Below are 144,179 nucleotides of genomic sequence, written 5' to 3'. Positions count from 1 at the left end.
CAGAAGGATTTTCTCCCTTGTTGGCAGTAGTGTAACTAGGGGTGGGTAAGGTGTTGGGAGCTGGGCAATGACATCTGGGAGGCTCTTACATCCTGGGAGCTAAGTGCTTAGGGGAAAGAAACTGGGGGAAAAGGCAGAAGGGCTCTTCCCCAGCCACTGAATTTAGAGTTTTACTTTTTCATTCAGCATGGCCTTCGGTGGCACCTGTGGGAGGGCAGTGAGAGGCTTAACTCATTTTTCAAGGGGTACCTTCCCCAACAGATGCTTTGGGGAAGACCCCTTGTCTCTTTCTTTGTGAATCTGGAACCCATAGGTGTTGGGATCCCAAACCCCCCTTCCTTTACCCCATGGGTCTGGACACCACCTGGAGCCTCAGGTATGCCTCTGGGAATCCCTTCCTCCTCAATACACACACTTTGACCAGGACAACAAAGGCACTCAACCCTCCTCTACTTGTGGAGAAAAGGCGCAACCTGCTGTTACAAGCCACAAAGCAGACAGCTCTTTTTAAATGAAAGTATTTATTGGGGTTTGAATGGAGAACAGATTTGTCACCTCGAGTCTTGTTCTCCATGTTGTGGGAAGGCTTAACTTGCTCAACTGAATCCTCTTCTTACCTCCTGAAGACAGTAAGATCTTAATTTACTGAAAGTAGTAAATATAAACACCCCTATAGGTGAATACTAGTATACTCATTGTTTTCCTTTGGTCATACCTTAATGAAAGGACTACTTATCTGAACCAGGAAGCCTATGACTGGTCTAGCCACATGGCAACAAACCTATCACCTGGCTAGCCATATTGCGATGGACTGCACATCTGCTCAGCCAACAACTAAAATTATGGCTATGGGACCCATCTGGTAAGCATTATAAATAGAGCAAACCAATTAATCTTTCCTATATCAGTTGCTACATATTTGTTAAGAATAGGCAGGGTTAGTAACATCTAGCTTGGAAAACCAAGGCACAACCTGAATTTATTATAATGAAAGAAAAAAGGATTTTTGCATCACTGCAGACTGTTCAAACAGAAGACTGGGAAGACTAAAAATTAGGAGAGAAAATAATTCTGAGAATATTGTAATGCTTTTATATAAACCAAGGGTAGTGTGATTATTATTTAACATTTTTATTACAATGGCACCTAAAGGCTAATCAGTCTTTCTTCATGCTTGACAGTGTATAACCATAGCGACAGCTCCTCATCCTGAATAATGAGTGGATTTCTGAGCACTTGAACACAAAAAAAGATAGAGCAGAAATTGTAGGAGTTCAGAGATGGTCAATAGAAACAATTAGAAGCATGAGAAAACTTATGCATGACAAGAGATTGAAAATGTATTGCAAAGGTAGGAAGGAAAGAAACAAGATAGGAGACCAGACAGAATGATGCTATGAGGAAGTAAATTGGATGCTCTTACTTTCTCATAAAGAACAACAACGAGCTAGTCAAAGAAATAAAAGGTAAATGCTCTTAAGACTAATAAAAATGCTAGTTTTTTTTTTATACAATACCTTATACCCATGGAACTTTCTGCTACAAGATAGCATTGAGAACAAGTGAATAACAAGATTACAAAACAATTATGCAAGTGCATGAACAATGAGAACACTGAGAATTACATTAAACAGCATAAATGTGTATATGCAGGTGTAAACTTTTATACTTTGATCATTATTTTTTTCATGTGTGTGTACACACACACACTTTTTATTAAGTCTTCCATGGAAACATTTGCTACTATCCAGAACATGATACCCAATTAGAAGAAACACCAAGTTTATCCAGTACCTGCATTGAACAATGCCTGCATTTTTTTGGTTTCTTTGCTTGTTCTTGAGATTAAGACCAACCTAAATCTTCTGGAATTTTGATGAAAATGTGAATGAAAACTTATGGAAATAAGGTAATATGCATAATATTGTCATAGTGTTTCTAACCAGCTACTTTATTACATTTACCTGAATCCAAGAAAACCCTGATTTTAAAATGACCCCCCCCCACCCCACACACACGTTATAATTTTCAAGGTATAGAATCCAATTAATGGGAGATCTTAAATTCATCCCCACTCACTACTGCAGGAGGTGTAATACAGGCAATGAAGAGGGCAGTAATAGGGCAGGTGGGGGGCAGTGGAAGAACAGGCAGTGGAAGAACAGGAAGTCATGCAGTAGGGCAGGCAGTGGAAGACAGCTGAGGAAGGCAGGTGGTGTTGGAAGCCATGGGGGACAGGAAGTAGGTGGCAGATAGCAGGGAACAGTTGGTATGGAATTGGTGGAGAAGCAAGCAGTGGGCCAGGCAGCTTGTCCCCATGTGTGCCTGCCTCCACAGCCTTGAGCCTTTGCCCAAAAATAATATATTATTTCAGTATTTTAACCTTCTAGTGATAGTACTTTAATTATAATGTTTAAATTATGCCATCTCCATGTCATGTACCCTGGGTATCCCCATCCCAAGACCAAATAGTTTCACTTCATGACATAAGAAACATATGGAATAATATGAGCTAACTTGAAGCACTGAAGATAAATCAGTCCTGCTATTAAGAAAACAAAAGACACATGAAACAAATGCCTGCACTCTGCTACTATCCAAGAATATAAAGGAGACATTACACAGCGATGTAAGTGGTAACCTCTCCTATGGCTGGTGATCAGGAAGATGGAAGGATATTTTCTTATGGATGATATTAACTTAAATAATATTGTTGCATAGTATCTCAGATTTCCATTATGTCAGGTGGACAGATCTCTACATATGCAGATGGGTACATCATAGGATTTACTAAACTGATCAGGAAGAAGTCAGAATTTTCAGGGAATCAGACACCTGTCTTGCTAAGGCACTTGAACCAATCCCACAAAATATCCATCTGTACTTTTAGGCTTCTAAATATCTTGGATCATTGGGTTCAGAAATAAATTAGTTGAAATAAAAGAAAGAAATATATTTAAGTAAAAATACCATGAATCACCCACATGGATAAACACTGATATTTTGTGAATCACACAGGAAGCTCAGTAAACTTATGATAATTTATCAAATAATTTAAAACAGAACCATCCTTTTTTCTGAAAGCTTTTAATACGATCACACAGACAACCTGGAATAATTAAACCCTTTTGAGAGAAATGCATCATGCTAGAAAAAAAATAATTTACATTCAAGTCTTGCAACACAATTACTACCTTTGAAAGTTCTCTTTCATTTTCTGTTTTCCAAGAACATTTGTCAAGAGATATTGGAAAATGAATCCTGAGTATATGCAACTGGAATTGGAATGAAATACCTGTTCTATGAATACAAAAAACCCCTAACTATACTGGGACAAATCCATACATTGTGTAATTCTGAAATCAGTAGAGCCAATTCCTTTTGGGTGATTTCTTTAATCCCTCATGAAGTTTCTCCAGCATCATAAAAATAGGAAAAAATTGAATACAGCCTTTGTGGGACAGTTACTTAATATGATACCACTAATTTGTAGTGCTGTCTTTCAAGTGCTAACTGGTAACCATCAACAATCAATCCTACCTGGTCTGGCTGAAGGATATACTTAGAGTGTAATTTTTACCTGGTACCTAAACATATGATTACTGATTTAGGCTTATATTTTTTTCATGGGATTCCTACCCTCTATATGATAATGCCCTATGACTTGCAATTCCTGATTTGGTTCATGATTCTGGTTCCCTGTCTCTTGCTTCTGACTCTTGACCTTTATGACTGGTAGCAAAACACACTTCTCAGTCGAGAAGTGCTGGCAAGAATTATGTTTCAAGAAAGCTCAGTGACTAACAGAGTTCTTGACAGGAGCTGAATGGTTGTTGAAGGGCTCCATTTTTATTCAGTTTATTTGTTGTGTCTGGATCCCAGCCACTTCTACTGAATGGTATGCTGCAGAATGCTCCACTGAATGGTATGCTCTGTCTCTCCCCAAAAACTCTGCTATGTGACAACTTGGTTAAAATGGTCATTGCAGAGGGCAGACATCCCATCTCTTTAGGGAACCCTGAGTTGTAACCTGAGCTTGATACATTCCTGAGAGAGGGGGAAACCCTGTTTCCTCTGCCTACGTGATTGGCATCACATACTCGGGTGGAGGTCTTAGGCTTCCTATTGTTCTGAGCAATGCTGGCAACAAGTGATGTATTTCAAATTGGTTGGCTGGCAGCCAACAGGTGCTGGCCTCCATTGAACCAGGTAAATGAGGTAATAAGGTCTATATAAGTTAAGGACTGCCCAGAAGGATGGGCAGTAGCCATAATGAAAAAACTCAGTGAGAAGCTGGAGCATCTAAAACTTGCACTCTCTCTTGAAACTCATGATCAGTGAGATTCCTGCCTCCAGAGGGAATCTCCACCTGCCTCTGGATGATACTCATGAGTAAGCTACCTGAGATCGAACAGCTATATAGCTTGCAGTAACTCAGATGCATGATCAAAGGCTACCCAGCTGCCCTGTTTGCTCTATGGGATTTCTCTAATATTGCTGCACCCTGCACCCTATTGCAAACCTATTCCTTGTAACCAATAAAGTTCTCCTTTGTACCTAGCGTGGGAGACTTATAGGGAGAGGGTTCTAGATTATGCCTTGGGGTCCCCTTGGTTCAGCTGACTAAGGGAGACCACTATTTCTGCTTCAAACTAAGGGAAGCACCCCAACTTCTTGAAGTGGGTCGAGCACCCTCAAGGGCTAATAGGTCTGTGTTTCCCAGGGGGCACAGGACCAGGATCAGTTCAGACCCTGGGTGTTGGCAACATTACCCCAAGGTTAATGGGTGTTCTCCAGGAAGGGGGGCGGCCAGACATGAGGTGTCCCCAGGGAGCCACTCAGAGCCTGGAAGGTGGTTGGGCACAGTGAGGTGGGTGGTTCAGCACAGGAGCACCCGCTACTGGCCTGCCACATGGTATACAGCAGAACATGATATTTTGTACATGTTCTGTACAACAATGAACCTTATGCACCAAGGTAATGTGAAGGAAACTTCCACAAAAGTTTTATGATTGGTGTATAACTGTTGAGTTCAATAAGAGGGTCTTGAAGGTACCAGACTGACACTTAGAACTAGGGTCAATGTGCAGTGCTGCTACAGACTTTATTTCATGCTGGAATAGTAGCACAACCACCCAAATCAGAAAAAGCACTATCACTTATGCATAATTTAGATAACTATGTACAGAATGCTACAGTGCCATAGCAATCACGTGGCTCTACACGTGATTGGCAGCTATGTTACCATAGTAGCATGCTATTATGGTGACGTAGCGGTGAAATCTGACCAGGGAGCAACATGTAGATGTCCACAATGTCCCAAAAGTACAATTTATTAAATACCTGCCTAATCACTTGAAAGTCTTCCTATGATTTCACCAGTAATAATACTTAAGTGCCTAAAGTTTCTAGGTGCAAGCCCTGAGACATGACTCTCTGGATCTGAGCTTCTCAGCACATAAGCTTGTCTGGAATTTGTAAACTGGCATCCATGTGCCTAAGACCCTGAAAAGTCCAGCTGGTAGGCATATGTATACCTAAGAAAAACAGACAGAACTGAATTCAGCAAACAGTGTGTCAGAGCCAAATTTTGAATAAATGCTGATAACACAGAGAGTTAGCTCTGAGCATGCGCAGACAAGCCTAGTAGTGGAAAATTCCATAGCATGCCCAGCATGTGTCCCCTGTACGACCCCAGGACTTGTCCGTCAAACCTGACCTACTTTACTATTGCGAGCATGCTCAGCTCTGCTCAGCAGATGATGTAATTAGACCAGAAAATTCTATGGAAAATGCAACCTGATTGGCTAACTGGTTGCTATAAAAGATTTGTGAGCCCCCGCCCATGGGGGGGAAAGACCGGAGTGACAGGGAAGAGACTCAACCTGAGAACAGAGGCTGCCTTGGCAGGGACTGTCTTGCAGGGAGAGATCGACCCAATCCTGAGAGCAGCGGCTGTGGCTGCAGGGACTGCTCCTCAGGAGGGCCTTAGGCCCATCGGTCCCCTCACCGTGCGGTTTCCAAAATTCGTTCTTCATCGATTTTTCGATCTGATTTTGTGTATCGATCTTCCAGCTACCGACCTTGCTCCTGGCGTCTGACTGACCACGATCCTGATTACCTTGCTCGACCAACGGCTACGACATCACTACATCCTTCCGCATCGACCTCAGCATCGGCATCACCATCACACTCAACCCGTTTTCATCCACATTGGACTGGCGTCACATCGTTCTTCGTGTTACAGTTCTGTTGTTTGTTATCCCGAACAATAAGCTGTTGACCAGTCCTGGGACTATCGAGTTGGGCAGCTGCACCTATCCTTCGGGGTAGAAAGCAAGGGCTTGGCTCAGGAACCCCATGGACCAACAGACTCCCTTGTTCGTACGTTACTATTTTACTGTAACTGAAGCAAGCTTCTCTGCCTGCGCTCCAGAAGCATAAGTAAATAAAAATCTGTCTTTTGAAACCGAACGAGTCCCGTACCACTCAGACTCCTCGCCGCTAATCCCACCTGTTCCGTACCAAAACCCTCCGCCCACTGTGATCTTGGGGCCGCTATTCCCCGACACAGTGCAGCAGCACAGTCATTCAAAACCATGGTGACAGCAGGAAGAGGAGATGGTGTTGTTAAATACTGCAGCCAATCTTATTCAAGAACAGAATAGCAATAAAAAAAAAATACAGTGTCTGCATACAAATGTTCATTTCTAGCAGTAGAAAATGTCCACTGTTATAAATAACTGTAAGCAAGGGAGTAGTACAACTATTCAGTCTTGTACCAGCCCCTCTCCCCTTCTTCTCATGCTTTCACCAGACTGGGATGATCTCTGTCTGGGAAAATGTGGCTTGCTTCAGTCCTTTCATTCCTGGAGAGGCTGGAGCTGAAGGGCAAAGCCTACTGTCCATTTCTCACTCTGGGGACTCAAGAGTAAAAAGCAGGTGGAGAGCAGCTGGGGTGACCCTAATATCTGAAAGGCACAGGAGCCTATTTCCATGGCTCCACTCCTCCTGATCCCTGGGAGGAGTTAAGCTGCAGGAATGAATGCAGATGTTCAGTCTCCCAAGTGCAATTTCTACCTGGTCGTAGTTGTTAAGGGAAAAACCCTCCCAGAATCACCATTTTTATTCTGAAGCTATGTCTATACTTTCATGGTTTCTACTGGGAGAGAAGCAATTCTCCAGGTAGAAACTGAACATCTGTACATGGCCAGTGGTGCTATCAGGTTTTTATATAACTGTCATTAAAGCAGTTACCCAGAAAGAAAGAAACTGGATTGCAAGTCCTACTGTTGGGACTTAGCCCCAGCTAAGTCTATGTGCCTGATGACCCAGTATCTTCCCTGCCTGGCCCACTGGTCTTGCACTCACAAGCCTGAAATTCTCTGTAGTAAAGCCAGACTCTCGCTGCCATGTCTTGGTGTTCTTGTGATGTTAATCAGGAGGTGCTAGTCTTCACCACAGCTGGCCAACAGAAAACCAGCTAGGGCTTTCTTCTGGGCCTCAAACCTCTCCTACACCATGTCCTAGCACCATCGAGAAGTTATGCCACTGCTTACACATATAGGTCTTCTCAGGCGATATGTTTTTTTCTTTTTTCTCTCACATAGTTTCACGAGCATCTCTACCAACCATCTCAATAGAATGAAATAACATGGACTACCAGACTTCCTCTCAGTCAGAGATACGTCTTGTGGGTTGCCTGAGGATTCTGTACCCACTCTCTCTTGTGAAGGGGTTGTGGGGTACACCCTCCAATGGGGTAAAACAAAATCCATTGTATCAAAAGGAAAAAAAAAACTTCCAGGGCTCTCATTCTTTTTTTCTGGGGTTACTTGACCGGTCGTTCTCCCTCTTCTGTCTTTCACAGGGAAGTTCTGCCAGCCTGTTTCCCTTGCTGGCCCACTCAGGGCTACGGAAAAAAAATAACAAATAAAAGAACTCAAAAAGCTGACCACTTACTTAGGCCCCGGCCACTTGTCCCACAGCCAGCCCATCTCTGGCAGAGCTCCCCGCTGCTTGAGCTGTTTTGTCCTATGGTGTCCTTGCTGCAGGTGTCTCCTGGCCTAGCTCAGCTCCATTGAGCTTTCTTGCTTGTTTCCTGCCAGCTCCTTGGGACTGGGGGGGTTCTGCCTGACATCTCAGGTCCCAGGATGCAACTCCCCTCTCCCTGGCTCTGCACTCTCCTCCTCTCCATCTTCCAGCATGTGTACCATTCCTCTACTGTTCCAGGGCCACTCTAGCTGAATGGAGCAGTTGCTTTGGAACTATGTCTCCTGCGGCATTCTCCTTTCTTTTGGTGCCACCATCCCTCGCTTCGCTAGCTCATCTTTGCATATGGTGAATTTTCTCCTGTTTTCCTGTTCTTTTTTACACATACTTTGACTGAAAAGGATCAGATCCCTATCTGCCACCTCCTGGCAGACTTCCCTACCAACTAAGTTGTAAGGCACTCTGGGCTGACACTTTTAACCCCTTTTGCTGAAGATGTGTCTACAGTGCAGCCAAGAAGGCAATAATAGGGCCATAACATGGTTAAGACACTCCTCTGGGAGGGAGACAGCTTGGGTTCCAGGCCCTGCTCTCAACACTGTTTATGGGTTTCACCCAATAACTGTTTACTACAAAACAGATAAATAGTCCCTGCAACAGGGAGAGGAACCTAAGGCTTTTCCTCCAAGAGGAGTGACATCATCAATAGGCTATGAAACCATGCTTCCTTTCAAAGTTAATTGTAATTAATTATAAAAGCAATTCTGTCATGGAGAAATGTTTATAGTACACATGCTTATTTTCCCTGACTCACACTGGCTTCAACAGAATGGGTAGGGAGTGCAATCAGCCCAACTTGGACTATATCTTGGCTACCTTCTTGGGAGGTCAGGGATGCAGGTCTCTGTTCCTTCAGGTTGAGAAGCCACTTCCTGTTTAAGTATCCTGATCACTTAGCTATCACATGTGTGGCACCACTGCCTATATTTGTAGTCTCTGTCTGTATCTGACTTTTAAATCCTTTCTATTATAGGCTCCCTCTGTAAATAGGAATAATACTGCTTGTCTTCCAGGATGTGCCTGTTTTGCCTCGGTAGACTATAACTTTTCAAAACAGATACCCTATGATGTGTCTGTATAGCACATAGACAACAGGTCCAGATCTCAGGGTCCTATAAGTACTTCTGTAATACAAATATCATATAATAGTAATAATAAGAGTTGTAAAGTATAACAATATTCTTCCAAAATATTATTGAATAGAAAAATTAAGTAAACAATCTTTTTGATGCATACACTCTCCTTTGACTACCTTTTTTCTTTCACTCCAGTTTAGAGATACACAAATAAGCAATGTCTATATGGTTTATTGTTGTTGCTTCCTAAGACTTGACACTTGTGCTAATTAAGACAAAACAGAAACTCAGTATGTGGATCCTTATTGATCAGACAGCTAATTTTCCTTGTTTGACTAATATTTTCCATGCTAACCAGATATAATTACTCAGGAACTGAATAATGTGCTTATAAATATTCTTGTTTCTAAAAGCAAGGACTTATTAAGAAACAGGCATTCTGTTGCTACTCGAGTGATGAATTGGGGTGTCTTTGCACTATTGCATTAAACTGGTTTTAATTGGTATTCAGACAGAAGAGCTAACTTGAATCACTAGGAGTGCTTTGCTTTTAATAATGAACAGTAAAGCCACAGGCAAGTGGTTAAACTTTTCTATCATTTATACTTTTTTTTAACAACTCAGTGTGCCAAATACAATTTCTTGGACTGATGTTCTGTGCTAGCAGCTGTGAATGGAATCATTCCTCATTAAAAGCTCCAGGTAGAGCAAATGTATTCTTAGCATGGTATCAGGAAGTTGGCACAAAAAATGTCAGGTGAAATGCATTGCTCACAAATTGTGAAAAAAGAGAAATTTGAAATGGGGGTAATGGTGGCAGAAAACATTTCCTTTCAAAGTTAATAGTAATTAATTATAAAAGCAATTCTGTCATGGAGAAATGTTTATAGTACACATGCATGTTAAAGTGTGGCAGAGTGCTTGGCCATTGTGATGCATATATTTATACCAAGTCTTAACAAATGCATCTCATACCATTTAAAACAAATAATTACACATACAATAGACTTTCTTGAATTAGAAGAATATTGTATTATTGACTGCAGCTTCAATTAAACACAATCTATTATATCTGAACAAAGAAAGGAGCAGCAAGCTATTTTGATAAGAGCTCAGTAAAAGAACCTGAATAATTAAGCTTACATAGAGACACACAAAAGCTGAGGATGAACAACAGACTTTTGGACAGCACTTATAATATTTATGCTACCGAATTCAAATTATGTCATCATCAATACAATCTCCTGGGAATTTTCTAAATAGCAGTCAAAGATGCAGTAATATAGGAATATTCATAGTGACGAAGAAAACAGCAAAGGTTTTAAAATAGTCACAGATCAGGCAGGGTTGCGGTTTAGCATTGGCTGAGAGATTGCCAAGAATCAGCTACTTATTGCAGCGAGTGATTTAACTTCAGGAACAAAGTTAACAGTACTTCAAGGGCCACCAGGCTGGTGAAACTGCCATACTTTGGAAGAGAAATTAAAGGAAATAACTGAGAATCTGTCATCACCCCAATATGACACAGTTTGTGGCTTTCTCAGTGACAGTAAGACTATTACCCTGGATTTCTAATCTAATTCTAGTTTAGTTATTCTTGTAGACGTGCTACAATGAAATGGGACTTAGGTGGATATCTAGTCCAAAATGGCAGTCCTCAGAATCCCCTATTTACTTGCCACATAATTAGGGAAATGCCTGAAATGCATAGGCACCTTACTTTTTGACTCCTCAGGTCTCCTCTAAACATGCAGGTATATGTGCAATGGGATATAAAGCATGAAATGTAAAATAACACCGCCAAAGCTGTTGTGGGGATCTTGCCACCCCCAGGGTACATGAAACCCCTGGGAGTGGAGGACTGCTACTGTGATGATTTCCCCTTGCCTATGCCTGGGGGTAAGGGAAACCACTGGGGTCAGAGGATCACTGCTGTAGTGATCTCCCCTAGTAGTGTGGGAAACCCCTAGGGCTAGAGGATCATTAGGATCCTTCAGCCCCAGGACTTTCCTCAAACCCCCAGGGTGGAGGGGTTTCCCCAGCAGTTATCCTCTGGCCTCAAAGGGTTTCATGCACCCCTGAGCCCTAGGGGTCATGGCTACTATGATCCCTAGGGCTCAGGGGTTTTATGCTGGGTATGGTACATCCCTGCAGATGGGAGCCTGTTCAACTAACAGAGCTCCCAACCACAGGGAAGACCCTGCTACATGTGCAAATTAAAGCTCAATAACACTAGCTATGAAGCTAGTACACATTTTCAAGGTCTAACTTTATAGCTAGTTGGAGCTCTTTATTGTGTGATAGCTACTTTGCATATGTAGCTGGTCTTCAGCTAGTTGCACAAGTAATCAAATAATTGCGAAATATCTGTAATGTGTACAGAGGGCCTCAGATCAGAACATGTAGAAGGGGCCTAGGTTTTTCCTCTGCAAATGCCAGAACTATCCTAGAACTAATCTGGTTAGTGCTAGGCAGCTTGGTAATTAGCTCATGCCTAAACTTGATCATGATCCAGAAGAAAGGTATTTTTCTGTTTCTGCTGCGTCTGGACTAATATCCAAGACCATCCCTTTCCCAGGCAAATGCTCTAATAGTAGATCCCTCTTGTGATTGTTCCTCTTGTCTCAATGAATATTCAGTTCTCTCCTGCATAGTGGCACAATTTCAGAATGAGATATGGGCAGTGCTTTAACCAGACTAGTCCAACAGCCTAGGACACACTTTCCTGGAGATGGGAGGTATGTATTTGAACCCATTTTGGCATAAAAGGGACTTGATCACCCTTGCCTCTGGTGAATGTTCTAACAACTAGATTGCTATTTAACAGGTAGGGAGCACTACCACCACTTCCTCTGACTTAAACAAAAATAAAGGGGATAGGACAGAGTCCAAGGCAGTGGATACTGCTAGCCAGAGATCTGTCCCCCCAGCCCTAAGTCAGGAACCCAAGAGTGGGATCTAAGACTTTCTCCTGTGCTTAATATTTTCTGCTTCTCATCTTTAGGGTGCTACACATTGAGCAGGTTGATTACTGGGGTAGTCCCAGTGTGCTGGCTGTTCTGGATCCCATCCTGAGGCACTTAAATCTCTTCATGTGCTCTACAGGGAGCCTAGATGCCTAAATCAGTCATCTTGATTCCAGTCTCTGGGTGCCAGCCACCAAAAAAAATGACACTGTGGTACCTAAATGCATAATGCTGGCCCTAGCTAAACTTTCCTTGACATTTCACTAGGATTCTGCTCCTTCTATTTGTGCCTTTTGCTATTCATTGCTAGCTAAACAGCTACTGGAGTTCTGCAGTCATTGACATGTGTGTAAAGTTTGTAAAGCACTTTGGAAAGAAAGTTGCACTATAAATGGAGGCTATTATTCATAATTAATTGTTATGTATAAATAATACAAGAGCAGCAACAGCAACGGAAATATACCAGCATCATCTCCTCCTCCAGCCATTAGCTGGATTCCGAAGCAGAAACAACAGTTAATCCTCTTGGCTTTTGATTCTAAATCTTTCCTTCTAATAATTCAGCAGCAGTTGATGAGCTGCCCTATTTTACTAATGGCCCAAGACATATGTGCCTGGTACTACAAGAAGTAAAGGAATTACCATACAGCAGGGTCAAGGGTATTGATTTGCTTTTGTCTAGTTAGAAGGTTTACTAAGAGAAAATATGGTTCAACCTTGCTGAGGTCAACAATTGTAAATGAAAGGATTGAGGGGAGAAGGCTATGAATGAGAATGAAAAGGGAAATAAAAACTCAGAAGTGTTTTAGCATGAGCAATTTAATAGCCCTAGCAAAATCAGAATTTGAAAAAAACCCTCAGTGTTCAGAACCAGATTTTCCAAAGAAAACTCAGCTTCTATTTCAGCATCATAAATGGCCAGATTTTCTGCTGAAAATTTACTGCAGTCTTGCAAAATTTTACATATAACAATCATGACTCACCAGTTTTGCCCTATATATATATATTTGGCATGAGATAAGAACACACTGTGTTATAGTAAACCTGTACCAAAAGGATATTGTTATTCCAGAGAGCATCCAAAATGAGTTTGACATTTGGGACAACAAAATGGAGGAGAAAAAACAGATGAACCAATTTGAACCTATGCTTTCTACAAGGTCCCTTCCGACCCTACTTCTATGATTCTATGATTCTATGATTTCTATGCTTGCTTGCTTCTTCCTTTTCTCCAATGAGTGCCACTCTAATAAAACTATTTATAAGATATAAATTGAGGTACATTGGCATCACTTGTCTAATTAAGAGTGTAACCTTGCATGTCCTTAGGGTGGCTGAACTGTTCAGTTTAATGATCCTCTCACCTTTATGTCACGCAAAATGGCACTTTTTTATTAGGCAAGTGACACCAGTGTACTTGGATAAATATATAACAGAACTACAGTTTAAATTATAGAGAACCAGTATGCAAAACCACAAGTATTTAATGGCCACCTGTCCAAATTAAGTACCAGAATGCATCTCCAAGCATTTTACATGGGTAAATTACAGGCAGTAAGCAACCAATTCTCTAATATGATCAAAGATTGTTTAAAGGCTGGCTTTGAAATTTAGTGCCCACAATCTGTGCACTTAAATAACTAATCAGCTACATGTTGATCCTCTTACTCCTTATATCATCACTTTTGGGGATACATCATAGTGTCTTTAGGCCCTCTGATCTTTATGAATACTGTACTAGAAGCTATCACTAAAGCTAATATGGTATTTAGATGGGAGTAAATTGTTGAAACACTAATAGTTTCACAAGCTTTAAGTCAGTCAAATGGTATATGTTCAGCATGAATAATATACAACTCTGAATGTCCCTGTTTAGATAAATACAAATTAAAGAATGCCCCATTGAACACTTGGGAGTTAATAACTTTACTTTACCTCTGCAGGAGTTGTGAAAAACTCACCCATCTGGGTTTCATTCATGGCAGAAAATAGTCAACTCTACTGCATACTAGTGAGCATTGGATCTGGGAGCTTGGTCCCTAACTCCCTGGAACAGTTAACATGCTTTAAAATTAAGCAGGGTCTAAAATACCCTGATGTATCAGGACTATAGTGCTCATCTTCTTATGTTGCTGAGGCCCTGGTGAATACATGAGCTATTCACAGAGGAGGAATATTGAATGGGACAAATCCAGTACTCATTTACACTACACTGGTTGCAGTGAGTTTCTACAGGTGTAACTGAAAGCATATATTCACCCATTCTTTGTTTAGTTTTATAAAGTTACAACCATATACTTTTATACATTAGGACTTAGGACATATTTTAGGATCCGTTATTACCTCCAAAATTTTTTACCTGATACAGAATGACTTTGATGATATGCTTCCATAATCAGTATGAAGATTTTATGACTGTAGACTGCTCACTTCATTTCCCTTAATTATACCTTCTGATTTACATAAAGAAGACAAAAAACCCTCCCAAAACAAAAAACCTGCTATCAAGCTGTTGGCTTTATTTTGATTTTTTCTTCTGTATATGAGAAATTATATTCGGATATAATATAATAGTAATTCTAATATAATAATTTGGCATTCACTTATTTAGTTCATAGGTGCCTAACCCTGCAAGGGAATTTAGGTTGTGAATTCTAAATGCAAGGAAGCTACTTCTTTCTCTAGGCCATACATTGAAGATACACCTCTCCCTTCATATGTCTTATTGAATACTTTAGGGAACTCCTCATTCGGCATGCTACCTCTTGTGGTTTTCTTCCTTAAGACCCTTTTCTACTCTTTGTGCATGAATACCTAGCATGAATACCTAACTCAAGACTAGATTCTGCTATGGTGGAAATGATTTTAAGCACTAAATGCTGAGCTAAAGATGAGTATTATATTTATATTAGGGGTGTCAAACCCATTTGGCCCTGCAGGAACTCTTGCAGGTCATATTCAGACTGGGCTGGATCACCCACATCTACATTTGAACTATGTGCTTCTCATTGTGACTGCCAGAAATGAAGAAGCTAATGCAGCTCCCACTGCTCAACACTCCCCAAGGAAGCTCTAGTAGCAAGCTAAGCAGGGTTGAGCAGCAGCAGCATTAGCTTTTTGGCTGATGCTGCTGACACAGTAACTCTGGCAGCTACGCCAAGAAGTGCCATGGAAGGGACCTGGAGGCAGGGTACATGGTCTAACACTGATTCTTTCATTGCTGGTAGTCGCAGTGAGAAACTCTTTGGGCCAGATGACCCACTTCAGTGGTCCAGATCTGGTCCATAGGTCACATGTTTGACACCCATATCTTGCATAATATTCTCTTCTTTGGCAATCCTTCCCAGTCAAAGATGATTGTCTTTTTTGTGTGTCTGAAGATAGCTGATGCGGCATATCTGGGATCAACAGACTACAGTGCAGCTCGGCCATGTGTTAACTGCAGCTCAGACACTGATAAGTATTAATTCTCAAAACAGGTTCTAATAAGTCACTGATATTTATTTAGGAAAGTATAATGATCATATTACTAAAAATTAAACGTATTTTTGCAAATCTTGATTAAATGTTTGCCAGTGTTTTTTAATTAAAAATTAACATTATAAGGTAACAGTGACCAAGCATCCATCAGATTGTTTATTATTTTTATTTTCATTCATTTATTGAAAAATTATTTTTCAGAAAGATTATCTACTTTAAATAAAAACCCATACAGAACAAAAAGAGGGGCCAGTCACTATGTCTTACTGAGAATTGAAAAACTCCACATAGAAAGTTTTAGATGGAATACTTCACAAATATTTCTCATTTAATTTTACTTTAGCTATCTTGAAGTCAGTTGACTGAGGTTAACCCAGTACCATTTACACTCCAATTTTCCTTGTTTATTTTGTTAGTTTAACTTCAGTCCCTGATAAAAAACAAAAGTTATAACTTCCAAACACATTTTAACAAAATTATAAGCTTGCGTCTTCCCAGGGGAGTCTATATTGTTAGTCAATTTAATACATAATGATATCAGCTTTGTTTGTACACTGTAGCCTGCTATGTTTTCCTAAAGAAAAGAAAGGACCTGCAAAACTGTAACTCCCCTAGCAAGGTTTAAAGTTGTAATTTTCCTGTGTAACCTACTGTTTTAACCAATAGAATTCCCTTTCATTTAAATGGTTTTATTATCAAATGAAAAATCACTATAGTGCAAATGCAATGATGGACAGGAATGCTTAAATTCCATTTAAATTTAGCCACCTAACTTAAAAACTGAATACTCTGCTAGGAGTGAAAAGGCCTGTCCCTCTTCTCAAGCATTCACAACTATGCTTACTATAACAGATAGCTTTTATTAATCAGAGAGGGGGAGAACAGGATTGGAATACAAGACAGAAGAGTATTAAAAAAAACCACCTTGAGCAAAACAGAATGGGCTTGTTGGCCCTTTTAACATGCAGCTAAAGATACATAACCCTAATTTACTGGCTAAATTTTGGGTAAGCTACTTACATATACCTGCAGAGAATTCTGGAGGCCCAGGCTTCTGTCTGTGTTCCCAAAATGCCTGGTGGAGGAATTCCCACCCCCCCAGACCAGGTAAATTGACCCTTAAATAATGTTTTTCACCTTATCGCTTGGCTCCAACCAGAAACAGGCATTATTTGAACCGTGCTGATGCAGAACAATCCTTTAAAAAAATGGTCAGCAGCCCTAGGTGGAGTTACCAGAGTCATCAAATTGGTTCCACAGGTTTCCTGGCAGGAAAATTAAGACAAGGGTCTGGATACAATAAGGGGGGATGGGAGGTAGTCCAGAGGAAACAAAATATACAGTACAAACAAAATACACAACAAAATATATCCAGAAACACTTGGCCACACACAACCCACGTGTGTGTGGGTGTTACATGCTCCTCCCAGCCTGAAATGTCCAAATCCTGGGACAGACAGAAGGAGATTTCTTCACACCTTCCCCCGCCTCCTTCTTTCAATAGTCTGTGCCCACTTACAAGGCTGTGGGCATTAGCAGTCCTTGTCCAGAGAGGTTATTTTTAATACCACCTCCCAACCCCGCCCCCCCCCCCCAAAAAGAAAAGAAAAGAAAAGAAACCCAAATATCACACATAAAACTAGCTAAGACTAACATACAACTCCAAGTGCATGTGGGTATTACGTTCTCCCCACAGCCTTAAATGCCCCAATCCTGGGACAGAACGAGGGAGATTTCTTCACAAGCAGTTTGTCAAATTCTGATTTGGCTAGTAAGATTGCCATTTGTTTATCTCATGGGCCTGGAGAGCAGCAGCATTGCCCTTTAAAAATGTTATTCATTGAAAACTAGATTATAGAATCACACACATGAAACATTTCTGATAAAAATGAGAAGCAGAAACTCTATAAAACACCTTGAATAGAATATATAAATCAGGTCATACCTAAGGAGTTTGTAAAGTGTGGATATTTGACAAGATGATTACCAGCCAGCACAGAGATTTAAAGTTAAGGACAACTCCAATCTCAGGCTTATGCACTTCAATCTACTTACATACAATATTGCATTCCTGAAAACCTTTGCTAAGATACCATCTAACCCTGAAGCATCCAAAGCAGGGTAGGGACAAAATTCAACCCATGGGCCTCATCCAGCTTGCCAACTAATTGGATCCAGCCCACAGCTGCCCCCGCAGCACTCCATTTGTGAACAAGCCTTGCCTGCTCCAACCTGGTCCAGCCCATGGCCCATCAACCCTGACATGGCCAGCATGCACAGCTTCCTAATGGGACTGCTTCCGGTGTGGCTGCAGCTGACTAGGTTCACCACACCAGCAGCAGATCCTTCTCCTGTCCCTGCTGTGCCATTCTGGGTGTGGGGCAAGCTTCAGCTGTGTGGCTCATGCCCCAGCATATGGCTCCAGCTCTAGCTTCAGTTTCAGCTCACAGATGCCTTTCACCCACTCTACCCACCTGGCATGATGAGGGCTGCTGAGTGGGTGGAAGGTGGCCAGAAGCTGAAGCTGGAGCCTCACACCCTGGGTCATGAGCCACCCAACTACAGCTCCCCCCATCCCCGACCCAGAGCAGCACAGCAGGGACAGGAGGAAGAGGAGATGTTGGAGGCAGGGGGAGTTGAGCAGGACTGGGGATCTTTGTCTGCAACTGTAGCCACACCAGAAACAGCTCTGCTGGGAAGCTGTGCAAACTGGCTGAGGCTGGGACCAGTGGACATGGGCATGGGCTGCCCCAGGCAGGGCTGCCCTGAGTGGGGTTCAGCTCCATGCAGAGCACTGTGAAGGCATCCATGAACTAGATGGGGCAGGTGGTGTGGATCACACCTGATCAGCACCACCAAGGTGAGCTCCGCTGCACATGCCTCTTGCCCCCGCCCGACCCCATCCCTGCTAGTTCCCAAGACCTATCATACAGGCAGCCTCCACATTCATGCACACATCCTCAACACACCTCCCCACACCCCCAGCCTATATATACACCCACTCACTCCCCCATCCTCCACATTCCCACCCACACATGCACACCCCACCCTGCAAACCACAATATACAAGAGTAAGAACCTATTTTGAGCTATTATGCAATTGCCTCTATACACACTACTAGAAAACCCCATAAATCAAGACAACAAATATTTTTAAGTAAAATTAATATGTTATAGCAGATGATTGCTATTTAGTATATGATTTGTTTTTATCTATAATTAGTTTAAATGATATCTTCTGAAAGATTTTCCATGTGTGACCCTTGACAGGTCACTAAAACTCGGTAAGTGCTCCTGCAGTGGAAATAATTGCCCACACCTGATCTAAAACTTACAGGATCCTCACTTTTCAACTTCAAAGATCTCAGGTACACAGAGCTGAAAACCTTGACAGTTGTCTAGCCCATGCCTAAGTCCAAATGGGGATCAGAACCTTGGTGTTTCCCTGGCCAAATCCCCTGGGGGCTTGATCTAGCAGACTCTTTCAAAGCATGCTTAACAAACCCAAAATTAGGGCTGAGTCCCTACCTAATGCAGCAACAATTTAGTGGTTGGCTGTCCTATTTTTATATATAAAATCCTAGAGGTTAAAACACTCGTACACAGGAAGTGGAAGATAAGAATTGAATTTCCTGACTAGATTCAAACTCACATTGCTCACCTTCCCAGACAGTAAGTACCCTAACAACCAGGCTAGAAAGCTCAACAGAGAAGCTAACTCCATGATCTGATGGCTAGGCCATTCACCTGAAAGGAGCAAGGCCTTGGATTCTGGTTCCTTCATTGTATACCAAGCAATGATTAACTAAAATACTTAAACAATGCTAGGAGCAAGGGCCAGAACCCAGCTCTTTCTCACCCTAGGTGACTGTCCCATAGGTTACAGCATCACATTCCTTTTATGGTCCATTTTTGTTCGAGTGGACACTTCTACATGAGATGCTTTACTGAACAGTTGATGAGTTGACTGCACAGTAAAGCGTCACCATCTAAACATGCAGGTGATTAAAGGGCAGTAAATTCTGCAGACCAGTTATGCCCCTAGGTATCCTTCCAAGTGGTGGCAAACATAGTAGGAAGCTCAGGCTTGCCTGCTGCAGTGTCGAAGCTCAGGGTCCCCTGCCAGGTTCTCAGGTGTGCCTGGGGCACCATGTCGACCACCATCAGCACAGTGTAGTGGGTCAAGGACTCCTCAGTTCATGCAAACAGCTCCTTGTGGTGTACCCAGGACACTGTCACCAACGTCACACTTGTAGTGCAGGGCGCATGCAGTGTGCATAATAACTTCCCTTGATCTGCTGGCAACACTCCTACAATACAGCCCAGTATGCCGTTAGTCTTCTTGGCAATGAAGGCACACTGTTGAGTCATAATCAGTTTACTGTCCCCAGTAACCCCCAGGTCTTTTTCTGCAGAGTTGCTGCCCAGCGAGTCAGCCCTCAGCCTGTGCTCGTTCATGTCCTCAGAGCAGGACTTTCCACTTGTTCTTGCTGAACTGCATGAGATTTCTTTTGGCCTAATCCTCCAATTTTCCTAGATTACTCTGAATCCCAGCCCTACCCTCTAGCATATCTACTGCTCCTCCTGCTTAGTGTCATCTGCAAACTTGCTGATGGTGCACCCTATGCCATTTTTATGGTCATTGATGTAAATATTGAACCAAACTGGCCCAGCATTGTACACTGAGGGGGGGGGAGGAGTCAGTTTTCTATCCACCTTACAGTGCACTCATCCAGTCCATAGTTCCTTAGCTTGCCTGTGAGGATGTTGTGGGAGACTGTATCAAAAGCCTTGCTAAAATCAAGGTATAGCATATCCATTGGTTTCCCCACATCCAGAGAGCCAGTTATCTCATCATAGAAGGCTGGTCATAGAAGGCTGGTCAAGCATGACTTGCCCCTGGTGAATCCATGCTGATTGTTCCTAATCACCTTCTTCTACAAGGGGTGAGGCTGACTGGTCTGTAGTTCCCTGGATCCTCCTCTTTTCCTTCCTTTTTTTTTTCCTTCCCACTATGTTTGCCCTTTTCCAAGCATTGAGAACCTCTGCCAATCACCATGAATTTTCAAAGATGATGGTTAGTGGCTCTGCAATTACAGCAGTCAACTCCCTCACCACCCTCAGGTGCATCCCATCTGGCCCCATGGACTTGTATACGTCCAGCTTTTCTAAGTAGTCCCTGACCTGTTCTTTCATCACTGTTGGCTGCTACTCTTCCCTAAAGTGTGCTACCATGTGCAGTAGTTTAGGAGATGACCTTGTGAAGACAGGTGAAAAAGGCATTGAGCACTTCAGCCTTTTACACATACTCTCCCACTAGGTTGCCTCCCCCATTTAGTAAGGGACCCGTACTTTCCCTTATCTTCCTCTTGTTACTGATGTATTTGTAGAAACCCTTCTTGTTACCCTGCACATCCCTTGCTAGCTGCAACTCCAATTGCACTTTGGCCTTCCTGACTTCATCCCTGCTTGTCTAAGCAATACTTTTATACTCCTTCCTAGTTGTTTGTCCAATTATCCACTTCTTGTAAACTTCCTTTTTGTGATTTAGCTTACTGAAGTGTTCCATACTAAGCCAAGGTTGTCTTCTGTCATACTTGCTAGTCTTCTTGGACATCGGGATGGTTTGTTTCTGCACTCTCAGTAAGGATTCTTTAAAGTACAGCCAGCTCTCCTGGACTCCTTTCACCCTCAGACTGGCTTCCCAGGGGATCCTGCCCAGTCCCCTGAGGTGGCTGAAGTCTGCTTTTCTGAAGTCTGGGGTCCATGCTCTGCTGCCCTTTGTGAGAGCCCAGAGGGCGCTCACCTATAGTGCATCCCTGACCAGAGACATGGACTACACAGTGTGACGGCATCCACTCTACAACAGGAGCTCCCCATCTGCACCTGCCCGACTTTACCTCCTTGACAGATGAAGTGGATTGGGGCCAATCCACAACATGGGCAATATCTGGAGGCCGGGGGTGGAATCAGGGAGGGAGAGAGAGAAGGATGGCGGAGGAAGAGAGGAAAGGAGCCTGGAAGCTGGAGACACAGGGCAAAGAAAGAGAAGACTGGGTAAGTCCTTTGTTGGAACCTGAAGAGGGGTGGCAGAAGGCGGATCAGGGAAAGACCATAGGAGCAGTGGAGGTGGTGGACCTGATAAAACCGCTCACTGTGTTGTGGGGGGAGGGGTTCTCTTCTTTTTTTTTCTCTCTTTTGATGTCTCCCCAGCAGCTAGAGAACCCAGATCAGGGCCAGGCATTCTCCTGAGGTGAGAAGGGGAGTGTGCACTCAGAAGGGCTCCATGACTGAGATGGGGGCAGGCAGAAAACCCCAAGCAGCGAGATCTATGTCCCTTACCAGCTGATCACTCCAGAGGGAATTCCCCTCTTCATTAAGTGTTATGTGCCTGTTGTGGTTCTGATTTAAAGTATCCAGAAGGAGTCCAGGGTGGGGAAAGTAAACCGCTGAAGACTCCTGGGGGTAACCACCCCTGGTAATTGGAACCAGACCTTGAAGACATCCAGAAGAAGAAAAGGACAAAGGTCATAAGACGTCAGTGAACCAAAAAAATAATAAATGAATAAAAAAAAACCAAAAGAAAGTAAAAAGATTGGTTTTAAGTTAGTCCTTTCCTCGCTTCCAGTTTTTGACTTTGGGCATCGAGGCAGCCCCTATAATCAGTCTTGGCATGAGACGGGTGGTCACCACCTCCCTTTTGTAAATCTCCTTTTATCATCAAAGTCATAGCAGGTGGGAAAAGAAAGGGCACCAAATCTCACCCAGCTTGACCACAAGGGCGCAGCCACCCCAAGGGGCCAGTGATTGTCAGGAGAATATAGGGGTACACGTTTATATCCAGTGACTGCCTCACACTCTCCATCCTTCCTTTGTTCAGGATCCTGAACTCAACCATCTCATGGTTGCTGCTGCCTTACTAGTATATTCACCACCAATTCTTTCCGTTTTTGATCAGGAGGTCAAGGACAGTGTTAATATGCTAATGTGCGGTAGAAATAGGCTACTGTGCATTAAGTGTTGCTAAAAAGGCATGCACTTTTGCTACTGTACATTAGGGCAGCTTAAAGTGCATTTATGTAGTACCTCATATTAGAAGTACTAAACCTAACACACAATAGCAAAAGCATATTAATGCGTATGTAGACATGCCCAGTGTGTTGTATAAATCCTTACACATAGGACCAAAAACAGCTAGCATGGAGTTTGTAGACTAATTTATCATTATTCACATAGTGGAAACGGGACTAGATTGATAGTAGCTACCTTGTTTACTAGGAGTGTGCGAAGCAGGCCATATTCAATTCGGATTTGGATTCAGCCTGAATAAGGAACAGTGATTCAATTCATTGATTTGGATCACTGTCCCTGATTCGATTTGGCAGAATCTGAATCTGAATCTGAAGATCCGATGCTGATTTGGAGAATCAGTGATTTGGACACAGATACAGCTTTAAAAGTTTTTTCTACATACCTTGAGGTAACAGGTGTGCTTCATGTTTGCTGCAATGCTGGGGAACATGGAGCATCCCATAAGAGTGCGGGGGGAGGGGGCTGGGCCCTCCATGTGTTCGGCGGCAAACTCAGAAGTGGACCAGAAGTACTTCCGGTCCACTTCCAGATCTTTCAGGGACTGTGAAGTGGGACCCCATATCCCCCCCCCCAGCTTGGTGATCATCTGCAAGGGGACCCCGGGTGCCCTCCCAGGCCCAGGAGGCACCTATCACCAAGCCAAGGGGGCATAGGGGATCCCCCTGAAGCGCTCCTGGGTGAACCCAGAAGTGGACTGAAAGTGTTTCTGGTCCACTTCCGAGCCTGCTGCCGTGCATGCTGGGGATCCCCCTGCACTCCTGTGGGACACTCCATGCACCCCAGCATTGCAACACTCGTGAGCCTCTGCTACCTAGAGGTATGCAGAAAAAACATTTAAAGCGGTCTATATGTCCAAATCTCTGAATCTTTCCGAATCTCCCTGAATCAATTCGGAGGGTTCCAATTTGATTCAGAGATTAAAGCGTTCTCTGTTTTAATTCAGATTCGGAGATTCAGACACTGAAGCGGATCAAATCTCCACCAAATCGAATCATGGCCAAAGCTTCATGCAGCCCTATTGTTTACTAGTAATAAGCCATTTATAGTAGCACGGAGATTATCACAGAATACAAAATCCATAAGAGAAGAGAGGTAAATTAGTCACTGCTAAGTTTGGTGTTGATGTAACTAGACTGTTGCTGATACCCCCTCTAGTTAATGTAAGGCATTCTTGAAAATATTTCTGTTATTACTACACTGTTGCAGCTGCAGCATAGATGTACTTTAGTTTAAAAAAAAATTATAAAACTAACAGGATGAATGAATATAATTAGAAGGGAGTTTCATATTAGCAATAACAAAGATTATAATCATAATGTGTACTTGTCAGTACTCCTTACCTGAAGCCTCATTTAAAAAGATAACATAAAACCATTGCATCTTGAAAATGAAAATAAGTAAAACAAAATTGCAACAATAAAATACACCTTTAAAAATTGTGAAGATTTGGATAAACAAATTAGGTAGTTAAAAAGGAGGGGATTTACTGGATGCCCACGTGCTATGCAGTAAGTACCCTCTGAAAGCTAATCTTCAGTAATTGAGGTTTCAGGGGCCATGTCTACATGAGCGGTGGATTGCATAGTTGTTACTGTGCAGTCATTTAGTACTTGCAGAAGCAACTAGTGTTACTACATAGTACGGACCCCAAACATTTTTTTTCAGATGCTACTGAGCAGTAGCAACAAGCTACTGCTCCATAGCATCTTGCGTAGGTGTACCCAGTGGCTGCATGTCCAGGGAGTATGAACCCCTCATCTAAGGCTCTGTGATGAGAAGGCTTAACTCTATTGTTCTCAGAATGGCAGCATGGGATAGGTTAGTAATTTCTGGGTAGGGTCCCCAGTTAGACTGGAAAGAGCAGAAAAAGCACAGATCAACAACTCTAACCAGATCTGGTTCCCTTCCTTGCATATTATTTTAAGTGTGGGACAAGCAGATAGAAAAAAAGAAAAGAAAAAAGAACTGAGCAAATATCTTGACTATTGGGATATTAAGCTCTGGCCCAACAGTTCAGACACTGGCCTGGGACTCAGGAAGCTCATGTTTGTGCCCCTGACTCTGCCATAGTTTTTTGTGAGCACAGATGAACCCATGTCTGAGTTCCCCAACTACAAAATGCAGATAAAGATAAGACAAGACTACTATTGTTTGCTAATTATCATCAGTCTGCTTTTTTAGACTGCAAACTCTTAGCAGCAAAGATTATCATTTGCCATGTGTCTGCACGATTTCTAGTACAATGGGATTACAGTTTTGGATGAGATTTATAGGCAGTAAGGTAATTTTGCTTCCTTTTTAGTTGAGGAGCATTGAAATTAAACAGCTACCATTATAGTTTTGAAAACAGCTTGGTTTCTGTCTAGAAAATCTGCATTCTAGAACACCCTTCAGTGTATCTCACTGGGTATCTACTATATTTCATGGGAAGATATATTTTCTAATTTCTTCTATCCTTACCTTGTAAAACTTATTACTCTGCTTTTTTAACTCTGGACAAAACTGTATTCATTATGCATTTCCAGAAAACACCATTGTTTTGAAATTCAATTAATATGAAATACCATATTTACCAAGTTTTTTTCCCCCCCTCATCTTATATTTGCAGACAAGGAACTGCTTTAAAGACATTTCCTATCTTTGAACAGTTGCTAAAAGCAGCATGTGCTCAGTAATAAAAAACAACTATGAAGTTGACTTGAATGTAGCCAACACTGAGCATGACTATAAAGCGCATGGCCTTCCTACTTTTTTTCATGTCCTCATGTGAAAAGTGTTTAGCAGAATTCACAGATTTTATTAGAATCTGACAGGACACTCCATGAACGCTTGTACTATAGCCTCAAACTTGTAACTTCTGGGCTATCAACCATGCTCTTTAGTGTGTACACCATCCTAGCCCCCAGTTTGCTCCCAGCTCATATGGGGCAAACATGCTGATGAAAATCTCTCTTTTTTTTTTTAAAGAAATTTTTCGTGTTCTAAGCCAAATCAGCCAAATCGAGTCCAAATCTATGAGTCAGTCCAGAACCATAAGTGGCCCTAAAACTGGCAAACATCCTCCACCCCTACCAGGGGCTTCAGCTATTTCCAGTCTTTTGACAGGCATCCTTCATGCAGAACCAAGCCTGGAGGCTTGGGGTTTGTATGCCCCCAAGTTTTACCTGCCCTCGACCATATGGCTACAGAAGCAAGCTAGGGAGGAGCCTCCCTAAAGTGGACTTTAGGCCCCAACACCTCAGCGGGTACTAAACTATGCCAGAAGAATAGTTATCCCCAGGAACGCTTAAGGAAACCTGCCTTCATGGACCCAGATACATGGTGTTTCCCATGCCAAGAACAGGAACTGGGAAAACCACCTGCTTCGTCATGGTATTTCTCCAGCCAGGTAAGCTGATGATAATCTACCACAAGAATAGGTAAGTACAGCCAACCTGAAAAAGATATATGAGAATACCCATTCAATGAAGTTCCCCTCAGCACCAACTCTTTTTTAGGTCATAGTAAACCATTACACTGAATATATTTCAACTTCCACTTTACTCTCACAGCTGAGCTGCACCTTTCTTTTCTATGTCCAATTATTCCTGTTTCTTCACCAGCCTGAAATATCTGACAAACATCACCAAATAAGGCCCCAAATAGTTTGTCCAAATCCTTCTGTTAACCCTTGTCTCCATCTGTTGCGTATAATTAGTATGGGGCGGGGCGGTGTGTCTCTGAACTACAGCTGAGCTGTGGGGTCACCATGGCTTGAAATACTGTTGACTCTGCTGGAGCCTGGCCCAATGAACTCTGTGGTAAACCACAAGTCTTTTGGCTAATATCATGCATAATTTCTACTATATATAAGAAGGTGCCAAAGTGTTGCTTAAAAGTCTGTTTTTGGAGGACCCATAATAAAACCTGGAGCCATTGAAAAAAAAAATTAAATGCATTTCTGGGTAAACTCAATCTATGGGTACTATATAGAAATTGCTACAGCTATGTTTATTTCAAAGTTAGTCTTTTCATATTTTTTCCTTATTTCCATGTGCTCAGAGACAGCAGAGACTAACAGTAAGGAGGGAGGAAGGAGCTGCAGGGGTAAGAAGCTTAGGGTGAGGACAGTGGCGTTACCTGACCCTCCAGATTTATCTTCCCTGCAGTAGCAGTGGTAGGTCAAAAAAACCAAGACAAACCTCCAATAATTAGATTCTATACTTGGAAAATTATACCAAATTTATAAATTTTCTATATATAGCATCTAATTATTGGGGGTCATCTTATTATCAGTAACTTATATATGAAAAAATACAATATGTTATTAATTAAGCATTTAACAATGAGTATCTCTGTTAATAACTGTGAACTGATTTGGAAATAGGAAACTCAAGTGCTGAATCTTTTTCAGCAGTAAATTAGAATGAAACCATTTTGAGTTTCTTTAATCTTTGGATATAGTTACTATATTTTTAATATACTTTTGTGTTCAATGAGGATCTGAATAAGATGTGTTGAAATACCAAAAGAAAAAAAATTCTCAGAAAAATTTCCAGAGAAGTTTTGCAAGGGATGAATTTTGGTAAATTGCTGATGTGTGTGAATAACTGTAAATATTTAAGCAAAACCAGACATGAAAGCTGGTCTTCAAGTTTCACGCATCACTGCATTTCTATAGTATAGAGCATGTCTACCAAAGACTGTTGTAGCAGGGTGATTAAAGTGCCTTGCTAGGGTTTCAGAGGTATGTGTTCAAGCCTCTGCTCTGGAGTTACGTCAAAGGTCTCCTCCAGCTGGGTTAGAGTTTCAAAGGTGGTCAGACATCAACCTAAGCACATCACTCTCTTAAGTACTATGGCTACGGAAATTGGTCTTCTAACAGACCGTTGGGCTTGGATGGACTTTTGACTTGAAACCTACCAAGATATTTAAATTGGCTGCAAAGATTATCATTTGCCTTTTGTCTGCACAATTTCGAGATAAAGTGATCTGCTAGGGGTAACCAAATTTTGCATGGTTTTAGCTTTTAAGTCATTGAAGATGAATGCAGAAAAGGTATAGTGTAAGATACGCGTCTCGCTGATAAAATGTATTTTGAAAAACACAGAATAATAGAATTAAAAAAAATGCTTTCTTTGACACAAACTATAGTCTCTTCCTGTTTGGTTTTGTTTGTAGCAAGCATCTTTATTAAAGCAAAACTAAACAAAACCCTACTAACCCACTGCAATATTTGGTTTATCTTTAGTTCCGGCAATATTGTTTTAAACATCCTTGGCTATTTTTGTATGAAATTGGTTCCATGTTTGTAAAGAAAGAATGATTAAGTGATTGGAAAGTGTAGTAAAGTGTGGAGTATTGCAATTGACTTTGCTCTGATGATTAGAATCCGCAGGGCAGAGAGCAAGTGGATTGAGAGGCTTATAAGGCATGACAATGTCTCTCCTCAGGGAGCTGCTATCAGATTATCATCTAAATAAATCAGAAGCCTGACAGCTAGGCACTGGAGGAGGGAATCCATTAGCCTTAGAATCAAAGTGAACAAGCAAGAATCTCATACCCATTGGCAAGGTGTACCCTGTAAATGAATCCTGAATAACAGCCTGAAATAAGCATGTGCTGCAATACTAAAAAAAAAAAAATCTGTGCTTAATGTTACCTTGGCTAGATAATTTACACATCTGTTGGTTACAACTGTGCAAGCTGGAATTCTTCATCTAAAGCATATTTAAAGCTTTCATGTCAGGTATACTGAAGACCTCTGCCAGGCATTAAAATACTGCTGAATCATTTTTCCTCTCCTTGGTACAATTTCCACTATATCTGAATAAAAAAAAAAATTATATTTATTCCAAAGAGGATACAAATATATAAAGAAGAAATACCCTATCTTAGGTATACTTCTCGATTGGTAACCAACAAAATTCACTAGTTACTCCTCTAAAATGATGCAGGAATAATTAAATGTAATTGATACTGCAGCTTGAATATGAAGAGGTAAAGCATAATAGTCAAATGTCTTAAAGTGCATTTTGCAATTGTGCAAAATATATTTCACGGTGTTATTACTGGTCACCCAATAGCCATGTAAGTGATTCAAGTAAGTACTGACTGTTTCATGTTCTGGTATTGTAAGCAATTATTTACTCTGTCAACATGTGGCCAAGAAAGCCACAAAATATCAATCTCTAATAATAATACTAGTTACCTCTGGGACTGTTAAAAGACTCAGTCATTTGTAAAACACCTTAACATTCAAGAACTTACTCTGGAGAAAAGCAAGGTTTAAAAACATGGAATAAGGAAACTGAGGGACACTAAGTAGCAAACTACTTTCATAGCAAAGAGAGAAGTCCTCTGGTTCTCCTTTTGCACCTTTTTCATACTAACCTAATTTAAATGGGATTATTATAGTTATAGCCTGGTGGAGAATTTAGTTTAGACAAGGGCATCTGAAATTGGTTCAAAGACATATGCAGTCTACGGGAGAAAATACTCTTCTCTTTCTTTTCAATATCTTTCTTTTGTTGCCTACATATTTCCAATTTCACAAAGTTATAGCACCCTTGTCATTATGCATTAATTAATGAGCCAGTGAGTAAAGAGGGGAATGACTGGCTATGCCCTTCCCAGAGCAATGCTCAAAGGCAAACCCAGGAAAGCTCTTGCCCTCTTGTTAGTGCTCTCAACATAAACCTGTCAGTAGCAAAGAAGGCATGAAAGAGTAAATCATTGTCATAAAGAGGCTTGCATACAACCCATACTTTCATTTAAGATGTCACTTATACCTGGCTAACTGGTACAAATGGTATGCATGCTTTTTCTTTCTGAGGAGTTGTTAGGCATAGCTAGAAGAAAACTGCACACTCAGTAGGAACTTTACACTTTATTATTACTAGGATAGTAGTGCTTTGGGGTCTCTTGTATTAAATTCTCTATATATGCATGAAAATGTAGTTTTTGTCGCTAGAAAAAATTCTTTCTGTTTTTTATCCATCGTTACGATCAGTATTATCCTATTAGTATCGAACCTTGAATTCACATATGCTTGCCCAGATTCTTAAACACAATGCAGACAGTTTGCAGGATAATCAGGCTGTGAGATGTGGTTTAGCCTTGTCAGCAAAGATTGCTGTTTTATATGAGCATCATGGAACCAGTGTACACCTTCTTTTGTCAAATCTATTCTTTCACCCCCAACCCTGATACAGCATGCAAAAAGGGATTGTGACAAAGATGTAACTATACCATGCCAGTTCTTGGCAGCATTTTTGGCACCTCGTGGCAATTGTAAAGGCCGACAGAAATTGGAGTTGTCCTAAATCTATGTTGACACATTGCAGAGGAATATAGCATTGCAAGGAATTATGGCATAGGAAAGGAGAATTTTAAAGCCCGTTTATGTACATCATCCTTTGACCTGCACTGTGTGCATAAAACCTGAGGATCTGTCTCAAAGCATGGGAAGAGATGGCTGTACATTAAGATACATCTACACTACCAATCCACAGAATGATCCTGCCTTCAGGAAAGCAAAGTAGTTTGAATAATGCAGGATAGAATTCAAGCCAGTTGCTAGGTAAGGGATTTCCAGTGTAGCTAAGACATATCACTGGAACTGACTATCTAGAAAGCAGCAAGCAATACAGGGTGTGTAGTAACACATGGCTTAACGTTAATGAGTTAACATTAACAACTAGATATGAAAGGGCACACACACACACGCATGCATATACAATGCATGCCACTCTTATTGGGTGGCTCTAATTGAAAGCATTGAAAAAGAATATGAAAGTACCACATTTGGAAATACTTTCCTAAAGGTAATGCCTCATCACCCTCACTTACAATTTTATACTCATATGCCACATTTGCAAGGTAACTATGACCATAATTACCTGATCCCTTCTGGCCGTCAGTCTTGCCTATTTGCCATCAGTTTTGCATCATCAAACCATTCAGTGTTGCTTCATTAACCATCACTCTGCTATTCCCTTCACCACCATCATTTCCTAGCACATGCCTGCACACAACTAGAAGAACTCAAGAAATCTAAAGTGATGATGATCTGTTTTGGCTCTTTTTATTTAATAGTGCTATTACTGTAGGGAGCTTAATTAAAGTCAGAAAGAAAAGAAAAGTGATACTAATATGGAGTGGCATCTGATCTATGAAAAGTAATAATATAAAAAATATAGAAGCCTGTTAAGACTGACTAATTTAGGGTTGGCAGGGTGATGGAATAATCATGTATGAAAAATATAATCTGAGAATTAATTTTAAATACTTCAGTTAGAAGTCATAGTATATTTGCAAAATTCTATTGACACCCCTGCCCCCAAACATCTTATTTAGTAACAATTCATCCTAATTTCATACTTTTTCTTCTTTATACATTTTCTGATTGTCTTATTAAAAATATCTGCGTGTTAAAAGCACATTATTTGTTCTTCGCTAAATCATCTGCTGTGTCACACATAAATATGGACATTGTTATACACCATTATGACTATATTATAGAAGTGTAGCTTTCATTCTAGAAAATATAGAAACATATGAGGTGAGTCGCTCGCATCCCTGAGCGTTTACATGTGGGCCAGACATTGTCTCTGATACAGCACCAGTGAAATACTGTACACAACCGCCTTCCTGAGTTTTACTTCATTGTCAATGCAAACAGAACACACTCAGTTCTGGTGGGCTATTGTAATTAAGGTATATGCATATGTAATTAAGGTTTTTCTTTACTAATATTAGCTTCTGTATGTATTCAAATTGAACTTTGCCAGATGCACAAACATTTGAGACAAAACTCCTGTTATATTTGAAATGGAGAATTGTATTGCAATGTCACAAAATCCTAAGAGACTGAGCACTATACATATTCCATTTTGTTATCTAGAATGACTGTATAAAATGGAAGAATGGATCTTTAAAAACTTGCATATAAAATAATCACCTTACAAACATTTCAAAATGCTATTTTACTCTTAACAAGCTACTCCAGAGTATCTGTGACAATGGAGAACATTGGTGGACTAAAATACGAGAGGCTACATTTTTCAGCAAAAGTCATGTTGCGACAGACTCTTTAATTCCTTGGCTTTTTTGCCACCCCCCTCCACCCATCTCACCTTTGCAGGTTAATTAGCCTGTAAGAGACATGCATCCTGTTTATGCTATCAAAACTGGAAGTTATTTTTCAGGCCATCAGACTTTAAGGTTCACCTACAGAATTTTGAAAATGAACACTTTGTTTGGCATCTAAGTACACTGAAAGCCTTCCTTTACCCATAGTATTACTATTTACCAAATTATTTCTGTACAGAAATGTTTTGTTCTTGACACTTCAAGAAAAAGAGGAAATACGTTTCTGTGTAAAAAGCATAGATTTGTGTGTATTCTTGCACAAAGAGCCTTTTACTGTCCCTTCAGATTTTGTTAATAAGATAAATCATATACCTAATGTATTTGTCATAATTTGCCCCCCAGTGACATTACTTTCTGAGCAGTAAGTGCATGTTGTACCTCATACTTCTTTGGGTTTGCTTATACTACTGCAAATGGCTTAATATATTACTTTATTTAAATCATTAAAGATTAGACTGTTTCAATATTTCAGAGCACATGATTTGACAGATGTCTCCTGGTTCCTGTTCTTAAATTCTGCAAAAATATTACAACTTCAAAGTTATGATTTGAAATTATTAATGGAGATCATTTGGTGAATATTTTTGTAATAACTGTGTACAAATAATTGCTTAAGTTCAAGGCCCTTAAAAACGATTAATATAACAGGTGGGTGGAGGGCCTCCTTCTCTTCACTGATTTTTTTTTGTGACAGTCTGAAGGGCAAGATGCTGGTATATTACAAAAGTGGATGCAATATAGATTTTCAAGGACTTGCAAAGGCTAGAACAGAATTGCACATGAACACCTAAATCTACTTAAACACCACTATTCTAGTTGAATAGAATCTGGCTCATACAGCATGTCTATCCTGCTCATTGTATAGCACAGCCCATGCTGCTCCACATGTACTGGTCCCAAGCTGAAAATGCCCCAAGTGCAAAGGTAGAGCAGTGTTAATTGGTTCTGTCACAACCAGAGCTAATCAGCTTGTATGCAGAACCATGTGGATCAGCGATACACCTTCTAATTCAGGATAAACAGCATGAAATGTGTATGCATACGATTGCTTGCCAGAGAAAGTGGAGATATGGACTTGCCAAAATGAAAATGCAATAGCGCTTTGAAGTCAGTTTTCTTTAAAATGTGGAACTTCCCTCCCCCTTGTTAATGGTTCTTAAGAATACTGAAAAACTGGACAATATTAGTTGGACAACCAATTAAACACGCTGCACTAAGGGTTGTCTCATATCACTTTAAGCCAAGGATAGGCAATTCCTAGCATGCATGCCAATTAGTTGCATGTGGAGACATTCTCCTTGGCAAGCCAGGAGGTGCGCTGAAGAAATTGTTTTAAGAAAAGAAAAAATTGTAAGTTGCTGCAGTGGGCTCTTTCAAGAGATTCAGGAGGAGTCACTGCCTGAAGAACTCTAGGGAGGAGCTATTGGGGTGAAGGAGAAGCTCAGGGCCTGCACCAGCCTCTTCCTGATGGGGAGGCTGGGCCAGCCAGGGAGTGCCATAGCTGCCTTTGAGGGCTCAGGTGCGCCAGGTGGGCAGGTAGTGGTGGTAGCACTCAGAAGGGTGGCTACAAGGTGGTTTTTGGGGTGGCTATAGCCCCCATCAGGTTCCCCACCAGTGAGAAGCCCCTTTTGCAGTTCTCACTGGTGGTGGCTGCTGCAGCTCTGCCTGGCCTTCCCTGATGTACCCTCCTGCAAGCTGCTATGGGGACATGTCTGAGCATGGGAAAGTGAAGGGAGGGAAGCAGAGGAGGGCACTGGGAGAAAGGGGAGCAGCAGCAGCAGCAGCAGCAGCAATATTACCCCAACTCCTTGTGGCTGTTGCAGTTGCATCAGAGCTGCTTGGCTGAGGAGAGCTTGAAGTGAGAAGAGCGGGGCTGGGATTATGCTACCCCTCCACTCCCAACCTGTTGTGCTGCCTCCCTACTGCAGCACAGCCATAGCCCTGGGGCAGGGGGCCCTGCCCAGAACAGCCAAGCATCCTCAGCCCAGGGAGCTGGCTGGTGGGCAGGCTCTGGGCTAGGGGCTCAGTGGGCTGTGCTGCAGCCCAGGTGCTGGCTCCCTGGGGAAGCACAGGGACTGCAACAAGCCTGGGGTATTGTGGGGTTGGTCCTTGTCCTGTGGCCCAGCAACCTGGCCGTGTGTGTGTGTGTGTGTGTGCGCGCGCACGCGCATGTATATCTGTGTACCTGGTTCTGTGTGTTTCTGTCTGCATGTGTGTGTCTGGTTGGTGTGTGTCTGGTTTTGTGTATGTCTGTGTGTGCACATGTTTACATGTGTGTCTGGTTCTGGGCATGTGTGTATGCACTTGTCTGTTCTGTGTGTGTGTGTGCGTGTGTGCGCGCACGCGCGTATCTGGTTCTTGGTGTTTGTGCATGTGTGGTTCTGTACATGTGCACATGTGTGTCTGGTTCTCTCTCTCTCCTTTTTTCTCTCTTTTTTCTTTCTCTTTTTCTTTTTTTATTTCTCTTCCCCTCCTCCTCTCTTTTTTCTCTCTCTTTTTTTCTCTTTCATCACAGCCTGTTTAACAAAAAAGGAATACACAACAACAAAGGTAGTATATAAAGTTTTATTTATTGTCACCAGGTTTAGAATTTTTAGAAAACCTGGTATTTACTGTAAAAAAAAAAAAAAAGAAGCAACGTTTATGATCATTACATGTATTAATCTGCAGTGCATCCTGCCATGCACCCCTATGCAGGTTTAGTTTTTCTGGCATGCCAGCCTTCCGGCACCTTACAAAGTAGACATTGCAGTTTTTTTCTCACTCCAGTCTAAAATGTTGCCCCCTGCTTTAAATCTTATCCTCATAGAACCCCAGAATCTTGTGAAGTCACTGGTATAAATGGCTTAGGACTGTATTTATAGAAGTGAGGCAATTAGGTTCAGGGCTTTTAATGTTTATTTATTTAAGTGATCCTTATACAAATGTTCCCAACAATATTCATTACAGTAAAGTGTTCGGTTTTTAACCTAAAGACCATGTGCCTGGCTTTTCATTACATCACCTAAACAACAGCCTTCAAAGCAAAACCAGATTAAGAAGATAATGCCACCAACAACCTGATGAGAAGGGTGGAGAGTATCAGCTAAAATTACTAATATGACCTTATACAGGGTCTTCATAAAGTCCTTGTGCACTTTTAAACTTTAATAACGTAGGCTGTAGGCATGATAGAAACAATCTGTAAATAGCATTTAAAAGCAAATTTATTAAAGTTTTAGGCCAACTAGAGTACACAATGCTAGACTTCATAAATGATAATGAATTTATTCTTAAATAAAATGGAGCTCCATGCCACTACACTCTGAATGACAGCTCCTAAATAACATTTTCCCAGAGAAGTGGATAGGCAGAGGTGGACCAACTGCTTGACCATCTCATTTACCTGGCCTGTCGCCATTGAACTTCTTTTTATGGGGACATGTTAAAAGTGTAGTTTACTTGTCAAAACTATGGCCTTTGGTGGAACTTAGGGCTAGGATCACCAATGCTATTAGTGCAGTAACTCAAGAGTAACTGGAAAAAGTTTTCAAGGAGTTGGAAGATTGGATTGAATGCTGTATCATGATGAATGGTGGTTATGCTGAAGTCTAGGACTGTGTACTCTAGATGTCCTAAAATGTTAATAAATTTGCTTTTAAATGCTGCTTACAGATTGTTTCTATCATACCTACAACCTAAGTTATTAAAATTTAAACGTGCACAAAGACTTTATGGAGACCCTGTATATGAATCTCTATGTGTATGGGTCATAATTCTAGCACTGACCTTGTACTGGTTAAGAAACAAGAAATATACCAAAGGATAGCATAGTTGTCTAAAAGAAAAATAAGGCACAGAAAGAACTGTGTGTGTGAAATATGTGTTTGCATTTTTTCCTTTGTTTTCGTTAATGTTGTGTATCAAATTCAAATCTACGTGATCCAGTGGTGGAGGGAAATACAATGTTATTAAGCACAGTTCCTCTTTTGGTAACTAAATCCATTACACTTTAAAAATAATGCAATTTAAATAAACTCTTTCAATAGTGCTATTCTATTTATTACTTTGTTGCCAGTGTGGAACTTTCTGTATTTGTGTTATGGCCACAACAGGTCTCATCTGTATGCAAATAGAAAAAATACATGAAGCATATCAGGGTTGTTTGACAGGCTGACCAAGAAGTTGTGGTAATTTAACCTGAATTTTACTGAGTGGTATATGATCTAATTTGTCTAGCCTAACTGGATAGAACCAATGGGCTATGAGTTAACATTAGATGATATAAGGACAAACAGAAAGTGTGGTAAAAGAAGAATCCTGAAGTTACACGGTGAAGTAACTGGACATATTAGCAGAAGAATAAAATAAAAATTATGTTGTATGATATATGTTTAAAAATGCAGTCAAAATCCTGAATATGAAATAGAAATACTAGACTGTGGCATTTGACCATTTCTCCAAATAGGGGTGGCCAGTTTTGTGCCTCTGATCAACATTGTCCCTGAGCCCTCCAATGTTGCAGTCTAGCCAATCCTTTATAAACCAAACTAAAATTCTATTCTTAGGTGTTGGGCTGAAGTTAAAATGTCTTTATATACTCTTGATATTGCCTTTATAATATCCTTTATTTCTTTGTTAATGATTATTTTATAAACAATATTTATTTTAGTTTGCTCAAATAACTGTGTAACTTAGCCTTAGTTGAGACTCCATTTTGATTTTTACATTGCTTAGCCTAAGTGTAACAGTCATTTTATTTTGTAACAGGTTAAATTTAGTATAAGAAAAATGTTGATGTAAGGTCTGTGCTATGTCTGGAATGTTTGAAAACAGGTAATGAAAGAATGAGTGATGTATGTATGTGACGATCTAAAGGAAGACAGTTCTCTTGCAGCAGGTGAAAATACCCTTCTGTGGTTTAACAGTTAAAGGTTGCAGCAATGTCGAGTCAGCAGTTAAGGATTACCAAATACTAAATCATGCCTTCACCCTGATGACTGAATATTACAAGCAACAGCCCCTCAAAAGATTGCAGATCACAAAGCCAGAAGATCATGTCCTACCAATCCAAGCCTGCCAATGGGACAAGGAGGATGACCTTCATATCTGTCTCAGTGGCATCCATAGGCATATATGGACAGGGTTCACTATAATGAATGAACACACAAAAAATGCTTTGGGTCTGTCCACCTGCAAGGAGTTTTGGGTACATCCAAAAAGTCCATTCTTCGTGTTTGGTCTGGCTGGCCAGACTGACCTGAGCATCTTTAGAACTTGGTAACACCTCGACTTTTGCAAGACTGTCCAACTATCTGTTAGGCCTGTGTGAAGCAGCTAGTATTCGCTTCACATTCGGATTCGGTCAATTTGGGGGACAGTGATTCAATTCAGTGATTCAAATCACTGTCTTGAATCAATTTGGCTGAATCTGATTCAGAGATTTGGCCACTGCCAAATTGGGCGAATCTCTGAATCAGACAGGCCCCATCCCCCACCCGTGCTCCTAGCCCCCTCCCCCAGTGGCTGCCCTGTCTGGCCCCAGGTCCCCGCTGTTAACAAATAAAAGCCCCACACTCATTGGCTCAGGTGAGGGGGCGATTCCCAGTGCCCCCCACTGCCCTGTGCTGTGCGAGGGGGTGGGGGCGGGCTCTGTCATGAGCCCCCATACCCCTCCCAGGTCCACCTCCCATATCGTCAAAAAAAAAAAAGAAGCCACCACTCACTAGCTGCTGCATGGGGGTCTTTGCCACGAGCCTCCATCCCTTGTCCGCTCTCCCAGCCCAGTCAATGGCTGCCCCACCTGGCCTCGGCATACCGGCTCTTTAAAAAAAAAAGCCCCCATCTCATCAGGTCCTGCCAGGTGTGGGGGTGATCCCCACTGCCCCTCACTGCCCTGCATTGTGTGTGTGGGGGGGCTCTGCCATGTGTCCTCAGAGGCCCTGATGGTTGCTGCAGCAGCTGGTGAGTGGAGTTATATATATATATTTTTTTAAAGAGTTGGGAGCTGGGGCAGGCAGGGCAGCCATGGTGGGGGGTAGGGCTGGGAGAGCAGGCAGGGGACAGGGGTGCTAAGGGGCTGGGAGAGCAAGCAGAGGATGGGGCCTGGTGGGGGTCCCCCCATGGTCCCCTGCCCCCTACTTACCAGAACAGAGCCCGTGTCCAACTCCCTGTGGCAGTGAGTGGGGACTGCCTGAATCTACAAAGCTCTCTGAATCTTTTCTGAATTGATTCAGAGATCTTTGAATCAATTTGGACCTTTTAACTGATCTCCAGATTCAATTTGGACTTGGAGATTCGGCCACCAAATCAGGCTGAATCTCCTGCAAATTGAATCAGCAGCCAAAGCTTCACACAGCCCTACTATATATGTGTGTTTCTTTTGTATGAATGAATGAATGAATAAGTAGGTATGGAGATGAGTGAAGCAGATAACCTTACTGTTCAGTATCCCTTTTATGTTTTATGTTTTCTGTTCCAATAAATGCAATGTTGTGTCTCATCCCCAATAAGATTCCCATTTGTTTTTAATTCACGCTGTACACCCTGTGCGTACAACATAGGTGGAGAGATGAAAGGGAAAAGTGTCTATATTTCCCTGAGTAGAAAGATAGGGTTGTGTGAAACCTAGTCCATGTGAAAACTGTTTAGGTTATCACATAGTGCCCTTACAGTGGTTATTTATTTATATTATAGGTGTAAGATTAACAGTACCATTGTCTAGCCACTAACAACACATAAGAGAGAATTTCTGCCAGGAAGAGTTTGAAACCTAAAGAAACCAATAGATCCATTCTGTGAAAAAAAGACAGATTTCTCAAGCTATATTAATGTGTCCTAACTATTTACTACACCACAACCCTTTTTGTTATGTAGATTGGGAGAAGGATCTTTGCATTTGTCAGTACTTCTTACTACTTATGTGGGAATCCAAATAAAACTCACAGTTGGCTACTGCTTTATATTTTCATTAGTTACACAGCTGAACAGAGTGCATGAGATACCTGGGCAAAACTCTTTTGCAAATCTTAGATCTGTCAAAAAATAGAGAGAGAGCGAGATTTTGGTCATTCTGAAACTATTTGCAAATTTGACCCAATCTGACCAGCAGTTTTGACTGGGAGGTAGGTTCAAAGAGTTGGGGGAGGAACTGTCATCCCCCTACATTCAAAATCCAGAGGTTAAAGCACTTACATCAAATTAATACTCTATTTTTCTAATGAAATTTGAATGTACAGCTCCTGGGATTGGTTTCTACCTGTGAAGGTATAGCGTATTCCAGACTGGATGGGTAAAAGCTCTCATTCTCTCCTACTGAAACTGTTGTATTCTATATAAATAGTATTCAATGGAATCTGGGGTGTAGATCCCAGACACTCCACCTTCCTAGCTGCATAATCATCCACTCAATACAATTCTCAATTTGTATATGAATATAGTATATAAATAGAAACATCTGCATGAGGAACTGAACAAAATCCACCTCAGAATATCCTATGGCCTGGTAATTAGTGAACTCAAGCCAAAAATCTGCCTCAGCCTAATAGGCCTTTGGACTAGTGTGCTTAAGGTATAACAGCTTCTGTAACCATTCCTGCATAATGGAGTGGTATGGTGAGCAGCACATTTGGCTTCCTTTGATTCCCCAATATCTATTGCTAGATATATATTTCAGCTGGGTCAGCTGAAGGCAGCTTTTTGAACAAAGTTTAGAAAAAGGCTCAGCCTCCCTAATCCTGAATAAATTTGCTACCTGCAAATGCAAGTAGCAAATTTAATTGAGAGTAGTAATGGTGCCATAGTGCTTGGGTAGACACCTGACCAGGAGCAAAATCTTCTTTAGGTCAGCTGGCCACCAGCTGGGTGAGAGATTGCTCCCTGCCCCTGGGAGCCACCTGCTGCTGGGGTGGGCGTCACCACATGGGCATAGTCAATGTTTCTCTCCCCAGCCCCAAGCCTTCCACTCTGAGATTGCGATCGGGGAGTGGGGGACTGGTAGATCCTTATCTCCCAGTGCCAGCTCTGTGACTACAGGGCTGGTGCTGGGAGCTCCTTGCTGGCAGGGGCAGGGGAGCCTGTTCCCCACCCAGCTCTGCAAGTAAGGAGCTGGGGGTGAAACAAGCATGGGAGGCGTTGGGAGACAAGGGCCTCCCAGCTCAAACCGCATGACCACAGAGCCCAGGCTGGGTCATAAAGGTCTCCCAGCCTGAGCCCTGTGACAGTGGAGCTCAGGATGTGAGATAAAGATCTCCCAGCATTGGTCCCACAGTCACAGAGCCATCACTGGAAACTCTCTGCTGGTGGGGGCAGGGGATTTTGTTCCCAACTAAGCTCCTCACTAACAAAGCTGGATGGGGAAAAAGTCCCCCAGCCTGTTCCCTTACAGCTCTAGTAAATAAGTAGCTTACAATATAATACTCAGTTTCTCAAAGACCAAATCTAAAGATTTAAATCCTGCTGTACCATACACAAGTTGAAACTGTTTGATTATTTAAGTACAAAGAAAAATGATGTTGTTACATTATACAACATTCTCACAAACATGCAACAAATATTGTTACTGAACAAATAAGTCAGAATGATGCACAATCAAAATTAAAATGGTGTGCCCCTATGTCAGAAAAGGCTCACAAAAGTATTGCTGCACAAAAGGAAACACCACCATGTATAACGTAGAAGAATCTCTTGCTTCTTTTCTCCCAAGGTCTCTGAACTGGACTCTGAATCATTGTGCATACTTTCCATCTGATTTATGCAATAAGTCAAAATGGAAACAATGTCCTGCATTTGCCTGAGCCTTACTTTGCACAGTGGGCACATCTACACATGCCCCTGTGGTGCTATTGTTATTGTGCCATCATTTACTACTTCCTTTTGGAAGTATTAAATGACTGTGCAGTAGCAGCCCATACAGCGCTGTGCTGGCAATGCACAGCTATTTTTAGCCCCTACATAGCTATAGCAATGTGCTACAGAGAGGAAGCATATTGTCACAGTGACAGCTGTGGCATCACTGTTTGTGCCCGCCAATGCAACGTTGTCGTAGTACATTGCTATGGTGTCATATCAGCTCATGTAGATATGCCCAGTATCCCTTTTCAGCTTCTAACAAACATTTATGAGCTTCTAGGCATATTATATTCTTTGCTAGGTTTAACTTTCCAAATCATCCTCAAGGTCTCTATTATTTCCATCTGTAAGACTGTATAGAATCATCAGTGCTGTGGTACCTAAAATATTTTATTTATACACACACACACACACACACTTTTGTGGATATATATATGTGCGTGTGCATATATAAGAAAAATTTTCCAGCCATTCTACATACTTTTTGTCAATCCTTAGATTTTTGGAAAATATTTGGCATGACTTTAGATCCTATAATAATGTATTGCATGTTCCAATATGCACATACGTAAATAGTCACATCAACATTCAGGGAATATATTGATTCATGTCTTTGATGTTCACCTTTCTCTTCTTGCTACACCAGTTTATATATCACAGTACTGGAGACACCACTGCAGAACTGGCAGTAGCATTCTCAACAGCATTATACTGTTCACCTTTAATTCTATACCACTATTGCTGTAACATTTATGGTTACCCTCAAGTTTACAACTTTTCACCTGCCAAAATACTAACTTTGGCCCTGAATTATGCACATAAATCACAAAGGTTCCTCCACCAACAAAGACTTTTTTATTGCTTACCTTTGTGTTGATTCTGGGAAGTGATGGGCAAGTCGTGTTTTCAATGTTGTCAGTCATCTCTGTATTATCAGGAGAGTTTCATGGATCATAAAAGATAAGCTGTATATATAATGGCAATTAAATTGTTTTTAAATGTGCAATCTATGATCCTAAATACAATACAAAGACTCATACATCAACATAACATATTGAATTGATATAATCACTCTACATTTTCTTTCAAATGTCTTGGTACCCAGAAAGAGTAAACATCATACCCATAAATCAGTGACATCTTAGAATACTAGAGACATGGATTTGGTTCCAGGAATACAGGTAATTGAGCAATGAAGTAGCCATTATCAAACACTTTGAGTATAACAACGTAGCACCAGTGTTTTGAATTACTCCCATTTATACCAATGTAAATCTAAAGTGACTCAATGGAGTTATTAGAAAATTGATATTTGTGTAAATCAAAGAAAAGTTTCAACTTTTCTGTCCTAAAACAAAGCTCAGATGCAGAAAGGCAAGTGACAAGCTGGCATTTCCTTGATCATATTCCACCCAGGGACATTTGCTCTACTTCAGCCATATTGTCTAACCTTAAAGTAAACCTTAATATAAAATACAATTCAAATACTGTCATCTTTTGAAGAGTTTCAATTACTTCCATGTTAGGAAAGGTTAGAGGTTAGTTCTTGGCTCTATGTTCTCTGAAAAAAAATCTTCCTTCACATTAACAATTTAAAAGAAATATCAATATTTTAGTTTAACATTTTTACTTGTGAATATGAAGTAGATATTTTAAAATAAATATACATATAAGGGATTGGAAGTGTCAAAGAATTTTTAAAACAACAATTTATATTCCTGTGGATAAGAGTAGTAACTTGGATGGTATTTGTAATCCCTTTCATTCAGTTTCTAGAATCATTTAGCTGAGAAAAAGTCTGAGCCACAAAGTGTTTTTATAAAGAAAACTGATTGACAATACATGAGAGAAGTGGACATTTTGGGGAGTAGTTACACCACAATGACTCATGCCCAAGCCTTGAAAGTCAGGTGGAAGAAAAGAGGATTTTTTGCAGGGTAGTAGGTTGTATGCTCACATGGACAAAAAGAAAAAATGTGTATCTCCATCTAGATGAGTTCTTAGTTAAGTTGAAATAAAACACAAGAAATATACAGTGACCATGAGAGAGAGGGAAAGAGAGAAAGAGATAGAAACAGAGTGAGAAGATAGTGACTCAACCTGAGATATTCTGCATCTGAAATGAAATACAACACAGCAGCTGCCTCACTACTAGCTCAGCTACAGGCAGCAAGTTTGTTCTTTGGCAACTACTGGATTTGCTATACTAGAAAGATTCTATGACTACTATTATTGCATACAATACACACCTTTCCCCTCAAAATAAGCCCCAGCCTGGGGGGGGAAGCTGATTTTCTCCCGGGATAGAATAACCTTGCTTTGACACCACAGTGCAGCAGCTGTTGTATTCTTATGCAGTATTCAATTGACTTAATGGCTTATTGTGTTAATGACCCTCTCTTCTTTTTAATAATTGTAATGTTCCAACTATTCAACTAATCTTTCTTTGGGCAATTTTGCTGTTTGCTCCTGGTCTCTTCTCCCAACCGTGGAGACTCTTTAGTTCTTTTTGAAATCATGGATCAACCCATGAAAACCACTCTTCAGCAGCATCTAAGTTTTCAGTTTTATTTAAGCAGGAAAGGGAGAATAATCAGATAAAGATTAAGTTCTGCTCCTTACAGCTATAACTCTAGAAAAAAACATTTTTTCTTCTTTCTGCCTTTCAAAAACAATGCTAGCATTATATTCCAGGGCGTGTTGTTTGCTAGAATAATACAACAGAAATATACATAGATAAAAACAGATTCCTATTTTTCGCCCTCATATTAGCAAAGAAAGCTAATCTCTTTTGTATAGTACCAAATACACAAAATATTTAATGCACATTGGACTAATTCTAATGTGCATTAGCGTAGCTGGCAGAAACCATGCTAATGTGCTAATGTACATTGTAATGTAATGCTAATGTAATGTAAAGTAGTCCAATGTACATTGCGTCACACAAAAAGCGTTCATCTGTGCTAATGTGCAGTAGCACTGATTATGATGCATGAAGTTAGTACCTGTTATTACAGGTACTAACTTCAAGTGCTATAATTAGGGTGTGTTAATGAATATGTAGATATGCCTGCTACTTTCTGTAACAGTAGGGACTAACATTTTTGGCAGATATGCCACAAATTAGCCCCGTAGCCTCCATTTCCTTTTCAAATGTTACCTTTTCTTTACCCATTCAACTTTCTGCTCCCTGCCCTGTGCTGTTCTTCTGCTCTCTTGCCTATCTACTACTATACTGTCTATACCCTTCCCAATCTGCTGTGTGCCACATGCAAAGGCTGTCTATGCCACCTGTGGTACCCATGTCACAGGTTTGCGTCTTCTGTCCTGTAACATAGGCTGCCAGTGACGTGTGCTCTCCAAGCATGCCCCGAAGCATTGTACAATGCTTTGGAGAACGACAACTTGGCTAGTGTTTCTCTGCACCCCATCACAGCTTAAAGTCACAGCCCAAAACTTAAGTGTACCCTTCTGAATTTGTAATAAGTAAGTTGGACCCATTGCCAAAATATAATGGCAGTGAAATAACCTAGTTTAATTAGGTTCCGTCTTCCTTACTTCTAATAGAGTTGCTAGTTTGGAGCCATGCTGATTCTATGTCACCCACTGTTCTTTTATAGTTCTATCAGAATTATTCTCTAACTTACTTTATTCCTAAAGCAGCTTTTTGTGTGTTGTCTTCCTGATAAAGTCTAACACCTATAAATCCCTGAATATTTAGATCATATTGATTTTTAGATATTTAGATTATACAGTTTTTGGTGAGGCAGATATAAGAACAGATATAAGAGGGGGAAAAAAGAAAACAAATTTGGATGCATGGTCTTGATCCTTCATAAAGCCATAACTGATTTTGGCAAGTTTGGAAATCTCTGCACAGAGGTAAACAAGTGCTCTTACACAAATGACTCTATCAAGCAGTCATGACCCTCAACAAGGACCTTGCCCCCCAAAAAACTGTTTTCCCACTGATTGCCCTGCTTTTATGTGTCAGTCAATCTAATAGACCTTTGCTTGAACCGCAAATAATCATCCCCTATTCAGAAACAAACCAGACACCATATAGAGAGCAGTTTGGGTCAGTAAAAGGGTTACTGGAGCTTTAGATTAAGATCCTAGATATTAGACTGAAAGACTGCAATTGCTTTACAATCAGTGTAAGTGCTTTCAATAATGGAATATCTCACCTTTGCAACAGCTTAAAAGTCATTGGAATGTGATAAAGTCACATTAGGAACACAAAACCAAGCTGAAATCTAATCTCAGGAAGGAGAACAGGTCATTTTTACTGTTGAACTATTTTCAACATAAACAATAGTGTGATACACATTATTTATTGATGCCATTTCTTTAAGTACAAAGGAAAATAAGATTTTCATATTCTTCTAAGATAAGAAGTTCCACTTTATTGATCCTGAACTTCAGTGCTTCAGTATACAGTTAATAAACTTTATTATCTTCCTCTACCATGGCATGCCACATCAATAACCAGGAATTTAATGTGAGACAGTATTGTTCACTGTTGGCAAAAATGTACTGAGGATACGTTTTTGGGTTCTTTTACATTCTCTGAAGCTTAGTCACAGGCTTGGTAAGAATAATCCTTTGAAGTATTTTCACTGAATGGTAGGACTGTGATCCACTTTGATCAGGATTACTCTTTAATTTACAGTTGTACAGTAATTATCGGCAAGCAATGCTGACTGACATAATGGTCATCTGAACCTACAAGTCTCCATAAAAAAAGAAGTCTTTTCAATGTAAAAATAAAAAGCTCAGCTGAGGCTTACAATTCTGGCTTCTCTTTGATTGAACTGTTGTAGTTTCCAATTGAAATATAAAAGCAAAATGAACAAGCCCTGATTTGAAACCTACTGAAGTCAATGGAAATACTCCTGCTAACTTCAAATGAGCTTTAGATCAGGCCAAATGCAGATTGATGTTTGAGGACACAACAGAGTTAAAGGATAGTTGGAATTTTTTATGCAGATATTTACAAAAAAGATATTTGGTAGGTAGCTTTGAATCCCTTTGGGTGTTCCTTTGTATGTGACGCACAACCAGATCTTTTGGAAGCATGAACAGGTTTCAGATTTGAACTTAAAATTCAAAAAGCTGAATTTGAAATTTCAGATCAAACTTTTGCTCAGAATGATCTTAATATTAGGGCCTCTTTACACATGCAGGTAAATGCACAAGGGGATCTAATGTGCAAGCTACACACTCACACCTCCTGTCCCTGCCACACAAAAATGGCAGGAGATACAATTATGGGATCATGCATTAGATTCCATTGCACCTTATTGCTATGGCAGAGGGAACCTAGGATTATGATCACAGGTTCCCACTGTACCAGCTTCCACAGCTGAAAGCCCTGAAGCTGTTTGGGCTTGATGGGGCTCACAGTGTTTCCTTCCCTACTCCTGCTGCAAGCCCCGCAGCTGATGTGGGGTCAGTAGGGACAGTGGGAAGAATGCTGCCACCACTGTGAGCCCTGCAGTTGACAGGGTTTGGTGGGGCTTGCAGTGGGGCAGTGTTTACCCCACTGTCCCCTATGTGACTCCCCCCCCCCCGCCCCCCAGCTGATGTGAGGGTAGCAGGAAGACCATTGCCACCTCTGTGAGCCTTGTTCAGGTATGGAGTTCACAGTGGTGGCAGCAGAAAAAATGGTGTTGCCACTATGAGTTTTACAAGGTGTGGAGCTCATAGTGGCATCAGTTGCGAGCTGCTGCAAGGCTTACAGAGGTGACAGCACTCTCCCTGCTGCTCCTGTTGCAAGCCCTGCAACCAATGAGAGCAATGAGGGAGCAGCATTCATCCCATTTGAAGTCCTACAGCTACAACACAGGCACCACTGCAAGTCTTGTCAGCTATGGGGCTGGCAGCAGGTGGTACGCCCCTGTGGCTGGGATCCTTTTAGTTGATGGGGCTTCCAGCCAAAGGGTTGTACTTGGCCATACATTCAATTAATGGCATGATTAGAACAAGCCACAATGTTATTATACATCTTTTTTGCAGTAACTTTATAGCTTATTGCTGGTTTTATCACACTGTTAATTGGTTGAATGTGTAGAATTGGTTCACAACTTAAGGCATGATTACCTATTTAATAATGCCTTAAGTGACATAGATAGACAGGGCCTTAGAAAGAGCTGAAGAGTTTTCTAAAATTTGATTTTTCAATAAAATTTCTGGATGGAGATTTCAACAATAAAATCCGTCTGTCCAATAACTTTTGCATTACATGAACTCAAAGTTTTCAACCATCTTTGTTTGTTTTTTTTACTTAGAAATGATGACTTTGTGATGAACGATGCCCATTTTTGTGCATTAAAATATTTTTAAATCAATATTTTATCGTGTTTTTTGAACCAAATGAACCAATTTTCGACTTCAAAATGGGAATTAGTACCCATGGTTCAAATGTTACTTGAACAGCTTCACCATTCATTGCAATTACGTTATCCCCTTCACTGCTAACTTTATAATGAGCAAAGATATAAGTTAGAAAGGACAGGCCATAAACTAGTGCATTCTATTCGTATTGCATCAAGGTCATGCAGTGGAAGAAAATCAAGTGATAAAATGGAAAACCTATTTCTTGCTAACCAGGACGGGCTCCAACTGGCTGTTAGAATTGCTTATATTCAAATTCACTCTTGGTTTGTCTCATATTTTGAAGGTGATTTTCATTTATTTATTATATTCAAGAACACAGGATTATTTTAAATCAGCACCAAAAATTGGGTCCTATTTGTAATTATTTACTGGAATAAACTTTCAACTGGAAAATGTTTAAATGTGATCTCTTTATGGCTCACCCTGATAGCTGCCAGACTCTGAATGATTTTCAGTAAAAACAACAGAAGTTAAGAGGACTCACTGTCAAGTTTGGTTTCATAGCTTCCAATTCTAAAGAGAGTTCTAGATAAGCTAATACTACTGAAGTGATTTGGATTTTGAATGGGGGCAAGGATGTACATGCGTAAAACACCTTTATACTTACCTTTCATTTTCCCCCAGTCTCTATTGACAGTATCTTAAGATGGTCGCAATATTGCAGGATGTTTTGGGTTTTTATGGCCATCCTGTGGGTGGGATTTGCTAATTTTAACCTCTTCTGTCTTAAAAACTTGTGACAGTGAGCTATGGAAGTAAACCCATATATGTGGAAGTTAGCCTCACAAATCCTAATACTGTTTTGTACCTTTCCTTAAGTGCTTCCAGATGTTCTGTTTATCTTTTTGACACTCTCTATTTTCATTTATTACTACTTAACACTGCTAGAACATCCTTTTGTCCTTCTGATGAACACTAATATGTAGATGCTGCTTCTTTGAAGGAATTAGGGGACCAGAAAAGCAACAATAAACCCATTCTGAAAATAACATATGGCTTTCTACCACAGGAGTGTGAAAAAAAAGTTGTAGCAGTTTTTTCTACATAATCTGATCTAATGTGGTAGGCTGGGTTTTACATTGTAGGCAATGACTCTTACTGGGCATGTGTACAAGAGACTCTAACTGTGCTGTAGCCTAATAACACTGTGCAGTAGACTGCCAGTCAAAAACCATGCTAAGATGATATTGTACAAAATTATTAGGCTACTGCACAGTAAGTATCACTAAAACCCATGCACCAGCACTACTACACAATAATGTGAGTTACTGTGCATTGATTTAGTACTTGGTTAACCAAGCACTAAACTTACTGAGCAGTAACTATGGCACATTACTGAATGTGTAAACATGCCCTGTAAGAACCATTCATGATATGCATTATATAGTGGAAAGTTTAGGAAGAAGTATTTGAAAATGACTGTTTCCAGAATTTTAAGAAGTTAAGATCAGGGTCAGAATCAAAACTGTAAGTTTGGAACACCCCTCACCAGAAAAATGTTGTTGATTAGCAGCTTCATCTGGTCATGTAGATGTAATTTGTCTTTTACAAAGGTTTGAATGGGTTATTTAGAATAAACGGTTTAGGTAAGAAATTCTATAGACAGACTAATCTAAAATAATGGGCACCAAAATGAGAAATTAAATTTTCTGTTGTGAAATTGTATAAAAAGAAAAGGTTATCCTGAGAGCTCATATTCTCAGAGCCCACTGAATAACACTTTCTTATATGTATTTGCAGCCCTTCATTTCATTAATTCTACTAATCAGAATACTATAATTATTCTACAGGAAAGCTTTTTGAAGAACCTCCTGCAATTTATATCCTCTGTAATGCACATTATGACACAAGGAACAAGTTTTTTGATATCCTATCTGTCAAGGCTATCCCAGAGGCACAATGAAAGCTAACTTTCAGTGAACTGCAAACCAAAGGCCAAATGGAGTTCTCTTTGCCCTACAAGAATCTCTGTGAATAGAACAACCTACATCAGTAGAATACTTTCAGTGTGTAACAGTATTTATTCATGCTTACTTGACATAGTTCTTTCATATTATGTCCCTTCTGGGATTCTGAACAGTTAACTGACTAATAGAGAAGAGCTGGCAATGATTATCTTTATTTCAGACTTCTGGCACAAGAGACAATTGAATTCAAGATGCAGTGATTTAGTTCATCTCAAACCAATTTTCAGTAGCCAAATTATTTTGTTTTTCAAAGAGCAGTAACTACAGATTTATAGAATTCACGCTGAAATTATTAATCTGACAACTTCCTTTGGGTATAGATATTGACATCTTCCTAAAGGATTATCATTAGCATCTCTTCAGTTTCCATTTCTAAGGGCAGTCATATTGTTCATTGTTTTGATTCATTTGAAAAGTTGAAACAGTTTACTCTGCAACAAATGGAATAGTTGTTCTGAGGAATTTTAGTATCAATATGGAACATACAGAAAGAGACATTAGGTGCTATTATATGACTTACAACACTGACTTGGTGTAGAGTCACTTGGATGGACTGGATGTATTTAAGTCAGCAGCCCTGAATGAGCTGCATCCAAAAGTACTGAAGGAATTGGCTGGTGTCATAGCAGAACCACTAGAACAGCTGTTTGAGCACTCATGGTGCGTGGGTCAGGTCCTGGAGTACTGGCAAAGGGGAAATGTGGTCCCTATTTTCAAGAAGAGGAGGAAGGAGGAGCTGAGTAATTATAAGCCAGTCAGTCTCACTTTCATCCTTGGAAAAGTCTTTGAAAAGATTATGAAGGATCATATTTGTGAGTCCAGCAGGAAAAGTAATGAAGCAGGGCAACCATCATGGATCCACAGCAGGTAGATCATGTCTGACTAATCTGGTTTCATTTTAAGATCAGGTAACAAAATGCTTAGACACAGGAGTCGAGGTAGATGTAATTTTCTTGGATTTTAGGAAGGCCTTCAATATGTTATCTCATCCCATTTTCATAAATAATTAAGAGGCTGTGACTTAGATGTTTACACAGTCTGGTGGGTGGCAAATAGGCTTGGGGGTCACCCAAAGAGTGGTAGTAGACATGTCGGTATCAACCTGTAAGGATGTGGGTAGTGGAGTCATGCAGAGTGCTGTCCTTGGACCTGTACTCTTCAATGTCTTCATCCGTGACTTGCATATGGGTGTGAAGTGTACTCTGTCCAAGTTTGCACATGATACTAAATTGTGGGGTGAAGTGCACACTCTGGAGGGTCGGGAACGATTTCAGGAAGACCTGGACAGGTCAGAAAAGTGGGTAGAACACAATAGGATGCAGTACAAGGATAAATGCAGAGTGCTGCACCTGGGGCATAAAAATATCCAGCACACTTCCTGGCTGGGAAGTAACCCTGTCAGCAGCACAGAAGCGGAAAAAGATCTCAGAGTCATAGTGGACTCCAAGATGAACATGAGTCGTCAGTGTGATGAAATCATCAGCAAAGCTAACCGCACTTTATCATGCATTGGCAGATGCATGACAAATAGAACCAAGGAGGTGATACTTCCCCTTTATGCAGCTGTGGTCAGACCACAGTTAGAGCACTTCATCCAGTTTTGGGCGCCGTACTTTAAGAAGGATATGGATAACCTCGAGAGGGTCCAGAGCAGGGCCACTCATATGGTTAAGGGTTTACAGGTCAAGCCCTATAAGGACAGACTAAGGTACCTGGACCTCTTCAGCCTCCACAAGACAAGGCTGAGAAGTGATCCTGTGGCCTCTTACAGATTAATTAGGGGGGGGCTGCAAGGAACTGGAGGTGCTCTGTTCACCAGGGCACCTCCTGGGATAACAAGGAACAATGGTCTTAAACTGACGGAGAGCAGATTTAGGCTAGACATCAGGAAAAACTTCTTCATGGTAAGGGTGACCAAAATTTAGAATGGGCTTCCAAGGGAGGTGGTGCTCTCCTCTACCTTGGGGTCTTTAGGAGAAGAATGTATGGGCATCTGGCTGGGGTCATATGACTCCAGCACTCGTCCTGCCCAGGCAGGGGGTTGGACTCGATGCTCTGTTGAGATCTCTTCTGACCCTAGCATATATGAATCTATGAACCAGTGGGTGTATCTACACATTTCCCTGACTTCACAGTTGGTATTGTGCTGTCATTTACTACATTTAGTACTGTGCTTTAGCAAGTACTAAATGACTCTCATATCCTGTCCTGGCAATGGGGAGGGGGAGACAGACTGCTTACAAACAGCACCCAGCAGCTCCAAGGGAGTGAATTGGGATGGGGCATTTGGGTGGTGGTTGCCTAGGCCCAACTTACCATGCTCCCTGGACACCTCTGTATGACTGACCTGCAGTGTGAGGCCAGGAAGTGCACAACCCCTGGTACAGAACATCTTATCTCAGAAATGTTGCATATTCTCACTAACAGCTTCTTTCTCATGACACTGCAGGCCCTGCAACTACACAAAGGGGAGTGGCTACAGTTGGCATCTGGAATGTGCGGGTCAGGATCACTGATGCCAACACCCAGGCCCTTTAGATGTGCCAGCACCATGGGGGGATGACCCAGGACCACACCCTCCTCCTGGACTGGTTCATGATGTATGAAGAGAACTGTCTTGTGGATGAGCAGGCCTTGTGGGCATGGAATGTCACCTACGAGGATGCAAGGGAATGGGTAGACCATGAATTCCAGGCACAGTTTCTGGCTCTGAAGTAGAAGTGGATGGAGGCCCTGCAGGAGCAGAGTTCATTTATGGCCAGGGCACTGGAGGCCATGGAGGACGACCACCAGGTGCTGGACACTGTCCTGGCCCTGGCAGTTACCTCTAGGCTGCCTGCTGCTCTGCCTCTGACTGTAGGCCTGCCTGGCCCATGGCAGCCAACTGCCACCCAACAGCAGGCCCCCTTGTAGGCCTGGGTAGAGGTCCAGTGCCACCTCTATGGACGGACCAGGAGCCCCTGTCCTGTGATGCCTGCCACTCATCTCCCCTTCTTGGATCCAGGTCCACCACTTGCCCCGGCTCCATATGAGCACGGAATAGGAGTTGTGTGCACTAGGCCTGCAGGCCCTGGACACTGGCTGCTGGAGGGGGAACCACTTAATCCAGGTGACCAGAGGCTTCCATCACCCCTGGGATAGCCCACCACCAACTGGGCTCACTGCAGCATACACATCCATGGGGGAATGGCTAGAGGCTATGGTGCTGGCTGCTTGTCTCTGGGTTCTGCTCCCTAAGTGCCCCCACCCTATGGCTTCCCACCCCTGGAAGACACACTGTACATAGTTTTCATGGGGAGGAGGATGCTTTATTGTTATGAGGTTGGGTGGGTGGTGGAGGGGCTCTGTTGTTGGGGAGGTAGGAGGGAGGATTGGTTTGTTGGAAGGGAGCAGGGAAGGGGGTCCATTTGATAGGAGGGGAATAAAAACTGTTTCTGAGATGTGTCTGCAGTGAGTGTGGTGCTGGGGGTTGGGAGCAGGGTGGTGGGTCTGTGGGCAGCTGTCCAGATGGGCTACAGTGGGGAGTGCAGGAGGAGATAGCATCTAGAGCCTCTCACACTCAGTGCCTGGGCCTCTTCTGGTGGTTGTGCAGCTCTTCTTGGGCTTCAGTGAGGGGAGTGGTCCTCTACAGTTGCTGTCACTGCAGCTGGTGCTCCTATTGCCAGGCATCCTCCATGCACTGCACTTTCTCCACCCAGGCCTCGCAAAACATCCTGCCCCAGGCCTCACATATGTTATGAAGCACACTGGCTGTGATGATGACATGGGGGTGGTTGTCTTTGACAAACTTGTGGTGGACAGTGAGGGTGTGCTAGCATCCCTTGAGGCAGCTGAAGACACACTGCACCAGGGCACAGATCCATCCCAGGCACCGGTTAAAGGGGCCTGGCAGGGCTACAGCTGGACAGTGTAGGGCTGCATAAGCCAGGCTAGAAGGAGGTAGGTGGAATTCCTGAGAAGGGGTGGGACTAATCACCTTGGTTAGCTGGAGGTCTGGCACCTCTGGCACAAAGAGACTGCTCTCCATCAGGGCTGGCAGGACATGCTTCTGGAAGACACAGGCATCGTGGGCTGTACCTACCTAGCTGGAACTCATGCTGGGAAAGGCAACATGGTGGTTGATGTCAGCCTGCAGCATGACGGTGGGGTCATGGGACAAGCAGGTGACAGACATATGGCTCCAATCCACGGCCCCAAAGCACTGAGAGAATCCTAGGGCACGGAACCTCATCACCACTGTCAGTGGGTCAGGCACTTGGAACACCATGTGCCCCAGTGCATCCTAAAGGGTGCCACAAACCTCCAGGACAGCCTCCCTGGCAGTGACCTTACCCTGACAAAAGAGATGGCCCACGTAGTGGATGCTGGTGGGCATGACCATCGTTAGCAGAGCAAGGGGAGCTGGTAGGGCCCCGATGGTCATGGGTCATCTGTTAGTGCAGCAGGCAAGCAAGGCCAGCACCATGGCTAAAAGGAGCCCAGGGCACGGTGCATCAAAGCCAGGGACAGTGGCTGGAACAGCCATGGTGCGGGGAGGCAGAGGCAGCAACAGGACAGCTGCTGCATGCTGCCACTGTGCTGTGCCAGGGAAGTGTCTGGCCAAGGAGCAAAGAATGGGGCTGCCTTTTCAAGACAGCTGGTGGCTGCTAGCAGCTGTGGCCAGAGCCTCGAGCTCCCCCTGGTGGTGGCAGGGGTCCATTGCAGGGCTTTTGGAAGTGGGAGCAGTTTGCTGCTAAGATCAGCAAATCTGCTCCCATGTCTCTGTATGTATAGAAGTCTGCCTGCATGTAGTTTAATTTGCATGTAATTTACTTGCAAGTAAACTGATCTCAGATCAAATGCACCATGGCCACATGTACCTGCTGAAGGCAGAAGTGGCAAAAGGCCTGATCCTTTTTTTCTGTTGGAGCCTGCCTGCCTCTCCCACAGCCAGGGGTTAAGTTGGCAGTGGGCCAGGAGGCCCCTGAGCTGTGGGCAGCCCCAGTCTTACCCTCCATGGTGGCAGTAGCCCCTGGGGCCAGCTGGGCAGGCTGCTAGTGGGCTGGGTGCTGCCCCAGGTTGGAGGTGCCCAATGCAACTTTTCTCTGAGCCTACCCAGGCTTCCAGTACCCCATGCATTCCCCACTGCCTTCTCCAGGCTCTCCAGCACACCCAACCTCCCTCCTGATGCCTCCCCACACTGTCCATGGACAAGTCAGCCCATTCCCAGGTGGCCCCAGGTGTCCTGGCGGCTGCAGGTGCTTGATAAAAGCAGAAGTTTTGTGGGGCCTAAACCCCCCCCCCCTTTTTTTTTTTTTAAACACAGCAGAGACTGCTTATCTCTCCCACAGCTGGAAGGCAAGCTAACAGATTAATGGGTGCAATGTTCCAAATTAAAATGTTGCAAATTAAATTACATCAGGATGTGGTTTAGTTTGTGATGATGCTAACATATTTAAACCCCACCAAATTTGCGTACGTGTAAAAAGTGTGATGCCATTAAGCCACACAAGAGGACTTTTTGTCATGTGTTCATGGTAACATCATCACATTTACAAGCACCCTTAGTGCTCAGAGGAAATTTCTCCAACCCCTTTAACGAGTAGAATGAGAACAGAAATGTATCAGTTTGTTGCACACTGGCACCAGGAATTTAACAGAGACAATCATTCTCCATTATAAATTTTCATGATACTCACTAACCCCTACACTTGAAAAAAATAATAATGCCCCAATTAACAAGGTTTTTTTTCCAATTTTCAGTTTAGCTTAGCTGTGTCTACTTTTGTCAAAGTGGCCTGAGGAAGGGTACTATGATACCCGAAAGCTCGATTATGTCTATACCAGCCATTTAGTCGGTTCAGTAAAAAAGTATCACGCCCCTCAGACATGACACCACAAAGAATTTTCTGAGCATTTACAAGTACATCCATTAACTGGTTTATAAATGATAAATGATTTTGTCATAATTTTGATGGGCATGCTTGGTTTTTTTAGTGTAGCAAGTGACTTATAGAAAATAAGTAAGTCCATAAGTAACCAGTTTTTATTGGTTTCTGGTTAAATAGGGGCCCCTTGTTTCTAGCTTTTTCAGTTACCCACATGTCTTAAGAGATGTATGGCAGGAGTTCTAGTTGTAGAACAATATGAAAAAATGGTAGTCTTAGCAGAATTGCTAGTGGCATATGCATCTATCACAACAACACCATACTGACACCATTTTGTAAACGTTCATAGCAGAAAAGGAAATAAGAGAGCAGACAAAGAGAATAAACTACTTCACACCATTATAAATGGGCTCTGTGATAGAAGACCAATCAATGCATGTTCACAGGGGTTGCGTCTACACATGTGCTTTACTGAGTAGTACACTAATTTACTGTGTAGTAAATCATGACCATCTATACATGTGCAGCAACTGGGCTGGTGCAGACTAATTTACAGAGTCATCACATAGTCCCATCAGATACAGGTACTGTCTGAGAGGAGAGTAAATTAGGGTGCTTAAACACATGTGTAGATGGTGACATCGGGATTAGTTTACTCTGGCTTAAATTGCACTGGAGTTTATTCAGACACATTCACTGCACATAAAGACATGACCATGGTGGTCTAAACAGGAAATATGAACTATCGAAAATGCTATTGCATTAATATCATACATAAAAACAGAACTATTGTTGACCTATGACACATCAGGATGACTTTTACTGTGGCATTTTTCAAGCACTCTGAAAATTTACACCAGATGAGGATTTCCTCTAATGTTTACTATCGATATATCATTCAGGCCCCCTTATACATATAACATTTATGTTACAATTAAACACTTTGTTAGCTGTGGTAGATGTGCCACACATATGCCTCATTTAAGGTGCTATAAGGTTGCCAACCATTTTGATGTAGAACATTATAAGACAAAACATTTTTTATGGCGCCTTAAATTTGATGTGTAGCAGGTAGAGGGTCAGAGTAGACAATCCACTGATTGTCAGCTCCAGACAAAGGGGGTTAATTGGCGATCCCTCACATTTGAGGATGATCAGTCCCATGGGTCAAGTAAAGAGTTGCAAATGAAAATAATGCATATATCCATAACTGGGGACTCCTGGTGATCACTTCATCTGTCCCTGCCACTACCCATTCATTGTCCCAGGATTTTGTAGAGGTTATGGGTATTGGTTGGATCCAGTGGGAGAAGCCTGAGCAGGCTGTTGCACATTAGCAACCACAAGGATCTTGGTGGAGGAGAAACCTGTGTCTAGCAGCAAGGAGATCCAAGACCACTGGGGTTACTTTTCCACTGCAGCCTTCATCCACCTTCAGAGCCATTGAGAAGTATGCCTTCTTCATCTACCTGCTCCATTTTTGTGGTCTTTTTGTTATGTTGGACTGCTCTTCAGCTGATACCTCACTTTTGACTTTACCACCGTGGGTGATCCAACTAAAAGTACAAAATTCCCACTGGTGTTGCCCTTAGGGTTATCAGTACATGCAATCCTTTCCACCCCATCAAGGTGGTGGTGCAGTCAGGAGCCAATGATGATAATGAGATGATTCTTGCTCTAAGCCGTAGACCTGTGGGCAGCCAGCTTTCAACTTATGGTTGATGATTCTGGACTCTCCCTACAGTAGCAAATAGAAAAGACATGATTTTGATCTAATAACATATCCCATTGTGCTTTTATGTGAAAGTGTTTCAGAGGCCTCACTGTGTTGTGTGGATCAATTCCATACTTTCATGAACCTAACCTCCTACTGAAAAGGTTCATTTTGCAAATGATTTGCGGTTCTTTTTTCACTGAGCTATTGCTGTTGTGAAATAATATTTTCTATCATGTACTTAGCTCTGGTATGTAGCTAAACAGTAGCACAAATAAATAATTTATATATTAATTTTATTCATATATAAGCATATGGAATACATTGAAGGAAACCAACACAAAACCCTAAGTAAAACAGACAATAGTCCATTAGGCATGCCAATTTTTAACATGCAATTTAAGGGACTTTGAGTAGATGCAGAATTTCTTTTCCAAGTATGAATCATAGAAATGAACCTATAAAATTGTTATCTGGATGATAAATTAAACCTTTCGCATAAAAAGGGATTTAGAATTAAGGGGAAAAAAGACGCTATAATAATAAAAACAAGCGGAAACAAGCTACTAAGAAGAGCAGAAGATGTTAATATTTCTGTACCAGTTTTGAAAACTTTGTTCCAAGGGTATAAGAATAAACTGTGAAAGCCCTTTGAAATGGAAAATGCCCATAGTGCTTCAACAAATAATGAGCTATTCCAACCCCCCACCCTTAATTACAAGTTTTAAGAAGAATCACAAAACATTTTCAGATGTGAACAGAATCCAGATTTTAGCTTTTGTACAGTGAGATGTTAAGCTGCAGTACCTTAATGTTTCATTTCTCTTGTTCATCACATATCCTACCTTTACTGGTCTGCCACATCTTGATGTAAATATTATTTTAATGTTCTTATAAGGGGGAGACTAACTATTGTAATTCTATGTTGGGGGACAAGGCCCATGGGGCTGAGAACCCCATCTTTCTCTAGCTAGGCCTACCAGTCTAAACCCACCAGATAGGGTTTGACTCCAAGGCTCTAGCTCCTTAATCGTCTCAGGGTCTGTGGCTCTCCTTTTGTTTTCAATCTGGAGCCCAGGCTTTCTACTCCAGAGGCCCATTCGCTGGGCATAGAGCCAGCAGGCTGCAAGTTCCAGTCCAAGCAGCAACCCAAAGCTCCCACCCCACAAGGGTGCCCTTTCCTTTAGCTCAGGCTACTACCCAAGATCCCCCCACTGGGACCCAAGTTAAAAGTCCTGCAAACAGCTCTGAGCTACAGGCCCTATGCAGCTGCACGCTGTACTGCACTAGGCCCTTTGGCCTTTTATGACTGTGCCCAAGACACTAATGAGGCCTTCTCCTCCCGTACAGCCTCAACCACAAACCACCAGTTTAATCAACCAACAAATATATAAACAGTAAGTCAATAGGTTATAACCACAAAAAAAAAAAAAAAGAAAAAAAAAGAAAGAAAAATAGAAATTAAAGAAGGCAGCATGCCAGCTTACATTTCTTTGTGGCTTGGTGCTTCTGCTTCCCTGCTGTCTGTGACACTCCTCCCTGTGGTGCTGCTGCCACTTCTCTGAGGCTCATCAGGAGTTCTCTTCTCACAACAGCTGGACCAGCAGCTAAGCCTCTCTGTAGACTTGTCATGAACAACCTCCTCCCCCACTTTTGGCCACTGCCTCTACCTGCCACCAAGCTCAGGGTTTTTATAGTTCTGGTCTGCCCCCTTCCGGTCACCTGACTAGCTGGGCAGGCTCAGCTTTTAACCCCTACCTTGCCAGCAGGCTGTGCCCAAAAAATTCTGGTCTTAAAGGGACCAGCCTGCTTTCTGGTAACAGGGTTAAGGTTCCCTGTTACACCACCTGAGCTGTAAAACAACATGTTGTGAATTTGCTTCACTTAGTATATACTCTGAAATATGAAGGAACTTTATGACCATTAACAAATCAAATACCAGAGTGTTTTTGGTTGCACACTGAAGAAACATAATAGGTAAGGGCTATCCACTTCAGTTGCAATGACAGTTATCCTGACAACACTTACATGAGTCATTAACTAAACTTATTATTTTCCTCTTATTGTGATTTAACTGATATGGTCTTATGTTGTCATATAGTATATTAAGATTTTGATTATTGTCTGTGGGCTGTGAATATTGGTAAAAAAATCCACTTCAAATAATTATGAAAGTTAACATCTTATTTTTATACAGAATCTGGGTATCAGCAAGTGCCTGCATAGTTTGACATATTTTATCATGTTAGGATGAATTTAATTTTTTTACAGTCTTTGGTTTCATATAATGCCAACTTTTTGTTCTAAAAGATATCACTATCAAAATATCTATGATAGACAGGGTTTTTTTTTCATTTTTCCATTATTTGTACAACTAGTAATAGTGATTCTTATTAAGGTCAATCTAATTTATATATTGGCAGAGAGGAGCCATTACTTAATATTTATCATTACTTAAGTCACCATAACTCACTAAAATTATTTAGTAGATTTTGTAACTTTTCAACCCAAAGCCAAATCACACAAATCTATGCTCAGCCCTAATAACTGGATCAATAACTAAAAATGAATTATTAAATAAAAATGTAGTTCATGGAATGTTAATTTTGACCAGTCAAATAAAAAAGAGAGATTTTTTATAAAATCCTTAAGCATCCAGTCATATTGTCAAATCTCATTTATTGTTGGTGTTACTCCAATTAGGTGTAATGGGAGTTCTTCAAATTAATCAAAGGTATATTTAATTCAGTCCTTTCTTATCTATAGATTTTCAGGTCCCTAGCTAATGTAGAGACTTATCCACCCAAACATCCAAAGTCAGTATCTATTGGGATCACAGATGTGTGCCAAATTAACATTATTGCTACTCAGTTTAGTATTCTCCTACACAGTGGGCACATGTACACTGTGAAGTTGGAGAAGCACAGTTATTTAGTACTTGTTTTACCACCATTACTATGCAGTCCAAGTGGTGCATGGGTCATTTCCAGCCCTACTAAACAGTAGCCATGAGCTACTGCACAGTAGTATTAGCATCACGGTTTGTGCCCACTGGCACTACGTCACTGTAGCAATCAGATACGTCGTTGGAGCTCATCACTACAGCTGTGCAGCATCTCATGTGGATGTCCCCAGTGTTCAAAACATTAAAACCTAGGATCTTACTCCACAAAAGTTAATATTAAATGAGCCACTGACTACAGAGCAGATAACCTAATGAAACTATTTAAGCCAATATTACTTCAATTCAAGTTAAAGACTACATTCTTTTAAATGTAGTGGTGATAAGAGAGCAAGGAGGGGTGAAACTTGTAATCCTAATTTATTCAAGCCCTTTACCCACCTTTGAAAAATCCACAACTCTCAATGGCTCCCTACCTCATTTTCTCTCCCCTCTTCTTTCAATCCCCATCCCTCTCCCACCACTCAACTCAACAAACCAAACCAAACAAACACAAACACATCTCAGAAGTACAGTTCCAAAATCCAATAGCACAAAACCTCAGGGCACAACACTGTTTTCAATCACAGCCCAGTCTATATCCTGAGAAGATCCCTATGAATATTAGGGTATCAATGACTTTATATTTTATCTAAAACTGAAGGAAGTCTAGCTTGCTGTGAAAGATGACTGTAAGCCAACATTTCTTGTACTGAAAATATTCATACTCCTGGAAGTTGGCAAGTAAGTGGAAGGTATAGGAAAGCAGAAAGATTGAAAAAAAATGTGAAAAATATGAAGAAAAAGAAAGTAAAAGGAGAGGTTAGTAATGGCTGTAATAACAAAGTGTTACTTGTTTTATCTTCTTTACCACAGAAAAATAGCAGAGGAATCACCAAAGAACTGTAAGACCTGTTGTTCTGGGAGAAGGTAGGATAAGAAACAGAATGACTAGTTTTCCCTTAAACATATTCAACATTTTAAGCATAACAGCAGTTGCAACATCAGTAACAATAACAATTACCATTATCACCAGAAACATCTGTTTTCTTCAGCAGATCTCAGTGGGCGAATCTAGATGTCTGATTAATGAGCATGAATTAACTCCAGAGCTTCTTGCTCTGAAGATTTTTGTTGAGGCATGGGGCTGCCACGAAAAAAAGCTCTGAAGCAGGGTAGTACTTGTAAAATGTTGTGGAGTTCATTGGTTTCATGTGCCCTAATAGGGGCCTGCATGTAGATTCTACAATGTTTACTGTGCAATTATTTAATCAACTGTGCAGTAAACATCTTATGTAGATGCACCCAGTGTGTTTTACAAATGAGATCAGCACCTCTTCACCTCTATTATAATGTAAGAAAGACAAGTACAGCACCTTTCCAAAGATCACCTGGAAAGCTAGTGGGATTAGAACCCAAGTCCTGTAATTTTTAGTTGATCCACTAGTCTGCACTACTGCGCTGCACAGATATAGGGATGTATTTTTTTTTTCACAGGGGCCAATGCTTTCTCACAGCAAGTAATGCTTAACTATGCAATACGCCCACTGAAAACATCAGGACTAAGTAAAGAGTAAGGAACTGTTCAGTGTGAGGTAGAGTAGGTACCAGTAGCCCCATAGATTAGTTGGATTATTCAAAATACATTTGTTTTAATTGTCAGGCATTTTCTCATGTATGTATTTACTCTTTGTTCTGCAACAATACTATCCCTTTCACTTTGATCATCTTACATTCTGCTGTTGATGCCCCTTAATTAGTAAAAGGGATAGAGAAAATAAGGAGGCAAAAAGAGATCCATCCTCTAAGTCATTGCACGTTTATACATACACAATGGCAGATAAGGTTCTTTTGGTAAATGTGATATCTTTTAATAGACCAACTAGTTGGAAAAATTGTTCTTTGCAAGCTTCGAGGCACAAACACCCTTCTTCAGACATAGGGAGATTCTGGTATTGTTTTGTGTTATTCTAAATGGAATGGAAGCAAATATGCAAAATCCATGTCTGTGAAAATGCAAATGCATGGCAGTGAGGATCAGAGGCTAAGGGAGACAACATGTGTGAGACATGTAGTTGGGATGGGGGGAGTGGGGGAATGTAGACCTGGTGATAGAGTGTAGCTGGTAAAATGTAGTGAGGTTACCTGGGGTTACCAGATGTCCAGCACCAACATTTCCTTTTTAGACACTATGATCAATACAAGAAACCCATGGACCAACATATATATCTGCACATAACCAGCAATCACTCTAAGCATACTAAGAAAGCTATAATATACAGCTATAATATATGATACACACCCTAGCCCTCTCATATCAATGAATTTGCACTGAAAAGAACACTTGTGATCATCACCTCACAAATCTCAAAAGGGCTTTCACCCAATGAGGACACTCCTCCAGAGAGATAGATCACACTTTTGAAAGAGCCACTTGGATACCACATAAAGAACTGCTGGAGTATAAGAAGCAAATACCCACTAATTGAACACCATTAGTTATGACATGCCATCCCTCCCTGGAACCTATACAGAACATCCTCAAACAATTGCAGCCCATACTAAAAGAAGACCCAGTTCTTAAAGAGATCTTCCCAGAACCACCCATTCTGGCCTTTAAACAAGCACTGAACCTCCCCAATCTCATCACCAGAAGCAAAACACACCAAATGGATCCAGATCATGCCTGGATAAGAAATATAAAACCTGCTAACACATCTCTGCCACTCTCAGAATAACTACGACACAACAGAATCATCACCATTCCTGGACCTTAAACCTACACCTCCATAAATGTTATATATCTCATCCAATGCACCAAATGTCCTAGTGGAAAACATGTAGGAGAAAACAAGCAACAACTGCGTACCAGAATGAATGCACACCGAAAATCTATCAAAGACAAAAATAACCAATTACTTGTGGATGCATACTTTTCACAAGATAGCCACTCTCTCTCCAATCTCTCAGTTCCAACCCTCCAAGGGAATTTACAGAACATCTTTCATAAATAAGCCTACAAACTTCACTTCATCAATCTACTGGATACAAAAAATCATGGACTAAATACAGACATTTGATGGATGGCTGTAGCAGGGCACTAGGGTGCCTACTACTGGAGATAGGGAAAGGCTTAGCTGCCAGTTAGTAAGGCAGCAGGTGTTAGCTGTTGGAAGCTGATTAGATCAGCTGACTGCCAGGAGGCGAGGCTTGGCCTTCATAAAGAAGGGAAGGCAGAGGCCAGAAACAGTTACCCTCTGGCAGCCACAGGAGCAGCAGAGTTTATGCTGTCAGTTTGACCACTGCAATGATGCAACGGGAGGTAGAGAACCCCTGAGAGAGGTATGCGAGTGAGCCAGCATAGTTGTAGAGTTGTGATTATTACACTGGAGGACTGGGCGAGGCTGTAGGGGTGGAGGAGGCCTCAGCAGGAGCTCCCCAGTACAGTGGGAGAGCTCCTGGCACCAAGGAGGGTGCCGTGAGTGGGGGGTCCCAGCCCCAGCGTGGGCAGTACCGGGACAGGCCCCAATTGGGAAGGGCCCAAGTTGTGCGTAGACGGGCCCGAGTGTGGGCAGTGAGCGCAAGAGGCATGAGCGAGGGCCCCAGTGGGGGCACAGAAGGCCCGAGTGCGGGCAGCGAGCGCAAGAGGCGTGAGCAAAGGCCCAAGTTGGGCATAGACAGGCCCAAGTGTGGGCAGCAAGCACAAGAGGTGCAAGCGAGGGCCCCAGGTGGGGCATAGGAAGGCCCAAGTGTGGGAGGCGAGAGCAAGAGGCGCGAGCGAGGGCCCCAGTGGGGGCATAGAAGGCCCGAAGTGCGGGCGATGAACATAAGGAGCATGAGCAAGGGCCCCAGGGTGGGCAGCCAGCTCAGGAGGTGCAACCCCAGGCATGAATGCGGGCAGAGAGGCCGCAGGGAGTGCAGGACGCAGGATGGCATGCGAGCGGCCACGGAGTATAAAGGAGGCAGGCCCGAGCGGGACGCTGCCTGTGAGATACGAAGCCCCGAGAGGGGAGTAAGCTGGTTGGGGAAGTCCGTGCTGGGCGAGGAGGGGCACAGTCAGAGAGAGCCGCCCCAGGAGGGGGCGCGTGTATTGGGTTGGCCCCGGGATAACACCAGCACTGGGACTCAGAGGAAACCCCAGCACAGTGAGACTGGCCCTGTGCCAAGAAGGGTAGGAAGACAGCCTCCTTCACTGAACAAACAAGATCAAAGATGTGGCGGGCGAGACAAAGGATGTGAAAGACTTGGTGTGGTAGACAGGGACACTAGGGGAGGTCACGGCACCCGTAGGGGTTGTCCTGCCACAGTGGTGCATTGGCCGGGAACGGCTCAGCCGTGCGTTGAGCAGGAGCAGAACGAACCCGAGGGTGGTGATCACAATTGTGTACAGACACTTGGGGTAGACGGGGAGTGAGACTGGCCCAATAGGTCTGGTGCCAGAAGGTCTAGACCCATTGCCCAGTTTGGGAAAACTGAAGCCGACCCAGTGAGGGTAGGGCTGCAAGTGAAAGGATGCAGGCCTGGAACAAGAAAGGTCGGAGGTTCAACCGTTCGGTCCAAGGAAGGAGGATCGAAGAATTGGAGGCAGAAGTAACCCGGTTAGAATGGGTATTGGAGGAGATGGAGAAACCGGGGAGAATTAGCGTGAAGAAATTGGTGCAGGAATTGCGGGACAAGCTGCAGGCAAGTGAGGAATGAGCAGCACAGATAGAGAGCCTCCAGGAGGACCTGGAGAGATGGCGGACGAGGTGCTTGGGGGCCGAGCACATAGTGGATCAGCTTCAAAAAGAATTGAGTGAAAGTCGTATTCAAACGCAACAGAATAGTGAGATTATAAAGAGAGAGATGGAAAAGATACAGACTTTCATGGATAACTCAGAAAGGGAGAAACAGGCCCTGGAAGGAGATCTGAAGATCTCGAGGAAGGAAAAGGAGATGTCCACCCAGTTACAGGGGGTGGAAGCAGAAAAAGAAAAGCTTGTACAGCAGGTACGAGATATTGGGACCCAATTGCAGGGCATCGAGGCTGATTGAGATAAATTGGAAAAGCAAGTACGGTCTCTTGAAATTTGCCTAGCGGATACCCAAGCCAAGGGGGCAGACCTGAACAGGGAGAAAGAACAACTGCAACTGGAAGTGCAAAGGATGACTCCAGAAGTGCAGAAACTAAAAAGGGAACTTGAGGGACTTCGGACAGAGCAGAACAGGAGTATGGAAAACTCTAGCTTAGCAGTCGAAGTGGAACCGAAAGGAGAGAAAGAGCCGGAAGAATCCAGAGCAGAGAAAGAACGACGGACCCCACACAAGGAGGCTCTGCTAATGTTCCTGAAGGAATGGGGCCTGAGATGGGAACGGTGGCATAGGCAGGGCGTGATGGAAAGGGAACAGCTGAGATGCCAGCTGAAGGAGTTACTCCAACCTCGAGAGGAGGGGGAGAACGTCCAAGTTCCCACAGGGGGTGAAGTGTCTCTCACACCTGGCGGAGATGCAACACCATCGGCCAGGGGCCTAACACAGCCTAGGCCCAAGGAATGCTGGATGAGAAGGCGGCAAGCGGAGCCCAGCAAAAAGGAAGGTACCAAGGGGCTGGGGACAACGAGTAAAAAGCCATTACTAAGAGGGGAGGCAAAGCAAGTGAGAAGGCCTGAGATTTATGTTAACAGCATCCCCAGGCTCGTCGGGTGGTGCTTGTTGAGGGCTATCCTTGAGGAGAAGGTAGGAAGGGTAGCCTACGTTAAGATCTATAAGGGGCCCCGGGAAGAATCTACGAGGTGAGGAAAAATAGAGTTTTGGAGGAAGGAGGATACCCAGAGAGCCTTAGATCGGCAGTGGGAGATCTGGGGAAGAATCCAAGACCTCCAAGGGTCTATGGAGGGGCGACGGCCCCCACGATGGCTTCGGAGAAGAAGGCCAGGAGAGGTGGGGACAGCCCAAAGAAGAAGGGGAAGGAACCCCCAGGGGAAGGCCGGGTCTGCGATGGTCAAGGCAGGTGTTGTACCAGGGTCCGCTAATGTGGGGGGACTGCCTGTGGTGGGGGAAATCCCACAGAGGGCGCCCTGGGTAAAAGGTGAGCAGGAGGCGCCTTAAAACCTCCACCAATGTAGGTTGCAGACGACCGAGGAAGAAAGACCCGAGCCGCAGAAGATTGGACGCGTAGGCATGAACGGAGAACGGCTCAGTGAGTTGTGAGCTGAAGAGGGGGAGGTGTGTAGCAGGGCACTAGGGTGCCTGCTACTGGAGATAGGGAATGGCTTAGCTGCCAGTTAGTAAGGCAGCAGGTGTTAGCTGTTGGAAGCTGATTAGATCAGCTGACTGCCAGGGGGCGAGGCTTGGCCTTCATAAAGAAGGGAAGGCAGAGGCAAGAAACAGTTCCCCTCTGGCAGCCGCAGCAGCAGGAGCTCTGCAGCAGAGAGCTGAGCAGCAGAGTTTGCGCTGGCAGTTTGACCGCTGCAGTGATGCGAGGGGAGGGAGAGAACCCCTGAGAGAGGTATGTGAGTGAGCCAGCATAGTTGTGGAGTTGTGATTATTACACTGGAGGACTGGGCAAGGCTGTAGGGGTGGAGGAGGCCTCAGCAGGAGCTCCCCAGTACGGTGGGAGAGCTCCTGGCGCCAAGGAGGGTGTTGCGAGTGGGGGGGTCCTGACCCCAGCCCCAGCGTGGGCAGTACCGGGACAGGCCCCAATTGGGAAGGGCCCAAGTTGGGCATAGCACAGGCCCAAGTTGGGCGTAGACAGGCCCGAGTGCAGGCAGCGAGCGCAAGAGGCGTGAGCGAGGGCCCCAGTGGGGGCATAGAAGGTCCGAAGTGCGGGTGACGAACATAAGGAGCGTGAGCAAGGGCCCCAGGGTGGGCAGCGAGCTCGGGAGGTGCAACCCCAGGCCCGAATGCGGGCAGAGAGGCCGCGGGGAGTGCAGAACGCAGGCCGGCATGCGAGCGGCCACGGAGTATAAGGGAGGCAGGCCTGAGCGGGACGCTGCCTGTGAGATACGAAGCCCCGAGAGGGGAGTAAGCTGGTTGGGGAAGTCCGTGCTGGGTGAGGAGGGGCACAGTCAGAGAGCCGCGTGTATTGGGTTGGCCCCGGAATAACACCAGCACCGGGACTCGGAGGAAACCCCAGCACAGTAAGACCGGCCCTGTGCCAAGAAGGGTAGGAAGGCAGCCTCCTTCACTGAACAAACAAGATCAAAGATGTGGCGAGCGAGACGGAGGATGTGAAAGACCCAGACTGGGCGCGGTAGACAGGGACACTAGGGGAGGTCACGGCACCCCTAGGGGTTGTCCTGCCACAATGGCCCATTACAACCTGCCTGCCATCTGATAACCCCAGGTAACCTCTCTACGTTTAACCAGTTACATTCTACAACCAGGTATTTTACATTCTCTCCCCACCCCGATCCTACCAGCTACCTGTCTCATACATATTGTCTTCCATAGCCTCTGGTATTTACTGCCATGCATTTGGATTTTCACAGACCTACATTTTGCATATTGGCTTCCATTCCATCCAGGAGAACACAACCCCCGCCCCCCCCGCCCCCAAACCAGCAGACTCTCCCTATGCCTGAAAAAGGGTGGTTGTGTCTGAAAGCTTGCAAAGAACAATTTTTCAGACTATTTAGTTGGTTTAACAAAAGATAACACATTTACCCAAAGAACCTTGTCTTCCTATGTCCTTAGACCAACACGGCTGCAACTAACACCCCTGATACATACACAATGAGATTTTGGAAATGTCTACTCCATCTAGGGCAGCTTTTGTCTTTGAAAGTGGATAGTGGAAATATAACTCTTCTATTAAAGATGCCCTGATACAGACCAAGGGTGCCAGGGAATAAGACGTTTTTCCAGCTATAGATTTAGTAACAAATTCTGTTGTAAATAGACATATCTGATTCCCTGGTGACACAAAGTTGGGACGAGTAGTATGAAAACTGAGCAGATCACTTTAATGTCTTTTTGTTTAAATATTCTAAATGTCTGTGAATCTATGTACATAATTAGCTTCAGATGGGTTCTTTTACTGTAATATTCTTCCTCCCCCACCCCCAACTTTGTTTGGAGCCCTTGCAAGCAAACAAATGATTCCTTCCTATCCCTCTGTTCTTGTTTATAAACCTTACAGTCCTCTGGCTGCAGCCAGATCACTTTTGACAGCATTTTAATACTTAACTCTTCTAACTGTACCTGCCATCCTGGCCTGTCTTAGCCAAGACATCTGTCTGCTGGGGAAGTATTATGCACTTACCACTCTGCCCTGTTTGACAGAGGGCAAAGGAAAAGTTGTTCATATGAAAAATGATCAGAGCTCTGTGGGTCACATTTTGCTGACTGCTATCATCTATATGAAATCAGTATTAAGTTGCACCAGAGAGCCAATAATGATTGCAAAGAGTGCTCTCCCTGTAGGTTATTGTCAAGTCCATTGGGGTAGTTTCTGCTTTTTCCAATTAAAAAGCAAAATTTGAAAAAGCAAGCAAACAAACAAAAAAACCCTTCCCAAAAATCTACATTAAACTTGAAAGTCATGTAATGCATTTCTGATAGAATAGATATGCAATGTTTGCCACACTGAATTAAACTATTGACACATTTTGCCTTTGCTTGGGCCTGTAGCTGATATTTCAAAAGAGGGACAGAGCAAGGCAGAAGAGGTCCTTTGCACTTATCTGACGGTTGCAGTGCTGTACATGGAGGTGAGAGATTTTTTTCTTAAACCAACTGCAATCATTTTATGCTCTGAAGCATGAGATTTGATTACCCTTCTTAGCTTGGTGGGTATGTAATACCTTGGGAGAGTAACTGGGAACAGAAAACCACTAAAAGGTTAAAAAGAAAAATATGAAGATGTTACACTGCTGGAAAAGTAACTTGGTTCAATCCATAGATGCGGTAAGCTTACTGCCATTTTAAATGGGCACTCTTTGGGAACAAAAAAAAAAGAAGCAAGAGAACAGCAATACAAGAAATCTGAGGGAGAGAAAACCTGTAATCTACAAGAGAGAAGAATCCTACACTTCTTTTCAAGAAAAGATAAATGTTAAATTGCTACGTGCCAAAAAAAGAATTATGAGTACAGAATCTGAATGGAATACATCCCTGTGCAGAAAGCCTATGCTTTTAGTCATTTTATGTGGGAGGCATGCATTGTTGGGATTTTTCCCTTAACCTTTATAGACCAACCAACTACAGAAGCCAACAAAGGACCTGAGAGCACCCTACCTCACATAATACCTCTTATTATGACTAGTATGATTCTTTTGTAGTTCCAAATCAGGAAGTTGTTTAAATTGTAGATTTTGGTTAAAACTTTTTTCCTCAATCTCATAGACACACATGTTGTATGTGCCCCACTTCAGGAGCATCTTTCAGGGTAGCAACCTCTTTTGTGACCATATCCTGGCATATCAGATATAGCCTTCTCTGTACTGCTTCAAAATATTAAGGGACAGGACACAGGAAAATAGAAACCTGTTTTCCATTCAGTTTTTATGCCAAAAAACATACTTTTATATTAGTAGGGTATACATTGACCAGTAAGGTCTCTAGATTTGGTTGTTGTAGGCAACTTTTTGCCACAAGTGGCAAAAATGTATTTCAGGTAGAGATCACCTACCCGTGTCAGAGAAGTCATGTTGCCAATCTGGAAAGTAGTGCAGGAAGCCACTATATTGGAATCAAATTTGGCTGCTATGAATTCATATTTTGGTCAATCTTTCAGGCCCCACTAGGGTTACAAAATTAATTCCAATAATGAAACCAACACAGTATGAGCCGAAGAGATCAATTGTAACATTTCTGTCATGATAGCCATACTGGATTCCAAGATGATTGCTGTGAACTTACAGTTTTTTTCATTATTAGATACCCAAAAGTTTGGAAAATTGCTACATGAACTCTGTTCTGTTTCAGATTACCTTGACACGCAAACATCCAATTAAGGTATGTCAACAATAGACTCACCCTTATCACTCTTAAGCAATGGAGCTAATAGCATCACTGACCAAAGTAAGGGATGTATGACTCAGAATCTACAAGTTGCACGTATCTTGAAGTAGGTTCACAGTCAATGATTAGGCAAAGTACACCTGCTGAAATTGCTCTTGTTCAACGTAAGACAGTTAGTGAATTTGACACTCATTACAGCAATATTCTTGATAGACTGTCACATTGTGTTGAGCGTGTGCTGCCATATTTCAAAAGCCTCAATTGGCACTGCTCTTGCTCCAGTTCTTTTACACACAAAGGACACCTTGAGGGACTGTGAAGAAAGTCATAAAAGGTAGAAGATGAAAGGGAAACCTTACCAACAACATCAAGTGAAGAACACATTAGAACATCAAGCAGATGATCTACTCCAGCATACATATTCTGCCAGAAACAGTCTCATAAGAAAAGACTGAATCAAGTGTTGTCATCTGAATCAGCCAATCCTATACACAAGCTGGCAGAGAAGAATGAAGTGTTGCATTGTCACATTGGTGTTGAAGTTCTAATAGCTACTGAGGCATGTTTTCATCCTGAATGCAAACAACAGAAACAAGAAGTCTCTTATTCCCATTCACATGTGAAGATTGCTCAGGAAAATATTCTTCTCTCTCTTGAAGCATAGCATCAAGTGATTGATGAACTAGATGCCAGTTTTGCATGGAAAAATGTGTAGTTTGAAAAATTTACCTGAAAGATATTGTGATTTAATAGAAGATGAAGGTGGAGAACATCTTCTAACCACATTGAAGCAAATGAAGCAGCAACTTCAGATTTAGACATTCTGAATGCACATGCCAATGGAGAAATCCTGAACACTATTATTCAGAAAAGTCTTACTGCAAATGCTCTTGAGTGCTTCTATGAAAACATACCGATATCAAAGTTGAAAACCTTCAAAGATGTAAAATCAACTGTAGGGCAGCACAGAAAAATGAAAGTGATGCAGAAAGATCCACTTAAGGCTACTCACAGCATTTTTACTGTGCAGCAGGTAGAAGGTTCAACGTGCACTCTTTCCCACAGCATGAACTGTCTGGATACCCTCCATCACCTTTCCAGATTGGCAAGGGTATGACACCTCTACTTGAAACACACTGTTGCCACATGGAGCAATGAGTTACCTATGGGGTGACACTTTTACTAAACAAATGCATAGTCACCAGAGTTACTTTGTCATAGCATCAGCAAACATCTTTTAAGTGATGCTACTGTGCAGTAGCCTAATGAATGCTGTTAATGGTGTGAACAACTACTATTCAGTATTATTTGGCTACTGTGAAGTCCGTATCTTGTGTAGATGCACCCACTGATGCTTAACTGCTTGTACATACTGAACTCTAGCATTTCCCCTCTGTTATGACAACTTGCTCAGACTTACTTGAGTTCTACATACACAGATGAGCATGTTCTATCACTATCAGTGTAACTGAGCCATTTTTGACAATTGACAAAATGCTGTCGTTGGATTTTCTGCTGTATAAAAGGCCAAAAAAGCCTTTTATTGAACACTGACTCTAAGTCAAGACTTTCTACACCTATAGTTACTTAAAGTATGGCACCCACTCAAGAGAAGTCTTCAAAGAAACTGTCATGTTATAGAACACATCATAACCATACCCTGAACCAGCACACTCAATCGACAGTGACAGATCCTACATAACTTGTTGCCACAGTGAACCCCCATTTCCCCATATTATGACAGGAAACCTTATGTTCTCCAGACAGGAATTTCAAATCTTAAATCCAGTTGCAGCAGTTAGAAGAGTGGATATTCTTCTTCCTTTATATTCAGATACTCAGTAAAGCTAGAAATCAAAGTATTTTCTACTTTAGACTAATGTTTCATTCATCAAAGGTTAACTTTGAGTGTGACCTGCCATTTTTAATGTGCGCTAAGAGCCATGAACGTCTGTTCAGCTACAGCTTTAGAGCATTTTCTTGGCAATTAACATCCAATAGGGAAAATGTCCATACCTAGACCACTGGGAACTTTAAAACCCAAAGGCGAGATCAGGAAAGGGCAAGCTGTAAGAGAAGGGCTTGCAAGGAGAAGCCAGGCTACTGTGTTGGGGAAAGGCCAGAGCAAAATGTGGTTCTTCTCCCATGTCTAGATCGAAAAAAACAAACGAGAATTTTGGTGCATCTTGTTTGGCTTGTTGAAATTTGTTTGATGGAAACTGAGATGTCTCAAGAACTAATAAGAGAGCTAACTGGCTTGCAAAAGGTAGCAGGATAAAGTACCCATTTATAGTTAGTTATTTTAATTTTCAGTGTACCTGTTTCCTTTGTTTTGGTCTCTTTAAATTGTAAGACTATCAGGATAGGAATTGTACCTGTCATGAGTCTATCTTGTAGAAGTGCAACTGAATTGGGGCCTGAGTCTGCTTGAGTCTTCATATTTGCTGAAATGTAAATTATTACCAAGCAATTACTTGGATATTGTTAAGGGTTTTAACAGTTTGTCCGATTAACTAAAATCTTTGCCTTGTGTTTGTATAATTGAAAGTTTTTAAAAAAAGCATTTGTGAAAAGATGAAGCAGCACAAGCAGCAACTTTTTCTTTTCATTTGGCATTTCCTATAATTCCATCATACGTGGAAATGTTCCTGCGGCAGGTTTGGCTCTGCATGATGTGACCTATTGCTCTGGCTGAAAAGGCAATATGACATTTTATAAAAGCCAAGAGAAGTTTATGATTAGGGAGAAAACAAAGGGTGAAAACAAAATAAGGAGCTGGAGTAGCATTTAATGCACCTGCCAAATAGCTTTACCATAGGGAGAGAACAACAGTTGTTGTTGTATTAGGCAATCTGTTTAATGCTAAGCCAAAAATGTGACTTTAGCAGTTGCTTATAATGTCTGCTTTGGTACAAATAGCCACCTGACAAACTGGTAGTATTAGAACTGGAATAGTAGCTTAACTAGAATTGTGGAGTGGGACATGTGCAGCATGAGCTAAGTAGGAGTGGGGGCATGAGCTTTGGGTGTCAACTCAGAGGAGGCACAAGTATGGACCCCTCCCTCAAGAGACATTTCCTTGGCAGGTACATCCTTGTGTGGCCCAGCCATAGAAGAGCCAGGCAGGTGAAGTTCATTCCTAGTGGGAAGGGGGATAGAATGATGCCTCCCTGAGAGGCTTTTACATGGGAGGCACAGATTGGTGCCAAGGGGAGGTAAATGGGGCACCAGGAACAGCTTCTCTCCCTCACTCCTTCCCCAAATTGCTGCTTGTCCCCCTGTGGCAATAGCCTGAGCCCATGAACTAGTTTAAGTTTTTATTGGACAGTAGCTGAAATATTTCATTTCATGGTTTCAAATTAAAACAGAGTATCATTGAAGTTATAATGAAATAACTCTTAGAATGAAACATGGGGATGAATGACCTTTTGCAGATAAATATGAAGGCAAAAAAAAAAGTACTATATTTAATTGAATACAAGGTGACCTGAATTTAAGATGACTCCACAATAATTAGATTCTATATATGGAAAATTTATAAATTTGCTATAATTTTCTAGTTGTAGAATCTAATTATGGGAGGTTTGCCTTGAATTTGTCCCCCTCCCACTCCTGCAACAGGGGAAATAAATCTGGGAGTTTCAGGTATCCCCTTACCTTTGCCACCACAATGTGTTCCCCCTACAGCCCTCTCTCCCGCTTCTTACTATCAGACCTTACTTTCCCTGAGTTCATGGAAGTGATGAGAAAATTTGAAAATGCTGACTCTGAAATAAACTATCTATAGTATTTTGTATATTGGTAAATTACTACAAGTACCCATGTCTTTACTTCACAAAGAACTTAAACAGTTCACCTTCTTTGAAACTGCTGCAAATTTTAGCACAAGTAATCCATAAGCAAACTTTGAAGCAGCACTTTTGTACCTATGTATATATAGTACAGACTATGCATGATATTAGTCTGAAGCCAAAAGGCTCATGATTTACCATATAGTTCATTGGGCTGAGTCCCAGTAGCATCAACAGCATTTAAAACCATGATGACCTCGTGCTTAGCATTGCTCAGTATATATGTGTACTCTAGATACCCCCAACAAAGAACCCATGTGCTAATTAACCCTCCCTCTCCCACACTCCTGACTGGATCTGGTTGTGTTTTCATAAGTCCTGAGATGCTCAAAATTTTTTTATGCAGATGTGGTGCAGGGCAACCTGGTCTGGTTGCACCCCATGGAGGGTGTGGCCACACTAATCATATGCAACAGGATAAGAGAGCAGATAACAGAAGTATTCTCGGTGAACTGTTTGTGGATGTTTGCCAGAAATTTAAGGCTGATAAAGAAACAGGAATAATTGGAAATGGGGAAAGAAAAGCACAGCTCTGCTGTGCCTAGGTATGAAGAAGAAATCAAATGTACTCAGTGTAGTGACCCACCATGACTTGAAAAAGAGTTGGCACTGAGGGGGACTGAGTGCAATGAATAGTGCCATATGTTTTATTCAGCTGTGTAGCCAGCCTGGGCTTTGTTTTATAGCCGTGCTCAGTGTGGGCTACATTTAATCATCTTCATAGTTAGCTTCCGTTGATGGGTGTATGATGCTTTTAGCAGCAGTTTAATGATAGACAGTGTATTTAATAATGTTTCGTTGTATGTGAATATAAGATGTGGGACTCCCCACAATGCTCACTGGGGGAAGAAACCTTGTTTTGTATTCAAGTACATACAGTAAAAGTTATGATTTCTGTAAATCAAAGATTTCCACTGTTCTAAAATACAGGAAATGTCGGTCTTATGAATCATTGAAAGATTGTTAGCTAAGTTACAAGATCTGGAGATACTGTGAATAACATAGCTGTGACAGATGAAGAGTGTTCTTTTACTAAGTAGCTAGTTTTAAGCAAAATCATTTTTACCTAAGTTAACTTTTCAAGTGTCTGATACTCTAAAGAGCTTGAAAGCAAGCTGTTAAAGGGATTTAGCTACCAAAATTGGCAAATACCTATTTAAATCTATCCAATAGGTCCCGCCTATATTGTCAAGACTGCATCCCAGGGGCAGGCAAAATGTATAGTTTACAACAGGGGCAGGCAAAATGCAGCCCCACCAGGCCATTCTATCCAGCCCGCAGGACCCCTAAAAATTTTAGAAAATTAATATTTATCTGCCCCTGGTTGCTTGTCATGTGGCCCTCGATGGCTTGAAAAAATTAAATAAGTGGCCTCTGCCCAAAATAATTGCCCACCCCAGGCCTACAACTACTAGTGACTCAAATTTTGAAAGGGCTTTAGATGAGTTGCATGCTAAGTGGCTCACTACCTGTAAGTTAGGCTGATCTGGGCAGTATCTCTGGCCTGTCGGTCAGGAACACCATATGAGCCACTGAGTACTTTCCCCTTTTTTCTCATTGACATGTCATGCTTGGCTAGCTAAGGCAGCTTCTCACTCAGCTGGCTACCTTCTGAAAATGCAATTGTTAGGCACTTAACTATTTCCCTGATCTCTGTAGGAAGTCAAGGCAGCATGGAACCACCCAATTTATGACTCAAATTTCCACTAACTGGCAGGTAGTTTAAGATTAACATGTGTCTCCACTCAGCCAAATAATAGTTAAACTCTAAAAATCTGTCCCAAAATAAAGTATTTAAAAAATGCTTGCCATTTTGCATTTAACTAATAAGCAGAAATCAAATAAAATATAACAGTAACCCCAAATCCACATTTTTCCATGATTAAAATGAAACAACACTAATATATATAATATTTAATCACAGGAAAATGTGGATTTGGGGCTACCTTTTTAAACTGAAAATTGTTTATTTTTAAATCAGAAAAATGCAGGATCCCTACTAATAAGAGGCTGTCACAAACACAATCCTTGGGGTATTCTCAGAGGCCAAAGGGTTTTCCCATTTTCTCACTGCTTATTCCCACTGCAACAGACCAAGATTCGCCCTGGGATAGCTCCAAGAGAATCTCTGCCAATTCCAGGTTTTTCCCCTTTTGGGTTTTAAAAGAATTCTAGGTCACTCTTTCTGTAAAGTAGACTGTCATAGAATTACACTCCCCCTGACATCATGTTTTATGACAGGCAATCAGTAGGAAGACAAAAAAACCCCAGAAGAAGTTATTATATAGAAGAACCAATAATTTGGAGTCAAAATAAAAAAGACAAGTTAAGGGTGCCAACTCACCTCCTCACCTGGCTACAACTCACTCTTTCAGAGAGTTCTGCCAGTTTTTTCAGAACTCAGTCTTCCTGCTGATCCTGTCATACCAGACCTCTGGGCACTTGGACTCCCACAAAGCCTGAGATAATCCAAAGATCATGATTATCTCATAGATGGCCCCTAAATACTTCCAGCATTGTCCTGACTACTGCACAGTTCTAAGAGTATTGACTTGAGATGCACAGAACTACCTGTTAGATGTGGTATATATTTCATGCCATTCTCAAATTTCAAAAGAATTAATTTTAAAAGAAAAAAAATTGTGCTTGATAGCAACATTGGGAAATGTAATTAGAAGTTGATCAGGGACTATGTATCAAACTCCCATTGAATTCTATGCAACCTTCTACAGCCCAAAGAAGAGAGTAAACATTCAGGAACAATTTTTTAACCTGTAATATTTTGGCCAGCTTCCTCAGGAACCCCCCGCCAAGGATTATCTGGGACATGCACAGGAAGGAATTATTTTTGCTTACCTCTGTTTCTTGTCTAGGAAGCTGTGTGAAACTCCAAAATGAAGATCACAGATTACAGCAGTGCCTGATAGTTGCTGGAGCTCAGAGTCCGGTCAGGTACACCCCATGTGCAGCTGGGACCAAAAGTCCCTACACCTGACCGGAGTCTAGGTCCCAGCTGCACCACACACAGAACCAGGGCCAAGGGTCCTGCACCTGACTGCTGGGATACATCTGGGACTGAGAGTCCTGTCAGCTGCGGGACTCTCAGCCCTGGCAACACAAGGTACCTATGGCTAGGAGCCCTATCAGCAGAGGGTGTTTCTAGCTACAAGAGCCTGCTTCTTGAGAAACTTAAAAAATAATACAGGAGAAGCCCAGGATAGAGCTCTGCCTGCACCAGCAATAAGACATGATGGGCCGTAACACATAATCCCACACACACACCTCCTGCCATGCACATGTGGCATAAGACTGTGTGTGCCTGTGTGGATCATGCATTAGATACCATCACACCTTTACCTGCATGTGCAGAGGGGACCTGTATATCTTAAATGACATAGTTCTGTCTACTCTTTTGAATTTTACCCATATGTCTTAGTTCTGCTATGGGATTTGGTGGGAAGGTATGTATCTAAGAGATTAAATCTGTATTTTGTTTCTCTCATCAACTAATGAAGTATTCTCTTAATTTTCCCTAGGGCAAAGAGAAAGCACTCTTCTCTGGGTGGAGTATTTACTGAATAAACTGTGCCTACAGCTCAATGAAAGTTTGGTAGAAAGATTTTGTCTTCCAGTACAAAAGATATGTCAATGAGTCAATAATTCAGTATCCATCACTGTGAAGGTTCTGCAAGACAAATTATGCTCTGTGTGTTCATGTAGGCCTAGAACTGACATTGCACACAGCAACCTCTCAGCTTTTTAGTCCTTAAATGAAACCTGTCTATTTTCCAAGGAAAAGAGAATTTTAAAGTAAATTATTTGGGATATGTTCTACTTCAAAGCAAATGAAGCTTTATATTATGTAGCTTTCACAGTTTGACTGACTAAATATACCAAAGACTGGTGCTGCAAAAATGCTTTTTAATATTCCAGAATTGCCTTACAACAGCTAGGGATACAAGCTAGCCAACAGTTTAATAGTAACATTGCATAGGAGATTTGAGTCCCTGTCTCCTACTCCATGGACTAACGGTGTGAAAGCACTGAGAAGGCAACATGGTCAGTTATTGACATCAAGTGGGTGCTTAGCAACACTATGGAGGCAATGTCAGGAAATGACACTGGCTCTGGAAGATGATCTCATCTTCTCCTACAGTGAGAATCATCTTCATATAGGGTTCTGATGAGGGTCAACAGTAACTGAGAAAAATGGAGACTGAACAGGTCAGCAGTTGCTTTGAAGGAATAGTAGGGGACCTTCCAAAATGAATTATGATCAAAATATTTTTTGTTCCAAAAGCTTCACGTTGAGGTACAATTAGAATACTTTAACAAATCTAGGGGTATAAGTTGTAGCCATGTTGGTCTAAGGACATAGGAAGACAATGCCTTTGGGTAAATCTGCTATCTTTTATTAGAGCAGCTGAAATAGTTGGAAAATTTCTTATTTTCAAGTTTTTGGGTATAAACACCTTTCATCAGGATGAGAAAGCATCTGCAGTTGGTGTGTGCTCTTCCTGGATGGAATGAATAGCCATGGCTTTCTTGCATGCATTACCAGTCTCTTGCTTCTTTACTATTCGTTCCATCCAGGAAGAGCACAAACCAACGGCAGATGCTTCCTCAGCCTGTCCAAGAATATTTAAACCCAAAAGATTGCAAAGAAGAATTTTTCCAACTATTTCAGTTGGTCTAATAAACAATATCAGATTTACCCAAAGAACCTTGTCTTAATGAGATCTAATCACTTTATAATTTTCTGCTCGTTTCTTATTAAAATTAATGCAGATATTTGCTACTAAATCTGGACACAGTTCAGTTAAATCACCTCAATTTTCTTCATCTACTTGGCACTGTGACTTTATAATCCTGAGATTACAGGATGAACATCTATGCCTATGGCGATGTTTAGGTTCACAATTTCTCCTTTTGGAAAACTTCATTATACGATTAAGTTGGAGAAGCTGGGAAGTTAGAAATTACTGTTTGAACACATCTCTCTGATGAACAAAGAATATTTTTAGTCAATGTTAAATTCAATAAGTCATTAAGTGCACGAAAACTGTTGAAGTGCTGTTCATGTATTTTTTTTCTGCAAATGTACTTGCAGGAATGGCCAGTAAAACAGCAAAGGAAACACGGAAGCAATTCTGATTGCACGAATTATGATGTTTGAACTAGAAATCTAGTTCTAGGAGTTTTACTCAACCTGTCCAGGAAGAGAAAATGTGTCCATTCAAAACCAACATAACTCTAATATCAAATATATGAAATCAAAGCCTCATCCCCAAGCTACAGATGAAGAAATAACCATAAAATGATTTGATAAATACAATTATGAGACAATTTGGCTGGGAAAGTTATCAATTTTTTTCATGGGCAATATAAAAATAAAAGAAAAAGGAACTAACTTAATAAATTATTTGCTGTATGTTATTTGTCCAGTGTAAAATATACATCAGATATAGGAATAAAAGATGACACAAAGCATTTTTCCCCACCAACTTTTTTTTTCCGAATATGGTCACATAATTCCTTATAAAAATAAAATGTTACTATTACAGTCAAGTTCCATGCAAGTGTTGTTAAAACGTATTTACTTGCTGGAGCTGTAAATAGATATTACTGAAAATTATTGGGAGGGTCTACTTTTTTCTAGACAAAAATCTGCTAGGCTGAATACAAGAAGATACAGCACAGAAACAATGTACAGCCAATAAGGTTTTATGTTTTGACCTGAAGTCAAACCACAGTCAAGGAAGATGAGTTTGTTCATTGAGCTAAGGTTTGTATAAGGGGCTCAGTCCCTAACCTCAACCTTCTGTAAGTCCCCATAGTGTTCAGCGTTTTTTCCATTCTCCTCCCATGTGGCAGCTGCTTCTCTGTTTGCCTGGAACATATTTTTTACCACGCAGAGACCCCCTTCCACCTGAAGCATGGTAGCTTCACAAGGGTGGATCCAGAGAGGATGCAGTGGTGCAGTCACAGCTCCCTTTCCACAGTGTAGCTCTGGAACCCTGTGAAGCCTGGACCACACTATGGGAATCCCTGAAGCATGCAAGAATCCCACCCTTTTTAGCATCTCCTCCCTTCCCCTCTGTGCTTAATGGCATGTCACCTCTCCTCTTCTCCCTACTTATGTCTCTGGGTGAAGAAAGAAGGGACCTACCCACAGCTGCTGCTTTCCTTGGATGACCTGGAGGCAGAAGGAGCCTAAGAGCTGTTCCTGCCCTGTTCCACCTGGGACTGCATGGAGCAGTTGCTCAGGGAGCCAGGTTCAGCTGGGGTCAACAACAGCAATGGCACTGCTGTTGGGTTCTTCCTCCCTGTCCAGCCCCCCTGGGTGTTCTCCACCAGCCTGGGAGCTGCACAGGGAGGGGGAACCCATACCCTACTACCATTGTCCCCAGCCAAGTCCAGCTTCCTGCAAAGCCAGTTCCCACAGGAGCCATGAAGAAGTGGTAGGAATAGTGGTGGCAGTGTATGCGTCTCCCCTTCCTATATGCACAGAAATTAGGAGAATGGGCTAGAGGGGGAAAAGAAGTAGAGAGGAGATGCTGTTGAGGACTGAAGAGAGGGGGAAACTTATGTTATTTGGAAACTTAAAGAAAAAGTCCTGTGGCATGGTCTGCCCCACCCCTGGGGAAAGCCTGGGAGGTAGGGTTGCAGCCACCTCTGTAGTATCAGTTGCTCCTTCTGCACTCCTCTTTTCAAAAGCCTGGATCCACCTATATAGCTTCAGTCAACTCTTTTAGCTCTATTTTTCTACTTTTTCCTCCAATGGGATACTTGTTGAGCTACAGTCTGTCTCTTCGATAGGAGCAGTAGAGTGAGCAGATCCATTGCAGCTAGACCTAGTCCAAACATTCCAAATCATAGGATTTTTTAAAATATAGTTTTCTTCCAAGTTCCTGGCAACTTGTTTACCTTTTCATTGAAAGCAAGCAAACAAATAAATCAAAACACTCTGTTGCTTCTTGTTTTCTTTTCTCCCAATATTAAAGATGGTGATAAAAAAAGAAAATGATAACATAAAAAAGAAAAGGAGTAAACAACTGACTTCTTTGGAAAAGAAATGGTGTTTCTGATGTTAGATTGTTAAGAAATTTGATTAGATTTCTTTACAGTAATGCAAATTTAATAAAACATTCAGTATTTATATCAAAGAAAATTTTAGCATTAATTAATCATGAAAAAACAATCATATTTTGATTATTAATACATTTTAATACACTCTTTGGTTAAAATGCACTCTCTATGATGGGTTGCTGAATTATTAATACATGATTATATAAATTTACCCTTGTGCCTCATTTTATCAATACTCTGGCTACAAATTATGAAATAGCAATAAAAATCCAGGTTATTAAAGAAAAGCTATTACATGGCACTTAAGTGAATCCAACAAATAAAAATTGTCTCAATTTGGACCATTATGGTATTTGCAAAGCAGACTTGCTGTGAAATAGGAAAACTTGCAATATACTCTAAAGCATATGCTCATTTTGTGTTAAAAACAAGAAAACTTAATGTGCCTAATCATATTTGACTGCACATATAAATTAATTGCACTGAAGACAAAATGATCTGCTCAGCCTTAGGATAAATATTGCATAGAAGATCTCGAAGCTTATCTTAACAAGAAAAGAAACTAACTGAACTACTGGGCAGTCAAACTCTTGTATGCACTCCCCTATGAAACTGTAGCAGGCTATTTTTGCAGGACTAGACTAAGAGCATGTGAAGTTATTGTTATTATTTTCCCCATTAGTTCTACCTTGTTGATCCTGTACACATGAAGAAAGAGGTGCTGAGATCCGAGGTTGTTGCTAGGGAATGCACACTCAAGTGCATCACAGATGCTAGCTCCACAGGAAGTCTATCTGCATTGATAATATGTCATGACCAGCGAAAGGGATTTCTGCTAAGATGCTGTCTTGGATGCATTGTTGGAATCCATCTAACATATAAAAAAACATACTGCATTATATAGGATGCGACACTTTCAAAATCCTGTCATTATCACCTTGGTCGCATGAAAGTCATTACACACCAAACTGAAATTGTCTACTTAATTTACCATCAACTTACGCTGTGCATAATCATTCCCATTTGTACAAGCAACCAATCCAAAATCTCATTTATCCTAAAAAATGCTTTAGCTATTTTCAGGGCCTTAAAGTGGTGTACACTGATTGTAATTTAAGGGTAATCATTAAGTATTTCATTATTCATGTAAGAAATGAGGAAGATCAACGATTTATACATTTTTTGAGGCCTGGTCTACTGTTAAGTTATTTGCTAGCATTTATTTCACCTAAGGTGTAACTTCTTACCTGACAATTATACCAACAAGACTCTAGGCGTAAATGTAATTATGCCAGCCAAATAAGCCCCTTTGGTAGGATATCTGATTTCACTGGGCAACTCACATTAATTACACTAGCAAAAACATAAAAAACATCCTGTAACAGAGGGCTCCTAGTGCCTGTTACTTTAAGAGGGAGAGAAGGCAGTAGTACGTGTCTTCAATATTGTTGGCAGCTAGCTTGGTGCCTCCTGTAAAAAGTCAGGCAACAGGAGGGAGTTAGGAGTCATAACTCTGCCAGCCACTTACCTGAAACGAGCAGGGAAAGAATAGAGTGCTAAACTGCAGGCATCTATTTAAGTAGTACCAATGGCAGAAATAATGAGAAAACCTGTGGGCCTGGTTAAGAGCGCAAGGCTGAGGGCAGAGCCCAAGGCTCTATAAACCTGGTTCCTGAACTGGAGATGGTGTTCAGCACGGATCCTGGTTTTCTGTGTTGACAATTTGCAAATTCTCTGATTAAAAAACCCAAGATCTGTGATTAAAGTGAAACACCACTATATATAGGTATCAGTTGAACACAATATTTTATTGATATATTTACAGTTTTAAAGACATTTAGAAGCCTCTTAGAGCCTCAGTCACTATAATAAAATTATAAATACCTATAAATTTTGGTGTTTGATTTTGGGTTTTTTTATCAGGGAAAATCAGAGGTCCCCCTCCCCCCCTCATTCACTGGGATGCAGGTCAAAGCCCCTCATTTCCAAGCCACGTGCCCCAGCTCTGCTAGTTCCCCTCACTCCCTACCCACAGCCCCCTGGGACTGACGGTTCCCCACCCACTGTCCCCCCCCCGGGACTGATGGTTCCCCACCCACTGTCCCCCCCCCCACTCTGCCAGAAGGGGACCCTAGCTGCCAGGACTATGGGGCCTGGGGACCTGGCTGCCACCTGTAGGAGTGGAACCTGCCTTTCCCTTTCCCTTTCCCAGGGCAGCCTGTACTTGCCCCAGCCCCATGCACAAATCTGGGGGCATTGTGCCCCGCATGTCTCCTCCAGGAGTATATGCAGTGGTGGAGAGCCATCCAGCTTCTCCCCAACCCACCCCAGACAAGTCACCCATGACCCCATCCTGCTCCCCACCAGGGCCATCTGGCCATGCATTCTAGCCTTGGGCTCCAAGGCCCATGAACTACCTGCGCTGGGTATCAGCCCTAGTCCCAGCCCCATCCATGTCCAACTCCCTCCTTCCCTCACTATGGGGACTTCAATCCCTCCCTCCTCCCCGAACTTACCTGTGTGGGAGCTGCTCTCTGGGCTACCTGGCAGCCATGTGCATATGTACATGTGCGCGCATGCGCATGGAACTCCCTACCTGACCATCCTCCTCCTGCTCTCCCCAGCCCTTTGCAGGCTGGAACTCTGCCAGCCTGCAAAGGGAATCCCATTGTTTCCAGCATTTTTCTCTTTTAAGGGAGAAAATCTAGGTTTTTGTCCTTAGAATTTGAAAATCTGGACTTTTCTCCTTAAAATTAGAAAGTCTGGGCTTTGCCATGGTTTTCCATGCTTAATAGAAAACCTGGATACCTGATATTCAGACTCATGATATGGAAGAGAAGAGCTTCTGAAAGCTTGTTCAGAGTTGCCCTTTCCAGCCTTGGTGAAGGAGTCCCTGAGAGTGAAGAATATGATGTATGGCCCAGAAGGGACTGAGACTGAAGAGCTGGCACCAGCCAGCAGGCAGGAAATGAGGAAGGCTGGATGCTAGGTGGAATTGCCTTAGTGAGGGAAATGGACAGAGGTGGGTAAGGACTGTGGGCAAGGGAAACCCCAGGCTATAACTGAGTGTGTGGGAGAGTCTAGGGAAGGGCAAACCCAAGGCTTCAGTTGAAGATTAAGATGACAGTCATGAGACATGGAGTGGCTTGTAAGAGCTAAGTGGAGACTACCAAGGGTGCTCTAGTAAAGGTGCTGCAAAATGTTTCTTTCTTCGGGGTTTGGTAGGCCTACAGAACCACTCCAAATACCCAGTGAGGGGGGTGGCGTTACAAGAACTGGGGGTAGTTGATAGCAGGCATCTGAGCCCAGGGGCTGCACTAGAGACAGCTGAGCTAGAGCTAGGGGCCCAGTAAACCCAAGGCAGGGCCAAAAAAGATGTCCAGAGGTTTCCAGAAGTTTTAAAAGGGAAGCATACCCCAGAGATGCTGGAGATTTCTCAGCTCTGAGGACAGTGCTGAGAGAAAGCATAAATACTGGGTCTACTCTGGCTTCTAAAATAACTCTTCCTAAATTGATCATAACGTTTAACACCAAAGGCATGGCAGGTGGGAAACAGGATCTGCTGACACAGTGGCAGAGGTAGAGGCCCCGTAAAATAACTGTGCCTTCATTCTGCAAGTAAGTGGGTGATCTCTGGAATTTAAGCTGACCTTCTAATCAGTTTACTGTTTGACCAACATGAAATTCACTGCTTAATTAATTGGATTGCCTGATTCAAAGAACTTTGATACATATGTTTTCACTCCAATACAAAATATACAATTTACTGCTTTGCAAATCAGACAAATGTTTTTCTTTAAATCCTTATATATGGATAATGCATGAACTTCCTTCACTATGAATCTCATTAAATTGTAAATTATGAAGGATGATACAATTAAATAAGGTGCACACCATGTTTGCTAGATTTCAAGGAATTATTATAAACTACAATTATAAGTAAATGGGCCTAAGAAAACAAATAACAATGGTAGAAAACTGACTGATACAATATTTTAGTGCTTTTCTCAAAAGTTCTCCCTTGTAATTCATTCTCCTTACTGCCCAGCTTCTTCACCCAGACCCTGATTAATCTGAATGCAGTATGCTAATTAGCTGCTTTATCAGCAGCTCATTATCAACTCAGAAATTCATTACTTTAAATGGTAATTGAGCTTTTATGAATGAATTTAATCTGAATTTATGCTAAAACATACAGGAAATATCTCAAATGAAACAGGCAAGCCAGTCGTTTAATGTTTGAGTTTCCTTTGTAAAGTGGAATTGAACATTTCTGAAAGTGTTTCATTATAAATAGAGTTAAGTCAAGCAACTAACTTACTATTAATTATAATGAATAATATACAAAGTGGAGACTCATCAATATTGGTAAATCTGTAGTGAAAGCTGAATCTGAAATTTTAATGAACATTTAATAAACTAGAAATATCCTATTGCACAGTTCAAGATAAATTGTAATAGAAGGAATACTTTTTGTCAGTAGATGTTTATCCAAAGACAGCATATAGCTTTTTGTAAAAAGGAGATTCTATGTGTTCACATTCACCTCTTGAAAACTCACAAGGGCCAGCACAACAGGGTACAATATTCATAATTGTATTTTGAACGTAATTACAGTGCTTAATTAACTGGGGGGAGCTGGCCCTAACTCTCACTGAAATCAGGGAGAGGTAGATGTGTAATTGCCTTTGGGGATTTGGCCAGAAACTCTTTGCCTCAGCAGTGTTTGTGTGATGAGGGCCTTTTTAGAGGGGAAACATAGGGGGCTAAATAAGCTGAGCTACTACCTTCATATCTTAGATGACTTGCAGACCAAATGCAAAAACTCATGGATGCAGGATGACATTCCAGGAGAGGGAAAAAAAAAAATCTCATGGGTTAAGGATGTACATGGATACTTGCAGCAATATATATGAAAAATAAATGAAGTAAGGGAATATAATTCCTATTTATAAGGCACTCAAATTATTCTATTTTGCTCCCAGTATTTGTTCCTTCTCATCAGAGAGAGATAAATCACATAAAAAATAGCATGACTTTATTCTACTTGAATATATAGCATTGCCTATATCTGAAACCTATTTTTTTCTGACTGCTGTAAACTACTTTTTAAATATAGTACCTTACATCCTGAAAGGTTCCAGAAAATTATTTTCATATAACTAAGAAGAGGGTTGTACTACTGGGTAAATCATTTTCTGTTCAAAATGGTGAAAGTGTTCCTGTAGCACAGATAACACAAAGTACTCAAAAGTGAACAGGGTATGACTAACGACATCAATTCACTCATAGCAGGAAAAAAGCCCCTAAAACAAAACCACAAAGAAATTTGTTTTTCTTTAGAGCATATCTCTGACTTCTAATTCAGCTTTGTCTGTCAGTGTGACTCTCCTAGAAAATTCTCTCTCAACCATCACTGCTGAGAACAAGATAGTTTGCATTTATATACCATGCCTTCGCCTTCCACCGTCTCTTTTTATGGGGCAACTGTTCAGGATTATTTAAATTGGCACATAGGAAAACAAACAGTGAAAAATAAAAATTCAGACAAGTACTGTGTGATGCAATCCTTTGTTTTGACAGGGCTGAGAAATGAGCTCCCAGTAGATTAGTCTGCAAAAAGTGAAGCCTGAAGCTGTACTAGTTCAGTAAAGCTTGGCCCTTCAAATACTTCCTGTTATATATGTATTAGGACTGTGTGAAGCTTTGGTGGCCAAATCTCCAAATCCAAATTGAATCAGGAGACCCTTTAATCTATACAAATTGAATTGGAATCCTCTGAATCTATTTGGAGAGATTCAGAAGGATTCAACATTTTGGACATAGATACAGCTTTAAATATTTTTTCTATGTACCTCAAGGTACCAGGCAGCTCATGAATGGATGGAGCATCTCACAGGAGGGTGTGGGGTGCCCCAGTGCACTTGGCAGCAGATCTGGAAGTAGGCCAGGAGCACTTCTGGTCCATTTCCAGGTCTACTGGGGAGCACACAGGGGGCTCCCCCACATACTTCCCCAGCTTGGCAACTGGTGCCTCCTGAGTCTGGAGAGGCAACCAGGGTCCCCCCTCAGCCAATTGCCAAGATGGGGAGGGGGTGCAGAGAGACCCTCTGCGCACTCCCCAGTGGACCAGCAGTACTTCTGGTTCCAGGTTCGCTGCTGAGCATGTGGGTTCCCCCCCACCCCACACACACACTCCTGTGAGATCCTCCATCTCCTGCAGAATTACAGCGTTTACGAGCCACGCCTGGTACCTCAGGGTATGTAGAAAAAAACATTTAAAACTGTGTCTGTGGCTGAATCACCGATTCTCCAATCAGCATCGAATCTTCAGGTTTGGATTTGGCCTAATTGAATCAGGGATAGTGATCAATTAATTGAATCAATGTCCCTGATTTGGGTTGAAACTAAATCCAAATTCAGTATGTCCTGTTTCACACATTCCTATTATGTATGGGAAGCTCAGCTGACTTAAGAGCAAAAATTCAGCAAAAGGGACTAGATACAACAAGAGAGCTTACTGAATGTTTCTGGGACCTTGTCCATTGTTACAAGAATACATTGGACAGATAAAGTAAATATTCTGAATCACTGATTGTTTAAAGTAATGCAGGAATAAACAGGACTCAGTGTAATATTCTTTAGCTTAGAGATATTAGTAGACTATACCAAAGGAATATTTCAATTTAAATACATTTAATAAATAATGTATTCTGTACTTGTCTAGGTGGCCAATACAATAGTTTTATTTCTGAGGACTTAGGTAAAGCCTTTGCTTTGTGCAGGGCCTCTGTCATTCATTAGCAAATAAATACATTTATAATTTAAAGTGAGGTGAATTCAATATTAGTACTACATTAGGTAATTCTATACCACTTTCAAATCTTTTGGTGTACATTTTAGAATATGAGCATGATATTGCTACATATACTACAAAAAATCTAAAAGGCAGAGGGCAAAACAAATAATGGCAACATTAGCTATATATTTATATTCCTTATGTTTAAGATTTTGGCATTTAAATATAGAATTTTAATACCTAATGGGGAAAACCTTAACTATTGAGTATTTAATCATATAAAAGATGCCAATGAAGCAAAGAGGAGTTATATGTGTAAGTAAATGCTTATCAGTGGGGATAATTCAGTCTTGCATAGAGAGCCAACATATGATCCATACATCACTAACATCCTTCATTTATATCATTGCAACTATGTGGTAAATTTTATTTTCCATTCCGTGTAATTCCAAATATTTTCCTGTAGTGCATGGAAAAAAAAAAAAAAAAAAAACCCCAAACAAGAATCCTCAAGGTTTTCAGTGTTTTTTCATGACAATCAAGAAACCTCCATTTCTGAACAACTGAATGACCAGGAACTCCAACTTTTTCAATAAGGGTGAACCTAGTACATTACTTTAAAAATAAATCATTTTAATTCATTGGAATTTTACATCATATCCTTAATATTGATACAGCTGCACTAGACACATAATAACTAGGAGTAGAGGGGGGGAAATAGTTTTGTTTCCGTTGTACCAAATAGCTTCCGTCCAGTAAATGTTTTGCTTCAATAATGTTGAAATAATGTTTAAAACTATTTTTAAAATATTTCTGAAGTTAAAAGAAATAAAAATGTACATAATTATAAAAGAGCATTTTGATATCACAGAAATAAAATGTGAAAGTTAAAAATAGTAAAATTAAAAATATTTCATTTTGACCAAAGTCTTGATGAGAAAATATCTAAGCATGTTTATGTTATCTTTATATTATTTATGATACAAATCATTTGCATGGTCTTGTGAAAGCCTTCAACTCCTATGACAAATTGGTTTTTTTTCAAAAAGTTTAGGTTAGGTCTAATACTGTAGTAGCCCACAGCTACCATGATCAAGGTCTGGCAGACTAATAATGTACTAATGTAGATAAACGTACATTGTATTGTCAGAGGGATTGGGCTTCATTTATTTTCAGATACCATCTGAACATACTCAGGGTTATAGTACAGTAAAAGCCATGTTATCCGGCACTTTAACCAGCATGCTTCATTAACTCCCATGCTGATCGATACAGAAAAAGTGAAAGTCTCACTTTACTGAGTCCCACTTTGGCCACAGCCCGAGGCAATCAAAGTAGCTTGCATAGGGCCCCACTTCCTATCCCCCAGCACACTGATGCCGGGGGGGGTGGTGGTTGCACTGGATGTGGTAGGAGGGGTGGCGGCCCAAACAGGCAAAGAAGCCTGTTCAAGCCTCTCAGGTAACCAGCATATTTGGTTATCTGGCACCCCCCATTCCCCAAGGGTGCTGGATAACAGAGCTTTTGCTGTATATTAAATTGCATATGCATGCATGTTTTCACCAAAAATTATCCCTCTAGAACTGGTCCAGCTGTGAGAGGGAGGAATAGAATAGAAGCATAGAGAGGCTTTGCTGCAAAATGGCTGCTGCTTCTCTCAGGATAAGTGCAGGCATTTGAGGGGAGGAGGAAAGTTAGGGCAAGGTTGGATTGGATTCAGAATGGCCACCTGATGTTATTTAGTTTGCCCTGAACATGGGCCTTACACTCAGACTCAGACTCAGTGATTGGAAATAAATCTAAACCCATAACAATACGGAAGTTCTGTGCACATAGCCCAGTCTAAAAATGGCAGAACCCAGTCTACAGTAGACCTGGATTGATGTAGTATCAGACTTATTCAATCTAGGTTAGACTGAGACATGGAATTTTCTCAGCTCCACAGCTGCATTTTTCACAGTCCCCCATTGGGCACCAGGATATTTTTAGCTCCCCAGGCTCATCACTCCCCTCCCCCACACAGACAAGCTATAGCTCTCTATGTCAAGGAGAGCTATGCATCCCTACATGCCTACATCGGCAGCCAGGGTGGATGAGTAGAGACCCTCTGGGTTAAAATCCATGGGGAACATGGCACAGAAGATACAATAGTGGGAGTCTACTACAAACCTCCCTCCCATAATCAAGAGATTGACTAGGAGTTTGCCAGGGAATTGGCTGAGGCCACACACTCCTGGTCCACGATTATCATGGGAGACTCCAACTACCCAGACATCTCATGGGAAGAGTGCTTGGCCAAATCCAAATTGTCTCAAAGCTTCCTCACATGCATGGATGAGCTCTATCTGACTCAAGAAGTCTACAAGCCAATGAGAGGCAAAACACTGCTTGACCTGGTACTGGCAACTGGGGATGACCTAATCAGTGACCTAATGATCAAAAGGGAAGCTGGGTGACAGCAACCATGAGCTAATCACCTTCACCATCCACTGTAAAGCTGGCAAGTCAGTCAGCAGTACAGAGGTCCTCAACTTCAAGAGGGTTGACTTTGACAAGCTCAGGAGACTTGTCGGTGTGGCCCCAAGGGACCACCAAGGGGAGGGGAGTCCAGGAAGAGTAGTTGCTCCTCAAGGGAGCAATCCTAGATGCACAAGCTAAGGCTATTCCATCTCAGAGGAAAGGCGGGAAAAGGGCACAACAGCCCCCTTGACTGAACAAGGAACTAGCAAACCTCCTGTATCTAAAAAGACAGACCTACAAAAGATGGAAGACTGGATCCACCTCCATGGAGAAATATACTGCACTCATCTGGACCTGCAGGGAGTGAACCAGGAAGGCCAAGGTTGTGATGGAATGCCATCTGGCTACAAGTACAAAGGACAATAAAAACTCCTTTTTTAGATTTGCGGGGAGCCGGAGAAAAAGCAAGGGCAACACTGAACCCCTGCTAAACCAGATGGGAGAACTGATGACTGACACCCAGGAAAAAGACAACTTATGAAAGACCAGCGCAAAGTACCCATTTAGTAAGTCCCAAGGGATGTATGGGACAGGGAGGCCTGGGTGAAGGTGGTTCCTTGCCCTCCTTCAATGCTGACCTCATGAAGGAAAACCTTGCGAGGTTGGACACCTTCAAGTCACCTGGCTTTGACTATTTACACCACAGAATATTCAAAGAGCTGGCCTACATCATAGTTCAGACCCTAGTGCAGATCTTTGAGAGCTCCTGGTGCTCTGGTGACATGCCTGATGATTGGAAGAAGGCCAATGTGGTGCCTATCTTCAAGAAAGGGAGGAAAATGGATCTGGTAAACTACAGGCGCATCAGCCTGAACTCTATCCTGGAGGTCATAGGAAAGATTATCAAACAGGCCAATCTTAATGGACTGGCTGACAGGAACACCCGGAAGGATAGCCAGCACGTGTTTGTTGCAGGCAGATCATGCTTGACCAATCTCATTTCCTTTTACAACCAGGTGACCTATCAGCTGGAAAAGGGGGAAGAGATTGATGTCATATATCTTGACTTAAAAAAATCCTTTGATCTGGTATCCCATGATCACCTCTTGGCAAAACTGGCCAAATGAGGCCTCGGGTCCACCATGATCCACTGGCTGGGAAATTGGCTCCGTGGTCAGACCCAGATGGTGGTGGTTGACAGAAGTCAATCGTCATGGTGCCCTGTGACCAGTGGGGTCCCACAAGGCTCTGTCCTTGGACCTATATTATTTAACCTCTTCATTAATGATGTGGACATTGGAGTCAGAAGCAGACTGGCCAAGTTTGCCAATGATACCAAACTTTGGGGTAAAGCAACAACACCTGAGGACAGGAAGGTGATCCAGGCTGACCTTGACAGGCTCAGGAAGTGGGTGGATGAGAACCTGATGGTATTTAACACCAAAAAATGTAGGGTTCTCCACCTTGGGAGGAAAAACCTGCAGCATGTTTATAGGCTTGGCAGTGCTACGCTGACTAGCACTATGAACAAGAGGGACTTTAGGGTCAGGATTGACCACAAGATGAACATGAGCCTTCAGTGTTATGCTGCAGCTAGTAATGCGAGCAAAACCCTGGCTTGCATCCATAGATGCTTCTCAAGCAAATCCCAGGATGTCATTCTCCCATTGTACTTGGCCTTATTGAGGCCACAGCTGAAGTACTGCATCCATTTTTAGGCTCCACAATTCAAAAAGGATGTGGAGAAGCTTGAGAGAGTCCAGAGGAGAGCCACGCGCATGATCAGAGGTCAGGAAAATAGACCTCATGATGACAGGCTGAGAGCTATGGGACTCTTCAGCCTGGAAAAGCATGGGCTCAGGAGCGATCTGATGGTTACTTATAAGTTTATAAGGGGTGCTCACCAGGATCTGGGGGAGCATTTGTTCACCAGAGTGCCTCAAGGAATGACAAGGTCAAATGGTTATAAACGCCTGCAAGATTGTTTCAGGCTGGACATAAGGAAGAACTTTACTGTCTGAGCCTTCAAGGTCTGGAATAGCCTTCCGCTGGAGGTGGTTCAAACACCTACATTGAACACCTTCAAGAGAAACCTGGATGTTTTTTCTTGCTGGGATCCTAGACCCCAGCTTACTTCCTGCCCCTGGGGCAGGGGGCTGGACTCAATGATCTTCAAGGTCCCTTCCAGCCCTAATGTCTATCAAATCCATGAAATCATCTCTCAGACCCCCAAACCCGCTCCCACTTTGCTTCCCCTCTACCCTACCACTCCATGCTAGCCCCCAAAGCCCTACTTAACTTATATTGGGTGGCCATTTGAAACCTGATCTAACCACTCCCTATCATCCCTGAATGTCCGCACTTAGCCTCAGACAGAAAGCACAACCATGGTATAGTCTATTGCTAATCCTTTTTCAGTGATTACTAAATTGGCAGCAATTTTTGACTGATCAGCCAAAAGTGCCAGTTTCGTGTCAACTACATAAGGGTTAACACTGGAATCTGCCCCACCCACCTGTAATCCCAGTAAGTACCTGGCAGCTATCCTGCAACACAGCCTCTCCATGAAAAAAAAATCCAGCTTTAGACCACATCTCTGGGAAAATATGTTTTTTTACATTCTGCCTTTCCAAAACAAGGTACATGTCTTATTAGGGGTTTATAGTAGGAAAGAAAATCTGGCCTTTTTCTTTCACTGGACTCCTCAATCTTACTGGGTAAATGCATGCAAGGAAGGGAGGGGAGGGGAGTCCATGATGAGTGGTCAAGACCCCACTAAGCTGAATAGGGAACTCATGGACCTCTTGAATCTGAAAAGAGCAGCTTAGAAGGGATGGAAGTCACAAACTACCACTACAGAGGATTATGCAGCACTGTTCTGCACCTGTAGGGACCGGTAGGGAGTGGATAAGAAAAGCCAAGGCTGAAACTGAACTCAATCTGGCTATGGGAATGAAGGACAATAAAAAGTTCTTCTTCAGATATGTGGGAAGTAGGAAAAAAACAAGGAAAACATTGGACCCTTGCTGAAACAAATGGAGCAGTTGACAATCACCACTCAGGAGAAAGCTAATCTCCTCAATAGTTACTTTGTGTTGGTTTTCAACCAGCCCAAAGGGATCACCCTGCCTAACAGGACGCAGCACTACCAGGGTAAGGGTGATCATATGCCTATAATTGGAAAAGATCTTGTGAAGGAACAGCTTGAGAGGTGGACATAAACAAATTAGCTGGCCAAGACAGAATGCACCCAAGACTGCTAAAGGACATGACTGGCATAGCATGACCAATGGTGAGGATATTTGAGAATTTGTGGTGCTCAGGAGAGGTTTCTAAAGATTGGAAGAGGGCCAATGTGGTCCCCTTCTTCAAGAAAGGAAAGAAGGAAGACCCAGGGAACTACAGGCTAATCAGTTTGACCTTAATCCCTGGAAAGGTCTTGGAAAATATCATTGAAGTAACCATCAACTAGCTAATGTAAGGCAATGCTCTGAGAGAAAGCCAATATGGCTTCATTGTGGGTAGGTCTTGCCTGACAAACCTCATTTCCTTCTATGACCAGCGGATGCATCACCTGGACAAAGGGGAAGAGGTTGCATAGTTTCATAGTTGGTAGGGTTGGAAGGGACCTGAGCAGATCATCAAGTACGACCCCCTGCCATGGTAGGAAAAAGTACTGGGGTCAAATGACCCCAGCAAACTGTTCATCTAGCCTCCTCTTAAATACCCAAAGGGTAGGAGCCAGCACCACTTTGCTTGGAAGTTGGTTCCAGATCCTAGCCACCCTGACAGTTAAGTAGCACCTTCTGATGTCTAGTCTGAATCTACCCTGTGCCAGGTTGTGACTCTTCTTTCTCGTCACTCTTGGTAGTGCTCGAGGGAACAGGGACTCCCCAAGTGCCAGCTGGTCCCTTTTGACTAGTTTGTAACAGGCCACTAGATCCCCCCTCAGCCTTCTCTTGTGGAGGCTGAACAGGTTCAGAGTCCCATAGCCTCTCCTCATAGGGCCTGCCCTGTTGCCCCCGATCATGTGAGTGGCCCTCCTCTGGACCCTCTCCATGTTGTCCACATCCCTCTTGAAGTGCGGCACCCAGAACTGGACGCAGTACTCCAACTGCGGCCTGACCTGTGTCGCATAGACGGGGAGGATCACATCCTTGGACCTGTTTGAGATGCATCTGTGGATGCATGGCAAGGTATGGTTGGCCTTCCTGACTGCATCCCCACACTGCTGGCCCATGTTCATTTTAGCATCAATAGTGATTCCAAGATACTTTTCTGCCTCTGCGCTAATGAGAAAGGAGTTCCCCAGCCTGTAGGTATGCTGCTGGTTCTTCTTCCCCAGGTTCATCACCTTGCACTTGTCAGTGTTGAAACCCATCCTGTTCTCATCCACCCATCCTTGTAACCTGTCTAGGTCTGATTGCAGCCTATTCCTTCCTTTTAGCATGCCCACATAGCCCCACATCTTAGTGTCATCAGCAAATTTGAACAGGGTGCTTTTTACCCCCTCATCCAAGTCACTGATGAAGATGTTGAACAGTGCAGGCCCGAGGACCAAGCCCTGGGGGACCCCACTGCCCACATCCTTCCAGGTCAAAAATGACCCATTTATACCACTCTCTGGGTGTGGATTTCCAGCCAGTTAGCGATCCATTTCACTGTGTAGGTATCAACAGGACAGTCCCTCAGTTTTTAAATGAGAATGGGGTGAGAGACAGTGTTAAAGGCCTTCCTGAAGTCCAGAAAGACTACGTCCACTGCTACCCCTGCATCTAAGGATTTTGTGACCTGATCATAGAAGGTCACCAGGTTGGTATGACAGGACCTGCCTCTAATGAACCCGTGTTGGTTGCCCCTAAGCATAACCTCCCCTGCTGGCCCCTCATAGACATGCGCCAGGATAAGTCTCTAAAAAAGCTTACCCAGGATTGAGGTAAGACTAACTGGCCTATGGTTTCCTGGGTCCTCCTTCCTCCCTTTTTTTGAAAATGGGAACCATGTTGGCCCTCTTCGAGTCCTCTGGTGCCACACCAGAGCACCACGAGTGCTTGTAAAGCCATGCCAGGGGTCCCACAATGACCTCCACCAATTCCCTCAGCACTCTGGGGTGGAGATCATCAGAACCAGCTGATTTAATACATCCAGTCCCTCCAGAAGTTCCCTGACTAGATCCTCACTGACCCTAGGACTGGATGCACCTTCCCTGGGCCTGAGGGGGTCCTGGTGGAAGCGCTGAACTAGTCCTTGCTCAGGAAAATGGAGGCAAAGAAATTGTTAACTAGGTTACCTTTGTCATCTTGTGTGATGACCAGATTTCCTAGCGTGTCTTGCAGTGGTGCCATGTTAGCCATTACCTTCTTTTTGTCCCCTGTGTATTTAAAAAAGGACTTCTTGTCCTTGAGCTGGGTAGCTAGTCCCTGTTCCATCTCTGCCTTGGCCTTCCCAACTGCCCCCTGGCAACCCCGAGCAACCAAGGTATAGTCCTCCCTGGTGATGGCCCTTCCCTTCCATTGCGTGTACATCTCCCTTTTAGCTAGGAAATGTTCCTGGATGGTTTTCCAGATGGTGTTGGTGAGCCAGGGGGGCTTTTGCACTCTCTTGCCCCCTTTGATGCATGTTGGGATTACCTCCCTTTGGGCTTGGAGGATCATCTCCTTAAGGAGTGACCTGTCTTCTTGGAAACCCAACTCCCCTCCCCTCCAGGACCTCAGCGCCTCTCCGACCATTCTCCTTACTTCAGTGAAGTCCACCCTCCTCAAGTCTAGGGCTGCTGCCTTGCTGCAGGCCTTTGCCACCTTGTGCTGGATGGTGAAATTCAGCAGACAATGATCACTGTCCCCCAGGTGGTTGAGCACCTGCAGACCCCTCACCAGGTCATCGCCCATGGCCAGCACCAGGTCCAACAAGGCGTCTCCCATGATGGGGCTGTGCACCTCCTGAATTAGATAGAGGTCCTTCATTTTGTCTAGGAACCTACGTGAGCAGTCAGACCCGGCTGACTGCTCTTCCCAGCAGATGTCTGGAAAGTTCAGGTCACCCATAATAAACATGCCCTTTGACCTAACTACCTCCATGAGCTGACTTGAGAATTCCTGGTCTAGTTCTTCCCCTTGGTTGGGTGGTCTGTAGTAGACCCCCATTATTAAGTCCCTTTCCCCTCGACTGCCTTGTATTCTAACCCAGAGCACTTCAGTGTGCCCCTCTTCTAACCTTGTGCTACTTGATGAGCATGTGTATTTCTCCTTGATGTAGAGTGCCACACTGTCCTGTTCTTCCTGTACAGCCTGTAGCCCTTGATATAAACCACCCAGTCATGTGTCGGGTCCCACCACGTTTCTGTGAGCCCCACTATGTCTCAGTTTGTGTCAGCTAGCAGGATGGCAAGTTCCTCCTCCTTGCTCCCCATACTACAAGCATTTGTGTGAAGGCATTTGAGGCCTCCTGAAGATGTGTGCACTGGACCCCTAATCTCAGTACTGCCCTGGCCCCTGTTGTTTACCTGGGTATTTGTTCTGCTCATTGTCAGTCTAGGCTGGGCTGTACTTGTGGGTGCCACTTCGTTTAGTGGTCCAAGGCTTCCTCCGTCCTCATCTTCCCCTTCCCTTGATAAGCCTAATTTAAAGCCCACTGGAGGAGATTCACCAAACTAGAAGAGATGCTTACCTTTGGGAGAAAGGTGAAGCCCATCCCACTCAAGCAAATCTCTCGTCATGATGCGTGGGTCATTGTCTAGGAAACTGAAGCCTGCCTCGAGACACCATTCCCGAAGCCACCAGTTGGTCTCTCTGATGGAGGTCTCATGTCATCTTCCATGTCCACTCACTGGTAGGACAGAAGAAAACACCACCTGTGCCCCTATCTTCTTCAGCACGCCCCCCCAGAGCGTGGTAGTCTATCATCAGGTGATCAGGGCTTCTTCTGGCTGAATCATTAGTACCCACATGGATTAGGACAATGGGGTAGTAATCGGTGGGCTGGATCATGGCCTGGATCATCCTCGTCATGTCCTGAATCTTTGCTCTGGGCAGGCAGTAGACCTCGCATGTTGAGGGGTCCTGGCGACAGATTGAGCCCTCTGTACCTCTCAGGATGGAGTCGCCTATGATGATCACTTGATGTTTCCTCATCCAGGTCTGCTTAGCTTCTTCAGCCTGTTCAGAGTGTAGAGAGTGTGGAGTTGGCTCCTCTCCGGTTTCCTCCTCTCCTTCCTTCTGCTGTGTTGCCAGGGCCTCATACCTGTTCTCCAGCTGGAGTGGAGGAACTGGTACTGCTTTGCTGCAAGCAGCCCTGGTTCTGGATGTGACCATCTGCCACTCTGCAGTGGAGGGCACCTCCCGGGGTGTTTCTTCTTTGGGTGCATGGCTCTGCAGGGAAAGGAAATAACCATCAATTTCATCCTCCACCTCCCTGATTCCCCTCAGCCTGCTAACCTCCTCCTGGAGCTCTGTCACCCATGCCTCCAGGGCCCAAAGACAGGCACCTGCAGGACAGGTGTGGGGGTCCCCAATCCCTTCCCCCCCAGCTTTGCTGGGCACCCCCTGAAGGCCAGGAGGCAGGGGGATGCCAGCTCCCCCATAGGCTCTGTCTGGCTGGAGGCCTCAGACAAGCCCCGGGTAGGCAGCACACCCTTGGCAGGCAGCACTCCTCATCAACACCATTGTATGAGGTGCTGTGTATTTATAGTTTTGTGTGGTGCCTTCTCCCTACCCTTGCAGGAGTCTCCTGGCCTTTCCTGCCTGCCTGCCACCATGAACGCCATCGCAAATACTGGTGCGATGTTATAGAGCATGCCTGTTTGCGCACTCTGTTCATGTGGCGCGGCATGTAACAGTGCATCTCCGGAGCATGGCTCCCTACCGGCTCAGTTAAAAGGGATCCAGGGGGCTTCCCCTCCAGATCCAGCTCAGCTGTGTTGGGTCACTCTGCCCCACTTACCTTTGGGGGATCAGCTGTTGCCCCCGCTACTGGTTCCACTCTTGCTGCGTCTGCCTCCACCTCTGGTCAGGTAAGGGGGCGCACATGTGTGTAGGATGCACCTGTGCCTAGATGCCTCCTCTCCTCCCTGCTCCTGGCTCCTGAGTGGTGGGGGCTACGTCAAACCATGGCTTTTAAAGACTGCGGTTTGAAATTCCTGCCACTGCCCAAACAGCCAATCAGGCATTCCAGTCTTCCTGGAAATGCCTACCAGCAGTCTCACCCCTTATAGTCTCCCACTGCGGGGGATCTAGTGCCTCTGGAGCCTGCTCCTTGAGGGTTAACCCCAGGGGTGCTCCCTAGCCTGGGGGAACAGTCCCCCTAGCCCTCCACCTGTTCACATGCTCTGTTGATGTCATATATTTAAATTTCAAAAAAGTCTTTGACTTGGTCTCCCATTATGTCCTTATGGTAAAATTGGGGAACTCAGGCCTCAACAACCTTAAGGACTGATGGCTGGGGAACTGGCTCCATGCTCGCACCCAGAGAATTATAGTCAATGGGACTGAGTTAATATAGTGTATGGTGATCAGTGGCATCCACCAAGGCTCAGTACCTGGACCAGTACTCTTTAATATATTCATAAATGATCTGGATTCAGATATCAGAAATGGGCTGGCTAAGTTAATGGATGACACCAAATGATGGGGAAGTTTGGTTACTCTAGAGGACAGGCTGGCAATTCAGGCTGATTTCAGTCAGATTCAGGGAGCAGCGCGAGATTCACAGGTGCAAGCCCATCATGCCCTCACACCCCTGAAGCCCCACAACAACCCCCAACAGCCGCAGAGCACCCCTGCTGACCCCCAGTACAGCCCAAGGTAAGTGAGCCCATGGTGGAAGGGGACTAGCCCAGCTCAGCTGCAGTGAGGCAGCTGGGAGGAGCCAAGGAGAATCTCACCCTGCCCCAGCTCCTACTTAGCCCAGCCCCTCTGGGAGAGAGTAGGAGAGGGCACTTAACAGTCCCTCTCCTGAGGGGCAGGGTCCCCCAAATCCCGAGTAGGGTCCCCTTTGCCAGGAAGTAGCATGATGCTGGTGGTGGGCCCACTGTGCATGCATGTAGCTTAAAAGGGCCCACCAAAGGGAAAAAAACCCAGTCAGGCTCAGGGAGTGATATGAGATACATAGGTGCAAACTCATCATGCCTCTTCACTCACAAAGCCCCCCAGCAACCCCCAACAGCCGCAGACCATCCCCATCAACCACCAGCACAGCTGGAGATAAGCAGGATCATGGTAGGAAGGGACTAGTCCAGCTCAGCTGTGAGGAGGCAGCTGACAGGAGCCAAGGAGGGTCTCACCCCACCCTGGCTCCTACTTTGCCCAGCCCCCCAGGAAGCCACATGACTGGAGCCTCATGAACAGGCTATGCAAACAGGCACACTTGTCTGCCCAGGAGTTTGTACAGGAGGGTGAGCAGGAGTGCCCAAGGCCCTGCCAGTGCACCTTAGGGAAGCTAGTCCCATCAGCAGCTGGTCTCCCAGAGGCATAATGAGGATGAGCACATGCTTCAGCCAGAGGGCCTTGTGGGGTTTGTTCCACTTTGAAGTCTCTGGGTTGTCAGATTGAGGAGCTCCAGGCCACAGTCCAGAGACTGCGTGCCATCAGGGATGGCAAGCAGGAGATAGACTCCTACTGCCAGGCCCTTCACCCCCTGGAGGCGGTGGGTAGACCAAGGTCACCTTCCAGGACAAGGGAGGACTCAGGTATCTCCCATACTGTCCAGCCAGGGGGTTGGACCAAGGTGGTTAGGGGCCCCAAGGCCTGCCACATGAAGGTCCCCGCTCCTCCCCTCTGTGGCTTGTAGAAGGCATGAACCTTTTGCAGCCCCAGTAGAGCCTGCAGAGAAGCCAGCTCCTGCAGGCAAGGGAGGACCACCTACCCCTCCCTAAGTCAAAAAGAAAAGTGCTCGTCATGGGAGACTCCCTCCTGAGGAGGACTATGGGGGCAATCTGCTGCCCTGGCCCACTAGCCCAGAAGGTCTGCTACATCCCAGGGGTCCGCATCCTGGACATAGCTGAGAGGATTCCAAAGATTCTCTGGCCCTCTGACCACTACTCTATGCTCCGCATCCTTGCAGGCACAAATGACATAGCTCGGAGCAATCTAAGCTGGGTCATGAGAGACTACAGGGATCTGGGAGTGGGGCATAGGGGGTTGGGGGTGCAGGTGGTCTTTTCCTCACTCCTCCAGGTTGTAGGTCATGGGCTGAAGAGAAAGATGGGTTGAGGTAGACAACCAAAGACTGTGGTGCTGATGTCATCGTGAAGGTTTCAGCATCCATGATCACAGTCCACTCTTTGGTGAGAGAGGTGGTGGTCTGCTGGGAAGAGATGACCTCCATCTCACTCCACTGGTGGGGAGGGTCTTCTCAGCCAGACTGGCTGACCTGCTTGACTGGGCTTTAAACTGAGCCCGCTGGGGGTTGGGGGGATTACTGCCACTGCAAACCCACTGGGCAACCCTTGTAAATCCAGCAGGCTAAGGCACTCAAGGGAACCCACCCCTATCCTAGCCCCAGAATGATCCATGGGGAGGGCAAGGGTCCTCAATGGGACACTTTCCTGCCTGTATACCAATGCCAGAAGCTTGCAGAATAAACAGGAAGAACTGGTCCTCCTGCTAAACAAGAATGATTACAACATCATAGGAATAATGGTGGGACTCCAACTTTGACTGAACCACAGGTATAAATGACTATATCCTGTACAGGCGTGATTATGCAGATAAAAGGGGGTGTAGCTTTCTATGTCAAGGACTGCTACATGTCCCTGAATATTGACATTGGCACTCAAGAAGGATGACTGGAGTCTCTCTGGGTTAAAATACATGGGGGATGTGGCACAGGGGACATCATGGTAGGAATCTATTACAGACCTCCTAACCAGAAACAACAGCTGGACCAGGAATTCTCCAGGGAACTGGCTGAGGTGGCACACTCTCGGTGCATGGTTGTCATGGGAGATTCTAATGACCCAAACATCTCACAGGAAGAGCACTCAGCCAAATCTGATCAGTCACAAAGCTTCCTCACATATGTGGATGAGCTCTACCTGAGCCAAGAAGTCTATGTGGCCATGAAAGTTAAAGCATTGCTGGACCTAGCACTGGGGATGATCTAGTCAGTGACCTAAGAATCGATGGAAAGCTGGATGAGGCAGGTGAGTCAAAGGGTGTTTGGGCTTCTCCTCTGGATGGGTCAGGGAAGCCTGTGGATTGACGTGGTGTCTGTAGAAGCACTGGACCACAACCTGATCACCTTTACTATCCATTGCAAAGCTGGCAAGTCAGTCAGCAATACAGAAGTCCTTGACTTCAGGAAAGCTGACTTTGGCAAGCTCACAAGGCTAGTTGTTGAGGCCATAAGGGACCATGACTCAATAGACAGAGGAGTCCAAGAGGAGTGATTGTTCCTCAAGGGAGAGATCCTGACAGCACAAAGGATGACCATCCCATCTCAGAAGAAGGGTAACAAAAGGGCACAGCAACCCCCTTGGCTCAGGAAGGAACTTGAGGACCTCCTATGCCTCAAAAGAGAGACTTATAAAGGATGGAAAGCTGGAAGTAACACCAAGGAGGAGTACTCAGGAAAACCAAGGCTGCAACTGAGCTCCATCTGACCACACATATCAAGGATAACAAAAAGTCCTTTTTCATATATGTAGGGAGTTGGAAAAGAAGCAAGGGTAACATTAGACCCTTGCTGAGCCAAATGAGACAGCTGATAACTGACACTGAGGAAAAGGCCAATCTGCTCAATGGGTAATTCACATCAGTCTTTAATCAGTCCAATGGGACCGCCCTGCGTAGCATGACACAGAATGGCCAGGGTGAGGGTGTATTTATACCCAACATTGGTGTTGATCTAGTAAAGGATCACCTCAAGAGGCTGGACACCTTCCAGTCAGTTGGTCTGGACAGATTATACCCTAGAGTACTCAAGGAGTTGGCAGGTGTCATAGCCCAACCATTGGCAAAAATATTCAAAACTTCATGGCACTCAGGTGAAGTACCTGAAGACTGGAAGAAGGCCAATGTGGTATCCATCTTCAAGAAAGGGCAGAAAGTTGATCCCGGGAATTACAGGCCAATCAGCTTGACCTCAATTTCTGGTATGATTCTGGAGAAAATTATCAAGGAGACCCTACTGGATAATGATGACGTTCAATATAAATAAATATAAGGTACTCCACCTCGGGAGAAAAAACCCACAGCATGCTTATAGGCTCGGTAGTGCTACACTTGCTAGCACCATGGCTGAAAGAGACTTGGGGGTCATAACTGACCACAAGATGAACATGAGCCACCAATGCAATGTTGCAGCTGGCAATGCGAAAAATACCCTGGCTTGCATCCATAGATGCTTCTCAGGTATGTCAGGATGTAATCCTTCCACTGTACTTAGCCTTGGTGAGGCTACAGTTGGAGTCCTGCATCCAATTCTGGGCTCCACAATTCAAGAAGGATGTTGAGAAGCTTGAGAGAGTCCAGAGGAGAGCCACGCACATGTTCAGAGGGCAAGAGTATATGCTTTATGAAGAGAGGATGAGAGCCATGGAACTCTTCAGCCTGGAAAAGGGCAGGCTTACAAGGGACCTGGTAGCTACTTATAAGTATATAAGGGGTGTACATCAGGATCTGAGAGAATGTCTGTTCACCAGAGTGCCCCAAGGAAAAACAAGAACCAGTGGTCATAAACTCCTCCAAAACCATTTTAGGCTGGACATAAGGAAAAAATTCTTTACTGTCCAAGCCCCCAAGACCTGGAATAGATTCCCTTCAAAAGTGGTGCAGGCACCTACTCTGGACACACCTGGATGCTTATCTTGCTTGGATACACCTGGATGCTCTAAGAAACACCTGGATTCTTATCTTGCTGGGAAGATCTGACCCCAGCTGACTTCCTGCCCCTTGGGCAGGGGGCTGGACCTGATGATCTCACAAGGTCCCTTCCAGCCCTAATCTCTATGAAATCTAAGGCATGTTGGAGATGCAACTGTTAATCAGGCACTTCCAAAACTTTAACTATTGCTAAATATAATATGTTTAAAATAAATTATATATGTAAATACATATAAAAGCAGCCACTTTGCTTCATAATGCTAAATACTAGATGAACACTGTTTATAGTTTTGAATAAGCATCAGTAGAACTGACTTTCCTGATTCAAGTTGCATAAAAAAATTACAGTATTGATGTGAGTGAAACTAGAAACTACTTTACATTTTTAATGATACACTCAAGTAGTCTGATGAATATTATACGGTAGAGAGATAACCCAACTATGAGTAGTGAAAGAGTACTCATCAACTCCCCAAATAGTCTGTTATGGACTAATGGAGCACAAAAATATCTGTCACTGCATATAGATGCTTGAAGAGATGTGAAAATAAATATTTGTAAGACTAGTAAGGTCTTTAACACTGACTCTCACAATGACTAGCCATCAATGGCTTAAATGTCATGTTGGAAAGGGATATCAAACATGGGTTCCTAAAGAGCTGGCTTAGCTCTAAATGCTGTTCAGACTTTCCCTTAAATCTTTGGAAGAATGAAATTGAGGATACACATAGAACTGGGTAGGATAGCAAACATATTAGTGAACAGGACTAGTATTCAAAGGACACTTCTATGTGTAATACTATGTCACCATACTGATGTGCTATGGTGACATAGCATCCATGCATGTGTACATATGACCAGCAGCTACTTCACTGTATCAGTGTGCTCCCCCATTTTAGTGCACTGCTATGACAAAGTAGCTACTAAAAATAACCGTGTGTCATGCATACAGCGCACTACAGGCAGTTACTGCACTGTGCTTCAGTATTTCCAACATGTAGATGCACCCAAAATGACCTTAATAAATTAGAAAAATGATCAGATATAATTAGGATGAAATCCAAAAAAGGACAAGAAAAAAGAATTACACGATAGAAAGAAAAATCAAATGTACAAATACAAGATGAAGAATAATGAGCTATGCTACATTTACAGAAAAAAGGATCTGCAATACTGGATCAATAAATGGATCCATAAAAGTCATCAGTGTTGCAAACGTGTTTTCCAACAATACTGTATATTGTTTGGGTACCACACTTTAAGAAATATGTCTAAAAATTGGAGAAGAAAGCAACAAACATGATTAGGTCCTGAAAAGATGACATTTGAGGAAATGTTTAAAGAGCTGGTATAATTTTAGTTTAGAGAAGAGAAGACTGAAAAGATGATGGGTTAAAAGTATTCAAATCTAAAACAGGTTAAAGAAGATAGCAGTGAATTATTCTGCATAGCCAGAATGAATGGATACAAATTGCAACAGGGGAAATTTCTCAGGGTTGTGTTACAGGTTACCTTTGAATCATTATAAAGGTACTTTAAATGGGAGTATTGTTAATCTGCTCTGGGAAGATAAAATGCTCTAGTTTAATATCTCTAGCATCCCAGAAGGCACCATTTACAGCCCTTGCCACTGTGGGCAAATCATTAACCCCCCTGAGCTCGGCTGCTCAGGGTAGTGGTGCTGGCCCCAAGCCAACACCCGCTTCTGCCCCCCCAGGGGTATGACCCCAGAACACTGTGACTATGCTGAGCACCCTCATGCAGCTCACCATTTACTGCTTGCTCTAGAACCTCCATGCAAATACCAACAGCTCGGGTGCAGACAATGTCTCCAACAGCCTACTACCTCACTCTGTGAAAAGAATGTGCGAGAAAATGGAAAACATACTCATCTGTGTTTCAGCTCTTCCCATTGTGGCATGCAGAGAGGTTGCTGGATCTACCAATGTGGTATGCAGATACTGGGTATGCAATACCAATATGGTATGCAGATACTACCAATGTGGTATGCAGATACTGTGGTATTGCAGCAAATGCTGCCAAATGGATTTACTCCAAAGTAATTTACTCTGGTGCAAACCAACCCTGGGCAGGCATTTAGACATGCGCATATTTGGGAGCAGATTTTCTCCCACCCTGCTCTGCCCCCCTGCAGCAGCCAAGGGGAGCTCTAGGGTCCCCCTGGGTGCTAGCCCAGGGGCTGGCAGGGAGCACAGGGCCAGGAGACAGTTGTGTCCTGGTAGGGGCTGGGAGTTTTTTCCCGGCCCCTGGGAGCTGCCTGCTGCTGGGGTGGGCTCTGGTGGCAGAACTGGTGCAGGGTGGGGGGGCATTGTCCCCCTGCCCTGACAGCAGGGAACTCCTGGCTCTGGCTCCCTGATTAGGAAGAGCTTCAGGGAAGGGGAAGGTCTTAGACCCTTGCCCTTATCTGCCAGTAGGGCAGCTAGTAGTGAGCTCCCAGCTGGGTGGGGATTCCCTACATATCTGGGGACTCACTGTTAGCTACCCTGGTGGATTGGATCAGAGTGCTGGGACCTACTCCTCCCCCACAGCTTTTTCCAAGCCCTGTGTCTTAGTTTCATAGTTTCATAGTAGCTAGAGTCGGAAGGGACCTAGGAAGATCATCTAGTCCGACCCCCTGCCTTGGCAGGAAAGAGCACCAGGGTCAGATGACCCCAGCAAGGTGCTCATCTAACTTCCTTTTAAAAATCCCTAGGCTAGGAGCCTGCACCACTTCCCCTGGAAGCCGGTTCCAGGCCCTAGCCACCCTGACTGTGAAGTAGCGCCTCCTAATATCTAATCTAAACCTACCCTCCGCCAGCTTGTGACCGTTATTCCTGGTCACTCCTGGCAGTGCACGGGGGAACAGGGACTCCCCCAATACCTGCTGATCCCCCCTGACCAGTTTGTCGCAGGCCACAAGGTCCCCCCTTAACCTTCTCTTGTGGAGGCTAAACAGGTTCAGGTCCCGTAGCCTCTCCTCATAAGGCCTGCCCTGCTAACCCCTGATCATACGAGTGGCCCTCCTCTGGACTCTTTCCATATCGTTCATGTCCCTCTTGAAGTGTGGCGCCCAGAACTGGACGCAGTACTCCAGCTGCGGCCTGACCAGTGCCGCATAGAGGGGGAGGATCACCTTGATTGCCTGATCGGGGCTTGGGTCTAAGAAAAAGCTGCAGGGATGGGACCTGCCTCAGACAAGGACAGTTCCTAGTCAGCCCCAGGTTGTATAGGGAAGTCTGCACATGTAGCCTGAAGCTGGCTGTGCACTGCCCAAAATGGGACCATCCCCAGCCAGCTCCAGGCTGCATGTGCAGACTTCCCCACATAGCCTGGGACTGGCCAGAAACTGTCCTTGTCTGGGGCAGGTCCTAGACAGCTCCAGGCTGAACAAGGAACTCTCCTTGTGCAGTCACCAGCCTCAATTCTGTGATCACAATTTCAGAGAGGGAGTTGGGAGCTCCCAGCTGCCAGGGCAGGGAGACATTGTCTGCACCCAGGCTCCAGTGGCAGAACCTGCCTGAGCAGCAGGCAGCTCCTAGGGGCAGGGGGCAAACTCTCGCTCCCTGCTGCCGAGCTGACTAGGAGCAATTTGCTCCCAGTCAATCATCTATATGTGCCTTACTGCTCAGCAGGGGTGTGTGAAACAGGCCGTATTTGATTTGGATGTGGCCAAAGGAATCACAAGGACAGTGATTCAATTCTTTGATTCAGTTAATTTGATTCAGCTGAATTTGAATCTGAAGATTCGATGCTGATTTGGAGAATCAGGTATCCGGCCATAGACACAGCTTTAAATATTTTTCTACATACCTTGAGGTACCAGGCATGGCTTGTGAATGCTGTGATGCTGAAACAGACAGAGCGTCCCACAGGAGCATGGGTGGGGGCCTCTGTATGCTCAGCGGCATACTTGGAAGTGGACCAGAAGTACTTCTGGTCCACTCTTCCTTGGAGCACATGGGGCACCCTCCGGTGTTCCTCCAGCACAGTGATCAGCCTCGGGAGGACCCTGGGTGCACCCCCAAACCCAGGAGGCACCAGTTGCTGAGCTGGGAGAGCGTGGGGGGAGGGGGCCCAGCATGCTCCCCAGCGGGCCCAAAAGTGGACTGGAAGTGCTTCTGGTCTACTTCTGAGTCTGCTGCCGAGTGTGCTGCGCACCCCCCTCACACTCTTGTGGGACACTCCATCTGCCCCAGCATCTCAGCATTGGCAAGCTGCCTGGTAACTTGAGGTATATAGAAAAAAAATTTAAAGCTGTGTCTATGTCTGAATTGTTAAACCTTTCTGAATCCATCCAAATCAATTTGGAGGGTTCTGATTTGATTCAGAGAGATTAAAGGGTTTCCCAATTTGATTTGGATTCAGAGATTTGGCCACCGAATCAGGTTGAATCTTCACTGAATCAAATCTGCAACTGAAGCTTTGCATAGCCCTACTGCTTAGTAATTACTCAGCAGTTAATTTTTGATGTGCGTTTTCAGGTAGCAAATTAACTACCAATTAGAGCAAATTACTGTGCAGTAATGGTCTGCATGTGTAGACAGAGACACTTACTACACAGTAATTTGTTCTACTGCTCAGTAAAATGGCTCATGTAGATGTACCTACAGAGCCCACTGGGTCCTAGTCCTGCCCTGCTGTGAGTGCAAATCCAACTCCTAACCTTGTGTGGCATGTAGTGAGTTTGCTGGGTTTCATCTCTGCCCTGGTGTGAGTACTAACCAAACCCTTGCTCCCCTTCCCACTAAAAAAAAACAAAAACAAAAACTAAAAAATCCCAATTCAGTGAAACACATGACAGATTTTGTACCTTTATTGTTTTTCACTCTTTTCTCTTTACTTCTCCCCCTTGCCCATTTGCTTCAAACAGGTTTTTTTGGGGAGGTTTCTAAAAAATTTTCCCTCCCATCAGTATTTCTGGCCGGCTTCTGCTGGCTGTGGAGTGTGGGATGCGAGAGACCCAATGCTGATTTCTCTGCCTCCAAAATACATGCCACCCTTCCCCACTGCAGAGGAGGGATAAAGTTCTGGATCCTGTCTATGCCCCTCCTCACCAGATCCTCTAGTGGAAAGACACAGTTGTGCAAGTCTGAGACAGAATTAAGCCTTAACCAATGACTGCTCTGAAACTGTTCTAACTTTCTGATTGTATAACACTCCACAGATTTAAATGTTTTAACTTGTAACAACACCCTAACTCTGAGGCTGGTTAAGTTGTAAAGCAGATTAGCTAGAGAGGTTCTGGACTTTGTTGTTGTAAGTTTTTTTAATACAGGTTAAAAAAGCAGTTGTTGGGGATCGAATAAAAGGGCTGATCCTAGCTTAACAAGGGGGATTACCTACATGTATTATTTTTCCATGATGCTACAAAAATGAAAACAATATAACAGTATTATAGGACACTATGCTAACTGTAAATTATATGGGAACTAATCCATGAAACATATATCAATTCTCTGAAAACCCTGTTACTTATAATAGTGGACACAGTATCATGGTCATGAGATCCAGTCCTGTTGTGACCCCAACTGAGATCACAGTCCTGTTGTGTTAAGCACTGTACATGCCATATTAAGAGACAGGTTCCCACCATGAAGTACAAGTGAAACAAGGAATGTCAGAGTGCAAGATAAAGCATATATACCAGTTTTACAAATGGGAGACTGGAAGAAAGAGAGATTCACTTGTTCAATGTTTTATACAAAGTCTACAATAAAAATGGGAATTTAGCTAGATCCCCTAAGGTCACTGTGTAGTAGCTTACCCATAAGATCACATCCTCTTTATATTCTTTAATCCAGCTTATGTATTTGTAACATGAAGTTAAACACAAACTTCAAAAAACTATGAGCATTATGCTTTTAAAAGTAACAAAATCATGCATGACTAGTCCAGGCAATAGAATGAAGTTTATATTAAATACTTACATTTAACAGAAATGTTTCCCCTATATTTACACTAGAATGATATAATACTTTGTTTTTCTTTTTATATATAGTTTGTGAGATGTGTTGTCAAAAGTTCAAGGACTTCCAATTCTGAAGATATGTAATATTTGGAAAATCCACTGTAGTTGATTAGAAACCATACTGTTGCAATTCTTTCACTATCTTTCTGTAGCCAATGGATTTGGGTAAATTATTTCTGGAGAACACACTGATAGATTCACAGTATTTGAATAGAGTATAAAATGCATTTTTTGAATTGGTATTATCATGGACTTCATATATTTCTAATTAGTCAACTGCTCAATAAATATCTTGTGTAGACATGCCAACAGAATCCCAAGTTGGAGATTTCAGCTACAAGTCTCATAGTAGTTGAATACCCAGTAATGGATCTTTCCTGCATGAATCTGCAAATCTGCTCTGAAAGGGAGTTAAAGTATCAGTGGGCACATCTATATGAGACATTTACTGCACAGCTGATTAATTAGGTCTACAGTAAAGTCTCGACATATACACATGTGGCTATATTACTCCTCGGGAAACTAATGAACTCTGCCATAGGATAGTACTTGTAAACTCAAGTACTATCCTATGGTAGTGTTATTCAATGAACAGGAATGCATGTGTAGATGCTGACAGGGCTGGCTTGAACACAATGGTGCTTCAGAGTAGGGGCTGCTTGCTGGCTAGACCCACACTGGAGCATCCTAATGCCCAAGCCAGCCCCTTCACAGCACACTGAGCTGGGTTGGAGCAGCCCCAATCTGATAGGCTGACCCCCAGATTCTACCGTCCAGGGCTGCTTCAACCCGGCACTTAGGAGCAATAAGCTCTGGTGCATATTCACTGGAATTTATTACTGTGTATTACTATGCACATGTAGACACACCCACTATCTACAAAACCTTGTGCTAATGAGTTCCACAAGTTAATCAATTCCTGCACAAAAAACAAACAAGGAAACAGAAACCTTTCTTTTGCTTGTTTTAAATCTGCTACCTACCGATAAGAGTTGTTGTTTGCCTTGGCCATTATCAAGGGGCCTGGGCCAAACTGCAGAAGTATGGCTAAGCAGGAGACCCCAAAATCTGTTTCGGAGGGACCACTGAATGGAAATTTGCAGATGTAACCACCAGTTGGTCAGCAAAATAAAAAAGCAATCAACACATCCAGCTAAACCAGTAATGAGATCCAATTAAGCAAAATACAAAGCCTGAAAGGAGATATTTAAAAGAAGGTGTTAAACTAAATAATTCAAATATATTATATCATAACTTTTTCTTAAAACCTTAGTAGTAGTGATTGATATAACCAAGTGCATTAGATGCTGTTTTGAAATAATAGATACTTAAGAATCTTAAAAAAAATATACAAATTGAAAAAACAAAGCAATCTTGTTTACAGAAGGTAAAAAGAAAAACAGGATGGTATCAGGGAGCATTACATGATAGTGAAGAAAAGAGATAAGGAATTCTTCCCTCCAGAAGTATAATTTTCACAGGAACATAAATCCAAACCAACTGATACCTTTCACATCCAAAAGAGAACTAGTTCTATCCAGTTCCAAATGTTTCAGTAAAACAAAGACATTTTAAATAAAACAAATCAGAGAACATGCATTAGAATAATCCAACTATAAATATAGGGTATGTTAGACCCTGACTCCATGCAATGCCTAACGACTGGATAGCAGCAGGCCGGTACACTCATTGGATTATCAAAGCTGTGGTTTATTACATGACAGCACTTGGGACACTCAAAACCAGAGTGACCCAGAGTATTTTTTTTAACAGTCTTTTATTAAGCTTGATTAACATATACCCCACCTTGTTCTCTCCCTTCTCCTGCCTTTTTCCTTCCCATTCTACGATCCTGTCCCTGTTTACTGTTTACTTGCTTTACATACTATGATATCCTTTATATGACACTTTATTTCCCTCCCATACTTTGACTGCTGGTACACCTTGTTGTCGCTAAGCAGTTGCTAGGGGTCTTTACCTATAGCACACTTAGCACATTCTTGTTGCTTTCATTCCCCTCTTCCTGCACATTGGTGGCCTTCAGCATTTCCTCTTATCTTAACTTTCCACTATACTAACAGGTTATAGGATGGATGGAAATTTGACAAAATCCCCCCTCTGCCTGTATTTTTGCTACACCCCTGTCCCTCCTCCCACCGATCTTGAGTCTTCTCAGTTGGTATCAGTAAGAATCTACATTGTGCTATCACAGATAACCACATAGACTTTGGGATATGTTTTTGGTTTTGTGTTTTGAGGTATAAGCAATAAAAAGTCAGGCTTTAGGCCTATATCTTGCCTTTTTTATCAGTTGTCAACCTGTAAATTTGTCTGTAATTCAGGTAACAAAATCCTTTGGTCTGTTTTCATCTTGTCCATGTCTTTTCTGATGTGTGTTGCCCAAACCTGGATGTAGTATGGCAAGTAAGGCATTGCCAATTCTGAACAAAGTGGAATAAATATATCCCTTTGACCTTCATGTAATAGTCCTATTAATACATCCTGGAATGCTACTGCCTTTTTTTTTTTTTTTTACAAGAATAGTATACTGTTGATTCATATTCAACTTACACTTAACTATAACTCCTATATCTTTTTATGTAGTCCTGTACCCTAGTTAGTTGTTCCCCAATTTTTTTTATACATTTGATTGCCCTGTACTTTGCACTTATCCTAACTGAATTTCATTTAATGAATTTCAGATCATTTCTTTAACTTAGCAAGGTATTTTAAATCTTTATCCCATTCTCCCAGGTACCCACTACCCCACCGAACTTGATGTGATTTGCAAATATGAAAAGTATCCACTCAGTTCCATCCTCCAAATCATTAATGAAGATATTAAAATTCTAGACTCAAGATTCAAACTTGAAACCTCCTTCCCATTTAGACACTGAGCCACTGATAATTACTTTGACTATGATGACTCAACCAGTTGAGTATGAACCTTATGTTAGTTTTATGTAGACCAGAGGTAAGCAACCTGTGACCCACAGGCTAATGGAGCCACTAGATCTGACCCATGGAGCTGGATGACTTTGCCACTGCCTATACCCATGCTGGGATTGGGTAGTGAGGAACTACACTAGGGTTGAGCTGCTGGAAGCTACAACTACAATACTGCTATATCTCTCTGCCTCCTCTATCTTCCAGCTGGGGTACAGGTGCAGCTTCCAACCAGTATGGGACTGACCTGAAGCTAGGAAGCTACCAGCTGCACCTATGATGCAGCCAAGGAGCAGGAAAAAGTAACAGAGGTACAACTGAAGTTTTCACCTACCCAGCCGTGGGTCAGATCTCTACCAGCTGGAAGATGTGCCAGCACTGCACCCAGGGAGGTGGGAGAGGCAGGGAGAAGCAGCAGCAGCATGTGCACAGATTTTAAATGCCTGGTTTTGGCCCTACCTCAGCTTCATACCAGCTGGAAGCTGTGCCCATGCCCCAGCCATGGAAAGAGAAGCAAGGGGCAGGGAGAAATGGCAGTAGCACCTGGTCCTTGCATAGGTACAGGCAACCCTCCCACCCACCCCCATCTCTGCTGGTGACACATGGCTGAAACCATCCAGAGCAGAAACCATCCAGCCAGTGCTGGATTGGCACCAGGTTTTTTCTACTCTGTGGTTTATAAAGGTTGCCATCCATGGTCTATACTATATTTCCTATGCTTACTAATAAGAATGTCATGAGAAACAGCACTGAAAGTCTTGACAAAATAAGAGATATCACATCCACTGCTTTCCTTCCATCCATAAAAGAGAGGTGGGGGTGTGGCACTCTATATTAAGGAGGAATACACATCCTTGTCAATTAGCAAGGCATTAGGGGAGGGGCACTCTGAAGTGCTTTAGGTTAGAGTACAAGGCAGTTGAGGGGAAAGGGACTTAACGGTGGGAGTCTACTACAGACCTCCCAACCAGGGAGAAGAGCTTGATGAGGAATTCTTGGGTCAGCTCACAGAGGTAGTTAAGGCTAAGGATGTGGTAGTCATGGGGGACCTGAATTTCCTGAACATCTGCTGGGAAGAACAGTCAGCCAGGTCTGAACACTCACGTACGTTCTTGGCCAGAGTGCAGGACCTCCATCTAACCCAGGAGGTGCACAGCTCCACCAGGGGGGACGCCTTGTTGGACCTAGTGCTGGCCATGGGTGATGACCTGGTGAGGGGGCTGCAGGTGCTTGACCACCTGGGCGACAGCGATCGTCACCTCCTAGAATTCACCATCCAGCACAAGGTGGCAAAGGCATGCAGTAAGGCAGCGGCCCTAGATTTTAGGAGGGCAGACTTCAATGAGCTAAGGAGGAGAGTTGGAGAAGCGCTGAGGTCCAGGAGGGGAGGGGAGCCAGGTGTCCAAGGAGAGTGGTCGCTCCTTAAGGAGACGATCCTCCAAGCCCAAAGGAAGGTAATCCCAACGAGGATCAAAGGGAGCAGGAGAGCACACAAGCCTCCATGGCTCATCAAAAGCATCTGGGAATGTCTCCTTGCTAAAAAGGAGGTTTACACCCAATGGAAAGAAGGGGTCATCACCAGGGAGGACTATTCTGTAGTTGCTTGGGAATGTAGGGGGGTAGTTAGGAAGGCCAAGGCAGAGCTGGAACTGGGACTAGCTTCCCAGATTAAGGACAATAAGAAGTCCTTTTTTAAATACGTAGGGGGTAAAAAGAAGGTCCCGGGTAATGTGGGGCCCTCGCAGGACGCCATGGGAAACTTGGTCGTCACACCAGATGGCAAAACTAACATGTTTAATGGTTTCTTTGCCTCCGTCTTCCTAAGTAGGGACTAGGACAGCCACCTCCCTGCTGGGCCCCCCTCAGGCCCCGGGGGAGGCACACCTGGGCCACGGGTTAGTGAGGATTTAGTTAGGGAGCTTCTGGAGGGGTTGGACGTATTCAAGTCAGCCAGCCCGGATGATCTCCACCCTAGAGTTCTAAAGGAACTGGCCGAGGTCATTTCAAGTCCCCTGGCACAACTTTATGAGCACTCGTGGTGCTCTGGTGAGGTACCGGAGGACTGGAAGAGGGCCAACGTGGTCCCCATCTTCAAAAAAAGGCAGGAAGAAGGACCCGGGAAATTATAGGCCAGTTAGTCTTACCTCGATGCTAGGCAAGCTGTTCGATAAAATTATGCTGGCACACATCCAGGAGGGGCCTGCAGGGTACTGCATGCTTAGGGGCAACCAACATGGGTTCATCAGTGGCGGGTCGTGTCAGACCAACCTGGTGGCCTTTTACGATCAGATCACCAGATCATTGGATGCAGGGATAGCAGTGGATATAGTCTTCCTGGACTTCTGGAAGGCTTTTGACACTGTCTCTCACCCCGTTCTCATTAAGAAACTGGGGGGCTGTGGTGTAGACACCCACACAGTCAAATGGGTCGCCAACTGGCTGGTGGGCCAGACCCAGAGCTTGGTAGTGGATGGGTCCTTCTCAACCTGGAAGGACGTGGGCAGTGGGGTTTCGCAGGGCTCGGTCCTCGGGCCCGCACTGTTCAACATCTTCATCAGTGATTTGGATGAGGGGGTAAAAAGCACCCTGTTCAAATTTGCTGATGACACTAAGATGTGGGGGGACATGGGCACACTGGATGGATGCAACAGGCTACAATCAGACCTAGACAGGTTACAAGGGTGGGCGGACGAGAATAGGATGGGTTTCAACACAGACAAGTGCAAGGTGATGCACCTCGGGAGGAACAACCGGCACCATACCTACAGGTTGGGGAACTCCCCTCTTGTCAGCACGGAGGCGGAAAGGGATCTGGGGGTCATCATTGACTCCAAGATGAACATGGGCCGGCAGTGTGGGGATGCAGTCAGGAAGGCCAACCGTACCTTGTCATGCATCCACAGATGCATCTCGAGCAGGTCCAAAGAGGTGATCCTCCCCCTCTATGTGGCACTGGTCAGGCCGCAGCTGGAGTACTGCGTCCAGTTCTGGGCACCACACTTCAAGAGGGATGTCGACAGCATGGAGAGGGTCCAGAGGAGGGCCACTTGTATGATCAGGGGACAACAGGGCAGGCCCTATGAGGAGAGGCTACGGGACCTGAACCTGTTCAGCCTCCAAAAGAGAATGCTGAGCGGGGATCTTGTGGCCTGTTATGAATTAGTCAGGGGGGATCAGCAGGCATTGGGGGAGTCACTGTTCCCTCGAGCACCACCAGGAGTGACCAGGAATAATGGTCACAAGCTGGCAGAGGGTAGGTTTAGGTTAGATATCAGGAGGCGCTACTTCACAGTCAGGGCGGCTAGGGTCTGGAACCAACTTCCAAGAGAAGTGGTGCAGGCTTCTACCCTGGGGGTGTTTAAGAGGAGGTTAGATGAACACCTTGCTGGGATCATTTGACCCCAGTATTCCTTCCTGCCATGGCAGGGGGTCGGACTAGATGATCTGCTCAGGTCCCTTCCGACCCTAGAAACTATGAAACTATAAAACCTGTTCCCATGTCACAGAAAAAAATTGACTTATTTAGCTAAGGCTTGCTCATAAATCCATGTGAAGTCTTCCTTATTATCTTGTCTTCTAGACATTTAGAAATGGGTCCTCCTTGTTCTCTTTACTAAATATGGGCACTGTCCTTAAAAAGTCATCTGGGACTTCAGCTGACTTCCATCAATTCTCACATATAATAACAAATGGCTCTGAAATGGTCTTGGCCAATTCCTTCACCCAAGCTCTCTGTTACAACGGGATCTGCTCTGTCCTCACTGACCAGGGTAAACACCTTAAGGATCTAGGTCAGGGATTCCTACATTTACAATATAACCTCCAAACTGTAGCCAATCAAATCTACACAGTGAGGCTCAGCCCTTGGTTGAATCTGCTACAATACCAACACTGGAACAAGGACAACAGAATCCCTTTCGTTGTTACCTACAACTCCCAGATTGAACACCTAAGACACATCATTAACAAAATGTAACCAGTCCTTCAGAAAGATGGCTGTCTCAAGGTAGTCTTTGGAGACAACACTTTCCTGTCTTAGACAGACCCTAACCTCAAATGTCATCTCTCAAACAACAGACTAACAAATCCCACCCTCACTGAGGCACTAGACCTTTCACTGTTTACTCTTTTCCCACATTATTACAGACCACATAATCACTGAACATAACAACAAGGAGTAAGACACCAATGTTGATTAAAGGGCAACTCCACCAACATTATATACACCGTCACCTGCTTACACTACTCTTCTGCTGCCTGCATTGGACAGACAGGGTAATCTCTATGCATAAAAATGACACCAGCTGCAGAAAGATACAAAAGCCTGTGGCAGAACACCTCAGCCTCCCTGGGCACTCTATTGCTGATCTTAGGATTGCTGTTCCCATGCACATAAAATAAAATAAAATAAAATAAAATAAAATAACAGTTTGAATGGAAAACTGTAGAACAATAAATCGTCCATAAACCAGACTGTGTTAAGTATGGCTTAAACGGGACCTGATTTTTATCTTATTAACTGGATTAGCTTTTGTGACCTTCTTTGTTACTATGGGTTTGCGGGTTGCTTGCTTTTCTCCCCTAGCATTACCCCCCTACTTCCTCTCCCCACTATTTTCCTCTCTCTCCCTGCTTCGTTGTCTTTTATATCCTAGTTTCTTTCTCCTTCTTATACTCACTTTGTGTCGTTTCACAAAATCTGATGAAGGTAACATGAGTTCACAAGCTTATGATCTCTCTCCATATATATATATATATAATCTTATTTAGTTAGTCTATGACTTCTTTTTTATTTAAGCAGAATTATTTAGTCATTTAACTGTAAAGGAGAGTTCTTTTATGTTTCACTGTTGAAAATTTAACTTGAACTCCTACAACAAAATGTCACACCATTTTTTGACTTGAGCAGTTATGTAGAACATAGACCTAACAATATGAAATGACGTGAGTCATAAAACTAAGAACAGATACCTAACCTTTAAAGAATCAAAAGGCAACATTTCTGAAATTAAAAATGAAACATGCGTGAAGTTAAAGATTTTTTTACCATAGGAGGGACAGTTGTAGTGACATTACTAATCAAGAAGTTGTTAAACCAAGTCGGGAATCTCGGCTTTGAGTAAAATAAATCTAAAACCAAACACATTTTGAAAATAAAACAGAATTTTGAAAGAATAAAGCTTTGTCTCAACAAAATCTGTAAAATAACAGGACTTGCCAATGCAGGAACAGTTCCTACCATTCAAAAAAAAATTCTGACATTTCTTGGTAGAAGATATCATTCTTGAAAAAGATATTGCTCCAATGGGGCATAACAGCTTCTTAATGGTTACTGTTGTTCATGCCACATGGCAAATGAAGCCAAGCATCTCCAACCCTCCCTGTCAGCTGCTCTTCTTTCTAAAATTGACCATCCTCTTACAAATTTCTTTATTTCTTTCTCTCTTTTTCTATTTCATTTTTCCTTGGGCTTTCTACTTTTCCTCTTCCAACTGGTTTCCAAAATATCACCTGTTTAGATATTTCTTCATTGTTCATTCTTAGAGATGACCATTCTATCTCTTTAAAAACAAAAACAAGAACAAAACTTCCTGATATTTCATTGCCTGTTCCCCTGTTATGCCTGTCTTTGTGATAAAAGTTTTCCAAAATTCTTTTGTGACCTCTGTATTTAAAAGAGTCTACCATCTTCCCAAGACTTTTTGCCAGGAAGTTTTGCTTTTGCTGACATATAACAATACTTATTTTTACACTGCATTTGAGTACTGTGCCATTTGTTCCAAGGATCTATTTCTTTGACATCTAAATGCTACTTACTTGTATAAATACTGCTCTTGTCTTTTGTATACAGTTCTGAACATCTTCAACTCCTCCCATTTTGCCAGCTTTGGATACCAAGTACACAAGGTTGGTTGGGTTTTTTTCTAATCGGTATGGTTTGCAAGTGATTGATTCTGCTGAAATTATATTGATCCTCATTGTTTCTTCATGATGTTGATTTCTAATCCTATTCTGTATCTGTGCTCAGTCTATTAGTTTTTGTTTGCTTGCACATTCTGTTGTTAGACAGAAAGCAGATATCAGCAAAAGGTAGTTCTTCCAATTCTGCCAATGCTGACCATTTTGAACCTGTGTTTTGCTGCCCTTTAATGTATCTGCTCATTACCCAGGTTACTGTTAGGACAAACAGGAGAGGTGAAAGCAAATATACTTGTTTGATGCCTTGTGATCCATCAAAGACTGGTTCAGTGGTATTCTACAGAAGATTTTGCTTGCTAGCATGGGCTAGGACAGATGTTACATTACATGCCTAAAGAGCTCAGAAAAGGCTACAACACTGTAACAGAATGACATTAAAGGTATTTAGAGCACTTTGAAAATGGTGGATCATGCTCTTTGTTAACCCTCAGCGGACATGTTATCAGAATAAAACACTAGGTTTTTTGAATGTCTGTGCCACATCCATTGTGCATTAAGCTAAGTCACATTTGGGGGCATCCTTGTCTGATCTGCCCAGACCGGGCTAACCCAAGTCAGTGACAGCCTCTGAGCGCAGCCAGCTGTGAGCCACAGCCTCATGGGAGGGAAGGAGGGATTCTTTCTCTGTAGCCACCCAAGCCCTGTGGCACACTGCACTTCAGCCGGGGGGCTTCTTGCCCCCAGCTGCAGGTGGCAGCAGCAGCATGAGTATTACCTGCTGTTTTTTGTTGTACCAAGAACTCTGGTGGAGGGATAGAAAAGGAGCCCCCCTGCAGTGCGAGCCCAGCCCTGCCCCCACCATGGTGAATCTTGGGTGGGAGGAAGGGGAGGGGAGTGGGAGGCACCCGTCAGGGTCCCTCCTTTCCCACCAGTCCCCTCACCAGAGTTCCTAGAACAGTGAAAAGTGGTATTGGGAACTTGCACTGTTGCTTCTGCCTGAAACTGGGGGAAGGGAGACCCCCATAATAAGCCCCCCCCCCACCAATGTTTTGGCTGAGGTTTCATAGTTTCATAGTTTCTAGGGTTGGAAGGGACCTGAGCAGATCATCGAGTCCGACCCCCTGCCATGGCAGGAAAGAGTACTGGGGTCAAATGATTGGAGGAGGGCCAAGCTGGGTTCACGTGGCAGGGGCATCTCCCTTCCCCCCCCACCATCTGCTGCCAACAGTCCCCAGCTGGCCAGGGCTTGGGACTGAGGGGGGCACTCCAGCACTCTCCTGCAAGGTATCTGGAACGCCCCCCAACCTATTAACCTTGGCCAATGTCTGTTCAGTTGAAACACACTTTAACTTCTGGCATTTTAAGAAAAGTATGATAGAACGCTTTTTGCCAGGGCCATGAGTAACACGGCAACTTTGAAACTGAGACATTCAGTGAGGTTCCCTTTATTGGGCAGGTTTGTTATCAGGGCTTTCTTTCTTTCATTTGATATTATCTTCTGTTTCTGTATCTTGTTGAATAGTTGCTGTAGAATTCTAGTGAGTCTTGGCTGTCTGCTTCATATAGTTCTCCATATAAGTTGTCTGTTCCTAGAGATTTTCTTTTGTTCATGACTAGAACCACCATTATAATCTCTTTTGTATTGACTGACTGTGTCTACATGAGATACTGACTGTGAAGTTGTTACTGCACAGTCATTTAGGACGAGTACTAAACAAGTCCACAGTAACTGGCATTATTGCACAGTAGTATCCCCAAATGGCTTTTTGGTGACACAAACTGTGTAGTAGCTCATTACTAATGTGTAGTTACTTGTTACTACTGCACAGTAGTGTCACATCATTCTGTGTGCTGTTCAACACTACTGTGCAGTATTAATGAGATACTGTGCTGTCAGCATCTTACGTAGACACAACCACAATTTGTTGTTATAGGAAAGTCTTAGTCCACGTCTTTAATTTATACTGAGCTGTTGGACTCGTGGTCAAGGACCTGTCTGAAGTCCTCATTATTTCACTTGTTTATCCATTTTAATTTTCCATCTTTGTTTGAACAAGTTTATTTCTGATTTTGCTCATTACATCAAGGTATGAAAACAACTATAGTACATGAAAACAAAGAATCAAATGCCTTTGACAGAAACGATGGGGTGAAACAGGGTTGTGTTTTAGCCCCTGTGCTTTTTAACACCTACTTTTCTTTCCTGCTTCATCATGCTTTCAAAGACAGCAATGATGGCATTTATCTTCAAACCAGACTAGATGGTGGCTTATTCAACGCTGAAAGGTTTAAAGTGAAAGCCAAAGTGAAAGAGCTGGCATTGAGGGATTTCCTGTTTGATGATGTGTCCTTGGTTTTTCACAGTGAATCTTCCCTACAAAATCTCTTAGACAGATTTTCTGAGTCATGCAAGAGTTTTAGGCTGTCAATTTGTCTCAAGAAGACTGTGATCATGTACCTAGGGGTAGAAGCACAAGTATCTGACATCACTCTAGAGAATAAATCCCTTCATGTTGTTGACAGTTTTTGCTACTTGATTTCTATGATGAGCAGGAATCTTGACCTTTAGATTGAACTGACTACCAGAATCGGAAAAGCATCTAAAATTCCAGGCTATTATAGAAATGTGTATGGGATAACAGCAAACTATCAGCAAAGGTGAAGATGTGAATCTATGAAATCCATCTGCTGTCATCCCTGCTTTAATCATTCAGGACTACATGGACTACATGTAGTCCATGAAACATGGACTACATATGCTAGGCACATCAAGAGAATGAACAGCTTCCACATAAAATTTCTGAATAAGATCCTGAAAACAGAATGGGAAGACAGAATACCAAACTCTGAAGTGCTAGAGTACATGAGACTGATGCACTTAGAAACCAGTTATCAAGAAAAGGAGGTTGTGATGGATCTTCCATGTCAGGACTATGGGAGGAGACCATATCCCCAAGAATATTTTGTATAGTCAGATTCAAGACAGCTCTAAAAAGCAGGGTTTGTTCTCTGTGGAAGTTCCATAATATGTGCAAAAAAGATATGAAGTCATTGAACAGCAGCATAGAAAGCTGGGAGTAGCACGTAGAATTCTGTCTGATCTGGAGTGAATATCTAGCACTGGGTGCAGCTCAACATGAAATGGCTTTGATCCAGAGGACAGAAACAAAGCAAGAAAGAAGAAAGCAGCATGCTGTAAATTTGGACTGCAGCTCAAGACAGCATATGGATTTATGAAATTTATAACAAGTTGTGTCGCTCTCCAGTTAGGCTTGTCAGCTACAGATTCTTCAGGCATCTGACTAGACCTCTCGCATGTACACCATGATGCAGAGGATTGATGGCTTCCTACTATTTCTGATATTGCACTTGTTCATGAGATTTCTCATGACTTGGTTTACTTTTGCCATGCCTCCTTTCTTTGTAGCAGTTTTTGCTGTCTCTGAAAATTCCTTTAATCCCTTTGGACTCTTTTAGTATTTCTTTTCTACCCCCTCTTTATTCTTTTTCTAATAGTCTTTTCCTAGACATTCTTTTTGTTCTGGTGTTTTGTTCTTGTTAAGGTTTTGTTTGATCTCCTTTCTTTTATGGTCTTCCAAGTTTTTTAGGATATCCATCCTTTTCTATTTTCATTTTGCAATCCACATATTTCCTTTGCTGTGTCAGCTTATCCTTTGATTCAGGAGACCAGTTCTTCCTTCATCAATTTGATACCTACAGTCCCTAAAAAACAATAATCAGGGATCACTGGAATTCACACCGGAAGTACATGATGAGGTGGCTTGTTTAATCTTGCAGTTTTCCCCAGACTTTCCTCCCCACACTGATTGGTGGAGAGGTCCCATTGCTCACTGTTTGCTGCCTGTGCCTGATGGTCAGGAAGCAAAAACTACAGTTTTAAATTTGCTGTAGTTTTCATCTCCTGGCCATCAGGTACAAGCGGTGAGCAGTGAGTGACAGGGCCCCTCCACCAATCAGTAGTGGGAGGGTGCATGGAAAAAACTCCAGGATTAAAGAAGCTGCCACACCATGCATCTTCAGTGCAAATTCGAGATCCCTACTGATAATACCTAAGGGGGGTGGGTGGGTGTGTGTGTTGCGAGGGGAGGGTCCTCTTCCTCATCTCTCTTTTCTGACCTAGTCATACATCTAAGATCACAACCTATTACAAAAAAAGATGCATTAAGTGGTTTATAGGGCTCAAACAGGGTGGGATAGGATCATATTCAGGTATCTACTAAGTGGAGTAGGATCTGGCCTCAACTTATGCTGCCTGCAATTATACAGCTAGACACAAACCCAGTCACAGAACTGCCTCACCACCATTTTTCAGTGCAGGGATGCTGATACAAGTGATACTACAGGTGCTTTTAATTAGCATGGCTCTTGGAGCTGCGCTAATTAAAGTACCCCTCACCACCGCACCTCCTAGAGCATGTGTATAGACATCCTAGGAGTCCCTAATTATTACAGGGTGGGGTGATGCATTACCAAAGTAATCCAGAGATTCTCTTCTCCCTCAGGATTTCAGTGAGCCTTCACCTAGGGTTTCTGTCCAAGGAGCTTTTGCTCAACACTCATAGAGCTCACCCCAAGAAGATACTCAGCACAGTAACAAACAACCCATAGTCAAACCCATTCACCACCCAGACCCACTTGTACACACTTCTCCACACAGATCAAGGGCTGCTTGGCCTTTTAACCACTGCAATCATGCCACATCTATCAACCAACCTTCTGGCTAAGCATCACTCCCAAACACCTGTCAATCACTCTGGATCCAATCAGACATTTTCAGGTGGCTGTCACTCACTCACATTTGAAACAAAGATTCACACTTCCAATTCACCATCCAATTATCTTCTATTATCTCATTGGCCTTACTCAAAAGGTGAGCAACACACTTTTGCACCAAAAAGCTGTCTGAACCAAGCCTGCTCTAAACACTGAGTTAAGGCAATTACCTCACTACAGTTCAAGAGTTCAGTTCTTCTAGAAGCCAGAAGTCAATTGACCATGTCCAAACATAACATAGTCAAAACTATTAATGGTACATAACTCACATAAACTGACAGAGTTAATTTAAACAGAGCAATGGTGGGGGATAGTTCTGGGAGAGTTCTCCCTGCACACTGGCTGCATCTGCATGAGTTGCTGACTGCTCAGTAGCCCCTGACTACTGCATATTAGTGTTGTATGGCAGAAAGTATGACACAACTCTACTGTGCAGTAGTCGTGGGCCACGTCATAGTCAGCATGCAGATTGTTTACAGAAATACTGTTTCTCCAATTATAGGTTTTTATCCTTACAGAGTTTTTTTTTAACAATTATATTGTTTCTCAAGGTCTTCTCATCTCCCCATTTATCTGATTTTGCTTTTGCATTTAGGTTGCCCATTATTATTGATGGGTTGTGTGGTGGAACTTCCATTGTGACATGTTCCAACATGTTATGGAAATCCACTTTTTAATTTTCTTCTGAATAATTTGTGAGTGCATAGCATTTGTTTATTATTTTTGTGAATGATGAAAGAAATTGTGCACGTATTTATTTACAGGTTTCCATTCTAGAAGTACCTTTTCTATGCCTCTAATATGATTGGTACTCTCCATGGGTGTTCTCACTACTCTTAGCAGGTTTAAAGTATTTCTCCCCTGCTGGATACAATATTTCCCCGATTCTTCACATCTGTCTTCAATGATACCAAGTTTTTCAAGTTAGTATCATGTCATTTCTTGGATGAATTATACTGTTTTTCCTGCTTCATAACATTGTGTACATTCCATCTTAAAATATTCTATTTTGTTTGTACCAATATCTATATACTGTCCCTATTATCCGTCTCTTGTTTCCTCATTAGAAACTTTGCCAGTGGCATTTTGAGTGTTAATTATCTTACTAGGCATTGCTTCTGACTTATATAAGGTATGGCATCTTTCTTGGGTTTCTCTTATTACTTTATTTTGTGAGTGGGTGGTTGGCAATCTACATATGTCTCCTCCTTTTTCACGTGTATACTAATTAATTGCTTTGCAAAGAATATTATAACCATGATTTTTCCTACCATTAAATACAATATACATGATTTTTCTTATTGATTAACTAAAGCTACTAAACCCTAATGTTTTATAGGTTGGCGGATCTCGTACGGTGAGCTTTAAACTAGCCTTGCCGGGGGAGGGGGCTGCAGGAAGATGAGGAGACACCACCCGAGCAAGACAGGTGACAAATGTAAGGAGTGCCCAGGTAAGAAACAGGGGTCCAGACAGTCTCCCAAATTGGGGGGTGGCACATGCAGCTAGGCAAGGCCTTAAATGCCTATATACCAATGCTCGTAGTATGGGGAATAAACAGGAGGAACTCACCCTCAGAATAGCCAGTTCAAACCCAGACATAATAGGGCTTATAGAAATGTGGTGGGATTCATCCCATGACAGAGCAGTTAGCATTAGGAGTTATAGGCTTTACAGGCAGGATAGAAAAGGAAGGAAAGGTGGGGGTGTGGCGCTCTATGTCAAGGAGCAATACACATCCTCTGCCAGCAGAATGGGGTCAGAGAAGGGGCAAGCTGAAGTGCTCTGGGTCAAGGTACAAGGGGCCATGGGGAGAGGGATCTACGGTGGGGGTCTACTACAGACTCCCCAACCAAGGGGAGGAGCTGGGCCAGGAATTCTCAGGCCAGCTTGAAGAGGCACTTAAGGCAAGGGATATAGTTGTCATGGGTGATTTAAGTTACTCAGACATCTGCTGGGAGGAACAGTCAGCCAGGTTGGACTGTTCCAGGAGGTTCCTGGCAAAGATACAGGACCTCCACTTAATTCAGGAGGCGCACAGTCCCACCAGAGGAAATACCTGGTTGGACCTGGTCCTGGCCACAGGCAACAACCTAGTAAGGGGTCTCCAGGTTTTTGACCACCTGGGTGATAGCAATCATCACTTGCTGGAATTCACCATCCAGCGCAGGGTGTCAAGGGCCTGCAGCAAGGCAGTAGCCCTAGATTTCAAGAGGGCCAACTTCAACAAGTTGAGGAGGCTAGTGGGAGAGGTGCTGGGGTTCTTGAGAGCAGGGGAATTCAGTGTCCAAGATGAGTGGTCGTTCCTTAAGGAGATGATACTCAGGGCCCAAGGGGTGACTATCCCAACAAGAAGCAAGATGTAGAAAGAGTACCTGAAAGCCCCCCTGGCTCACTAAGGGCATCCAGGAATGCCTGACTGCCAAAAAGGTGGCGTACAACCGGTGGAAGGGGGGTGCTATCTCCAAAGAGGAGTATACCTCCTCTGCTTGGGCCTGTAGGGGGGCTGTCAGGAAAGCTAAGGCAACATAGAGCTAGGACTAGCATCCAAGATCAAAGATAATAAAAAGTCCTTTTTCAAATATCTAGGGAGTATGAAGAAAGCACCGGGAAAGGTGAGGCCCCTGCAAGATTCTCTGGGCAATCTGGTGGTTGCGCTAGAGGAGAAAACAGACTTCTTTAACCAATTCCTCACCTCCATTTTCTTGTGCAGGGACTGGGACTTGCCTGTACGTGATGCAAAAACAGACTCAAGGAGAATGCCTCCAGGACTGAGGCTGGGGAGGACCAGATTAGAGAGCTTCTGGAGGGGCTGGACATGTTCAAATAAGCGGGTCCAGCTGCTCTCCACCCCAGGGTGTTGAAGGAGCTAGCTGGGGTTATTGCAGGGCCCTTGGCATGGCTTTACAAGTGCTCGTGGTGCTCAGGCCAGGTGCCAGATGATTGGAAGATAGCCAATGTGGTCCCTATCTTTAAAAAAGGGAGGAGGGAGGACCCAGGCAACTATAGGCTCATCAGTCTTACCTCAATCCTAAGGAAACTCTTTGAGAAGATCATCAAGGAGCACATCTGTGATGGGCTGGCCTCAAGGATAATGCTCAAGGGCACCCAGCACGGTTTCATTAGGGGCAGGTCATGTCAGACCAACCTGATTGCCTTTTATGATCAGGTCACAAAAGCCTTGGATGCAGGTGTCACTGTGGACATAGTCTTTCTGGACTTCAGCAAGGCCTTTGACACCGTTTCCAACCTCATTAAAAAACTAGTTGACTGTGGCATTGATGCCTACAGTCATATGGATTGCAGATTGGCTGAAGGGTGATATTCAGAGGGTGGTGGTGGATGGGTCATATTCGACCTGGGCAGAAGTGGGCAGCAGAGTCCCCCAGGGCTTGGTCCTTTGGCCTGCGTGGTTCAATTTCTTTATCAGCAATTTGGACGATGGGGTGAAAAGCAACCTGTTTAAATTTGCTAATGATACTAAAATTTGGGGTGAGGTGAGCATGCTAGTAGGGAGGGAAAGACTGCAGTAAGACCTTGACAGGATACAGGGGTGGGCTAACAAAAACTGGATGCTTTTCAATACTGACAAGTGCAGGGTGCTACACTTGGGCAGTATTAACCAGCTGTACACTTATATGATGGAAAACTGCCTTCTTGAGAGCACGGAGGCTGAAAGGGATCTTGGAGTCATTATTGATGAACATTGGCTGACAATGTTAGGTTATGGTTGGCAGGGCTAACCGGACCTTGTTGTGCATACACAGGTGCATCTCAAGTAGGGCCAAGGAGGTGATCTTCCCCCTCTACACAACACTGGTCAGGGCACAGCTAGAGTACTGTGCCCAGTTCTGTGCACCCCACTTCAGGAGGGATGTGGACAACATTGAGAGGGTCCAGAGGAGGGCCACCCACATGATCTGGGCACAAGAGGGCAGACCCTACAATGAGAGACTGCATAACCTGAACCTGTTCAGCCTTCACAAGAGAAGGCTGAGGGGGGACCTGGTGACTGTCTATAAACTTACTTGGTGGGACCAGAAGGGTTTGGGAGAGACCTTGTTTCCCCTAGCGCCCCCTCGCATAACAAGGACTAATGGCCATAAGTGGTTGGAAAGTGGGTTTAGATTAGACATCCATAAGAACTACTTCACAGTTAGGGTGGCCTGGATCTGGAATCACCTTCCAAGGGAAGTGGTGCTGGCTCCTACCCTGGGGGTCTTTAAGAAGAGGCTTGATGCCCACCTGGCTGGAGTCATTTGAGCCCAGTTTTTATCCTGCCCAGGTGGGGGGGTCAGACTTGAAGATCTACAAGGTCCCTTCTGACCCTAATTCTATGATTCTATGATAGTATTTATTTCTGGAATGAAGACAAATGAGATAAAAAAATTCTTCAGTAACAAAGAAGTTATCTTTTTGCTATGATTCTGGTGAAAAGTTAGTTGAAGCAGTGGCTGGTGAGGATCAAAGAAATGGAATGATAAATAGCCATTCTTTTCACACCTTCCATGTCCTTCTATCTAACTGTTTGCTAAAATAAAACTTACTTCACCTCTGCTTCTTCACATGTCCCCTTAAAGTTTGATGGAGGATGATTTTTCTAATTCAATGAATAATGTTTCCCTTTTCTTCTCTCATCCTATGTATGGAAGCTGACCAATAACTACTGTTTGAAAACTGTAAGACGAAAGTTTTTAGATAAATATCTGAAAGAGGGAAAGATGGATTGTATTACTTTTTTTTTCTTGTGTCCAATAGCTCAGAAAGTTCTGTTCGATTCATCTTTAATTTTGCCAACACTTCTAATAATGGTCATAGACTACTCACTTAAAAACAGATGTAATAATGTCTTGTTTTGAGTATTTTAACAACTATCAATGGGTGCGGCAGTGCACGGTCAGGACTGTGTCCTGAGGCAACCGGAAACTCAGGTCCTCCAAAGAGATGCTCTGGTAGCTGGTCAGAGCGTCTCTATGGCTGTCCCTTGCACTGGTGCTGAAGCACGCTGCCTCCATGTGTGGGACAGCCTAGACTGGTGCAGGCTGCATGAACCCTGGCTCTGTCCAAGTAATACAGCCCTGTTTGGGTTTATCACCACCTTATTCTGCACCCTAGACCTTCCACTGGCTTTAAGCATGACTTTATACAAATAACCTAGCAGCTTTGTTCTTCATTTTTTGTGTGTAATGCATAGTATAATGCCCTTCGACAGTGCTTATTATTTTTGCATGGACTTTCTATGAAGTATAAGGTATTTTTTAAACTGACTTTCAAAACTAGGCAATCTAGAAACAAATTAATTATTAACTAAATTAGCCCACACTGACTGGGTTCAGCACATTGTTTGGAATTTGGGATTACAGTTGAGAAGTGAAAAGCTATCCATTTCTGTCTTTAAGTCTTTGTTTCTGTTTTTTTACGTTTTCTTTTTTAACTGAAACAGAAAGGGCCAGTTAAAGAACTATACTTATTAATGCCTGGATTTTCCCAGGGGAGAAGGTAGGGAAAGAATCACAGCTATTTTACAGTAGACAGTTGAAAACACTATTCTCCATTTTATAACTGTGTTTTTTCTACTTAATGTCTCTCATACCATACCCATAAACACATATTTAAAGCATTCTTAAAATCCAATGCATATCCTATAAAAATTAAGCCTATCTAATGCATATCCTATAAAAATTAAGCAACTCTACAAAGTTCATTCAGTCTTATCAGTAGAATCAGTAGTGGGGGTGAAGGGATTGTACCATTACTTGCTGCCATTCACAATATGCATGAAATGAGTAAATGACAAAGTATGTGCACTAAACTAGGCTTAGTTCCTATAAAAGCTTCAGAGACTGAAATGAAGGTTCACAGTGGAGACTCAGAAAGATCACAACAGGGAAGAACATTTAACACTATGGGTGTCTATCACGTGCTCTAGGGTGGAGGGCATTTTAGCTAGAGCAGCTTTCAGAGGTGCTCTAATTAAAGCACCCACAGTGTTATGTGTATTCAGCATCCCACACTTCAAAAAGGCTATGAAGGTGGTTTAACTAAAGCTCATTAACAAGCTGTAGTTGAAGTGCTTCTACCACCATTTTGAAATGCAGGGACACGAATAGTTGTGAAGCGGAGGCTGCTGGAGGACTCTAATTAGCACCCGCCAACAGACTTGCAGCCCACTCAATTAATAGATTCTGCAGTGATGCATGCTAATTAGCACATGTCAGTGCAGAGGTCTGTCAAGTGTATAGGGACCCTATGGATTCCTAGTTGAAAAATCTCTGGCTGGATCCATATGTGTAGGCACATGCAGTTTGTGGGCTGTACACCTCTCTGTGGTGCCACAAACTGCATGCCTGGTATGTTAAAACATGCCTGCCACTGCAAATTTGCAGTGTGGGGACAAAATTTGGTACAGGGAAATCCTGATAGCAAAAAAATGATTCAATGGAAAAAACCAAAACAAAACAGTGTGGCATATGCCATAGGAACATGAACTGGGAAACAGAGGCTTGGTCTTCCTGGAAGTTTTGCTAGCTCCTGTAACTTGCCAGCAGCCAGGAAGAGCAGGGAAATGGCAGTTTCCTCGACATGGGGCATTTTGCCCTACACCAAAGCCCATGTACAAGGGGTGTGCCCAGTGGCAAAAAGTAGTGGCACAAATTTGTGCCTCTACTTTTTTTGCCACTGCAAGTGAATGCCCCTATACGTGGGAACATGCCCTCTTAATTTATCTTCTGAATCCTGTTTGCAGACTTAACAGGGCTAACATTTTGTGGCACCACATACAACACTCTTGAGAAGATTTCAAGGCAGCCTGGCTGAGAGCCACTGACCACCTGGTCTGCTTTCGTATGGTATGGATGGGTTAATTCATCTTAACTAGGACACTGGATAAAGGGAGAGGACCATAGAAAGGTGACGCAGGAAAATAAGTGAGCACATTTAGGTGAAAGGAATATAAGTGAGAAAAGATGGAGAGTGCAGAAAGAAAAAATAATGGAAGGAAGAGACTGTGATGGGAAAAAAGCGAGATATTATCACTTAACATCTGAGAACATTGCCATCACTAATAGCTCACTGAAAGCAGGAGCTTCAAATTCTGTTTAATGCAAGAGTTTGAGGGACCCACTATAGTGTTTGGAACTTCTGACATAGGCAGTATTTTAAGGACCATTTGGAAAGAAAGTGCCTTGTGCATTGCCTGCTTTGTACTGAATTAAAGAATCAATTTGAGTAAAATGTTCTTGCAAATGTATCGTTTTCTGAGCTTTGTTGCAAACAATCAATTAATAGGAATGCAACAGAATTTTTTTTCTATGCATGTGGGAATTACACTTACAACAATTTTGTTTTTCATTTATACATGATAACTAATGACATTTGAAAAAATGTGTATGGATAAACCTGATGCAATCTCTTTAATAATCTTTTAATATAACAGTGCAAGTATTCATCAAGCATTAAGCACTGACAGCTGATATTTTTAATAGCCCCATTTTCACTTGCAGCAGCATAGCACCATTTGCAGTGTTACAATGTAGAGTCTCTGCTTTTCACCTTATAATATTGACAATATGACAGAATTTTGATAAAGGTTTCATCTTTCCAAAGGAAAGAAATGTCTGCTACCTTGGAGAAACTGAATGGTAGGCATATAAGTCATGATTTCTTCAGATTTAAAGCATTCAGGTGCTTTGACACTGTGAACACCATGAACTAGTATTCTGTATAGATAATGCATTTGCAGGTTATGGAAGTGGGCAAAAAAGCTTTAAAAAAAGCTTCAAAACTAGCCAAGCATACAAGAGGACAAGCTTGCTTTCCTTTTAAAGAGATAGTTCTATTTAGGCAGGTAGAAATTGAAAAAAAAAGAAAAAAGTCTTGCTTCATTTTATTTGAATTTAAAAGAATAGAATAGAATCATTAAATTAATTATTGTATTTTAAGATTTGAGGTAGTTTCTTATACCATAATATTTAGGGCCATAATTTTAAAAGTATGTTACTGCAGCCTTATAGTACCTTATGTTGTGCCAGTGAAATAGACAACTGTTTTTTGATGTGCAAAAATTGTTCATTGAAAATTGTGCATTAACTGTCCTTGTTTACATAAAATATCATATTGCTAGGTGAATATTTTTTCTTTGTTCTTACTTTCACTATATTTAAAACCAACTGGCCATGTCTACAAGAGATGCTGAATGCAAAGTAGCTACCATGCAGTCATTTATTACTTGTATACATAAATACTAAATGACTGTACAGTAAACGGAGTTACTGCACAGTAGTATCACCGATAGGCTTTTAGGTGACACTGACTGTGCTGTAGCTCATCACTACTGTGCAGTAGTGCCGTGTCCTGCTTCATGCCATGCAACACTACTGCACAACAGTAACAAGCTACTGCGCAGCCAGCATCTTGGGTAGGCGCAACCAATGTTACCTACAATGAAAGAAGAGGGCAAGTTGGATATGTTTTGATTCTATTTATTCAATATATTTGCTTTGTTAATTCACAACATATCAGCCTGATAAAAAATATTTAAAAAAATTAGGAAAGTATGAATCCGAAGAAAAAAAATTAGAGGGGGAATTAGTGGATGATGTGACAGCTTAATTTTTTTTTCACTCCAGTTACACTTAAACACTGTTTCTTTAACATCAAATCCTGACATCCTGTCTATTGGTGGTAGCGCTTTTCAAAATGTGGCATTAAAGGTTTTCTATATTTAGCAGAACACTTAAGCATTTGTTTAAAGCTAACACTTAAGTGCTTTTACTTAAACACAGACTTACAGTAGATAGAAGTGGATGTATACTTTTTGTGGCTTGCTTTTTTAGCATAGAGTGTCAGAATAAATATCGACACCTGAATAAATTGAAAATGAAAGTTTTTAGATGTGTCAGTTATGGGATGTCATATTAGACTTGACTACTGAGATCTGTAACAGTAGCTCAGAATGTCAGCAAATTAGATGCCATCTAAAACTGGCATGCTGACAGTGACAGGAAAAGTGGAGAATCTTTGCTGGAATCCCCTTTTAACAAGTTTTATCTGAAGTGCATGATGTTCTGCTTTAAATCACAGGTAAAGCTTGCATGCTAGACCAAGATTATCTCTGGAAAAAAGTGATGCCTTTCAATTTTGTTTCCTCACAAATCAATTGGAGGGAATATATTCAACTACTACAGATATGGTTTGGCACCTCCAGGCCATAAGGAATGTGAGAAGTCAGAACAGTTAAAAACCTGCAGGAACCAGCAATGGATCAGAACATTGGGAATTACTTAAGAACATCTTGAGATGAATGGAATTAATACAAATTGGTAGAATAGCTGAGGAAAGCCTGTTGGATGTTACAACCAAACTCGGTATAATACATACAAAGAGCATGTAGGAATGTTGTTAAATAAATTAAATAAGTTTCTTAATCAGAAAATTGGTAAGGTGCATCAAAGTAAGCAAGATTAATCATGTGTGAGCAAGGATGCAGGCTTGATATGAATTCTTTTAATGCCAGGCTTTTCAAAAGGAGAATAGAAAAGCACTTGGGATTTGTGCTTGGTTCCTACCTTCAGCCCATCTAATCACCTGGCTGATAATATGAAGAGTGCATTAAGTTTCTAGCCACTGAAAAGCTGCTGCATGCTTATTCAAACCACATTGTAATTGGACCTAATGGGTCCTTGGAGTAAACAGTACCAGGAGAGAGCAAGTAGTTTACTGAACATGTTTTCCACAAAGGTGCTCACTGTTTTGTAAAAATTATCGCTGATGCATTTTGCAAATGACCAAGATGGATAGAAATGGTACTTAATGATGATGGGCATGTCTACTGGTGGCCATACAGCACCTTTGTTACTACACCATCTTTTAGTACTTCCTTTTGGAAGTACTAAAAGATGGTGCAGTAATAACCTGTACTATGCCATGCTGGCTGTGCATGGTTATTTTTGGCTGTTACATAGCAATAGCAACAAGCTATTATGAGGAAGCGCATTGCTATGGTGAAATAGTGGCATCATCGTGGTTTTTGCCAATGAGTGCTATGGCGCTGTAGCATCTTGTGTAGACATGCCTGATGACAGCTTTAGAGCGTTTTTTAGTTCGGCATATAAAGGCATATGAGCTAATGCAAAGATGTTGAATTTGAACTAGTATATGCTGGAAGTAAGGTAGACATTTTCAAAAGTGAGCTCAATGAATCAATGAGATAGCTGGCTAAGGAACTATGGGAATTCCAACATTTGAAATTTTAAAATCCAAATTGAATATTTTGCTTAAAGAGATACGTTTTGACTGAAAAAGAGGTTATGGTCCTAAAGTACACAGGAGACAAGATTATAAAATCATAAATATCCCTTCTGGCCATAAAAAATATGGACAGCATATGAATGATTTGACCAATTATAGGACATTCAAATTGAATTGGTTTAGATCAGGGATGGGGAACATCTGGCCTGTTGACTGGAACTGGTCAGCTGGGGACTCCATTTCCCAGTCACCCCAGCCCACATGGCTTGCTCCAGAGCTGCTGGGACCATGGGATGGGGGCATCTTGCTCCAGAGCCAGGGCAGAGCTCTGATCTGTAGCCTGCATGCTCTGGGTAGGGGCACACCTGCAAGGGACCCTGGCCCTGCCCTGGCTCCTTGCATCTGTGGCAGCCTGTCTGGAGCCAGGGCAGAGCCATGATCCCCTGCACAAGTGCCCCTGCTCAGAGCATGCAGGTTACAGATTGCAACTCCGGAGCAAGCTTCCCTCATTCCATGTCCCCAGCAGCTCCAGAGCAGCCCCTTACGCTGCTCTGCCACGTGCACTGCCGGTATGGCTGAAGTCTCTAAGATGACTGGCACAACCCATGCATAGAGAGATGGCTGGGAAATGAAGTCCCTGGCTGACTGGCAGTCCAAAGTTTCCCCGTCCCTGGTTTATCTATTCAGTGAATTTAGGATCAAGTTTGTTTGAAAACAGAACCAACAATAAACATCACCTTCTGTTCTAATCTAGGTAATAAAACACTTTTGTAATCAGACCTATATCTTTTTTGTTCACTAGGTTTGGTGTTCAGAGAACTAATGCTGGCTGCTTCAACTGCTTGTGCAAACAGAGTTTAGCTCCTGATCACAGCAAAACACATAGTCTGCATACACATATTCAAATGACCTGAGAAAATTCTCTGAGGTTTATTTTCCTGGTGGAAAAACTTACCAGAGTCACCTATACAGACATTCAAAGGATGAAGCCCTGAAGAGTGGAAATCTTGCAGTGCTAACACTGTGTAGACAGGGGAGAGGGATAGCCAGGGGGATGGAGATGTATTTAAAATTGTGGCCCTGTGCACACTGCTCAGTATGCTCCCTTAATCTGCCTGATGACATATGGCAGCAGTGCACAGGGCAGCCAATGGCTGACTCAGACTGTGCATGGTTAGCCTATGCTTCCTTGCAGCCCAAAGTGGAAATTGTAAAAGGGGAGTGTTCTACTCCCTGCTTTAACAATCAGGTCCAATGAGCCACACTGTCAACTGTGTAGAGGGAGAGGGGATGCCGGAGGATTATTCTGTCTTCTAAGAGAGCCATAGCCTGTACAGACATTCATTCTCCTAGAAGAAACTCTTGTGGGATTGATTTAACCCTGGTTGTTCCCAAAGTAGTCTTCTCCTGGTCTGTCCATTTTTACTCCAGGAGAAAAAGTCTGAACATCTCTATACTCATGATTTTTCCTGGGAAAGTGGTGACTCTCCCATGAGAAACTGAATGTCTGTATGAGGCAATATAAGCACAACTATATCTTTAAGCATAAGTAGTATGAAAAAAACTACACTTGTACCTAAAATTGCCGACTTTTTTTTAAAGTGATTTACTGAATTTGGACCATATTGTATTGTGGGGCCAAGCACTAGCTTCACATATTAATGAATCTATGTATATCCTTATCTTCACTTTTGTTTATTGATCTGGGAACTGCACATATGTTTGACACACAAAATTTGGTCTCAAATTTTTAAAAGAAAAGATTTAAAATTGGCAGTACACTAAAGGGTCCTACTGAGATTCTTATCCAGATTCTCCCAGAAGCATTTAAATATTGTGTATTAATTTATTTTGCAAATTGTTGAGGCCCTGTAAATACTGGCAATCCCTATGGTCGATTGCAGTTCTGCACAACATTCAGCACTGGGAACATCCTTAAACAGTACATATTAAGCTGGCAAAAATTCTAGCAAAACATCTGAGCCATAGTATGAAAATAACCAGTGTTTAATTTTTACTGAGCAAGTGAGTTGTTGAGCATCATAATTCTGCAGCTGTTAGGAATCATATTTTCAGATATTAATTCCAGCTCCCCGGTGGAAAAAAACCCATCAACTTCCCCTCCACTCCCCTCCCCAAAACCCAAACCTGAATGTCTGTCTCATATGGTCATATACTAGTTATCCTCTGTAATTTTTTACTCAGCAATTGTTAGTTAGTAATTTGTAATATGTATAGGATTAAATGCTGGTAATCAAATCTAGATTTCTTAGCTATCATATTTCTGTGGGGTTTTGTCACAATCAGCACTGTCAGCTATATGAAACAAATCACTGGATAGTGACTAACTTAAATTACATAGATCTCCATCTCTATATATATTGGTGGGCATATATATGTATCTATATATGCATGTATGTGTGTCACACACATACACACACACACACACACATTCAGGTCATTGTATAATTTCATTGTATAAATTCAGCTTTCAATTGTTGTATGTTCTTAAACTTTGATGTTCTGAACTGACCTTCAGTGTGGATCTATGTATAGCCCTTAACATTGTCTAAGATAAATAAAGTAGATTCTTATATATTAGAAATATTCCTATATATCCTAATAAAATCTATATTTCAATAGAAATCTACCTTATTTATCTTAGACAATGTTAAAGCTATATATAGAGCTGCACTGAAGATCTACATATATATATATATATAAAAAATAAAGCTTCATAAAACATTATTTTTTATGAAGCTTAATTTTATCAGAAAAATTCTGCCTAGCTATTTTCTTAGTTGTTCAAAGAAGTATTTTTATAGTACAGTTCTAATCAACAATTCATGGGGCTATGCCTAGGATAATCCATGAAAACATATGCTAATGAGGATAGCTCTTACCATATTTGTATGGTTTATGCTGTGACTCAGTTTACCCTTGCACCTGCAGTTTATTCCTGTGGAAGGATAGCTTGATGTGGTTGTAGTGCTTTGGTTCTCCAGTCAAAAGGAGAATTTCACTTGCTCTTGGGTAACGTGACTGCTAGGCATAAAACATCACCATTTTACTACCTTAGATCAAAGGCTTCTTCTGCTTAGGCAAGATAGGTACCAGGAGGCGTTTTACTTCGTTCAGATAAGCACGTCAACAGTCTTGCTCCTAGGGTCACCCTTCAAACTAGAAGTTATCCCTATTTTTTAGTAATCAGACTAAATAACCTCTTTAAGCAGTGTATTATTCATGACAAAGGTATGAATTGCAGGTGATACATAAAAGGAACAAACAGTTAAGAAAATCTTGGCCAGAAATCCTAGTAAGATTTCTCCCATCTTAATGATGAGGAAGTGATATTACATTATCAGAATTCTTATACAAATACAATATAGTTAACTGGTGCGTGATTTTAAGAATAATAATAGTTCTCACAGAAGACTATGCACATCTCATCCAGACATGGGCTGCAGACAATGAAGTTAAAAGAAATCAAAGCAATTTAATGATCTGAATGTATAATAAAGGCATTATATGAACATCAGAACTTTACGAACACGTACATAGACACGTAATCCCATATATATATTACCTTGGTCTTTCATCAGCTGTTTGCCTTACACAGTGATTGTTGAGAATTCTTGGCTCTCTCAAGTTATGGTTACTACATTACACTTTCCACCAATAACTTCAGACTACATCTCCCAGAATCCTTTTGTTTTAACTAATTCAGCATTGGAACCAGCAGATCCTACATGTAGCCTAGTGCCACATAGTCTGCAAAGCTACTTTTTGCCCATAGTCAAAGGAGAAAAGCTCCGAAACCAGCATCACAGTATTTCAGCAATATATTTTCTCTTTTGATCAGTTGTTCATACAGAGGTTTGCAAAGTGGTTTGTGGCCCTACTAAATGAAATGCAAAACAAAAGATAAGAAAGTAATATAGTACAAGAATTATAAATAGTATAACATAATTTATTCTGTACATAGTTCAGTATATTATATTTCATTTATTTGTAACCTTCTGAAAATTCTTCCATTAAAATCCCATCTGCATTTTTATTTATTTTTGATAGACACCCTGTTAATGTGTATTACAGAGTGGGCACAATGCCTTTTGTCCCTCCTTTTTCTTCTTGATGCTGGCTAGAAAACTAAACATGCATACATGGTAAAAGATCCTAGGTATTTGTGATGTCTCTACATTTTACTGCCTTATGAAAGTCCTGTTTACTGAAAGAGGTTAAGAATTAATGGTGTTTTATTAAATATTAGATGTGGGACGGGATCTAGAGCTTTAGGCAATATTCGGTGCCAAAGGCTATTAAATATTATCTGCTGAACGCCTAGTACCAAGAACAAAACAACAAAAACATTTCTTAGTTTGAAAATGGTCCTTTGTGACTTATTCACATTCATTGCCTATTATGAAGAGGTAAATTGTTTCTCAATCAGGGGAACTGTTATTACACAACAGATATATTAATTATTGTCCTACCTAATTAGAGAACTGTCTAAATCTAAAGCAGCACAGAAGAAAACATTTGAACAATAATGTCAGTTAACAAATATTAGGAGGTTTCCCTTTATTTTTACACATACAAAAATGCAAAAGAGCCTAGAGGATTAACAAATTTAGAACTCCAAGGAGTTGGTGCTTCCTAACTAGAGATGTATTTAGAATTGTTCAACTTGCATTATACTAATTACTTTTTAAAATTCTCAAACCAATTTATGAATTAATTGACCATGATCAATAGAGAAGAGTCAAGAGCTGATTTCAGATGGGCTCGTTACCTGGGAAAATCAAGTATTATGGAAAACAGCCGCAAATATAGAAGGACATTCTGATTTCTCACCCTTGTTTGATGTAAGTATTACTTGGGTTTCAGGAAGATATTTAAAAGTGTTCCTAGGGTTTGATAATTATAGTAAATGGGGACAGTGGCATGTTTAAAAGTTCTGTATGCACTTAATTCTTGTCGAATAGCAGGGGCCATAGGCTACAGAAATTACTCTCCCTTGATCTTATATAAACTGCATGACTGGTCATCCTACGCAGGCCAAACTCTATGGGTGCCTGTACATGAGCACAGGCGCTACTCTGACATGCTGTAATTATGATCAATCAAGTTTGCTGGAGCATGGTAATTACTGTGCTCTAGGGGTGCTTAACTAAAGATCATCAACTGAGCTTTAGTTCAAGGACCCCCACCACCATTTTGAAGTGTAGGGAGACTGATACACAAGATGCAGTGCTTTAATTAGAGTGGCTCTCAGAGCCCTCCACCCCCAGAACACGTGTAAAAGTTCCCCATAAGATTTATAGTATAGGACTAGTTTTTCACCTCGTACTGTTTTAAATTACTGTGGCAATTATTGTGGTTCCAATCTTATGAAATATACTCCAATTCCATTAAGTTGACAAATAGTTGAGAGGATGCAGGATTGTTTACACACTAAATCACAATGGCTTAATTAAAACTGTTACTACAATTTAACTACACTGGTGTGAAATCCCCAACACACCTATAAGCTTGGCAGCACCAAAGTGACTAACACCAACAATGAAAGGGACCTGGGGGCAGTAATAGACCACAGTATGACTATAAGCTGGCAGTGTGATGCTGTAGCCAGTAGAGCAAATAATACTCTGGCATGCATCAATCGATATATCTCCAGCAAAACCAAGGTTGTGATTCTTTTGCTCTACACATCACCGGTGAGACTGCAGCTGGAGTACTGCATCCAGTTCTGGGCACCACACTTTAACAAGGATGTGGACAAGCTTGAGAGAGTCCAAAAAAGAGCCACCCATATAACCAGAGTCTTAAGAGGCAAGCCATATGAGAAAAGGCTGAGAGATCTGGGACTCTTCAGCTGGAGAAAAAGAAGGCTGACAGGGAACCTGGTAATAGCTTACCGCTACACTAGGGGAGTACATCAAGGGCTTGTTGAGCAACTGTTCATCAGGGCACCTGAGGTGAAAACCAGGAGTAATGGCCACAAACTCCTGACAGATCAATTCAGGCTCAACATTAGGAAAAACTTCTTCACAGTCAGGGTGTCCAGACTGTGGAATAATCTCCCACCAGAGGTGGTGCAATCACCTGCCCTGGAAATCTTCAAGAGGAGATTAGACAGTCACCTTGCTAGTGTCACCTGATCCTATTTATCTTTCCTGCTTGGGGCAGGAGGCTGGACCTGATGATCTTCCAAGGTCCCTTCTGGCCTTACAATCTATGAATCTACTAAAGGCTGTGTAGGCACTCAAATCAACATAAATCCAGCTCATCTTAAGCTAACCTTAAAATGTGATTAGGCATGGTTTTAAGATGTATCAAGGAAAGCTACTCAGACTGAAATTAGAATGTCTGCATAGGATTTTGTATGAGTTTAAATAACGTATTTTAAAAACTGATTTAAGATAAATTCAGAGAAGTGCTAAGCATAGACAAGACTTCATATTTTTCTAGTGTAACTCTGCATGTTCCATGAATGCATTTCCAAGGATGAACAAAGGGCCTGAAGAAACACAGCAAAATACCTTAGCAAATTCTGCTCCTAAATTCAGGTTATTAACCTTACATTAAAACTTTTAGAAAGTGTGACAGTATTTTATCCATTTAACAATTTTGTTTGTTTTGGCCTTTGGTTGTAAATTAGGATTTATGTACGTGTATGAAACATTGCAGGTCCATCAGTATCGCCACATTAGTAAGTGCATTTGAGCAACAATTTAAATGTAATTGCTAATGCTTGCTAATGTGGCGATACTAAACCTAAACATTTAAGTGATGATTTTCATGTCACACAACATCAGGCAACAAAGTAGGAAAGTGAACCTAAAATAAAGGTGATGTAGGTGACCCAAAAAGAAATTTAAAAATGTTGGACTTGGTTCAGATTTTTGCCAAAAAAGATATATAAAAATCACTTAAAATAGGTGTCCATATTTGGTTTTGGGTTTGTTGTTGTTGTTTTGGGAGGGAAGGGGGAAGTTGGTGTTAGAAAAAATATTTTCTATTAGCTTTTCTCTTGGCAAACAATATTCTTATGCATTAAGTTAAAAATTAAGTTTTCCTTTTAAACTGAGAATAAAAAAAAATAATATAAACTAGGCATTTGTGGTTTTGGTGTATTAGGTTGTAAATCATGTACATTGTGAGCCCTGCCACATTTATTAAGTGACTGCATTTTTAATGGGGACCTCTTTCATCCAAAGAGGATTGAAACAAGTTATTTGCAAACATGCTGAAAAACAGCAACCAATAGTTCACTAAATATTTCATGCCCTGACATTTATTGAATTATCAGTCACAATTTGGACTCTACTAATGTTATTATTCCATCAAGGATTCATCTACATGGCAGAATGGAGTCCTGCAAAAGCATAATCCCACTGGCTTTGAATGAGTTTGATCAGATACTGGAAGCAATACAGTTGTATTAGCATGGCTCTTTCCTGGCTAATTACAAATGGGCAGAGAATTGTGCTAAGACATGCACACTGTTCTGTCTATCTAAACTCTCAGATATCTGTGCATAGCACTGCCTTGTGCTGTGTAGATATACATAATTTAGGATCATAGGATCATTTCTCCAACCATCGCAAACATTTCCAAAGTGACCATAAGTGCAAAACACAAGACAGACAAAAAGATACACTTAGGTGCAGAGAGGGTCTTATTACATTTTACACTGGCTGTATCTACATGTGTGCTTTACTGTGGAATTGACTAATTAGTTCTGCAGTGAAGTGTCACCATCTACACATGCACCTATATTAGGGTGCAGTAAATTAATTAACTCAGCCATCGGATAGAACTGTCCAGGACAAGTACTATTCTACAGTGGAGTAATTTACACTGCCTCAATGCACTTGTACATTGTGACTAGAGTTGGCTGGGTCACAAGGGTGCTACAGTGGGGGGGCTGACTACTAGCCAGTCCCACACTGTAGCACTCTTGTGTCCTAGCCAGTCCCTCTGCCACCTGACATTATGATCTGGATCCTAGGGCTGACCCCCAAGCCTGCTGCCAGCCTGGGGCTGCACTGTCCCAGCTCCAACTGCTGCAGTCCTGGGTGCACATGTATATGTTGTACCTGGTAGCCACTGACTTGGGTGTGAATTGTGCTGGAGTTTATTGCTCCATGCTAATTGCATGTGTAGATGAACCCACTGTGAACCACACAAATGTTGATCAGTGTTAGTGCTAGCTCAGGTTTGGAGAAGTCACACTTGAGGCCAGCAAGGGCCTAGAGGGCGGCCCGGAGGAATGGGGGGTGGGGAGAGGGGACAGTTAGTGAGGATCCAGGGTGCTGGTAGGGAGGGGCAGTGGGACCAATTGGAGTGTTTACACTAAGGTGTAGGCTAAAGTTCCTATACCTTAGTCATAACATGAGCTGGGTAGCACAGATCAGAGATAATCCTGCACTTGAGTGACATAACTTGGAGCCACATAACAAATGCTTAAAACTAGTTTCAGGGGTTAATGTGTGGACAATCTAGGGGTTAAGAGCTCCTAGAGCTGCCCAAAATTACTGTGCAACAAAGCCCATAATCCTTATAACATGAAAAAAAGATACAAGCCCTATCTTCTTACACCTGCTTTGCAAGCTATTTTTACATAGACGATATACTTTACATTGTTTTGGTATGTAACACTGCATAGCAATTTCTATTGGGGTATTTCTGTAAAAGACTATGGAAAACAAATAGTTAAACACAGAATCATAAAGATTCTCTGTTTCCTTCATACTAGATACAATGTGCTTTTGAGAATGGGTAGGTATAATGCGGCCTGAAAACTGAATGCTGTATTCATGCCATGATATTTAGGAGGTTCCTGCAGGAGTTCTAGGATGTGACTAAATAATTAAGTCAAACTTAGCAGGGAGTTTAAATAGAAAGGAATTAGGATTTCATAGTCACAATACAAGTATCCCTAAAGACAGGAATACATTTCACAGTTCCAAGAAATTTAGTAATGGGATTTTACATGGCCCATTCTCATCATGCCTGGAAACAGCATGATACAATTTATATGCTTTTCAGACTAGCTTTGGAAACATATTGTGTCAAGATGGAGCTATTTCAGATCCAGCTTCCCCTGAATCAAGGAGATTTCTTTGAAAGAAAGTCTTGGTCTAATTGGAAAGCACTTAAAATTTCCAGGGTGATTTGCAGAAGTGCAAATCAGTGCAAAAAAGTGCAAGAAGTAACTTAGGCATAACTCTGCTCCCATAGAAGTAACAGGGAATGCTTCACTTAGACTAGACTCAGGCTGACTTTAAAGGCTTTTGAACCTCCTTCCCCACAAAGTGGATCAAGAAAAAGGAGGTCACCTATTAAATATGGCATAATACTCTCAATGTGATTTCAGTTTTGGAACCCATATTTTTTCACCTGCTAAATTAAATCGCATGCATGAATCTGGATACCTACACCCCTATCCACACCACTTACTGGGCTCTGCCAGTCAGTTGTATAGGTAAAGTGTACACAGTTCATACATTTGCAAACTGCTTACAAAAGACAGGCTTCACTTTTGAATATACAGCCTTCAGTAATGTTATATTTTGCTCTAAGTACCAGTACTGCAATATAATGGGTTTTTTTTAATTCAAGTCCCAGGGTCAAATCATCTTCTTTGAATAACTCAGCTTGGCAATAATTCTGGCATGATACTGAGAATCACACCATACATACGCTTTTTCTTTACTGGACAGTTTAATTGTTATAAATGTTTCAAACATAAAAAGCACAGAAATTAAAGAAGATAATTTAAACAGCACAATTTCTATTCTAGGGCTTTAAAATTAATAAAAAACCCTACTCACTGTTGTCAGCAGTAGGTCAGGAGAAGCCCTCCGTGAATTATTAATTAATGCTATGTCAAATGAGACAACACATTTCCTTCCCTTTTGATTACCCTTGGCCTGTTTGAAAGAAGCTGCACAGTCAAAATCAATATGTATTCAGTTAACCTGGGGAGATTTTCTTAGAGGAGAAGAAGCGATAGACAAGTCCCTACTTTCTATTTTTCTAAATATTAAAAATTGTGATGGAGCCTATTTTAGTTAGTAAATTATAGAATCCTGGTGACTCCTCGCCCCTCCCTCAAGACATACAAATCCTTCCTATAAACTCATGCTTGTCTTGCACATTCTTTGATTCCCTTATCACATATAGAGTTGCAACTAAAAAAGTCAGTGCATGTCATGGGGAGGATAATTATCTAGTTTAAATGTTTAAAATTCTCTGTTTGGTTTAAGTATCTATATCATCACCATTATTAGATATACCTCAATTCCCTCATCTCTTTATTAAAAAGAAAACACATGATTAGAAGTAAACAATAAGCAGACATGTATAGTTCTATTCAATAAAAGAATAAGGTCACAATAAGCACATCATTTGCGGTGACCCTTATTTCCAAAACCTTCTATCTTTTAACATGGCTCTGGGTGTCATTACCATTAATGAGAAAAAAAAAAAATCCCCATGTCATTATATTAGTAGTGTTTCATTTAATCATGGAACATTTGGGATTTTGGGTTACCTTTTTTAACCCAAAAATTGGGGGGGTTTTTTCAATCAGAGAAAACCAGGATCTCTGGGCATTACCAAACAAGTAATCAACTAGTTCACATACAGGGTACAGTTTCAGGTTGTAAACATTGTTCAGTTTGGTACCAGCCACACATTTTAGTTGGTGGGTATTTGATTTTCTGTTTCTAAAGCCCCTGATGTAAATGATGGGACTTACATTCACTGTATAAACATTGCTGCAACAAAAACCATGTTAAAAATTGGGTACAATATAGGTTCATCTGATAAAAAGACAAACAGTGTAAGGAAGGAAACTTGTCAAATAAGTAATGTAGGACAAATATTGTTCACTTAAATTACAGTGATTGACTTCCAATGCAGTATAGAAAATTCTTAAAGCATCTAAGGCTTAGAGAAAAGAAAAAGAGTAACAACAAATGAATTGTAGTTTTGCTTTATCAAAGGCTTTCCAAGCAGCTTTAGCCAACTCAATACAGGGACATAATTTTAAATCATAGAAATCATAGAATTAAGGTTGGAAGAGACTTCAGGAGGTCATCTAGTTCTACCCCCTGCTCAGTGTACAGCCATCCCCAACTATATCATGCCATACAAGGCATTGTCTAGCCAGGTCTTAAAAACCTTCAAGTATGGTGATTTGACAACCTCTCTGGGTAACCTGTTCCAGTGCTTTCCTACCATCTTAGTGAAAACATTCTTCTAACCTAAACTTCCCTTGCTACAACTTGAGACCATTGCTCCTTGTTCAGTCATCTCGTACTACTGAGAACAGTCTAACTCCAAACTCTTCGGAACCACCCTTTGGGTAGTGGAAGGCTGCTGTCAAATCCCCTCTCAGTCTTCTCTTCTCCAGACTAAATAAACCTAGTTCCTTCAGCCTCTTCTCATAAGTCATATGCTCCAGCCCCCTAGCCATTTTTGTTGCCCTCTGCTGGACTCTTCAGTTTGTCTACATCTTTTTTGTAGTGGGGGGCCCAAACTTAGACACAGTACACCAGATGTGGCCTCATCCACGTTGAATAGAGGTGAAGAATCAGTTCCCTCAATATGCTGGCAACACTTCAACTAATCCAGCCCAGTAGGCTGTTAGCTTTCTTTGCAACAAAAGAATACTCTTGACTCCTATATGCAGATAGGATGTCAAGGATTATTTCTTCTGTATTCCAAAAATGCTGCAATTAGTAAGGATGGTGGATGGGGCTATAGCCTCATTGCTTCTGAAGTGTGGAGCAGAAACAAACAATGCCAGTTGTCAGTG

At 42.5% G+C, this 144,179-nt stretch overlaps 1 pseudogene; it reads right to left on the bottom strand.

Moving 5' to 3' along the window:
* Positions 1–69,674: 69,674 nt before the first annotated feature.
* On the bottom strand, positions 69,675–109,454 carry LOC149864147 (uncharacterized; annotated as a pseudogene).
* Positions 109,455–144,179: the final 34,725 nt, after the last annotated feature.

Source organism: Crocodylus siamensis, chromosome 5, assembly GCF_052110815.1.
Source record: "Crocodylus siamensis isolate JL-2025a chromosome 5, ASM5211081v1, whole genome shotgun sequence".
Lineage (NCBI taxonomy): Eukaryota > Metazoa > Chordata > Crocodylia > Crocodylidae > Crocodylus > Crocodylus siamensis.
This window is presented reverse-complemented; position numbering and strand designations above follow the sequence as displayed.